This window comes from Castor canadensis, chromosome 2 (assembly GCF_047511655.1).
Source record: "Castor canadensis chromosome 2, mCasCan1.hap1v2, whole genome shotgun sequence".
Taxonomy (NCBI): Eukaryota; Metazoa; Chordata; class Mammalia; order Rodentia; family Castoridae; genus Castor; species Castor canadensis.
The window spans coordinates 80,633,019-80,777,197 of record NC_133387.1 but is presented as its reverse complement, the minus strand read 5'-3'; the positions used below and the strand labels follow the sequence as shown (position 1 = coordinate 80,777,197).

The 144,179-nt window shown below is 37.3% G+C and overlaps 2 protein-coding genes across 3 annotated transcripts; one reads left to right on the top strand and one right to left on the bottom strand.

Annotated features, from left to right (window-relative positions):
• The first annotated feature begins 2,908 nt into the window (after positions 1 to 2,908).
• On the top strand, positions 2,909 to 8,063 carry Sp8 (Sp8 transcription factor). 2 transcript variants are annotated; one of them, XM_074055689.1, is made up of 3 exons: positions 2,909 to 2,929; positions 3,920 to 4,315; positions 4,412 to 8,063. In XM_074055689.1, exons 1-3 carry the CDS (start codon positions 2,909 to 2,911, stop codon positions 5,420 to 5,422), a joined length of 1,428 nt encoding a protein of 475 aa, XP_073911790.1. In that variant the 3' UTR covers positions 5,423 to 8,063. The 2 variants fall into 2 exon arrangements, with proteins under 2 accessions (XP_073911790.1, XP_020040478.1); XM_020184889.2 differs by having other exon boundaries at positions 3,920 to 8,063.
• A 19,761-nt stretch (positions 8,064 to 27,824) lies between these two features.
• On the bottom strand, positions 27,825 to 131,659 carry Abcb5 (ATP binding cassette subfamily B member 5). The gene is given in 32 exon segments (XM_074057934.1): positions 27,825 to 28,022; positions 29,426 to 29,572; positions 34,828 to 34,895; positions 34,898 to 35,033; positions 36,646 to 36,843; positions 39,911 to 39,956; positions 39,958 to 40,016; positions 51,019 to 51,039; positions 51,833 to 51,977; positions 52,820 to 52,920; positions 55,085 to 55,236; positions 55,239 to 55,273; positions 65,833 to 66,029; positions 70,154 to 70,233; positions 70,637 to 70,754; positions 71,658 to 71,801; positions 76,365 to 76,433; positions 80,346 to 80,507; positions 94,127 to 94,307; positions 103,952 to 104,145; positions 108,037 to 108,162; positions 117,323 to 117,433; positions 117,739 to 117,852; positions 119,227 to 119,405; positions 119,486 to 119,603; positions 121,595 to 121,773; positions 121,842 to 121,924; positions 121,926 to 121,985; positions 121,987 to 122,010; positions 125,992 to 126,046; positions 129,522 to 129,672; positions 131,525 to 131,659. Coding segments are annotated over 32 exon segments (3,786 nt in total).
• Positions 131,660 to 144,179: the final 12,520 nt, after the last annotated feature.

The window sequence follows — 144,179 nt, the reverse complement described above, 5'->3', positions numbered from 1 at the left end:
CTAGAAGCAAGATTATGACTGTTTTCATATTTGACCAGTTACATAATTCTCTTTGGCTTTACTTTTTAGGTCTGCTGCTTTATACCTTATAACACAAACACTGACCACTTCTTCTTTTGGGGGGAGGAGGGAATGACACAATAGTAGAAAAAAGTCCTCTGGCCAATAGTACTATGAATTAAACACCTCTCTTTTATAATGGTAGTAAATGTAATATATATATATATATACATGTGTGTGTGTGTGTATTTATATATATATTACATTAGTGACACACACTAATATATACATATATATATTCTAATGAAGAAAGCTGCACATAACAAACCTTTGAAAATCCCCAAATGCTGCAACCAACCTAATGCAAATAGAACACAGAATTTTCATTAAATCCGCACCAACGTTGTGTTGTCAGAGGAAGAATGACATATGATTCTAAAATGTGAATTTATACAAATGAAAAGTTGCAGTCATTTGATGCTGAGTTTTTCTAATTCCTGGCATTTTTGAGGAAACAGTGGTTAACGCCTCTGCTTACTCTCAGAATCACCATTTAACTTTTTAATCATCCTGCCTCTTTTCCTTCCAGAAGATAGGAGGATAAAAAGATAAAATAACTATTCATAAGAATGAGTTTTGCTTCAAAGCCTTTTTTTCTCCACCTTTGAGGGTGACGGTATTATTTAGAATTAAACCCCAAATTTGAACAACTGTATATTATGTCCTTAAAATGAATATCATTATAGAAGGAGACCAAAGCAATGAAGTTAATTCTCTCTTATTTGTTAAACGGAGTTCCCTCCTTCCCCCACCCCTTCCTCCTTCTGGGCTGTCCTGTCACGCCTTCTCAACACGCTAAAATCATTCAGAGCAGCGTGCAGGGAGAAACACGACATTTATGGTAAGCGTCAGCCTTCAGAGAAAGAAAGCAGTTCATTAATTTACTTCACACTTACTTCAAAGTATGAGTGTACCTTACCCCCTTAATCAATAGATATGATGTACAGTCAATATCCTCACATGTTAAAAAGGGGTCAGAAATACAAACTTTCACACCACAAACATCAACCTCAACTCTGTTTAATGAAATTTACACAAACGATGCAACCTGACTTTGGAGTTCAGTAAGCCCCAGGAGGATTTTTTGGCATCTTCAGAAGCTGTGGTACACTTGAGGACAACAATAAAATGTTTCCCCAGTCAAAACAAACAGCTCTCCCAGCTAGTCACATTTTAATCAAGTCCGCCTTAAAATTAGACATCCGGGAGCATTTGTAACTGCTTAAAAATATGAATTACTATTTTTGTAAAAAAGCATATGAATAGTCAATAGGGCTGGAAGGAAAGGACTCTGGATTTTTTGCTACCCTGGTGTTCCATGACTTAAAAGACTGTTGTGGTGACAGGGAATTGCAATATTTGTGAAGGCAACTAATAATACGAATTCCAAGTAAGTAACTAAATGTACATATTAACATGAGCACACTCGTGGATCTGTGGTCCAAACCACAGATGCCGCTATAAATGTGGTCCACGATTTGTCAAAAGCCTCTCTTTATTCTTACATAAATAGGACCCATTGAGTCAGTCAAAATCTGTTTGTTTGTTTGTTTTTCCTCTTCAGAAAGAGGCAGAGGGGTTTCCTGTGAAAAACGACTCTTCAATTTCTCATCCAAAGAAAAAACCACCTTCCCTATATAGTCCTTTTGTATTGAAATTTACTCAATGTCCGGGACAAACACACCTCCTATCCTACAGTAAGACGTGCACTTCCAAAGCAGAATCCCACCTCAGAAAAAAAGGAAAAAAGTGATACCACATCAAAGGAAAAACTCTTGGGCGCAGGCGCACACACGCCCCATCTCGCCCCTAAAAATACCCCCCCCCCCGCCCCCAGCCTTGCTATCTTCCTGCTATTTGGCTGGAGAGCCAGGAAGAGAGAGGTAAGTAGTAATATTTCCTTCAAAACTGTAGCAACAGAGTCCAAGAAGTTAAGGGGGAAAAAATCACTCAATATTTTAAGTACAAGGAATCAGAACAAGTTGGTGACAGTGGTAGCGTTTGAGAATATTTATTTACCTAGCCTCACTCAACTTTGTAGTCAGTTTCACTCAAGTTGCCACTCTTTCTTACGCACGTACACTTGGGTTCCTATTCCCCACCCCCAGCTTTGGTGCGCGCACACTCGGACACACAGGGACACACACACAAGCGTTCATACATCCTCTTTTCTCTCTCTCTCTCTCTCTCACACACACACACACACACACACACACACACACACACACTCGCACCCCTCCTTCATCCACACCAGACACTGCACTCCACCTCTCCTATTTTACCTCACTATCCCTCTTCCCTCCCCAGGTTTGTCAGTCTCAGTTACATTATGGCACCGTCACATTCTTCCTTGTACTCTTTACTGCTTGTCCCTCTAGCCCCCTGGGTCGCACAAGCAGTTATACTGTCATACATTACACCTTCCCCCTTTTCCGCACTACCTCTCCCCCTCCCTTCCTTACCACATTGTCACCATCACACCCCCCTCCCATCTCCGCACTGTCGTCTCCTCTGATCGCTCACACTCGCGCAGTTACATTGTTGCACACTCACACACACTTTGTAACACTCGCAGTCACCCCCGCCCCCTCCCTCCGGTTCCCCCCTCCCCCCTCCCGCCGCGGCCGGCGGTGGCGCCGATGACCTCACGGCGCGCGCGCGGCGCGGCCCGGCGAGGCCGCAGATTGGCTGGCCGCGCCTCCGCGGCACTTCAAAGCCAGAGAGGGAGCTACAATTGTGGTGGAATGGGCGGAACTGATCATTGTATTGCACACCTCTAAAAAAAACACTGCCTCTGATTTATCAATATAAAAAAGATCCTCTGAGAGGAGGAGGGCACTTTTGTGTGATGGCAACTTCACTTCTAGGGGTGAGTCTCAGGATTTTCTCTTGCTGGTTTAATTAGTTTCCTTTTATTACTGATCGGAGGGGGTTAAAGTCGCCCCGGCCAGGCCACGGGCTATCAGTCTCTCTATTGAAAGCGTTTTTTCCCCCCTTTAAATACAAGTGAGTTTGGAGAAAAGAAAGAGGGGGAGAGGGGGCCCGAGTCACTTTTTTCAGCACAGGAAAAGGTTCGAAGGGCATTTAGACAAGCCACCTCTCAGCGCCTGGCTGCTCCCTGCCCGGGAGACCTGCGCCCAGCCCGTTTTACATACGACGATTTCGGGGATAAAGAGCAAATTTTTTCCTCTGGGCATACTGCAGATTATCCCCCTTTCCCCTTAAAAAATTCCTCAGTCCGCCTTGTCTTGCAGGTACGTTGAACTCGTCTTTTCACTATTGTAGATGTACTTAAAAAAAAAAGAAAGAAAGAAAATGAAAAGCAGGAAGAGCGAGTAGCCCGACAGTTTGATCTCTTTGGGCCTGGGAGAAACCACCCAGGATGGGTTGGGGGTGGGGGGAACCGGAGCAGGATTTTCAAAGCTCTCTCTGGATCCCCGGGGAAGCACTCTTAAAAGCAATCCAATGGTTTTCCCCAGGTTTCTCGCCCAAGGAAACTTCTGTCCTCCCCGATCTGGACTTTTTGCTGGTTTGTTTCAAAGTGTCTGGGGCCTTGTATGCAAAAGAGTGTTGTTTTAGGTGAGAATACTTGTCAAACTCTTCTTTAGCGTGGCGCTTTGCTCCCGATTCAGACGCCGGCAGCCAAACTTGTCCCCTCCTGTAGAGTAGGAAGCAGCCGGGCGCCGGGGCTGTTGGGGGTGCCAGGTGAGTTGGCGGCGGCGCGCCGCAGCGAGAGATGGGGTGCCGAGGGGCGTTTGGGAGGCTACCGGAGGTCTAATGCACGTTTCTTTCCTCCCTCCCCCACCGGCCCTTTGCCCACCACCCCTCCCCCACCCTTCTCCTTTCCTCCTTGTCGCAGGAAGAACCGAGGTTGGGATCCACTCCTCTGGCCATGCTTGCTGCTACCTGTAATAAGATCGGCAGCCCCAGCCCGTCTCCCTCCTCCCTCTCGGACAGCTCTTCTTCCTTCGGTAAAGGCTTCCACCCCTGGAAACGCTCCTCGTCCTCCTCCTCCGGCAGCTGCAACGTAGTAGGCTCCAGTCTCTCCAGCTTCGGTGTGTCGGGGGCTTCCAGGAACGGCGGCTCGTCCTCGGCGGCAGCGGCGGCCGCGGCGGCGGCGGCGGCGGCCGCGGCCCTGGTCTCCGACTCTTTCAGCTGCGGCGGCTCGCCGGGCTCCAGCGCCTTCTCCCTCACCTCCAGCAGCGCCGCCGCCGCCGCCGCCGCCGCCGCGGCCGCCGCCTCCAGCTCGCCCTTCGCCAACGACTACTCAGTGTTCCAGGCCCCCGGCGTGTCGGGGGGCAGCGGCGGTGGCGGCGGCGGCGGAGGCGGAGGCTCGTCGGCGCACTCGCAGGACGGATCGCACCAGCCCGTCTTCATCTCCAAGGTGCACACCTCGGTGGACGGGCTGCAGGGCATCTACCCGCGCGTGGGTATGGCGCACCCCTATGAGTCGTGGTTCAAGCCCTCGCACCCGGGCCTGGGGGCCGCGGGCGACGTGGGCTCAGCCGGCGCGTCCAGCTGGTGGGACGTGGGCGCGGGCTGGATCGACGTGCAGAACCCGAACGGCGCGGCGGCGCTGCCCGGCTCGCTGCACCCCGCCGCCGGGGGGCTCCAGACGTCGCTGCACTCGCCGCTCGGAGGCTACAACTCGGATTACTCGGGCCTCAGTCACTCGGCCTTCAGCAGCGGTGCCTCGTCGCACCTGCTCAGCCCCGCGGGCCAGCATCTCATGGACGGCTTCAAGCCGGTGCTGCCCGGCTCCTACCCCGACTCGGCCCCATCGCCGCTGGCCGGCGCGGGGAGCTCCATGCTGAGCGCCGGGCCGTCGGCGCCCCTCGGGGGCTCCCCGCGCTCCTCCGCGCGCCGCTACTCGGGCCGCGCCACCTGCGACTGCCCCAACTGCCAGGAGGCCGAGCGGCTGGGCCCCGCCGGGGCGAGCCTGCGACGCAAGGGCCTGCACAGCTGCCACATCCCGGGCTGCGGCAAGGTGTACGGCAAGACGTCGCATCTGAAGGCGCACCTGCGCTGGCACACGGGCGAGCGGCCCTTCGTGTGCAACTGGCTCTTCTGCGGTAAGCGCTTCACGCGCTCGGACGAGCTGCAGCGGCACCTGCGGACCCACACCGGCGAGAAGCGCTTCGCCTGTCCGGTGTGCAACAAGCGCTTCATGCGCAGCGACCACCTCAGCAAGCACGTGAAGACGCACAGTGGCGGCGGCGGCGGCGGCTCGGCGGGCTCCGGCAGCGGAGGCAAGAAGGGCAGCGACACCGACAGCGAGCATAGCGCGGCGGGCAGCCCGCCTTGCCACTCCCCAGAGCTGCTGCAACCCCCGGAGCCCGGGCACCGCAACGGCCTGGAATGATGCGCCCCGGGCGCGCGCACCTGTCCCCCCACCTCCTCCCACCTGGGTCCGTGCCGGGCCATGTCTGGCCTGGGTTCCGTCCAGGCTCTCTCCAACTGCACCCTGCTCGCTCTCTCGGTCTCTGTCCCTCTGCCTCCTCCCCCTCTCTTCCCTCGGACTTAACTTTGTAAAAGGGATATGGACATGTAAGTAACACGCATCCGTGTCCCAGGCCCTGCTCTGGCCCTCCTCCACGGGTGACACCGCCTGATCCCGGTGTGCAGCCCGATTCGCACCTCCTTGGCTCCCTCCTCCTGCCTCCCCAGATTGGCATAACTTTCAGAGGGCAGGGGCCTCTGGAGTTAGATCTGATGGAGGCCGCGGGCCTCCCCACCGGCGGGAACCACTTGGTGGAGGAGGGAGAGGCAGGAGGCCAGGCAGGGCATGCCCTCCGGTGTGACCCGCCGACTCGGTTCCTGGACCGCAGTCCTGGGAGCCTTAGCTGAGGAGTGCCCTTCTGGGCCGCTGCTGAAGCTTGATGGGGTGCCGGTCAAGCAACACCTAGACCTGGAGTTTGCAAAGTTTAGCTCTCCCAACATCAGCTCTGCCATTTTCTTTGTTCCCTGAGGTGGAACCATTCGTTGCAAGTTTCAGCAAAGGGCAGGCAGTCTTGGAGAGTCGCTGCAGCAACCACCTTCTTTCATCTTTATAACATTTTTTTTTTAAAGCTGAAAAACTAAGGAAAAAAATTCAACCTTCCACTTCTTTTCCTTTCTAAGTAGTTTTTCCTCAACTTGTAAGCACGTCTTTCTCTCAAACTGTGCTAATATTGATCCCAAAGTTATTTTGATCGCATTAACTTAACTTATGGGGTGGGGGTGGGGTGAGGGTAGGTGTCTTTCTTATGCAAAAATACCCCTTTCCGGTGAGACCAGATTAACTATCTTCGTGTTTGTCCTTTTCTACCTCGTTTTTTCACAATTCCCGAGCATAATCTTCCGATCTTTTTTGTTGTTGTTGTTAGTCCAGCCGTCAATTTGTATAGTACTCATTTCTGTAAATTTTTCAATTCACTGAAGATTTTAGGATTCAACTTTTTTTGTGTGTTTTAAACTTCTAAACAAGTGAAGAAACTATCATTTATTTCAGATGAGGCTGTAGTTTAAATGCCCAAAGAGGGAAATAAGAGAAAAAGCAAAACCTTTGTAAAATATATCTGAACCTAATGGTTTGTACAACTGGAGAATCGTTCTAGATTAGTTACCAATTAAACAGAACTCCACCAGTGTGAGTGTGAGGTACAGTTGTCCAGGAGACGATTTTGTATAGTATTTTTCTTGTACATTACTTCCAGTAAATATTTGAATATATATTGAAGTAAACTTGATTTTTTTTTTTTTTTGTCACAAGAAAATATTAAGAGTTATTGTTGCGGTTCTGAGGAGCTGCAGGTTTTTGAACTCATTTCTGGAGGTGCAGAGCCACAAACGCACTTTCGGGGCCTAGTTTTGCTCGAATATGAATTTAGATAGGTATCAAACTGTAACTAAGACAATATTTGATAAATGTTGGATGACATTTAATTTAATGGAGCATGTACTTATTTGCATTTGCTGGCAGTTCAGGCATAGTTAAAAGTGAGAGTTCTCCTATATTTCATAATAAGTGGGTCTTGCCAAAACCCATGTATTAAATAAATTGTCCAAGTGAAACTCGACTAACTTTGGCCTTTGTGTATTTCCTGAAGGTAATATTGTTAACTGTTAATAAACATTCCTGACACTACATTTAAATGTTTGCAGATTCTGCAAACTAATTGCTCATTGTAATGTTGAAATAATTTGGATATTTCACATTGAAATGAAAAGCCTTTCTCTGGAACATTTTAGACTTGCATTTTAAATGCATGAAATGTAATTGATTTATTTGTAATATTTTAAATGGTATTAATAAACTCAGATAAAAGACTAGGCCAGTTAATTTGTATTTTTTCCCCTTTTTAAAACTATGGACATTTACATTTTATCTTTAGTTTAAATGTCTAATTTAAACTAAATATAACCCTGTTTTTGCGGAAATATTAAATAATTCCCTTTAAGATATTCCTTAGATGGAAAGATCTATTTGGCAAAGCTGTGTCTTCTCTGTTTACCAAGATAAAGATTATAGTGTCTAAGAAATGTAATTAATTATTTACCGGTAGATTTAGCTCATAGCATCAGGATTTTATTGACCTCTTAAAATTTGCACTAAGTCACCAAACAATTCAAAGAAATTTTCCTTCACAGTCTCCAGAAGGTTGTTGGCTATTGAGTAGGTTTAGTATTTAAAAGGCCAAGCCTTACATTGGAAGATCAGTACATCTAAAATAAAAACATGTGTTTGGGAATAACTTTTGTTGTTAGGAGGTGGAGGAGGTCAAGCTAACAAAAGCTTGTTTTTGGCATTCTGTGTCTTAGCTAAAGATTATGTAGAGGTAAATATCAGTAGTAGATTCCTGTTGAAATGAGTTATCTGTTCTTTTAAAGTCTCTAAACAGACACCAAAGAAAAGGAAGGTTAAACCTTAATCTATCTACTAGGCTATTGTTCAAAGGTGTCAATGATGCCAATAAAAAAATATTGTCTTGTTATGTCTAAGTGCATTTAAGCAATGGGTGTTCCTTGAGCCATACTTTGAAACAAAATACTTTAAATGTTGATTGATGTTATATCAAACAATTTCACTATTAGATTAATATTATTTTGAATCAAATTGAATAAAAAGTTAGTGTTCAGATTCTAATAAGCTTAACTTCTTTCTTTCTGTTTGTATTCTTTCCACCTTAAGTTCAGTCTTGGTATACATCTTGAACAGACAATTTTCCCCTGAGATTTATGTAAAGTCATTATAGTACCTAGAAACATATGTATATGCAGAGTACTCGGAGTATTATAAATTCTGGGGGAATGAAACAATCCGGTTTTCAGTTAAATATATTATAGAATGCAGATGGTGCCAACTAGCAGACAGCCTTAATTCTGTTGTCTATGGAGATATCTGAAGCTTCCAATTCTTGTGGTTTTAGACAAACAAGTTAACTCTGATTCTTTGGTATACAATCACTCTAAATAATGGTAATTAAAAAAATAAAATAGTTTCTCTCTCTGTCACTCTCTCCCTAGGAATAACACGCAGAACACAGTTTAAGTGTTGTTTCTTTTTTCTTGAAAGTTGCAGTGCTGAGGGATTCGGAGAGAGCGGTTCTGAAGGAGTTAAATGTAGTGGCAGGTAAGAGGAAAGTTGCTCAGTACATTTATAATCTCAGTTGCACTACCTGCAGAATTGATTTAAGAAGTGGATTGTGACTAGAAGAGATATTGTCTGGAAGATTTCTTTGGGATGGTAGAAGAGGGACCGATTATTTTCTGTTCCATGCAAACTTTCACTTTCTACCTTTAGCTCCTCCTCACTCTTCTAGCTTGGTTTTACATTTTGGATGGTTACTACATTAGTTTTCTGCAGGGTGGCTAGGGTTCTCTTTTGGAGATAAATATCCTTTTTGGGAAGGATAGACGATGAAGTACGAAATGGTGATTTTTTTTCCCCCCTGCTTTCCTGTGATAAAGCACTTCTTACCAATGGCTGGAGACTCACTCAGATGAAGCCATAGTCAGGGTCTCAGTTTGAACCAAAGGACAAGTTTCTAGTCTTGCAGATCAAGGTAGAGGCAAATTAGTTGTTGACCCAGAGGTCAGGGCAGCATGTATCTGCCCATCCTCCAGAGAGCAGAAAGGGTTGCAACCTTAGAAAATGACCGGTTCAATCCAAACTTTCTCTTCCTGATCCTGAGTTCTTTTTTTCTGGTCCTTTCCTCACCTCTCCTTTTGGATGATCTCCTTCACTTAGGTGCTGTGATTTGATGAGATTGGACAAGTAACTAAAAGATTTTATGCTATAATTAATGTGATGAGTTACTCTCCTGTATTAACTGATACTGGAAAAAGTTTCTGGATGGGTTTGCCTTCTTTTCACTCTCCTCTTATCCCAGTCCTGGCATAGCATCCCCACTGGGCTTCCTTGGCTAGAAAATGCATTTTAGCATTAGAGACAAGCAGGTGATGAGACTAGACTCCTGAGTGAGCAGATCAATAGTTCTACCATCAATGTTTTCATCTCCCCCATGCATCGTTTGGTGAAATTATTGAATGGAATGCTACTGAAGGCTTGTGGAGGAATTTATTTAAAATAAATATTTTATTTATTACAGAGGATTAGCTCAAAGGACAGATGATCTTTTTGGCTGGTAAATTAAAGGAAGAAATGTACAGGGAAAAACGTATAGATTTGACTATTCTTTGGTTGCCTATGATAGAGTAGAGAGAGATTTTACTCATTTTTTCCCATACAAATAGCTTCAAGGAGGTATTGATTTGATCTAGGTATTTTGAATAAACTGTAGTTTTAAATTTTTCTGCTGATTTTTGCTGCTTCTGACCAAACAGCCATTATCATTTCTCCTTTCATTAATAAAATAACCCTAGGTGTTACCAATCTTTAATTTCTACCCTTCCTTTCTTCCTTCCTTCTTTCCTTCCTCCCTTTCTCCCTCTTTCCCTCCCTCCCTTCCTCTCTCCCTTTCTTCCCCCAACAGATTCTCTCAGTGTATTTCAAAAAATGGTGTTACGTAAGGAATTAAGAGCACTGCTGTGCTCACTTTAAGTTACGTTCTGCGTGGAATCTTTTGAAGACTTGGCTTGGTATACAATTGTGGCTGTTATTTTAAAAAAAGAAAAAAGATGCAGAACTTTCTTGCATCCTTCTTATTACCTGCTTCCGGATTAAAGGAAAGCCGGTAATTCCTTGCCATCCTGGACCCCAGCCGCTGCGCTTCGGGGGGACGCGCGTCGGTGGCCATCTCTTTAGATTCGCTGCACTCCTATGGGCAGAACTGTTGATTTGCTACAGCAGAGAGGAGGGGATATCTATTTTCTTTAGTCCCTGGGCGCGTGTTTAATTTAATTTAATTTTCTGTGGAGTCTCTTGGCAGCGGGGAAGCAGTCTTCTACATTTGTTTTGGTGCCTAAGGACAGTCGGGTCCCCAAGAGCTCTAGGGACAGAAAAGTGGGCTTGGGGTGACCTAGAACCAAGAGTAAAGCGCCCGCTACAAGCTGCCGCTTGTTGTCGTCCTAAAGCCATTCTTTGAGGTTCATCTTGTTGACAACCCATTCCATAAACTTTACTCCTTGGGCAGTAACTTCTTGCCGACGGGAGGGAACGCTGGAGGCTCCCTCTGCTTCAGTGCAGGACTGAGGTCCTTCATTTTAAGTAAAGGTTTGGAGCCCGATTGCCAGCCTTTCCAAAGGCTACCTACTGCTTTGCTCTCCCTCCTCCTCGACGTGCCGGGGGGCTCTCAGGAAGACCCCCGAGACATCTGGGGAAGGGGTTCCGGCTGGCGAGCCTCATGGCCCGCTTGCGGGGAGCAGTGGACCGGGCATCGGCCGCCTGGGATCTCCCTGTGAGCTGGGGTCTGGTGTCCGGCCGCCACCTCGCTTCTCCGGCTGCCATCCCCACGGTCCTGCGCCGCGCCCAGCGCACACAAAGGCACCGCGGCCGCCTCCGTCCGCTGCACGGACAGCGAGCGCCACCCTGTGCCCTGCGCCCGCTCTGCAGCGCGCAGAGAGCCGGCGACGCCAGCCCGATTCGGGCCTGCCATTCTCCAGCCTGACCTTGGGCGAACTCAGGCTGGACTCCGCGCCGCGGGGAGCCTTCCGATGATCATCTCTGGGCTCTTAAAAGACACTGGATCTGACCCAGTGAAGGACTTCCCTCCCCTCCCTGCCCTCCCCTTGCTCTCCAAATGCTCTACACCTTCCCGCTGCGGCTAGCAGTCCTAGCCTCCTTGGGGTTGGGGCCTCTGTCCCACACCATTTAGAGGTGGCTCAACCAATGTTCTGCCTGTGCCACCAAAGCCTGCTGTGGCGCGGACAGCGAGGTCATTCATTCTTCCTGAACTTGTTTATATTTCTCTTTGGTTTTGCCCTCCAATATCTCCTGTGCACATTTTTTGGCCAAACTGCTTTGTATCCACTCACACCTACCTCCTCTCTCCTGCGGCCCTCGACAAAATGCAGCGTCCTCCAAAGGTGGGAAGTTTTATTCTGGTCACTTTATGAGTTTGCCAGGCTCGACTGGAGGTATTTTTCCCACACTGTTATCCTGAAGGGGCCAAAACTGTGGGTCTGACTGGCTGTGAAAACTTTTTGCCTTTCTGGATTTCAGGAATCAAAGAACAGTTTAGCCACCCCCTCTACACACACACACACACACACACACACACACACACACACACACACACACACTTTGGGGGACTGGGGGGGATTTGATAGGTGTAGAGTCATGGTACCTGTTGAACAAGACTAAAATTTTCTTGTGCATACATTGCACCTGAAACCCAACAACCTTTGGTATGCTTTTTAGTCAGCTGGATATTCATGAAGTGCTAGCAATGTTTTAAAGGTCCTTTCTGGGAGAAAGTACCTGCGTTCCCCAGGCTCTCAAGGAAAGGAAACGGAGACTGGTGAAAACTCTTTTTTGTCCTTAACCCGTAGGCACCTCTAGGCCTCTGAACAGGGAGTCACACAGGTTCTTGTATTCTTGAAACGGCCCCAGGATTAAACTTGGCGGTTATACACGCACCGTCTCTGTTTAAGGAACCCGATGACGAGACTGCAGCCTAACTTCTTCAGCACTTATATTCAGGGAGTTCTCAGGGATGCACACCTGTGCGTGACAGGGCTCCAGCCATCTCTCTCCCTCCTGTGGTTAAATCCCCGAGCTCCGCAGCCCCTGGTGTCTGTAGTGGGGAAGGAGCTGTCTGTCTCTCTGGTCTGCAGTGCACATCTCGCACGCAAAGCCCACGCAGCCGCTGGTAGAAGCAGTCTGGCCTCCGGCGACTCTGGGATATAATTGACACGTCCACCTCCGGAGCCTCCACCACCCTCCTCCCTCAAACCAGCTGTTGAAGCGAGCCCCCACTCCACCCCCTCGCTCCGGGGTCCGGAAAGCCGGGAAGCGTTGGAATGCCGCGTTCTCTCACCCTATTGTGCCTAGGTGTTGCAAACCACTGGAGGACAGAGCTGCACGCTTTGATCTCATGGCCCGGCCATTCTTTAGCGCAGAGGGGTGAGTTTAAATTAAATTTCTTTCTCTGCTGATAAGTTCTAATGGGCCTCAGAAGGTGAATAATTATGCAGTAACATTTCATGGGTTGTTGGAGTGGGAATTCCCACTGCGCTGTGACCAGGAACAGAATTTCCCTCGTATGCTCAATGCTAAATGAAGCTTCCCAAGTAAGCCACAAGTGTCTTTCAAATCTCAGTAAGCAATGATCCAGGCCTTCCCTACTTTCACCTTTCCTGCCACACTGCGAGGCACTGTCGTCATATTTCTTTTTTACCATTCAACTTTTTTTCTATTCAAGTTTTATTAGTGTTTTAAAAAATACTTTTAAAGTCAGTAAAGTGAGTACTAAAAGATCTTATTTTTGAGAATTAAAAAAAAACAACCCAACTTTGTTTTGATGATTAAATCAAGACGAATACACATTGATAAAAGCCGGGGCCTCATTCTCCTGGAGAAAGGCACCTGGGATTTGGCACCACAAGCTGGCACTTAGGCTAGTCACCTCTCTTGACTTCTTTTAGTGGATTAGTGCTTTTTTGCTTGACTCTGAGAAAGAGGGTCAGAACCTGCAGCCGCTGCAGTCCTAAGATTTGATCACCTCATTTCTGAACCAGGAAGTTCAGAAATGGATTTTCTCATGAGGGAAGGTTAAAAGGAAAACCTTTTTCCTTTGCATTATGTAAAGTCGCCATTAGAAAAACGAGGGCTTGATTCTTAATTTACATTTGATTTCTCCAGCTAGATAAGAAACACCATCAACAGTTTTGATGGTTAGTCGTGGCATTTTGATAGTCAAAGGGAAATCCGACTCTTATACCAAACTAAACAACTCTAAATTTGTAATTTAAAAGTACAATGGAGCTCTTTATTGGGTTTTTTTTTTTAAAGAAAATATTTTCTTCCCCCATTCACATCGGTGCTTCATTCCAGAGTATTTTCCTTGTTTACTTTTCTTTCCTTTAAATTTTCTTCTCTTAAATGAATTGAGCTTCCCACAAGCTTCAAGATTTCTAAATCAACACATAGAAACTGGAGCCTGCTTATCAAGTTTTCACCCTGCTCTTGGCAACTAATTTGAAAGGGCACAAACAATGAGCTGATTTACATTATGTTCACTTCACCCTATGCTCTGTGCAAGTGCTGAAAAACCCTCAATAACTCACCTTGGGTTATCTTCACGTCTTTGAGGGAAGCAATCCTTCCAGCTTTAGGTTTTTTTAGACTTCCATTTTAAGCACTGAAATAGAAGAAAGAAAGTAGATGTTTTTTTTTTCCCCCCTACAGTTCAAGTGATTGTCTAGTTCAACTGAAAATAAAGGATTTGGACTGCCCAATTTTGCACCCAATTTAAAGCTGTATCATCAGGTTTCCATCATTTCAGGGAGTTTTGTGCTCCTTTTTGTGTGCTGGTCAATGAATGCTTCATTTCTCTCTTACATACTTATCACTTATTTTGACTTTCTCTTTTTTTCCAAAGCAGGTTCTTTCCCTTTTCAGTTTATCAAACAATGGCATCTGTAAGGGAGAGAGAACCTATTGGCAGCTGGAAATGATTTTAAAAGATATTTACATTGATTTTTTTTTTTTTTTGGTGGTACTGGGGTTTGAACAAGTTATATATTCTCTTTAAGAAAAGTTGGACAGAATTTGTATATATATAGTCTTCCTTTAGGGGAAATAATCTTTTTTTTATAACATTAAATTGTATTTCTGCTAAACTTCGAAAAGAAATACAGTTCTTATAGGTGAAAATTTAGTAACCTTTGTACTTTGAGTCAAATTAAGTTTTGCTTTTCTACTGATGAGTGGTTAAGTTTGGGTAAGATACACATATATTATACTTCCTACATCCTCAATATTGACATTTTAGTGAATATCACAGCTGAATGTTGTAATAGGAATAAAGAGAACAGTAAAACAACCTTGTAAATATTTTGACAATAGAACATTGGGTCTTCTGCTACATACATTTGTTGAAAGTTTATGATATAACTTATTTAATATACAATTATTAAATAAAATACATTGCCTAGTGCCATCTTTACTTGTGTGTATAAATATGTAGAGCCTGTAAAATCAAATTTAGTGAAGTTTTCCATTCTTAAAATTCTACCTGTTGTTTTGCAGAGACGTTGTTATTTTCACAATCCGGACACCGGTCCCTGGTGTAAGAGAAATGGTACTTAATGTTTGTGAAGTGGTTTGGAACTACCTTTATAATTTTATGCTACAGAAGCAGTGTCATGGGTTTTTTAACTGGATTTTTAAGTGCAATTTTCATTTTGGAATTTTAGGTTTATAGACAAGTTGTAAAAATAGTGTATAGAGTTCCTGTGAACTTCCTGATTTATCGTTAACATCTTCAAAATCTAAGAAAATATATCCAGTTCAGTTATATGTTTCTATTTCATGTATGGAGGCATCAGATTAAATTTTGAATGTTGAATATTTAAACTTCATGTTACCAAAATTGAATTTTTAGCAACATTCTATTTGTAGCCTATGCTTTTAATTCTACAACTTAAAATGACTAATTTACTATTTTCTTTAATATACAACTGTAAAATATAAATAATCTAATGATTTCATTTATTTTCCCTTTTAATTTTCAACTTAATTTTTAGGATTTTTTGCCAAGGAATTGAGTTATCAGAGTATAGACAACTTTAAAACCTGATAGTTGATTTTTTTTTTAAACACAGGTAAGTGTATCTCCTACAACATTCCATGGAGTAATAAATTTTTATATGTTTTTGTCTTGTTTAGTTAAAATTATAAAGTGTTTTAGCAAAAAAAAAAAAAAGAGAAAATATTCTTTAGTTAGAATATATTTTCACTATACCTAGGGCTGTCAGATAACATACAGGATACCCTGTTAAATTTGAATTTAGGTAAATGACCCAATACTCTTTTAGTATAAGTATGCCTCATGCAATCTTTGCACCATTTTTATATATAAGATGATTTGTTGTTTTTTGAAATCCAAATTTAAATGGTTGCGCAGACTTTTCATTTTTTGCTTTTGCTTTTTTTTTTAAATAAATGCTATGCTTTTATAAGGACAGATATTTAAAAATATGTATAAAAGCAAAGTAGCACTTGTTCATACAAATGCTGGGTGGTGATCTGTACTACTTTAAAGGAGAATGCAAGGCATGAAGAAGTTAGGATTTACTTATTACCTGGAGGGGGAACATACAAAATTGGTTTACCTTATCACTCTTTTGTATTTTTCCTTTTTCAGTTCATTTGGCTTCAATAAAGGCTATTCTTACCCATTTAGAATGCTAAGTACTGCTCTACCTCATCAAGGAAAAACACTTAACCTAGCTTCCAAGAAAATGTTAAGCTGATGATTGCTGGTCAGCATCTCCTCTTGTCTTCCTAATATTAATATTATGAAAAAGGAGGTATCTTTAAAGAAATTGAATTTATATTCAGTAGATTCCTGCAATTTTGACACTGCACTGAAATTTTGCTGTCATCCATTCCATAATCCTGGGAGTTTACACCTGCCCTCTGGTTGGATAGCTCTCACTTCAATTTCACAAATGTGGACTTCTATACTTCCAGAAGGAGCAGTGGTACTGCATCCCTAGCATTCACGGGCTAAGTGTTTCATAATTTACAACCAAATAGTCAGAAATTAAAGTTGTCTGTTCCAGGAGGATTTCTTTTTTGCTTCTGTGGAAGTACTGCTATAGAAAATAAGAGGTAATATCCATTCATTTACTTATGACATTTTGTCAAAAAAGTAGTTTGTTATGTTTATGTGTCTGTTTGCTTCTTATGGTTCATTTATGCTATTAATTTGATTTTTCTGTTTCTTGTGTCTTGATAATTATTATTTGTGATTATCTCCAGTAATAAGCAAAGTTCTACATAGCTTATACAAAATACTAGCTAGTAAGGGAGAGGGAAGAAGGACTTGAGCACCTCAGTTTATCTATCTTGCCTTCACCTAGCTCATGCAGAGTAAGTAAAAGCAGTATTAACAGACCATATATGCCAACCAGATAAACCAGAAAGAACAATGCAGGCATCCTTTTACCCATAAACTGGAGTTGTGTCTAGGACCTTGGCTTCAAGGAGAACCACTCCTTAGTTTCTGCTTTTACAAGGAGATACAGCTATGACTATGAGTTCAGAAGAAACTGGAAGGTGGGAAGTTTAGGACAGCTTCTTTGGGAGATCAACTTGTTAGTACCACTCCCTGGGAAACTAAATTGTACACAGGCTCCCAGAAGTTGCCCTATCTCCCCTTTTCCCCCATTTTTACTTTGTTTTATAAAACCAACTAAATATTCACTTGGATTAAAAAATATTTTAGGTATTCACATACAAGTACTTATTTCTTACTTTCCTTCCCCCCTCCCCCTTTTTTCTGGTACTAGGGATTGAATCTAGGGCCTTACAATTGCTAGTCAAATGTTCTAACCTTTGAGTTGAGATTGCTACCAGCCCTATGGTTGCTGTAATCATATTACTACCCCATCCTCTATGAAGACTTCCCATTTTAACTTATTTATTTCTGGTGCTGGAGAGCAAACCCAGAGCCTCCTGTGTGTTACACAAGTTTTCTACCACTGAACTATATCCCTAGTCCACAGTAAAAGTTTTTAAATTTCATGTTTTGGTGATAATCAGATGCTCAGTGAAAAATGCAGGGAGTTGTAAAGAAGCAGGGAAAACAAATTGGCTTTGTTTCAGTTCTCAGACACAGCTGTGTCTTTATAATCTTTTTTCTATATGATTTTTTTCCTTACATGCAGGTATGAAATTATAGCTTGCTTTTTCTCCATTAATATTAAAAATGAATTTCACTTAGATGAGAATTTATCTACTCATATAATAACTAAAAATACTGTGTGGAGTGCATATATCAAAATTTTACCTCCTCCCCTAATATTGGACATTTAGTTGTTTCCAGATATTCAGTATTATTTTCAATGCTGCACTGACCATACTTATACATGGCTTTTGTTGTGGTTTTACTTTTTGATTATTTCTGTGGGAGAAGGAATTACTGAGTGATAAGAACATTTTAAAGGCCCTAGAGAGAGATGATCAGCCTATTTTCCAGGAGGGATATAGCGCTTTATACTCCAATAGATAGTGCTGGAGAGAATTAGCCTTAAATCTCATTATACTTGAATTCTTAGTCTTTCATTCTCCGCTCGCCCTTTTAATTAGAAAAAAAAGATTCTTATTATTTTAAGTAGTAAATTTTCCTAAACATCTTTTCCCTATGTTTATTTTCCTTTTAATGTCCTCTTTCATGAATTGTCCCTCCGTGAGAATGCCTTTTGACACGGAGTGTACCTGACTGCCAGGTGAGGCAGGTCTGGGCCAATGGTGTGCATACCTCCCTGTGCAGGGAAGGGGCTGCTGACCAGATGCACAAACTTGCTCCAAGTCTGTGTGCTGCATGCACTTGGTTAAATTTGGGACTGGAAAGTCAGTTTCTCTGTACAGGCCTAGATGAACCATGGTGAGCAAGTGGAATATAATCTTATTTATGCTGTTATTTCACAAACAAATTTTGGGAAAATAGCCAGTTCTGTTTCCTGCAGCATTGTTTTGTATTGTTACATGGTACTAAAATTTAGAGTTATAGATTCAATTGAGCATATCTGAGTCTTAAACTAAGTGTCTCTTGCAGTGGCAGCCTCTGTAAAGACCAGTAAGTGGTTGAAAGTAAACGACAACAAAAATTTCAATCAATGAGTCTGCAGAGGACCAAAAAAAAAATAGAAAAAGATTTGCATATTTTACTTTTTCATTGACTTAGATAGATGTTTTAACCTCTGGCTACATGAAACTACCAAATCGACCTTTAAAGAGAGTTCATTCATTCATGGCCACATGGATAATGACTCTGATTTGAATAACCTGTTATAACTGGAAAAAAATATCCATTTAAAAATTTTGATATGTTATGACCCCTGGAGAAATAGTGTCCAAGAGTAAAATCAGGGCTACTTAATAATTAATTATTTCAAAGTGTTTTAGGTTTCTTATATAGTTCCATATAATTCAAAGTTATTCTTTAGCAAGCATGATGTTCTCTAATACCAAGGAAATATATTTATGAGCACTTGAAAGAAATTCACTGAGGAGTCTTAACTCTTTATGTTGGGAGGAGGGAAGGAAAGAGGGGTTGAACATAGATGGTTTCTCCAACATAGCCTCAGCTGTAGTAGAGACAAGTTTATCTTATAGTGACGTTTTAGATGACATATTTGCTTTTGTTCAGAAGTAGAAATGAAATCAATAACTACTGAAGACCTACTTGTGTTAAGTACTTTATTTGGAGTGTTAAAAATAAGCCTCGAGCATGATAATGAATCACAGTCATAATTTGAAAACTTATTTATAATTGTGAAACAAAACTAAAACATTTTTTGTCTTCTTTCTTTAAGAAAAAAGTCTTCAGTTGAAAAAAAAAATCACCCCATCATCCTGCCCTCCATGATTCTAAAATTAACTAAAAGTTTAACAATATGTGGGGATTATAGTTTTGTAATTCTAAAATGCTTAGTGTTGTAAAATAACGTAAACTCTGGTATTTGAGTATTCATGTATTTATCCAGAAGTAACTGCTATCTATTTTTATTTAAAACTATTTTAAGAGGACAGGTTAATTTAGTTTGTGCTTATAAAGTTACTTGATTATTAAGTAAATTTAAATATTCTATTGTGTAACAAACTAAAGGAGCTCACTGGTGATGTTAACTAGACTTTTAGAAAGTGACAGCTCTTTCTTGTTTTAACTATGCCCCAGAAATTCACAACACACTGAAAGAGGCTAAAAATGGAGGCGAGAGCCAATGACTTTTAAAAACTGTATTGCAAGAGAGAAGGTAATACACGTTGGACTTCATTAAATGTTCAATCCGTCCTCAACTTTAAAACTTATTAATAAATTCTCTATATAAAGTGGTTGGTGGTTGGAGATAATTTGATCTAGAATAGTACATCTCAATTTCTTTCATCTGTTCCTTTTTTTTGATTAACAAACTCCTATGAGACTCTGATGCAGACTGTGGTCCTTCCCTTAAAAATCTGCTCTAATGGTACCACAGGACTCCAGAGGTAGAGCTGAAGGTGAGCTGTTGGGCCCTTTGTTTATATGCGCCACTAAAATGTGACACATTTTATTTATTTATTATTTATCAGTACTGAGGTTTGAACTCAGGGCATCATGCTTGCTAGGCAAGCCCTAAAATGTGACATCTTTTAGAAGAACTTATTTGAGGTAACCAATGAAACTATCTTTTCTCTTTGGCTCTACAATCTAACTTGATAAAATTAACATGAAGACAGAATCACGGGGTGGTGTCCTTCCCATCGCAGAACTGTATCATCAGACTTTTGTGATGTTTGCATTTCTATGGCTAGTTCTGGCTATGCAGACTTTGTGATATAATTTACCAAATGTTTTCATTTTTTGTAGGCTAATGTCATAAAGACTTTTGCCAGAATGTGAGAATAAACAGATTTTATAGTATACCACTTAGCACCCAAATTTAAAACTATTTCATTACTTGAAGCAGTAATTTAAAATTTTATTTTTTTGTTTATTAATTTATTTTTGCCGTGCTGGGGATTAAGCCCAGGAACTTGCACATGGCAGGGAAATGTTCTATCACTAAGCTATGTCCCCAGCCCTGAGGCAGTATTTATTTTAGGATACTGAGAAAGTCATTCACAAGAATAAGAACTTCAGTAGCGTGAAACAAATCTGAACCACTTTTGGTATGATTTGAATGGTAAGTTAGTGGCTGTAGGGCCCAACTAATGCTTCAGTCAAAGCGTGCATTCCTACTTTTTTCTGTTAGAACACTGCAAATTTTTGTTTTTTTGAATGATGTAGCTATCAAGCTCTTTTAGATCTTAATGAAAAAGAGGTTTGATGCAAGTGAGTGGCAGATGGAACAAAAGTTGTGATAAACACCCAGAAAATAAAGATAGCAGGGATGATTCAACGGTGAGACGGTGAGACGCAGTCTCTGTAGATGCCTGGGTGTACTCTCCCCACACTTGTGAGACGTGGGGAAGACTGGAGAGTTGTAGTGAAACGTGCTGTTGTCGGAGCTGCTATATTTCTAACGGTTCCAAGTTGTTAACTGGGTTGTGCATGAGAATTTTTTCAGAGTGTGGGTGGTCAGGAAAAAAGTTCAGCTTCACCTCAAAATGTTAGCTGAAGAGGAATTGTGTACCTTCATATTTTTGTAGAAGGCAAACAGAAGTATCCCTCCCCTCCTTTTCCAGTTCTATCTATGACGGACAAGGTGTTAGTTGAGGGTGGGCTGTATCTGGGTTGACTCTTCCTCTGTGACCTTGGGAAGCCTCCTCAATTACTCTGTGCCTCCCCTTCCCCAGGTGGTCAGATTTGAATGGTAAGTTACTGCCTACAAGGCTCAACTACTCATTGAGGTTGATAGATGAGTGCACAATGAGTGTGAACTCATTTTTAATAGGTCTAGCCTATTTTATGTTATTTGTTTATTGCTACTGCTACAATTTTATAATTCTTTCTGCAGGTTGCAGTGTTTGCATGGATTTCCCAGAGTTACTAATCCAAGGTGCTTACCTTCTCTTTCTTTGGAGGTTTTGCCCTTCCCCATCATTGGGAATCACTGCTCTGAGTCACTACACTTCTCTCCCACCCCCAACCCCATTTCCTTTGGCCATCTTCTAACAGCCAAACTTCTCTTTTTGGTTAATTTGGCATTCATTAATCCCTCTTTTCTCAGGGGACATAACTCTAGGAAACTAAAGATTTAAGGAATGTATGAAACTACTACAGGTAAAGCTGTAACTCTCACTGAACTGGGGCTTTGAGACTAGGAGTTTAAATTTTTATCTTTTTCAGGGATTTTTTTTTTTAGAATTTGATGATGGAATATATTTTCCTCTCAGTCCTAAACTGATTACTAGAGTATATTACATTCATTATTGTTTAAGTGTTTTCTCTCCTTTCCTTTTTTCCTTCCTTCCATCTTTCTGTGGTTTTGGTTCACTATTCTCCAACATGTTTGATAACTTCAGCCCTTTCCCTAAAATCTCTTTTTTTGGTGTACTGGGGTTTGAACTCAGAGCCTAATGGCTGGTAGGCAGTCCTCTACACCTTGAGCCATACCCACAGCCCATTTCACTCTGGTTATTTTGGAGAGGGAGATCTCAAGAGCTATTTGCCTGCTGCTGGCTTAGAACCGTGATCCTCCTGGTCTCAACTTCTCAAGCAGCTAGGATTACAGGCATGAGCCAATTTGCCTGGCTTTTTTAGCCATATATTAGATTACTGCAATATAGTAAAGTTGGTGATTCAATAGGACACCTCCATTCAACAGCAAATTTCATTTGACTTATAAATAATAGCATTCCAGTGTTTACATCTATGAAAACATGAATCAATTTACTACACCATTCTCTCAGTCTAATAATGCATTCCTTTATAGTTTTTAACACCCATTTGCTTCTGTTTCTCTGAAATCTCAATAACTAAAATCTTCTTTAAGTAGCTCTTCGTGCAGTTTAAAAAAATATTTTGTAGAATTAAACTGAACCTTGATAATTAGGTTATTAAGAAAATATGACCAACAAACTTCAATGCATTGGTGATGCTTTTCAAAATATTTATTTCCATAGACATTACAGGCAAGATGCTATGCATTTGCTAAGAAGTGCACCTCATTCTACATTGTTCTTGGCTTTAATTCTTATATTTCTATACATTTTTTCATGCATTAAAATATATATGTACTAATATATATAAGTAAATACTAAAGGAAAACGGGTCTCATACTTTCAGCTGAACTCACTCTTGTTCCAGGGATGTGGGCATGGAGAGTATTTTAGAGTGTGGCTAGCTACTTTAACTAGAACATGTAGCTGCTGCCAAAATCGTGGTTTGATTCTTACATTGACCCATGACTCACAGGAGTCATGACTGCATCAGCTGTCTTGCTTGAACACATTGTGGACAAAGAACTTGGGGCTCCCATCAGGACTCAAGGCATTAGCATCCATCAGAAAGACAAGGATTTGCCAGCATGGGGGTGCAAACCTATAATCACAGTTACTTGGAAGGATCTCTGAGATTGGGAGGATTGCTATTGGAGGCCATCTTCTGCAAAAAGTTGGAGAGGCCCTATCTCAACAAAACAAAGTGGGCATGGTGGCACACCTGTCATCCTAGCTATACAAGAAGCATAGGAGGAAAATCATGGTCTGAGGCTGACTTGAGCAAAAAAGCATGAGATCCTATCCAAAAAAATAAACAAAAAAGGGCTGGAAGAATGGCTCACGGGTAGAGCATCTGCATAGCACCTGCAAGGCCCTGAGTTCAAACTCTCCCTGTACTGCTAGAGAAAGAGACAGAGACAGACAGAGAGATAGAGAAAGAAAGACAAGGTTCTGAATCCTAGTTCAACTCTAAAAAGTAACTTAAATTTCCTTAAAATTTAGTTATTCAGTTTTCTTTTCTTTCTTTCTTTTTTTTTTTTTTGAGGGGACTTGGGATAGAACTCAGGGCTTGTGTGGGCTACCCAAGTGCTCTATCACTGAGCTACATCCCCACCCCTTTCTTAAATTTTATCTTGAGACAAGGCCTTGCTAAGTTCAAAGTCCGGCAGCGATGAGAGAAGGCAGCGAGTTGTAATGTCAAAAGCACAGGGCTTGGAGGCAAGGCAGGTGAACCTTTGCTCTGTCTGTGTATAATGATGATGTTGGATTGGATTGGATATTTTCTTCCTTTTTTTTTTCTTTTTTTGGTGGTACTGGAGTTTGAACTGGGGGTCTCACACTTGGTAGGCAGGTGCTCTACCACTTGAGCCACTCCACCAGCCCTTTTTGTGATGAATATTTTTTGAGATAGGAACTTATTTGCCCTGGTTAGCTCTGATCCAGGATCCTCCTGATCTCTGCCTCCTGAGTAGTTAGGATTCCAGGTGTAAGCCACTGGTGCCGGGCTAGATTGGGTATTTTCAGTGTTCTCTTTGAACATTTACTGAGTGCAAATCTGTGAAAATTTTGGCTTGTCTTTTCCTTGTTGTAAGAACTTAAATGGATACGCTTTGTGGTAGGTTGAGTAACGTCTACCCCGAAATGTCCATCCATGTGGGCATCTTCATTCCTTGTTGAACATGTTACCTTACCTGGCAAAAAAGACTTTGTAGATGTGATTAGTTTAATAGCCTTGAGATAAGACATTTATATTGGATTATCTTCATGGGCCTAATCACAACGCTTTATAAAAGAGGAGGGATAGAGGCAGAAGAAGATGGAGAGGGGTTAAGGAAACAGAGGTCAAAGAGTTGCAGGCCATCTAGAAGCTTCTAGAAGTTGGAAAGGAGGTAAGATTCTTGCCTAGAGCCTCTAGAAGGAATAAAGCATTTATTTGGTTTTAGCTCAGAGACTGATTTAAAACTCTTGACTTCTTGAGCTGTAAGATAATAAACTTGTGTTGTTTGAAGTCACTAAGTTTGTGGTAATTTATTACCGCAGCAATAGGAAAGTAATACAGTGTGGTTTTGCTAAAAGGAGACAAGTTACTCAATGTACTATGTAGAGACATTTGGTTGATCCATGTTTTATAATTATGATTTTTAAATGAACTTTTAAAACTCTGGTGTTTTTTTAATTAATGGTAGGGAGATACAGTCTTGAAGGCTATTGCACACCCCAAACCTTCTGTCCCCATTCTTCCATTTCCAACTTATAAGTTTTCCAATCAGTTCATGATTCCACTTCACAAACCCTCTTGGAAGAAGAGATCAGAGCTGATACATCCAGCAGGCGGAGAATCATTTCTTCCCTATGACCTAAGTTGACTCTGAAATGACAGCACACCACAACTTGATTAAAGGTGTGGCAGAATATAGAGTAGGCTGGCTGGATCAGTTATAAAACATTTTTTTTCTTCACGCTGACATCTGTGCCTTACTTTATCCTTGCTAAATTGATTGTATTCTACTGACATCCTCACTGGTATTTCTATTATATTAAGACTAACAGAACAGCCCTCCTGGAAGAAAGGGTGGTTCAAAAGATAAAATATGGTCATGGCTGAGAACTACGATAACACACTAATAATCTCTGTGATAGAACTTGACTTCTTTGGAATCTGCCTTCATTGAATTTAGGATTTTACTGGGTCTCATTTACTCGTTTGTTTGTTTATGTATTTATTTATGGAATTAGTGCTCCATTCATCTTGAGTCTAGTTTTGTAGCTATACCCTATCCCGGAGGGAGAGGAAAACCCAAGCACAGGATGCTCAGACAAAGTTTGGATTAGGATCAATCTGAATAACTAGGAGGCTGTGAGTCATGACTGGCAGAGATCAGTATTATCCTTAGGCTAGAAGTCCTTGGGATTAGGGAATGTGCCTTAGTGTAAATAAAAGTCTTGTGGGAAATTAGGCTCACAAGAATGTAAAAGAAATTAGTCAGTGTATAGTCAAATATCAAATAATTGCAAAATTAAATCAACTCATGCTCTATGATAAATGGCTAAATTAATTAAATAAAGCTTTAATTTAGCTGAAATTCAAATTGCCATCTGGATGGAAAGAAAAAGTTTATATGAACTTAAAATAGCTTTGAATAGAAGTAATCTATCCTATGGGTCACCAATTTCTGATACTATCTACAACAAGAGGATGGCAACCTGTGATTATTAAAGCAAAACAGTTGCAGCCAACCAGGTCATATGTGAGCTCCTTATCTTAGTATCAATAAACACATACACTTGCTCTGGCTTCTGTCTTTTTTAACTCAGTTGCCTAGCATTTACTGAACATCTGCTATACCCAATATATCATAAATCACTGATTTGGTGCCCTGAATAATCTTACTTTCTTTCCTTAAAGCCCTCTAGTTATTACCAGGTTGTGAGCTGTAAATATAAACATATACTTATTTTAATAGTTAATTTATAAGAGCTTTAATGAGTATTTTAAAATTTAAAACCTAGATTTAAATCTGCTAAAGTATCATTTTATTTCCTTTCTTCTTTTCCCTTTCCTTTTTTCTTTCTTTCTTGTAAAAATATCAGTTCCTATTTAGCTTCTTTTATTTAGCCCCTTTTTCCTTTTTTAAGAAAAAGCAAGGAAATAAAAAATCAGATTTAAGAAACTGGTATCTATAAGTGATCGCTTGCTTTGAAAATAATTACTAAAAAGCATTCCTAAAATCTTGAGCTCATCAGAGTAAGTAACTCCATAGCTAATTGGAATAACCTGGAGACAAGGTGCTTTGATACTATTAAAAACTTTGTTACAACAAAAATGATATATTTTAAAAAACATCTTAAGTACTGTGCAGTATAGCTGGACACTGGTGGCTCATGTCTATAATTCCAGCTACTTGGGAGGCTAAGATCAGGAGGATCGAGATTCAAGGCCAGCCCAGGCAAAATAACCCTATCTTTAAAATAACCAGAGCAAAATGGATTGAAGGTGTAGCTCAAGAGGTAGAATGGTAGCTTTGCAAGTGCAAAGTCCTGAGTTCAAACCCTAGCACCACCAAAAACCAAACCAAACAAAAAAACTGTGCAATAATTTGGAACTTTAAAATATTGGTAGCCTCTAAACAGCTGCTGGTCTCTGCTTATTTTCTGCCCTCATCAGCTGATAGCCTCACAGATCTTTGCAAGTGTTTGGGACCTCAATTTGCATCAGTTGTTTGGTCCAGTGTGGGCAGTGGATTTATCTAAAAGAATGATGCCTGTGGAGCATACTTTAAAATCTTTGGGAATAACATGGGAATGAAAGTTTAGAAGGGCCACTAATTAGAAAGGAAAGTATTTTATTGCTCACTGTGGGTATTCCAGGGGCAAGCAGGCATTACAGGTATTGGCTAGTCCAGGAAGAATTATAAACCTGGAACCTGGGTTCTGAGGCTCTAAGCATTCACACCACATTTCCCTTTTCCTCCTGTCTACCCTGCCCTGGAAAGAGGCTACCAAGCTCTGTACTTCCATGCACAGCAAAACAGGCAGTCAGTGACAATGCTTCTGAACCTTCTCAACCAGTGTTCCAATGTCCCAATCCCATTTTTACTTTGCATTTAAAAAGGGTGGTATCATCCATAAATGGCTTTAATTCTTTTCTGCACTATTTCAGATCATTGTCAGAATGTACAATAGAGAGGCTGGCTGTAGTTGTCACTGTAAATGGAAGAAAAATATAATTAAGAAGAACTGATGGTGGTACATGTCTATAATTCCAACTCTCAAGAGGCTGAGGCAGGAGGATCGTGAGTTCATGGCTAGCCTGGGCTACATGGTGAGACCCTGTCTCAAAAAAAAAAAAAAAAAGACTTTCCATGTTTAAATAAGTGGAAAACATGACTAAGTTTGCTAATATTGTTATTTATATAGAATTTGTAAATCATATGTATATTACATACAACAAAGGATACATACATTTAGACACATTACTTGATTAATAATAGAGAAATGCATTTTCAATTTTTCACCCACAATAAAAGTAGCTTTTATTTTAAGTTAGTGCATGTTCTTACCCAGATAGACCTATTCTGGGCTCTATTCTGCCAAACCCAAAGCCTAGAATCACAGAATCTTCAGGATGGATCATGTGAGGTGTTTCACTTACTGGTGAAGTCGGCTGTAGCCTTAACTCTGCCAGAAATTGTATATTGCAATACTCTCCAAACCCCTTGTTCCCATAAAGGCATAAAATGGAATTTTAGGAAATAATGGATATTAATTGAGTGAAATGTTGAGAGAAAGATGAGGGCAATTCCTATGATCTGAGAAAAGGAATGAACACAAAGTACTCTGTCATGGGTTGCAAATCTTTGACGTTCCACGTTAAAGATGGCCTCCCTGTTACACCACAGGTCCAACTACCTCTTATTCTCTGTGCTAAAACCTTTCAACCTACTTAACTGGATAATTTTCCCTCTGGGAACATAGTTCCAATTTTATAGCAGAAGTTGATGATGGGAGAACTGCATTCACTTTGCAGGAAACTGCTTTACAAGCAAATGTGTTAGAACATTTTTATAAACTGAAGGGTACAGGCATTACCTTGCTCTTGTGAATTTAGCAAAGTTCTTGTTTCCTTTTAAAAATCTGAAGGGGAAGATGTGTGAACAGAACATGTCTGTACTTGGGTAGCATGATTCTCGATACTGATATATACAATAAAAGAGATCAAAGCAAGCCAAGAAATTACTCAGTACTCTTTGTATTACACAAAGGTCAAACCCCGTGCCAACCAACAGCATCAGTGCACTGACTGTGCATTTACTGATCTAAAGTATTTGTCTCCATTTCTCAGCAGTTCCCGGTGAGTTCCCTGTTCCTTTATTTTTCCATTGTGCAGAACCACAATGAGATCTGCATTCTGTATTGTGGAGAGTCTGTGAGCCACCACCAGGCATGTCCTCCCTCTCCGGGCTTTAGGTAGGGCCTGCTGAACCACCTGGAAGAAGAAGGACCTGTGAGGGCCAGTTTGGGTCACAGGTTAACAGCTGTGCCTAAGTCAGGTAAACCAATAACATTCTTGGTTTCATTTGCTTATTCCCAAAGGAACTACCCTACTTTATAAAATATTCACCCTACTCAATAGTAATCTAGAAAAGGTAATTATAGATACATTAAATACAACTTTCTGTTGGAAAAGCATGTGTGACAATGAATGAAAGAGAAATGGGAGTATGCAAATAGTTCTAAACTCAAAGCTGGGAAGTAGTGATTCTGTATGTAAGTAAAATTGTCTTGTTATATTCCTTTCGTTTCCTCTCTGCTAACAATGAGGTTATAGTGCTACACAGATGTAATAAGAGTAGTAGGTGAAAAACAATACCTTTGCAACTTATAAATGTTCCAGCGTTGGAATAACTTCAATAAATCTTGCAATAACTTCATAAGGAACCAGTATTTTCATTTTCTTGATAGATGAACTGTGGTTGGAAGAGTCCTGGTCACTTAACTAAGCCATACTTCTAGTAACTGGAGTCAAACCCAGATAGGTTTAACTCTCAAAGTTATGTTTTCCTCATTCATAGCACACTGTCTCTTTGGAATTCAAGAATGGTAATCATCTACAAATAGCAATCACGTGTGGCTCAACTGTCTGGGCTCTTAGGTCAGACATCCTCCATCAGAATATAGGGAAACTTCTTAACCTTTCTGCACTTTAAAGTGCTGATTTGTAAAATGAACATTCTAACAAAAGAAGTGAGTTCATGAAGTTGGTGTGAGGATTGAGGTGCTAGCATATAACAACAGTTAATAACTATTAACGATTATCATTAATTTAACCAATGTTCATTGACTAAAGAAGAGCCTATGATGTACAAGAGATGACAAGTAGACAAGGACAAGCACAGCTGGACATTGGCATGGGCTTGAGGTGCAGGAATATTGTCCTATATTCCTTCACTTCCTGTTTCCTGCTCCAACCATACCAACTAGTAGTCTGGAGAAGGTGGAATAACTAACTAGTGGCTCTGATGTTGCAGTTCAGGTTATGCTTTTCGCACGTGGATTACCTTACTAATTTGTTTAGCATCACTGGGACAATAATAAAACAGAAAAGAAATATGGGCTCTTTCCTTGACTGTAGAAACATTTCAAGAACTGGGCCCATTTGATAATGAGACAAATTCAAGTGAGAGATCTTTCCAGAACATGATGAGATGTCCTCTGACCCATCTCTCTCCCACCTTCCCACCACTGACTGTTTTTTAAAGGACTTAATTAGAAGTGAGGTCCCTATGATCACAGCTCTTTCCTAGACTTTCTTTCCCCAAGCTGATCTTGGTCTTCCATGACCAGCTCCTGTTTGTATCGCACTTGAGATGGAAGAAGAGGAAATGTTACCTTTTCACTCTCATTGTCAAGGGCTGAAGTGTCCTCAACCAACGGTAAAATTTTTGGCTTCTGGAGAAGAGCCCTTGCAATAGCTAGTCTTTGTTTCTGGCTGCCAGAAAGCTGCACTCCTTTCAGTCCAACTTGTGTGTTATATTTCTGTTACGGGAGCATGATTATTAAATTAGCAAGGCAACCATGGTTGCTCAAATAGCTCAAATTTTGCTACTCTTGAAAATTTATGTCCTAACAAGTACTGGAATCTATTCCTGGCCTTTGTCGCAAATAAATGCTAATGAGCAATAAACTCTACCATCTCGTTTGCATACCCAGTATGATCCCAAACCACAGACCTTTGCCATTATGCTTCTACAAGGGAATTTTTCCAATTAAATAAAGCACAAGAAAAAAAAATTATGGGCAAGAAAAAGTTCCCAGTAAACACAAATCCTTTTTCATTAAGTTATATTATGTTCTGTTTTTAGGTCAAAAAAATTCAAAGTATTTGGACACAACAGGGAATCATCACATTCCTTAATTTTGGCCCTGTAACCCCCTTGATGCCAGGATGTGGTTCTCAGTGGGCATGTGTTTTCTTGGAAGTCAATTAAGCTGGCTTCTTGAAACAGCCCACTTTTTCAGGCCACCAAGCACTTATGATGATGCTCAGTACCTCACAGTGTTTTCAGGGTTCCCCTACTTACTAACAACCCTTTACTTTAGTGCTGCTTTCCATAGAAGTGTGAAGGAAATTTCACTCATCCAGAAGCCATTATAGTCCCCTGGTCATGCCTGGTCAGTTCAGTGGGAGTAAACAGGTTCCTGCACATTCTCTAAATTGTCTAATTGACTTTGCTTCCCTCTTGACTATGTTCTAGCAGCTCTTGGCAGTGGTCTAAGAACACCTGCCCTTGGTGCCCAGGCAAGAATGTCTTGATGGATCGGCTGCTCTGAGAAAGCAAGTCCAAGTGTGTGAAGTGTAGCAGCCTCCCACAGAAGGCACTGCATGTGATCCATGTATGACCATTTTGTTTTAGTTACCAGAGAAGCGACAATGGCCTTTCCTTCCTCATCTGAATGCCTTCAGGAGGTGTCCTAATGATGAAGCAGTTTATCTCAAAGTTTACTTTTCATCTGAAAGCATAGTTTTTTGCTTTATATCAAACAGTAGGTGTCAGAATTACCAACACTGGTAAAAGTGTCTTTTCTGAAGTGATGCTCTATAGAGGACACAGCTGTTATCATCTCCTCTGTGATGTATCTGAGAATGCCAGAGGGCAGTGTTAAGACCTAGGGAGAAGAAAATGTGGACCTGTCTGTCTGTCATCCAGTCTGTTAGACTGCTGTAAGGCACTAGGTCTTGATGCTTTAGTGTCAATCTCTGCAAACAAAAGATTTTTTTTTTTTGCAGTCCTGGGGTTTGAACTGAGGGCCTCCTGCTTGCTTGGCAGGAACTTCAACACTTGAGCTAACTCTTCCTCTCCCCCCTGTCCCCCCTGGCCCCAGTCCTTTAGCTTTAGCTATTTTTTTTTGGATAGGACCACACATTTTTGCCTAGGACTAGCCTCAAACCATGATCCTCCTACCTTTGGCCTTGTTTACAGCTGGGATCAAAGATGTATACCACTATGCCCAGCTTATTGGTTGAGATGGGGTCTTGCTAACTTTTTGCCCAGGTTAGACTTAAGCCATGATTCTTCTGATTTCTACCTCCCCAGTAGTTGGGATGACAGGGGCCCCTGGGTCTGGCCTTCCACCCCTCCCCCCATTTTTTTTTTTTTTTGTGAGATGGGATCTCACTATGCAGGCCACACTGGTTTGGAACCTGTGAGCCTCCAAAAGGCTACTTTCAACAGGTTTTTTTTTTTTTTCCTTTAAAAATTTGGGCTGTCAGAGTGGCTCAAGTGGTAGAGTGCCTGCCTAATAAATGTGGGGACCTGTGTTCAAATCCCAATATTGTCCCAAAAAATAAAAATTTGATCTCTGGACATGGTAGTGCATGCTTGTAATTCCAGCACTTGGGAGGCAGAGGCCAACCTGGACCTAACAAGATCCTGTCTTGAAAAAAAAAAAAATATATATATATATATTTTGATCATGTCATTTGTCTGTCTAAAAATGTATAGTAGCTTTCTCTTTCTAACAAGACAAAGTCAAACTTTTTATCTTGGCTTATCAAGACCTTCATATTCAGTTCTCACTCATAATTTGACCTCTTCTCAATTTTTCACTCTGCCTTATGCTCTAGAATTTAAAGATTTTCCCCAACACCTAAAACCCTCAAGACTCGGTTTAGAGTAACACCCTCGGTGTGGTTTTCTCCCAGCTTCCCTTTATTGTACTCCCATCACTGCCTGTGTTTCATTCCAACAGGCTGCCAGGAATAGTGAGCATCTCCTTGATCATCTCTACAATCTTGAGCCACAAGTCCTGGCAATTCTACTTTTTTTTGTTGTCTCTTTTTGTCATTTGTTTTGAGACAGGATCTGGAAACACAGCTCAGACTGGCCTCAGTCCACCTGTGTCAGGCCCCTAAGTGCTGGAATTACAGCCGCTACCCCTGGCAGGCTTCTCATTCCATGAACACATTAGCAGTTTCTGTCTCTAGTTTTGCTCAGATGTACCCATGGCTTCATTATGGCAACTGTCTCATTATACCCTTGCTTGCCAAAACTCTACTTGATCAATTTTCAGGACACCTCTATTCTCTAAAGGCCTCTAAGCCCCCAACCAGAAGTGACCAATCTCCCCTGAGCTCAGACAGTCGTTTGTTTATACTCTTTGTATGTTAAAATGATTTGTGTATGTGTTGGTCTGTGTTCACTTGAACCATGTAGAGCTATATTTTATTTGCTTTTGTTTTCTTCTCTAAATAATAGCTTAGTGATTTGCAAAGAACAAGGCTCAATAGTTGTGTGTTGAGTGAATAAATTCATGACTGTTTTGATGGGGGAATGAAGACAGGAAGTACAAATTCTGAGTGAGCAGAACATGGCAGATGGATCAATCAATCCCACAGAGTTTGAAGTAACCGTATATAAATCCTCAGAAAGGAAAAGTGTGGCAACTCCTTTAATTTGCCACGTAATTCTTGAAGAGGATTAAGATGTATCGATGTGTTGTTATCTTTGTTCTCTTTACATATAGATAAGTATTTTTGTCTTATTGAGTGTTACTGGAATGCTGAACCTATCTTTCTGAATTTTGCTCCACCATTTTCACATTGACAGTATGGCCTTTGATTTGGAGGGGATGATGAGCTCCATCTATTTGCTTTAGAAAATTAATTGTAACTGAAGAAAGTACAACCAATCACAAGGTTCACTTTGAGTTTTCTTCCCAAACACCTAGGTTAGAGCTGTGACATGTTTCTGAGTGTCACACCCTTTCCATGCTTGCCAGCATAATGGTTGCTCTGAACTACCCTGCTGAAGTCAGGAACAGTGCTGGGCACCTTGTGGCTACTCTGAAACCCTAGAATCACCATCGATATGACTTTTCTTCAGAATATCACAAAGGACCAGGTTCAAATACTGAGTTTGTGTACAACTTTAGGGAAGTTATTAAACCTCTTTATATGGAAAGTGGGGTGGTTACATCATCCTCGCTATATCATGGTGGAAATTTAGCTCAGTTCTTTTGGCACAAGAAGTGCTGGCTAAATGACTAGCTGGTTTCCACTCTTCCTTTTTCCCACCCAGGTCAACATAAGACTGTAGCCTGTCCTACACTAAGGCACTTAATAAAATACAGTTTTTCTAATAAATCTCTGATTTTAGTTTTTTAATGATTTTATTTTTTATTTCTTTATGATTTTACATATTTTTTGGGGGGAAAATGATATGAAAGTAAATTACAGTTAAATTTAAAAATACTGAGAAATAATCTTTTTTTTAACTTTTAAGGAAATAGCATCTTGGTTCTCAAAGTCTGTCGTAAAAAACACAATAAATCTTTGCAGTATGTAGTTTTGGGTAAATTTGAGAAATAGTGCAAAGAAAAGAATGAAAGAAAAACAATTTAAGAGTAAAAGGATGTGAGGGAGATCTGGCTGCGACATCTGTCACCCCATTGATCGCCAGGGTTGATTCGGCTGATCTGGCTGGCTAGGCGGGTGTCCCCTTCCTCCCTCACCGCTCCATGTGAGTCTCTCCCTCCCAGAAGCTGCGTGCACGGTCGAAGAGGACGACCATCCCCGATAGAGGAGGACCTTTTTCTGTCAAGGCCCTCCTCTGCTGCGTTCCCCTGCTAGAACCTCCAAACAAGCTCCTTAGAACCTCCAAACACGCTCTCAAGAGTAAAAGTCAAATGGCACAACTATAAAAACGGCAGCCTCTTACCATACCTAAATTAAGAATTGAGTGTTACTGGAATTTGCTAGAATTCAGAGTTTTGCTTCATCATTCAATTCTAAAATAAACTATGAGGATTCTGCAGATAAAAATCTGCCCACAAATTAACAATGCAGTGAGTGAGTGAGTTGGTTAAAAGGGGATTGCCAGTGAAAGACATTTACAGTGTAACAGTGTTTATATAAAATAACACTAACCATCCCAATGCACTTAGTACTGCAGAAACTTTCCAGAGTAAGGGATACAAGGTGGCTTGTTTCTAGTTGAACACACTAAACAGAGATCAAGGTGGCAAACTCAGTGGAGAGGGAAAACACTAACACTATGAAGAAACATTCATAGGGCTAAGCCTCCTGAAGATAATGTGAGAGGGAATGGAAGTAGAAGGACTATTTTGCATAGAGTGACTGGAGAAGGCTTCTGCAGAGGTGACATTTGAAAGGATTTGAAAGTTAAGGAGTTGGTCTGCAGAAAGCCAGAGGAAGGGAGGAAGGGCTGAAGAAACAGCAACTGCAAATGTCCTGAGGTAGGGACTAGTTGGTGTGTTCATGAGGCAGCAAAGAGGTCAGTGCAGTTGCAGCAGGGAGCAGATGGAAGGTCGGAGCTGGACAGACACAGGCTTTGGCTGTCTTTTGAGGAAAACAGACTCCATTCTAAGCGCCATGAGGCAGTTTTAAGCAGAGAAGGATGTGGTCCAACTCCTGTTTTAGAGGGTCCCCCTGGTTGCCATGAGAAAGAAGAATTATAAGGAATTTTCGTAAGGAAAGTCAGGAAGGCTAAACAATAGTGAGCAAGAGGAGGCTGATGCCATGCATAGAAGACAAGACATCACAACATGAAAGGTAGTCCAGTGCATTCAAATGAATGCAGCTTTTTTCATGTGGGGAAAAAATAGTTCCATGAAAGTCTCAAACTTTGCTTTTTTAGACCTAAGTTATATGAGAGGCTAATTATCAATAAATTGTATGATCCAAAGGACACATAAAAACAGCCACTGAGGCTTAGTGACCATGTAGGCTTCCTTGACAGCGTTGCAATTGAAGATTTCTGACATTTTCTTACCTCAGGGAGCCCTTCAATGAAAGAGTGGATATTTGCTGCCTTTGCAACTTCTTTTATCTCATCTAATGCACAACTCAGCTGTTATCACCATAGGCAATGTTTTCGGCAATGCTACAGTTGAAAAGCACAGGCTCTTGACAAACGATGGCTATTTGAGACTGGAGCCACTGAACATTCAATTCTTTTGCATCTATACCATCAAATAGCTGCCAAAAGCAGAGTGGAGAATGGCATGTTACCATCTGACAACTGTATCATGTTACAGCTCACCGTATTCAAACGTATACAAATCATAACAAGAAGGCTAGGAATTCAAGCTATTTCAAAGTATACTGTTACCCGAGGAAGACTCATAAATCATGTGTAGAGGCAAATTGCACATAATTCACCGAAATGCCATCTCCAAACTTACCTGACGTTTCTAGAAACGACCACATATTTCAGAGACCTGCCCAAAGTCTGGTGTAAACCCTGTCCTCTGTCTTGAGGTCACAAGGAAAATGATCAACATATTCCTTCAGTGTAACCAGACTCTTTATTGAAGCCCAATGAGAGTGGTGTAGAATGATGGAGGAGTCTGCTTGTAGAGATGGTCATTTTGCACTAGTTAAGTGTATTCACAGACTTGTTTTCAATTTTTTTTCAGTACCAGAGATTGAACTCAGGGTTTTGTGCGTGCTAGGCAAGCACTCTACTACTGAGCTACACCTCCAGCTCCACATGGGCACAGACAAACATTCACCTGGTATCTGATGAACATGCCTAGTACTTGATGACTAACTCTTCAGGTACCAATGAAATAGTGCAAGACAAAACACTTGCTCTCATGTAGCTTATATTCTAGCAGACGGAGATAGGCAATAAACACACTAACAAGTAACTCAATAAACTCAGAAGAGAAAGGGCCATGAAGATGGAGCAAGATGACAGACAGTGACTGAATGAAGTAGTCGCTATCCATCATGAAAGACTTTGCTGGTTTATTTTAACCATTGGAGGGTTTCAAGGAGGGAGTGTGCTAAATTAGGTGCAAGTAGATGAATGTGGATGAATGTTATCTAGTTCAAGGGAGCCATTTTAGACAACTGTTTTGTAAATTGTAACTTGAGAGAGAATGAGGATAAGAATGATAATCTTTGATTTTCAGGGACCTACAAAGTTTTGTAGGAGGTAGGACAAGAAACTGTGTTTGTGTGTGTGCGCATGTGTGTGCATGTCTGGAGAGAGAGAGAGAGAGAGAGAGAGAGAGAGAGAGAAAGAAGATGGGGAAGATGGATATAGTTAAATAAATGCAAGGTAAGAAAAACAATCAAATAGTCCTTGGGTTCAAAGGAGGAAAAGGTTACATGTTTTAGAGATCACATATATAACTAAAAACGGTTGATTCAGATAAACCTTAAATATGCACAGGTTTTGACAGCTGGGGATGGCCACTGAGAACAGTGGAAACTTGATCAAGGAGGAGGAGAAAGGTATGATCCTTGCCTTAGACCAGAGCAATATAAAGAGCCCTGATTATGGGTGTGGAAGACGTTAGGTCTATTCCAACATTCTAAAACAATTTCATGGCTTTTAAGATCAAAATTTCTGCTGCCAGAATGGTTGAAGAATCTTCAGGCCATTGTATTTAACTTCAAAGAACTACCCATCATTTTTTGTTATTGGCTTGCTTGTTTTTGTATTTAAGGGTTGGGATAGAGATTTTTCTTTTTGAATTCTGCATTGTTGGCTATACCCAAAACACTGAGGAATGCTTAAGTCCAGTGAATGTTTCAGAACAGTACCCAGATTAGATGGATTTAAGTGCATTCTTACTACTACTTGTCCTTTCACAGGGTCATAAAATCTCTGCAGAAGTTACACTGAGGTGCTTTTTCCACACCCACTGCTCCCAACAAATGCGACCCTCTTCCCTTTCTCAATCCTGAGGGACAAGCTGTGAAGGATGAGAACATCTGGGCAACGTGGGTAGAAGAAAGAAACTTCTTGGAATTCTAAATTCCGTTCACATGTGGCCTGTGAAAGGAAGTTGATGGTGTTTAGAGGGGTGACTTGAAAAGGCTGTGACTCCAGGGAGCACACTGGCTAAGCACTTTCTGGAGATTGTATTTCCATAAACATTTTAATTTTAAGTATCATATTCATCTCTGTAGAGCTGCTTATTCAATGGTGGTTTTCATATCCTTTGTTTGTGTTTTTATATCCATTTCTTGTTATCTTCATTACTGGTCTTTACCAAACTCCTGAAGCTTTAGCTTCCTTTGGCTTGGCTACACAGACATGACTGATTCTGCCTGTTTTGCACACTGGCTATTTGACCAGCTACTCTGAATAAATATATCTTTAAAAAATGTTTTTAAGTGAAATTAGCCAGGCTCAGAAGACCAAAAATCGCATGTTCTCCCTCATATGCGGATTATCGACCCAAAACAAATACAATAATATTATTGGACATGGGTCACCCACTAAGGGGAGAAAACACACCAGAGAAATAGGAAACCTAAAACTTGAATGTGGTTGATGTGCTTGCTCCCTGCTGAGGAGTGAAGAAAGTAATTTTAACCTGGCAGAGGCCACTATGGGAAGGGGACCAGGAAGTCGTGAAGAGATCTGGTAGAAATGAACCAATGTGGATTGCAATACACATATGTGTGGAAGCAATGCTAGGAATCTCTCTGTATAGCTATCTTTATCTCAAACTAGCAAAAGCGATGTGTCTTTCTTATTATCATTTATGTTTTCTCTTTAACAAAATCGGAGAAGAGGATGGAGCAGGTTCTGCCCAAAATAGGGGGGAGGTGGCACAAACAATGTATACACATGAAAGTAAGTATAAAAATGGTAAAATGAAAGGAGAAAATAAAAAAAAAATTTTGGTTTGTGTTTTTCAGAACTTTACTGTTTAATTCAGTAGAAACTGGTCATCAATGAATTATATGCACAAATGTCATTTGTAAATTGGACTATGTTTTACATTTAATGTGCATTATATCTTGAGTTCTGATTTATTTTCATTTTCAATTGATCATTATTGGGCAATGACACTTGTCTAAAAGCTTAGTTTTCTATATGTCAATCTCTTTAGTGATTATGACTTGTTTAAACCAAAGACTTTCCAGAACTACCACTAAATAATGATTACTTTTCCCTTTATATTTTTAGTTCATAGGATCTTAAGTTCTTCTGAAATTCACACTTGCCCCAATTGATTTTTTGGTGTGTGGTGTTGGTGACCGAACCCAGGACTTACCTTGCTAAGCACATGATCTATTACTAAGCTGTGTCTCTAGTTTCCTCCAATGCCATGTTAAGTATTATTAATTTTTGTTGCCAGTGTAAACATTAGGGGTAGGTGTATGTGTGTGTGTTGGGGGTGGTGTGTTTGTGGTGGTAATCATGGTTGAATTTTCAAACAGATTGTTTACTGTCAGGTTTAATAGTCAGGTTTAATATTCTCAGCTTAGCTTACAGATACCAGGCAGAAGAAGAAGAAGAAAGTATTTGATGATATTATTCTGTTGTAAAAAGAATGAAATGTTAAGCTAGATTAAGAGTTCTAGAAACAGAAGAAAGTATCTGGTAAGATACAGGTGAAATGTAGGTGTGGTGTAGCTTATTTTCAGCTTACTCAGTGTTTTCCATTTTGCCCTCTGCAACATTTGAATATGACTTGCACAAAACAGTGAAAAATAAAATGAAATTATTTTTTGGTATTTTCTGGTGCCTTTCAGAAAGACATAGATAGTATAGGAAACTCTTAAACTTTGGTACACTTTAAAGTTTATTCCTACTATTTTTAATCGTATTTCTCTTGGAAAATATAAATCATGCATAAAAGGAGAGAGAAAAACGTGATGTACTGGCATTGCCTCATGGCTATTGCCTCATTTTACTACTTGTCGATAATTGTGTTTGACCATATTTTAATTTTTAAAATCAGAGGAAGTGATATTTAGAAGTATTTGGTTATTGAATAAAATAAGGCTTAAATAAGTTAATTTGATAGTCTTTATAAGAAATATCCATATATTCTATGCCATAGATATAGTATTTATTTATTTATGTGTTGCATTGCTGAACTCAGGGTCTCTGGGTACTAGGCAAGTGCTCTACCACCGAGCTATATCCCTAGCCTCTACACATATAGTTGTACAGGTCATGAGTAATTTGTTACATACTCAATTCCTCTATCGTAATTTTAGAAAGAAATAAAATTAGCAGTACTAAGATTAAAAAAAGGTTCTTATATCCTTTACTTTCCAGAAGACAAGTATGAAATCTTACTTAGACTGTGATACATCCTTGTGCATTATTTTTTTTTAAATTTCAATATCTTTTTATTTCTGTTGTTAACAATGCATGTTCCTTTCAATAACTGTGTATCTCTACTGATATTATGTTATCTAAATATATAATCTATTATTAAAATTCTAGAATGCAAGAAATATATAATTTTCAAGGTAAACTTTAAGGATATACCTAATAGTATATACTATTTTTAAAATTTAAAGTGTTTAGAAAGGTCTTGAAATTGATCATATACTTAACATATAGCACTATTACTGAGAAGCTTGTTTTGAAATTATTTAATTCTTCATTATTTCTCTTTAAATATTCACAAGCTTTAAGAGTTTGTAGTAAATGGTGTGTGTCAATTTAATATAGTTCCCTTTTAATTTCTTAAGTCTGCAGAGACTCATGAAAAACAGTGTCTGAAGCAATAGATATTATTTACTTTACATATTAACAGAGAAAAAAATGAATAAAATCTAATGAAAATATTCATCTGAGGGCAAAACTTTAAGTTTTAACTGTTGTTGTCTAAATATATTTCAATACACAATCAATCTTTTGTTGAAGATAATTCTCCTGACATTAAGCACTTAAGCTGAAAGCATATATTTTTGATATAAAAATATTTTAGCAATAGAGGTGAAAATCTGACTAAGACAAAGACCCCTGACTTTCTTGATAGTCTTAAAATTCTTTTATACAAACTTATGTTACCAGAGGACTCTTTTGCAGTGTTTACTAGTATTGCTTTCCTTAATAAGTGGACACTTAAAACCACAGTTGTGCTTACTGTTTTTTTCCCTTTTTCACTGTAGCTGTCTATGGTTGGTTTCTTTTCCAGATTTGGCTTTGGAATGTTCACTTGCCAACACAAGAGTTTCTCCCCTGGTCATGGTCTGTATGAAATTCCAGTTAAAAACTCTTATCAAAAGATGAATTTGAATCTTAGATCCATTTTAAAGCAGTAGTGCTTTAAAAGTAAAGGAGAAAGTAGGCACAAGCATACAATCTTTCAGCCCAGTTAGAATCACTAATGCAAAAAGGCCCAACAATAGGTATCACTTTTCCAGCTTTCTAGCATGTGCTCTGTACACAAAAACAACCTTTGGAGCCTGGGTAATCTTAAAAATTCCTCTTCTGATCGGAGACACATATCAGAGATTCCAAGTAGTGAGTGTAAAACTTTGTAGCCACCTTGATACAGGTGGTTTGTTTGGAGATTTGACAAAGAATGCAAGTGACAATAGGAAGAATGATCTCCAGTAGTGAGATCTGAATTGACACAGTAGATACGATGTTGGTTTCTTCTTCTTCTTCTTTTTCTTTTTGCATATAATGTAGTTAGGACAGACAACTGAAGTTAAGTGATTGATTATCTGCCTCGTGTGCTACACGATTAGAAAGCAAAGCAGGGGATTGTACTTACTTAAGGTTCCCCAAACAAAATCTGACTAAAATATACTTTAGCTAAGCCGGGGAGAAGAGCTTTGATCTTCCAGGTTTGCTATAGATTGCAATCTCAGTATCAACACGTGTTCATCATAAAATGGTAAGCGGGCAAAGTGCTTTTTGAACAAGTACAGAATAGTCACAGAATTGTGGCATATCACATAGCCAAAGCTAAATAGTTTCCTTTTGTATTGTATTTCTTTTAGATATGAAAGTACTGTATTGGACAGTGCTTCCCAATAAGAGCTAAAGGTATAATTCAGCTGCAACGGGCAAGTCTCACTGGCGATATTTAAACACTAGGCAGTAAAGGACGTCCCAGAACCCAATTGCTTGCTTGCTGTGCTGGATCTCAGCAAGGTAAACATGTCTGGGCTCCTCATGAATTCCTCCCTCTGTGAGACCTAACAAAAGGTGGATGTTGCAATCTCTTCAGTGACTTTGACCTCAGATGCTGAATCTTGTTGGTTTTACAAAGATCAAACGCTGTATAAAATATAAAAACAACCAGTTTACAGGGATGTCTCATACTAAAGTTATTGCAGTCATCAGCTCTGGGCTGTTAAGGCATTTTTAGTGCTAATACTTACAGAAATATTTTAAAGTAAACATACTTGCTATCCAGTTATAAAGAAAACATTTCTGTTGAAGTAACACACTAAGGTTCATTTAAAAAAATTATTAGCATAAATTCATTGCATAAAGGATTTCATTGTGATATTTACATACAAGCATGCAATGTAGTTTGAGCAAATTCACCCAATCTATTTTACTCTTTTCTTATTCTTTCCCTCCACTCCTACCCGCTTTTAATGGTTTTCAGTGGGTTTTGCCATACTACTTTCATACTATCATGTTCTCAATCATATTCACTCCCCATCACCTTCTCCTTTCCCTGTTCCCCTGCAGGTCTCCCTTTTACAATCATGTCATAGTAATCATTATTTATTTTTAGGTCTAGATTCAGCATAGGAGTGAAAATATGTGGTATTTGTCTTTCTGAGCTTGGCTTATCTCAATCAACATCATGACCTCTAGTTCTACCCATTTTTCTGCAAACAACATAATTTCGGTCTTCTTTATGGCTGAATAATATTCCGATGTATTTATGTACTGCACTTTCTTTATCCATTCACTGGTTGTTGAGCACACAGCCTGATTCCACAACTTGACTGTTGTGAATAGCACTGCTATACTCATGGGTGTGCAGGTTTTCTTTTCTTTCTTTCTTCTTTTTTTTTTTGCCTGTTTGTTTGTCTCTTTTGTTTTGTTTTGACACAAAGTCTTGGTCTTGCTTTGTAGCCTGGGCTGGCCTCAAACTTGAGATCTTCTTGCATTAGCAAGTTACTAATAATACATTTATAATACTAGTATCAATCTATAATTGCTTATATATCTCCTTCATGCCTATAAATAGAGTATAAGAAACATTTCACAGTTCAGAAATGATTGTCACATTGAAACCTTAAAGCACAAATATGTAAAACAGGAATTAAATAAGCCTGAAAGTTAACTTCCATAGCTCTCACAATTTTAAATTGTTCATGGAAGAAGAAATCTTACCTATAGTAGTCTATCCTTACCTGATACTGAGTCCATAGCAAAATCTTTGGGCTGGCTAGGGTTGAGGGAGAGGATATGGAGCCACAGAAGTCGGGGAAGGAGCAGCCCAGCATCTTCAGGTGTTTGGCCTCTTCTTCCTTAGTTAATGGCTTCTCTAACGTGGTCATTGCCACTGAATCCTCACTGCACAGATCCTTTCAAGCATGTCTGAGAAATGGGGAGATCTTGTCACTTATCATTATTGTTAAAGTAAAACTGGAATTTTAAAAAGATCCTTTCAGATAGGAGCAACACAAAAAAGCATAGAAATGAATAATCCTAGTTTTAAAACAGTTGATCTAAACAGGGATAACCTTCACAGTTACTGGTTGAATGGATTTATCTCCCCTGAGCCCTGTTCCTGTAACCAGTTTGTAGACTTTCACTGGCTTATCCTAAGAGGAAGTTTAGTGGCTCTGAAGCCAGTGTACTGGTACCAATCCAAACTCCACCATTTACTTACTGCTAAGTGACATTGAGAATTTTACTTAACTTCTGTGTGCTTCTGTTTCCTTATTGGTCAAGAGGAGATAAAAATATCTGAATCTTATAAGGTTGTTGTAAGAATTAAATGCATACATAATCTACAGTGCGTACGTGGAGTATGCGGCCTGAAGCATAGGAAGTGCTAAACAAGGTTTCTTTGTTATTCCTCTCATGGCATGAAAGTGAATGGGTCACTTTCTGTTAGCATAGAAGTTCTCACACTTCTGTAGAATGACATTAGATCAGAAGACTCGATTACATTGTTCAAAGACCCCTGCTTAGTAAGTTTCACTCTCTCATTGGAAGGCAGAGCATCTTTCTTCCCAGAGTGATTTCCAGGCACATCCTCTTTTCCCCGACATCCCGACACAGCCCACAGACCCCCTTCCCACTCTAAGTCCTTTCTGCTTCAGATGGGAGGAAGAAAACAAAGCATGGGAAATTTATTTAGTCCTTTGGCTCTTATAAAATGTTTTCATATCCATGATACAATCTGGTCACCTAGGAGAAAAGTAGAGCAGGAACACTTACTACCTAACAAAGGAAGAAACTCCAGTCCAGAAAAAAATAATGCAATTGGCCCAGTATCAAACAACTTCTGGGTTAGAATATGAACCTCCTGGTTCACTGTAAGTCTTCCCACCTCCCCCATGCTCCTTCTAGTGCAAAGTTGGCTTGATGGCCTTTCCCTGCATGGTGGGGTTTGTTACCACCTGTCCCTATCTTAGAATTGTCACAGGCCCTAGATATCAACTCTCCCTTGGTTCCTTATCCTGTCCTCCTTCTTCTTGATAATCTCTGAGGAGGAAAGAGGCAGAAGTTGGTTAGCTGTCATGGCAGTAAAAAGGGAAAGAAACCTTTCCCGTTTTCTTTGCGTTGGTTTACAAAGGCTACTTTCCTAATTATAATGATCACATGCACAGTTCTTTCATGTCTCCAGACCAAAAATGGTGGTGGTGACCTAGTATGCTTCTTTCAATCCCTTATTATTTCAAAGGCATCAGCTATCTGTTAATATTCACTGAAAGCCCACCTATGTTGGTCTTTGGGCTGATGACCAAATCTAATATTGAAAGTCTAATATGATTTTCTGTCAAGAATTGTGTTTAGATTTCAGGAAGACTAAGCCACAACACATGGGCTGTCTGGCTCTGCTTCCTGGTAGTGTTAAAAGCTGTGGCTTTTAATATATGGTCATGTTTTGATCTTCTCTTACCTATTTGCTGTACATGTAGCTTTCTTACCAATGTGTACCACAAAGAAGGAAGTAAGTCATAGAAATAGAGGAAGGACCCTCAGTGGAGAATGGAGAGTTACAAAAACCTCTGCCAGGCATCAGTGGTTTCTGGACAATATTGTAAATGGCAAATCAGCCAGAACCTAGCCTAATGCAAAATAAGACAGGAGAGAATAATCTTCTTTTGTATTTCTATAACTATACATTCATAGTGAATTGACAAATTGAGTGTTGCTGGTCTAAACAAAGGGAGAAGGGAGTCTTTTCCTCCCCATATGTGTGTGAGAGCCTAGACAAGAGGTTTTCTAACTACCCCTAGTCCCTAACTGCAAAGCAGCAGAATTAAAATGTTAGATTCCTATTTAAATGCTCATTTCAGAGAAATTTCTACAATAATAGCGATGACAGGAGACAGCTTTTATCATGAACCATGCACTGTGCCTTTTGTAAAGAGGCTTTTCCTATAAACAGCGCTGTTGGTAAACTAATGTGGACACATTAAGAAAGTCTACTCTGAAAACTCCCTTTGTGCTTCTCAATTTCTAAGCATGCTATCATTTCTGAAAGAGAGATGGCTTATCTGTGCTGTAGATACAAACCTCAAAAATATATTTACATTTTATTGGGCAAATCATTCATTTTTTATTTTTAGCAATAAATTAATATGTGACTTCCCCAATTTTTACACAATTTTAGGAAAGATTTTAGAAGTGGCCAAAATAATTTCATAAGGTTTTATGCAGGTATGGAGAAAAACCTGGGATTTAGTTCCTGTGTTTATGTTTTGTTAAATGTGATCCTCAGATCTTATACCTTGGAATAATCTATGATGTTTGATGGAAATGCAGATTCCTGACAGATATCAGATATATGAACCAGACTTTGTGGGGTGAGCCTTAAGTGTCTGCATTTTTAACCAGCTCTGAGATTGGTGAATTGAGAAACCATTGGTTAGGGGACTGGCATAAAGTGCTTTTACTTTAAAATAATTAGTTTTAAATCTTACTAAGACACGAATAGGAGGGAATTTTCTTCGTAAGCCTCTTCCATTCAGTTAGTTGGTTAGAAAGAAATCTGTCAGTCTAGATTCTGGAAAGCATAGTCTTGTAGGCCAGGTATAGTTTAACATGTCTAAAAAGACACTGGTATGACATATTCATAGTAGTAGGGCACACACTGGAGCTTTGGTGTTGGAGACAATTCTTATCTATTTACATTATGTGCAGTGCTGCAACTTAATTACTAGAGAATCTCTTTTTGTCCCTTCTACAACAGTATGGGCATCCTTACTTTGTCTGTATTCTATTTGAATATTACCTCATACAGCTCTTGTTCCCATGGAAGCATCATGGATACTATTTATTGATTATTGCTCTTAGGTTAATGGTCTTGCATATGTTCTGACAGCTAAATGCTCATGTCTCTAGATGAAACTTTAATGAGTTCAGGAAGGATGGCAGGCAAGCAGGGGGAGGGATTTTATCTTGAGACCTTTTTATTCTCATATTTTAGGGCCACAAAATAATCTAAGCAACTCATCTGTTGGGTTTATATTAAGCATCAGCCATGTCTGGATATTCAAATGTTTGGAAAACTAAGAAAGGATTATTTTTAAAAAAGATTTTGCACAAAGGTTTAGCTACAGAAGTAGTTATAATAATAGTAAATGTCTACTCAACAAAGCTGCTCACATCTGGAGTCATGAACTTGAATTTGTTCAAGTTAACTCACCTCTTTGAGTCTTAATTTTTTTCCATCTGTAAAATCATAATATTTCAGAGAATTTGCATGACAAATCCTTAATACTAAGTAAAAACTTAATCAAGGTTTGTGGTTACAGTGATCATTATAAGTAATAGCCTCTTGGGAGGCTCTTTCAGGATACATCCTATCTAGTATCATTGGCTAACATGAAAGTGATTGGTGCTAAGATGGTGGCTGAGTGAGACCCTCCAGTAATTGTCTCCTCGCAGAAACACCAATTTGCACCAGCATTCATGCACCAAACTTCCTAAGAGCTATTGAAATCATCATCTAAAGGTTGGAGATACCTGCACACCCACGTTTATTGCAGCTTTGTTTACAATAGCCAAACTGTGAAATTAACTGAGATGAAATTAACAACCAAAGAAAGGATGAAGAAAATATGATGTTTGTCTATATGTATGTATATATACACATGGAATATTATTCAGCCTCAAAGAAAAATGATAGTATGTCATTTGCAGGAAAGTGAGTATAACTGGAGATCATCACACTGGGTGAGATAAACCAAGCTCAAAAAGGCCAGATGTCACATGTTCTCTCTCATTTGTGGAACCCAGACATAAAATGATGATGACGATGGGACATGAATATAGAAGGGGGACTGTCGAGGGGAGGGGAATCAGAGGGAGAAGGAAGAAGGAAATGCAAGGATACTGAGTAGTGAAAAGGATGGAAGTACACTGCATATATACATATGAAAATGGCATAATGAAACCCACCAAACACTGTTTGGAAGACGGGAGAAGAGGGACAGGAGAATGGAAACATAATGGAGAGGATGAATTTGTTCATCCCCTGTACACATGTGCACTGTACACATGTACACTGTGCATGTGCATGAAACCCCCTTGAATTATTAATGTATGCTAATATAAAAATAAAATTTAAAAAACGCTTTTGAAATCAGGTGAGAGATCACCCTGTTTGCTTTTGGTATAATTAATCCAAAAGGAGTATTAAAGAAGGCAGGAAGGAAAGAATTGCCCACCTCCCCTCCCCCAACTCCACACGGCCTTGTGAGGATGGAGGCACCTCCCACTTGGGGGAAGGAAAGAAGGAGAGAGAATTCAGTCTAGGCCTTAGACTGAAATCCAGGACCAGGTTGGCCATAGTGAAAGCCAAGGTGGGGCAAGGTCTAGGGAGCATCACCACTAGCTGTGCCATGGTTCACCCTAAACTATGCAGGTCCTCGTGACTGTGAGACTCAGATATAACCCAACTTAGACTCTATCCAGGTGACTCAAGGTCTCTTCTTAACCAGCACTGCCCAATCTCAGGCAGCATTGGCTGGGGGTAGGACAGCATAGTAAGCACATGCCTTTGCCCTGGCACTTGGTGCAGGGCTACTAGTGAAACCTAAGGCTGAGTAGATCCTAATGGCCCCATCCCCGGCCTGCCTGTAGACAGAGCCTCTGTGTAGCTCCAGTGCCAGGAAAAGATATGTGACCCAACCTGTCAGACTTCTTGTTCATCTGGCATCACCTGTGGCTGGCTGCAGAAGTCTTGGGTCATGAGTCTAGCTTAGCAATGGGCATCCTATAGCAGTGTGGGCCTTGGTCCTATCCAGTGTTGTGCTGCTAGTCTTGTCACCTATGGGCTCATGTGGTGAGTAGACTCCTGCAGCCTGGCCATAGGCCAGTAACTGTGGATGAGGCATCTGGGCCTACCCTGGCTATAGGGAGAGGCTTGTGGGACAGATTACTCATTCTGGGTACTCTCATGTTTCTTTCTGAAAAACACATCAACAGTATATTTGGTACAAACCTGATTATCACAGGCCAGTGAGAGTGGGGATGGGCTGGGTCCAGGAAATATTGATCATTGGGTACTATATTACAGTTGGAGAGGAACAAGAAGTTCTGCTGTGCTATTGCATGATAAGGTAACGATAGATAATACTTATGTACTGTATATTTTTTAAAGGGTAGAAGAAATGATTTGGGAAAATTTCTCCATTGAAAATGATAGTTTGTGGAAATATATGTGTTTACCCAACAGAAACATTACACAATGTATCATGTATGGAAACGTCACATGGTACCCCATTAAAATGTACAATTTTATTTATCAGTTAAAAATCTTATAAAAGAAGGCAGTTGACTTGATTTTGAGGTGTCATTCTTTAACTGAGAAAATTCTTTACTTAGTTTTCACCTAAACAAACCTCAGTGTGTGGAAGTAGATTCCCAATTGCATACACTAGGTTATAGACCTAGTATTCCTGCCAAGGTAACTGGTATTAGATGTCTGGATGCAGAAGGGAAGAAAAACAAAAAGAAAAATCTGAAAAATAGGGATAGTGTGATTGACTCTACAGGCAGATTTCTGGGAATGACTGGATTGCTTAATTATGTACCATTCCAAATTTTGTCCTTTATTCAATTTAACTTATTTCTACTATTTTTGCGTATGGTGGGGATTGAACCCAAGGTCTTGTACATGGTAGGTAAACATTCTACCACTGAGCTACACACACCTTCATTTCTGACTCAGCTATTTATCAATGAATATTTATTGTATGCCTGTTAAATGCCATGCCAACCTCTTGTTTTTGGCTTTTAGGAAACATTAATGAATAAGATAGGCTAAGACCCACTCTCAGCCTATGACTAAATAATACAGAAACAAAAAGATAGTCTTATATCATAAGTTCTATAAGCAAAATAAGACATGGTAATGGGAAAGATGGAGGGAGAGTGTGGGACCACTCTGGGTCATCAGTGTCGGGGTGTAAGCTTAGGAGTAGAAGCTTAGCAAAAACCTGGGGAATAACCATTCCAGGCAGAGGGAAGAGAAAGTAGAAAGACATGGAGATAGGTTGTTCCAGGGACAGAAACCCTAAGCCTGGGGCTGATGGGAAGTTCACAAAGGAGGTAGAGAGATGATGTTGAAAAGGAAGGCACAAGCTCCATCATGAAGGGCTTGTAGGTCATGGTAAGGAATTTTGCTTCACTCAAATTTCAAGAGGAATTGGTTACAGTGTTTAATGAATAGATGCAGTTGGATTTGTGCTTTAGAAGATCAGCCTGACTTCAGTGTGGAGAATGGATTATAGGAAAGCAAGAGTGGACAAAGGGACATCAGTGGGAAAGTAAGGGGAGTGGTCCAGTCAAGACAGGTGGAGGCTTAAATGAGGATGAAATAGGTGGAGAGGGTGAGAAGAACTTTAGAGTTGGAGCTTTCAGGACTTGGTGGTTATGTGGTTGGTGAGATTAAGAGAGAAAAGAGGGGCAATTCCTTAATTCTTGGGTTGAACAACAGCATGGATGATGGCTGGTGTTGTTAAGAATGGTGCTCTAGAGATTTAAGAAAGGTTGAAACTTTAGAAACTTTGGGGGAAGGGAGGCTTTGGAGAGAAAAACAATTGAATTCTGTTTTGGACACATTAAGATATTATTAGACATCAAAGTAGAGGTGTCTAGTAGGTAGCTGGGTGAGAGTCCAATGTTCAGGGTCAGAGTTGGAAATGTACAAAAAAGAGTTATCATACCTAGGTGGTACTTAAACTGTCAGACTGGAAGAGATCACCAATGAGTACAAAAATGAAAGGTCTGAGAACTCTAAAGTCCTCTCACAAACAAAACCAGCAGAAAACCAGAAGCCAGTACAGGCAATAGAGGAGGTAAAGCCAATGGCAAAGGAGAAAAACCTAGAGAAACCTGGAGAGGAAAATGTTTCTCAGTAGCTGTCAAATGCTACTGAGAGGTCAAGTTAGAGGACACTAGAGAACTGAGAATTAGATGGCTGAGTTTGGGTGGGTGAGATGGAAGTCAGTGATGACTTTGATAATGAGTCTTTAATGGTCTTGTGGGAAATAAGGCTTGACTGGAGACAGTTTGGAGAAGTTAAGGTGAGGTGTAGACAGCAACAATAGACAATGACTTGGAATTTAGCTACAAATAATAGCGCTATCGGAAATAGGGAAGATGGGGATTTATGGTCATGGGAAAGAGTTCTTTTTCTTAAGATAGGTGACTAAAAAACAAAGTGTAGTGACAGAGAAGTTGATAAGAAGAAATAAAATTTCTTCTGTGTGAGTTTAAAAAATCATTGGATGTCCTACACTAGTATGACTGTTTAATTGACTTGCTTTCTGCTAATCCCTGGGGATTTAAGAAGGCTAGAAAGTTTAGAGCATCATGAGGACAGCACTTAAGTTTCAAGCAATTATTTGCAATCAAACTTTTAGAATACAATGAATTTTAAGCTGGGAGTGCCAAGCTTAAGATCCAAGGGAAAACTGGCTAATTTAATGGGGGCCTGTGTACTGAGGAAGTCAATTTATGTGATTCTGGAATTTATTCCTTATTCATCTGCATAATTAGTCTATGTAATCAGAATGATACCCAAGGCTAGATGCCAATATTGTGTTTTATGGATTCACAGATTCTATACTGCACAGTTTTAGAGACTAGCAGAACAAAAGAGATCAGGGACCCTGTGCTGTTCTTGTGAAATTTTCAAGACACTATTCCATTTTACAAGCAAATCTGCCTGTAGGAAACTGGTAAGTGCTGTACCTGCTAACCTGTTCAAATTTAAAAGTGAGGTAACATTTAGGAATACTGGGTTGGTGAACTATGGATTGTTTTCTGATTAGTGCCTAGCAGAAGAAACTTCCCAAGAACCCAGTTAATTCTTAATAAAGACATTTTCATATGAATAGAAGCTAAAAATTACCCCACGTTATTCTGAAATTACTTCACTTCAAATTATTTTTGGCCACTTCCTCAAATCAAACATATCTTCAAAGTAGAAATACATGCCACCAATAAGGATATGCAAGAGACTGTCAAGAGATGTGGGAGGCAACAGCCAAGGAGGAGGTCCCAATGTTTCACTAGATGGCAGCATCCTGGAATAGGGGTAATCTCCCATGCCATCATTTGGGAGACTGATCCTTGCTCTGCAGTGCATGTTTTAGTGAGCATACTTTAAAAAATGTAACATTATTTTATGAGTCAAATATTGTATAGATTTTCTCTAGCTCTAAAGTTTATCAATGCCATCTATGATATAAAGTTGCAACATTTCTAACATTTTAGATTTAGGAAGCTCAGAATGAATACTCCAAATTTGCCTATTTTCAGTAGGTATATTTAGGTTTTTCTATGATCTAAAGAAACACATAACTGTGAGGAGATTTCCAAAATATAAACTCCAATTAATGCTTTGGGAAGAAGCAGCCTTGTTGGTAACAATTGTCAATTTCAAATGTAACTTTTTGAAGGGAAACACTAACTGTTTTTTGGAGTGCTTGCTTAGAAAAGAATTTGACCTTATTGATTTGTAGTGAGCACGTAGGCTAGCCAGTTAGCTAAATTTAGTATAGCTAGGACAGAAGGGCTTCAGAAAACTCCATATGACTTCCCTGTGACCTTAAAGAGTGGAGAAAAGGGAAAAGCAGGACAGACCAAAATGAGGACACTACTAGGGACAGAGCATGCATGACCCATTAGGAGGTTGCAAGCACAGCCAGCCAGAATGCTGCTTTCTGCAAACCTAGTTAGCATAGAGATTGAGCAATGCTCTAGAGAAAATGGACAAAAACTAGACCACATCACTCTGGCAACACTCTCTTGGAAACCCTCTCCGTTCTGGGGGCTCTACTCTTTGCTATTTTTCTATCGCAGTAAACTCTACTGCTTTGCATACTCTTGTCCATTATTTTCATTCTTTGAATTTGGAAGACAAAGACCCCAGACTCAGACAGAGCAAGTCTGGTAACAGTAGCAATATCTAATAAAGCCATCTCCACACTGGGAGTTCCACAAAATCTCCCAAACTCCTCCAGGAGTGTACACCAAGGCACATTTTGCTCTTATGTTCCTATATTCTAGTAAACTGATCATTTGGGAGTTTAACTCAGATTATTTGTGTTATGTCAGTATCAGTAATTCACCAGCTATTCTGTACTTCTTCTAGATATTAAATAGCAACAAATAGTTAGTTTGATTTCACCATTACACAATTAAACATATATCAAAACATCACATTACAATCCATAAATACATAACATACGCAAATATCATTTGTCAATAAAAAAGAAAGCACATATATAGTTAAATGTTTCAAGCATGCTTTTCCCACATATGTGATTAATGTGATAATCCTCTATAGATTAGACATCTTTCCGAATGATATGTACTTGGGCTTATGTATTTGCATAACTTAAGTAAACATGCCCTCTGATGTCATTTGTCCAGCTTGAACTAAATAAACTCCAAATCGAAACTTTGCCACACAGACAAAATACACAAAGGTGTGGCTGAACGCATAGCAACTTCCAATGATCTGTGCTTTCTTCAAGGTATTTCTGAAATATACAATTTACCAAATAATGGGGTATAAGTTATGTAAGGTCAATTTAATAAATTTAGAGTGATGAATATAGAGGACTTCAAAATGTTATAATTTAGTAGATATACATCCTTTCTAAGGATTAAAGAGAAAGCGATTTTTAAAAAAATTACTGAGACTTATAATAGAAAAGACAGTTGTTATGGTGATTTACAACTATATATTCTATATACTCTATAGCTTAGTGTAACAAAGTTGCTTTGTTACACTTTGTTAATTTCAAATGAATGGACAATGTTGTGAAAGAATAGCTAATGCAAGAGTTCAAGAGATTTGGTTTAGTGGTATGTAGAAATATCCTCTAATTTTCTTTCAGAATCTTACATTCAGAGAATAAATAGTGAGAATTAAAGGGCTGTTCCAACCTCAAGATGTTTGTAACAGATTACAAAGCTATCTCTCTGATAAAGAAATACAAAGAGAGTCACTGAATCAATGTGATAAGGAGGGCTGGTTCAGTGAGTGCATTTATTGTGTATATATAATTGAGTTTTAATGTCAGAGATGAGCACTCTTATTTTCTTTCTTGGCTATGCTATTTCTTTGATCTTCTTTCGGGACAATAAGACAAATGTGCACACTTAGTAAGAGACAATGAATGGTAGCATGGAAGACCTACAATATATATTCTAGTTGTGCTTGCCCTTGGTTCTTGTTCATTTCCTCTTGGTGAAGTCATGTGAGAAATCATGATATGCTATTCTTAGGAAGTACAATGGCTGGCAGATCACTGGAGTGGCTCAGGAGCACTTTCCAGGACAGAGCAGAGTAATGGAGTCAGTTTGAATCTACGATCACCTGTGTTGGGTCTGAAGAATCTCTTCATACATTTGCTCAAAGGCTTTTTCTCTTGTTAATGACACCATGGTATGTATGTTCTCCACAGCTTCAGTTGCTATCTTATAAATAGCACTTGATATGTGATATCATCTTTTACATATTTTGTTTGTTAATTTTTAAAATTACCAATCTTTATTTACAGTGCACAAGCAACTCACGTGTGTGTGTATGTTTGTGTGTGTGCGTATGTGTGCATGTGCACGTGTGTGTGTGTGTGTGCATGTGTGGTGCTGGGGACCAAACCCAGAGCCTTGCACATGCTAAGCAGGTGCTCTACCACTGAGCTGCATCCTCAAGACTTCATTCATGTTATAATACTCTGCCACTAAAATAACATTAGACAGTAATAAGTTGAAACCACTTTATGAAGAAAGACACAAAGGAACCCTGATAGTTCTTATCAGGAAAGGGTACTGAATTTTGTCAAATGCTTTTCTACATCTATTGAGATGATCATGTGATTTTTACCCTTCACTCTGTTAAGGCAATGTGTCACATTTATTGACTTGTGAATGTTGAACCATCCTTGTATCCTAAGAATAAATTGCCACTTGGATATCAATGTGATGTCAAATACAGTATTTTGAGATTTTATTGAAGATTTTTGCATCTACATTCATCAGGGATATTGGCCTTTAGTTTTCTTTTATAGTGTCTGTCTTGCTTTGGTATCCATATAATACTGGCTTCAAAAAATGGTAAGGGAAAAAAAATGGAAAGGTCAAGGGTCAGGCAAACCAGATTACACTGAGTCATGTATTGGCATGCCTACTCAAGAGTACTCGTGATATTTATACTGTGCCAGGTGTAATCCAGTCACTATGGTACACTCCTTAAGTGATATGAAAATCATTCTTATATTCAGAGGATGTTCAGCACAATGTGGTGAAGAGCTTTGAAACCTTGTCATGAGAGGAGCAGCTTCAAGACTTGGGATATACTGTCCACCACTGAGATATACTGGGATATACTGCCCATCACTGAAATATACTGGGATATACTGTCCACCACTGAGATATACTGGGATATACTGCCCATCACTGAAATATACTGGGATATACTGTCCACCACTGAGATATACTGGGATATACTGTCCACCACTGAGATATACTGGGATATACTGCCCACCACTGAGATATACCGGGATATACTGCCCATAGAAGATTCAGTGGTTATATGATGCAGCTTCTGAAAGGTGGTCATGAAAAATAGGTTTTGGAGCTCTACCAAGATGAAAATCAAGAAGAGTAGGATAGGAAGGCACCAAAAACAACTAAAAACACTCAAAACATCAAAATTCAAAACACCATAATTGCCTACTATCCAAGGCTATCTAAGTTTGGGCACTTGGGAAAGTAATGTTACTGCCAGCCATGGAAGGGAAGGGAAGGATAGAAGATAGATGAGCAGTGTAACAAAGCATGCCTTCTTGGGGTGAATGAAGTGTTGGGTCAAATGACATCTCTTTCAATTCAAGATGCTATGATTCTGCAACAGTGTTTTTCCAAATCTCCAATTCAATGGTTATTTTATGAATATGGTTGATCATGAGAAGCTTAAACATGCCAAGGATTTTTCCCAGTAACCATACAAATAGTTCATTTCAATCAGCATATTGATGGTCCTTGTCTCTAGAAGCTTGCTTTACCATCAATATGAGTGCATTGCCTTGTGTTCAGAAACTGCTAAGTTTCCTGTTGATTTTGAAAAATAAAATATGCAGAAGAATTGCTCAAGAAAATTTATTCAGAAGAGAATGAGGAATCAGTATGTTAGAAAACTCCCCTATGATAGGTAACAGTAATAATGGCTGACATATTAAACGCTTACTGTCCTCTATACACCATTTTAGGTGTTTTGCACATGGTAATTCAGCTTTGTGTAATACAAAGATCCATAAATGGTCATTGTTATTATTCTTCTCACTTTACAGAGGAGAAAACTATAGTTGACAAAGGTTGACATAACTTGCTCAGGTCACACACTTAGTGATTAAAAATAGAATGTAACTCAGCCAATTTGATGCCAGATTCCCTGCTCTAAATTGCAGAACCTGTGGTTGTTGCATATCTACACCCCATTCCACACCATTCAATATGTGTTTCAATATGTATATACTACATAAATGGTGCCTTTATCTAAGAGATGAGGTTAAGGCATCATAAAGATGGGACTCTGATGACTTTAAAAAATTTGTGATGGTAATAACAGCCATCATTTTACCTTCCCAGCATGCTTCAGTTCTTGTTTATCCTTGTTAGTAAATCTAGTCACTGCTGCGGTTTCTATCATTCGTGTGAGAGGAAGCACCTAAGCAATACTCAGAGTCAAGAGTGTTATCTCCCATCCATATATGAAGGAAATGATAACTGTCAGCCCATGTTAGTTGCATTTTGAGTGAAGACATCAATTCTTCAGACATATTTAATCAGACATATTTAGAGAAAGAAATCAGTTAACTTTAAATTTATAAGAATTCCTCCTATCATTTCCTATAAAATAAAATAGGCTTTTTTTTCTAAGACTTTATACTTAGAGATTGTTTTTAAAATGTTCTAAACTATGGAAAACATTGTTTCATTTTTTTCTACCTTATGTTCCATATTGAATTGAGACATCCACACGAACTGGAGTTTAGTGCAATACAACAGGGCAGAAGACTGTAAAGATATACAATAGAAAGAAATTATCAGAAATTAAATATGATCTGCCTAAAAAGACTTATGTTGTTCTGTCTGGATGCTTTCTTTATATAATTCTGTAAGATTTTACTCCCCAATCCAAGTTAAGAGTATTGGAAGTTGAAATTATAGAGTTTCTTTTGTCTTCCCTATATAGTGTGCACACACACGTATATATCCGTTCATAGCCACATCCCACCTCTTCAACTCTGACTTATAAACTACTGAAGAGAAAGCTGATGATCGAAAGTAGAAGAATCATAGTTGCTGTTAAAAAAATCTAAAAAAAGAGTCAGTCTTCAGTTAAGCATTTTTCACTGTTTACTATTGGGAATTTTATGGGAAAATAAATATTTTAATAATACCATGAAAGTGCCAGTTTTATATACAGGCATAACAGACACATACTTAAAGCGTAAGTGCTCGGAAAAGATGACTTACATATTTGAATTATCTAGGAAGGTTTTGCATATTGTATTTCATGGATAGCAATAAGGAAGAAAATGCTGTATCTATATATTTATTAAAACTGAATCTGATTCTAAGGTCAATTGTTAATTTCTATTTTAATAATTTTTGCCTTATGAAATCCATAAAAACAAGATTTAAAAAATATTTTAGGTATATTTACTTTATATATGAATTCTTTATCAGTGAAGTTGTAATCATGCAAGGACTATACTCAAGTCATCTGAGCTCATACTCAGTAAATGCTTTTGCTGGAAGGTAAGAGTTGATATGAAAAGGAGACCAACATGGAGAAGAAAGAGGACAGAAGGGAAGGTAGACTACAAGAGAGCCAGAGTACAAGAAAAATAAAAAATAAATGTAAGTAACCATAATTTTAATACTACAGTTGTATTATTACATAAAAGCACTCAAAGAATAGCCAACATTTACTGAGCACCAAATAAGCACCTTGCCTTTACTATCTTATCTAATCTCATAACAATGCTAGGTGATAGATACCATTACTATTCCAGGAGTATTGATGAAGAAACAGGACTAGAGATGCAAAATAGCTTGCCCACAGTTGGGCAAGGAGGGTAAAGAGCTTTTTTTTCCTCTGATACCCTATCACTACTGCGTATGTAGGGATGATGCTTATAAACAAGAACATTCTCTTTCACAGTCAAAATCAGAAAATTAAGGTAGGCATTGTGGTTCATGTCTATAATCCCAGCACTAGGGAGAGAGAAGCAGGAGGATCACAAGTTTTGAAGTCTCCTAGGCTACACTACAAGACCCTGCCTCAAACAAAACAAAACAAAACAAAACAACCAAAAAAACTGAAAATCAAACTAAAAGAGAAAAAAAATTAAAGTAAAAAAACCATTTGAAACATGACTGCCATTACTCTTAGACCTCATTCAAATTTTGTCATTTGTCTCAATCTTGTGTTCTAGCAAAAGGATGTCCAATTCACCATGGAATACTCCAGTTGGCTATTATGTCTCTTTAGTCCCCTTCAGTTTGAACAGTTCTTCACTATTACCTTGATGCTCATGACCTTGGCTTTTTTGAAGATTGTAGTCAAGTTATTTGGTCTGATGTCTCTCAATTTTCACTTATTTGATATTTCCTCATGATTAGACTCAGATTGTGAGTCTTTGGCATGCATGCCACAGAGTGAATCTATATTCTCACTGTGTCTTGTCAGGTAGCACAATTCTGATTGGCTCTATTCTTGTGGTGTTCACTTTACACTTGTGGTGTTCAAAAAAGATAGTGTCTTCTAGGCCTCCCTATTGTGAAGTTATTTTTGTTTTCTTTGTTAATTAGTAAATATTTTGAGGTAAGGTACATTGAAGGTATGTCAAAATCCAATTCCTTATCAAACTTTCCATTTATTTATTGTGGTATAGACTATTGGCTTCTTATTTACTTCAAGTGGCTTATAATCTGTTAGTATGATTGTTTGATACTCAAATTGTCTCAGGTATGGCCACTGGAAGTCTTTTCAAGTTGGCTTTGCTGCATTTTGACATATTCTTATTACTCTTCAAATATGTCCTCATTTTCTGTATGAAAAGATTTTGCAGGTTCATCTTATATCATCTCTATGATATCCCTTAAATCAGTCATTTCTCCAAATATCCCTGGCTCCTTTTGGGAAGCATATAGTTGTGAATCTTATTGTTGGCATGGCAGTGGACAGAACTGGGTAGTGTGTGTGTGTGTGTGTGTGTGTGTGTGTGTGCAGTTGTATGCGTACATTTACATCTGTATTTACTTACCTAACTTTTTATGTTTCTTGAAATCCATAAGCCACATTAATACCTTCAACTCCAAGCCAAGGTTACAAGGTTACTTTGTTTCCCTCTTTTCATAACTGTTATCTCCTTCTTCACAAGTGAGAAACTTGGTTCTAATTCTCTCCAATAGATTGATTTATGTGGTTGAGCTCTCTGTGTGCAACCAATCTCCCTTCATAGCTCCTTCCTCTTCCCTGCATGAATACTGTCCTCACCTTGCTCTAGCTGCTTCCTCACATTGAACTTCTCACCTCCTCACATCTGTGCTCCAAAACCCAGCTCTGCCCCTTGTCCCACACTGATGGAGGGCTATCACTCCGAGCACTGCACTGTATCACAATAGCATTCAGTTGAAAGATTAAGGATATTCATTAAGGGATATGTTTTGGATATGATTATTTCTTTTTTTGCTTTATAAATTGGTCTCACTGAGTAAATAAATGCCTAAGAAGCAATACCAAGACAGTAAAGAAGGTAGAAATATGATAGAATCAGGTAAGATAAAGAAAATTCTAGAAAAGGTCTTCAAGTAACTAGATTGTCTTTATAATTGTTTTTTAAGAACTGCATATTTTATGGATCATCTTTCAGTGGAATTCATGATACCTAGATAATGAACTAAAATGTAAAGTTTCTTTAGTACTGGGATGAAAAAATGAGGACCTTTATTTATTTAATAGAAACACAATTATTATAACTGTGTCTTTATAATTATGCATTTTGTTCTGATCATGAAATCATGATCATTGGAAGAAGTTTAGTTGATGTTAAAATTCACATTCTTCTGGACAGAAATAATTTTACACATCAGATTAGGATTATTGTGTGCATGCAGTTTTATATTCTTCTTTTATCCCTTTATCTTATACTGCAAGCTTTTTCTTGGACCATTAAATATTTTCCAACAAATATTTAAGTTCCATTTTTTTTCTGTGACAGGTCTCACTATGTAGCCCAGGCTGGCCTTGAATTTATGATCCTCCTGCCTCAGCTTTCCTGATGCTGGAATTATGGGTATGTAGTACTGTGCCTGTCTACTTCCAATTTTCCACTATCAAAAACAAAGCTGCAATGAACTTTGTGCTTAGCTTTTATTTCCTAATGCTAAATTACCAGATGGAACCATACATTAAAAGATATATATTCTTACATTGTTGATAGGTGTTGTCAAATTGCTTCTTTAACAGATTATACCAATTTTTGCTGAACTATCAAAAATTTATTGGGGAATAATATAACTGATAAGAAAATTATAATACATATAGATGAATGCCTAGCATAAGAAAATGGAAGGAAACTCAGTATGCAATTGTAGAAAAAAAATTCGATGGTAGGGTTTCTGCTCTGGCCAAGATGGAATAACAGGATTTATCCCACCATCTGAAACAAAGAAAGAAAGAAATACATGAGCCAGAAGTTTTCAAGACACTGGATATCAGACAACTAAGGGTAGAGATGACAGAGAACAAGGTGATTGCCCATGTCACTCCCTTGAAAGAAACTCTAGCTAGCAGCACAGGAAGGGTGAACTGAAGTTGAGTCAAACAGACTTCATGAAGCTGAGCGTCTGAGGAGTTTGAGGTGGAGTTTGCAGCACAGAATATGACAGGGGGAAGGAAGGGTGGAGAGAGATAGAGATAGAGATGAGAAAGAGAGAAAAAGAGAGAGAGAGAAAGGGAGAAGAGAGAGGGAGATGGAGAGGGGAAGAGAGGAGAGAGAGAAAGAAAGAGAGAGAGAGAGAGAGAGAGAGAGGGAGAGAGAGAGAAGTGAAAGAGGGAGAACCATAGAATAGTCAATTAAGATATCTGCAGAGGATCCTCCCCTAGTGTTCAATTGAACAGTGCATGCCACAGAAGCCAGACTGAAAAGCCTGGCTGAGTTCTTGAGTAGAGTTTATGGAAGGAACTTGCCTTGGTGGTAGCTGCAGTCTTGCTTAACAAATTAAATGAACATGAATGGAGCAAAATGTTCCCAGGGAATTTAACTGCCTCCCAGAACAAAACTCAAAAGTATTTATAAAAATATAAAAACATCTGGCACCAAAATTGTTAATTTATAATGTGTGGCATCTAGTCAAAATTTTATGCTGGAAAGTACCAAAATAAGACTCATAATAAGGATAAAAATTATGAAATTGAAACCAATCCAGAACTAACAAAACGTAAGAAGTGCTGCATCATTTCACTCATACATGAAATATAAACTAAGTCAAACTCAGAGAAGCAGAGAGAAAAATAGAGGTTGAGAAGATTGAGGACATGTTCGTCAAAGGACACAAAATTTCAGTTAGACAAAAAGAGTAAGTTTAAGAGATCTATTGTGCATCATGGTAAGTATGCTGAATAAACTGTATATTTGGAAACTGCTGAGAGAATAGATGAATCTTAAGTGTTCTCACCATAAAAATAAGCTTATAAGGTAATGTCCGTGTTAAAAAGCTTGATGTTGCCATTTTACAACGTATGTATACATCACAATATTATTGTACATCATAAATATTTACAAGTTTTACTCATCAATTAAAAGTTATCAGTATACCATATACTTAAAAGTCAAGTAATAAGGAAGATATAAAATGACCAATGAAAAATTTCAGAAATGAGTTGGATGGTGGTAGATATGCTTATAAACCCAGCACTTGGGAGGCAGTCAGGAGAATGGTGAGTTTGAGGCCAGCCTGGGCTACATAGCAAGGCCCTATCTCAGGAAACAAAAATAAAACAACCACAAATTTCTATAAATGAAAAATATAATGTCTGAAATAAGAAATAAATGAGATAGGATAAATAATAGATTAGCTATTGAGAAAGAAAAGATCATTGATATTGAAGACAGATATAGAAACTACTCAAAGTAAGTGCAGAAAAAAGAACTAACAAAGTATTGAGCTATGGCACAGCTTCAAGAAGATTAATAAATATGTTGGAAACCCTGAAGGAGAAGAGAGAGACTTGGGTGCCAGAAAAAATTTGAATAAATAATGACCAATACATTTTCCAAATTTAATAAAAATCATAAGCCATGAATCTAAGATTATCGGTAAACTCCAAGCAAAGAGCCATAAGTAGGAAACAATACGAAAGACCATCACAACTTCAAAGTCAGTGACAAAGAGGAAATCTTAAAGCAGTCAACAAGAGTGGGGGAATATTATGTACAGAGGAAAAATGATATGGATAATGAATGATATCTCATTGAAAAATATAGCAAAGAGTGATTTTAATGAAAAAAAACTTGTTGGCCTTAAATTCTATATCCAGGGGAAATATATTTCAAAAGTGAAGGTGAAATAAAGACTTTTTAGGCATATAAAAGAAAATATAATCACCTTCAGGCTCATAATGGAAGATATGTGAAAGATCTGGTGGTTGAAGGAAAATACCACCAGTGGAAATATGTGTCTAGAATATGGAATGACAGACCAGAAAATTAACTACATGAGTAAATACACGTGACTTTATGTATTCATTTAAATTTCTTTGGGAGACAATTGACTAACAATCATAATGCAGTGTTGAGTTTACTACATCTAGAAGGAAATTGATGACACAACAGCAAAAGGCTTAGAGAGAAAATGGAGGCACACTACTATAAATTTTATACACTGCAAGTTCATGTGGTATGTGATTTGAAGGTAGGCTTGGGCAAGAGAAAGATGTATACTATAAATCCCCAAGTAACCATTACAATAATAAAAGTTACAGGCAGGAATATCACTGGCTCCTCCAATGAAAGAGAAAATAGAATAACAAAAATTTTAGTCCCCCAAAAGGCAGAAAAATAGAAAAGTTATATAAAGAATAAATGGGATAGAAACAAAGAATAAATGAGAGATAATCATAGAAAATAATATTGATAGTGATGATAATCATGGAAAATAAAAACAGTATGACTGCCCAACTCAAAATATCATTCACAAAAATTAGAAAATTTAAAATTACTAATTACTGTGCTACTAAAATATATAGAAATATTATATTAAATAGTAAATATTATACCAATAGATCAAAATATAGCAGAATTTGATTGTAAACTTAAAGTGTGAACACGAGGCTGAAACCAAAAGCAGTTTTTTGAGTGGTTCATTAATCAGCCAAGCAAGAAAGTCCTTTATGAATAATTAGTTAATTAAATCAGGTTTTATTGCAGGAGTGGAAGAAATGTTTTCAGCCTGCATAGCTTGTATAAGATTATTACCCATTTAATGAGAGAGCTTGCTTAGAGTTAAAGATATCAGGAACAACATCAATAGTCAATTAAAAAATTAAGTTATTTTGATAGCTGAGCATGGTGGTTCAGATCTGTAATCCCAGCACTTGGGATGTGGGGCTGGAAGATACTGAGATTAAGGCCAGCCTGGGCTACACTAAGAGACATTCTTAAAAATTTATTTTGAATGGTTTGCGGTTCATGATGGTTTGAAGTACATTAATGACACTGCTCTTTTTTTTGAGAGAGACAGTCTTGCTAAGTAGTGAACAGTCTCTGTGGAACAACTATAAATGAGAATATTTTTAAAGAACTTGAGAAAAAACTAAGTACAAACTGAAGCAGAATCTGCTAAGATGTATTACAAGTGGTAGTAATTAAAATATTTGTGGGGAGAAATGACCCAAACATTGTATGCACATATGAATAAAAGAAATAAAAAAATTTGTGAACAGAGAAAAGAAGTAGTTGGATAAATTTTTACAAAGGTTATGAAGATATCAAGTATGAAAACTCAAGTTTATTCATTGTCATTATTCATTAGCATGTATTTTGTGGAAAATAATTGAATTTATCATGGCTTTGGATATTAGCCTTTGATATAGATTTGATAATCTTTCTTAATTAATTCAACATAAAAGTGCAGAGCCAAACAGTAATTATAGGCTAACTTTATACCGTGGTAAGGTTGTTTTAATGATTACTAACATTGTTCAAATCAAAAGTAATGTCAAACTATTTATATACTTCCTTCAAGAAATGAGGTCAGCGTCATCCAGGGAATAATATCCTAGTACAAAATAATCAGTTCTTTGGACTCTTGGAATTAAAAGTAAAATAAATCTTTATGATTTCTTGGGACAAGGTAATTATAGCTCTGATGAGGAGAGCGCTTAGCACTGCCATTGGGTCTGTCAGTGGTGTTTGAAGAGTATACTGTGGTGTCAACAACATACTTTGTTGTGGACAAAAAGGAGGTAAGACCTTTGGTTGATGAGAAGGTTACTAAAATATATAGAAATAATAACATCTTATAATTTTTGTGGAATCTAGTCTACAAAAAAATCTAGAATGGTTTTATACCTTTATTAAAACTATCTGTTGCCCAGAAAATACTGTGTTGACAGATGTACTGGCAATAAGCCATGACCTCCGGCTAAAACAATACCAGTTAAATTGATTGCGTTCACTCAACTATTCCAGTAAACATGTTGTCCTATGATGGCATTTCATGTTTTTATCCTGACTCCCAGAGAACCAGAGCTTCTAAAAAGGGCCAGATGCATATCTTTTTGGTCATTTAAGTTTTCCAACTAAGCTATATTATTATTAAGGAGCTATTTTATGAAAGGTCACCCTGGTATATTTGATAAAACAAAATGTAATTGAATTTATATGATAAAGAAACTGAGATGGAATATAATTTAGTTAAGTTTATGTGATAGAAATATAACCCTCCAAATTATTTCCTGACTTATCTCCAGTCTATAGAGTCTTTGTAAGAAAGGAAGCAGTGAACAAATAGATTGGTAAATAATTCTTTGTTTGGTAGAAAGAGTAGTCATTGAAATTGGATCTGAATTTACTCCTATGTGGCAAAGTGAAGGTTTATGTGAACTGCCTGCTATTAGACTCAGTTTCATTTTAGAAACCTTTACTTTTTAAATTCAGCAAGTTCAAAACCTTCGGAACCCACCCATTTGTTCTTCAGCTATTCCTTCTGATTCAGTGAAAATGGTTTGATTTGCCAAGAAGTTGTTATGGGACCAGCTTCTACTAATTGCAACAAGAAAGTTTCAAGTGATAAAATGGTATTAGTCAGATGCTTATAAAGAATCAAACTGAGTAATATTCTCATTAAATTCTCTCAGTTAGAGACAACACTACTTATTAGAAGCAACAAATGAATGAAAGAAGGTAATGTCAGGCTTCCAATACTAATTTGGTCTTTTGGTTGAAGCAAATGCTTGGTAAGAATGCCTGTTTCTCAAAAGACTTGAAAGGCAGGTAGTAAAAGAAAACTACTAGTGTAGTGAAGAAAAAACATCAGATTTCGTGGAATGGAGTTTTTTTTTTTTTTTTTTTGAGGCAGGGTCTTGTTATATAGAACAGGATAATCGCAAACTCATTCTGTATCCCCAGTTGGCCTTGAACTCACAATCATCCTGTCTGGGACTACAGGTGTGTGCTATGCCTGGGTTGGGGTGGGGATCTGAATGGAATTACAGGAATTAATAATTCTACCTAGGGTTGTAAGCCTCTGGATTCTAAGTGCACTTTTTCAGATAATTCTATTGTGCTATGGAAATGAACATTACACTTTTATTTGACTATTAATGAAATTTTACCCATCAAATTTTTTCCACTTATTCCATAAAAATTGAGCTCATTACTATCTAATGAAATTCCAGAGCCTTGCCTTAGAAATTATCAAAAAGAATCAAGAAGAGATGAAGATGCCCTTCCTGCTTGATCTCTTTCTCTGTCCTAAAGTCAGTTTTTCTAATTGAAATGAATAGATGTGAATATTCATACCTTAACCCGCTTGTTTTGTACTGTAATATATAAATTTGTTCTTGGTAATATATATTGAACAAGGAAGTCTTGCAAAAGTGATAGCAAATAGAATAGTTGTAATTTCCTGTGGAAATCATCTTCAAAAGAAACATGCAATCTTGATGAATTGCTAAATTGATAATTTGTTGCTCTAATAATATTGCTGTAATTGATGTTACTGTATTTCTAAATAGAATAAATACTTTAAAGAATTTTTAGCTGGTTGCTGGTGGTTCATGCGTGTAATCCTAGCTACTCAGGAGGCAGAGACCAGGAGGATTAAGGCTTGAAATCAGCCCAGGGAAATAGTTTGCAAAACCCTATCTTGGAAAAAACCCACCACAAAAAAGAGCTGGTGGAATGATTCAAGTGATAGAGCATCTGCTTAGCAAGCATGAGACCCTGAGTTCAAACCCCAGTACTGCCCAAAACCTTTTTTCATCAGTCAGAGATGGATCACTGATACTTTCCTCTTCTTCTGCGTGCATGATATGAGAAACGGAAAGCCTACAACCCTGCTAATGTTTTTATTTTAACCACGTTTGAAAATCTTTTCTCAATTAATAGTGAGACATTTTGTTTTGTACTTTTCCTCACGTGTTTTATAAAGGGCATTATAGCTAGTATTATTAAAATAGCTGAGAAAAATATCAAATTGTTCTTTTATCTTTTGCACACCACCCTACTCTCCACACTTATGTAAGAATGAATTTGTACACACATTTTTCTGCCTCATGTGCCACTGATTCTGAGTTTGTTGTCTAAACATTTTGCTTATACATAATTTGTGTGTTGTGATTACACATACCTGTTTACCTTCATCTCTATAACAAGGAGTGCAGAATCATTTCCAGAGGCACATGTGACATTGCTTGAACTAAGATGTTAGTCCCTGAAATCATGAAAAATTAAACTTTTTTCTTGCATTAAAAGTTCTGGAGCTGGGCATGGCACATGTTTGTAATCTCAGCACTTGGGAAGCTGAGGCAGGAGGATCATGAGTTCAAGGCCAGCCTGTGCTACATTTCTAGAGCCTGACTCAGGAAAAAAAAATCTAAGATGAGTGTGTTTTCTTTCATTTTGTTACACTTTCTTGTCTGACAGCTTATTTCTGAGTTCTTTTCTCTGACTATATCTTGGTATCTTCTTTAGACCTGTAGTTATCATATTATATGTGCTAAAGCTTCCTTATTTTTGGTTAAAAATACCTGGATCTCAAAGGCTTCCTTGCATCTTTCCCTAAGAGTTTGCTGTTGGCCTGGAGATATACCTGGTTTCCTTAATGATTTGAATCATCTCAGCACAGCTCACATACAGGCACAGACACACGTGTGCAGGTTCACATGTACACACGATATTTAAAAATAAAAACAATGTACACACTCCTTGAATTTGTGCAATATCTATCACTAATGTCGTTGTCAAGTCTCCTGTGCTGTTTTCTTTAGCATCAAACCAGGCAATATCCTAGAGAAAAAGAGAAGGAACATACGGTTATCAAATACACTCTTCTCTGACTTGTGATTTTGCTATAGTAGGTTAGAAGGCATTTACCTGCCTCTAAATTCACCATTTTTGTAACTTCTGCTTCTTATTTCATAAAGATCTGTATTTAGTATAAACCAAAGAATCTAAGCCCAACAGCTTGGACTCATTACTGGGTTACAATATTGTAGAATAATCAGTGATAAAAAATAGTTTTTTAGAACCATTGAGTAATTTGTAATTTTACTTCATAAATACTTTGAGGAGGGAAGATTCTATTTAAATTGTGAAGCAAGGCCAACAAATTTAGAAATGTTTTTAAATCTTTTCACCTCAACTGACTAGTGACAAAAAGTCTACCTCCCTCTTGTTAGGATCCACATAGGTGACATTTTACCTCACACTTCATTCTACCCCTAAATCTTATGAACATTAAGCATGTGAGATGCTAAGGAGCAAGGGCTGTAAAACTCCTGCAGCCAAGAAGCATGTAATCTAAAGAAGACAGGTCAAAATGCGGGCAATAAAAGCATAACATAAGAACCAATCTTACTTCCAGCAGTGAAAAAAGGCAACGCTTCTTGGCCTTTGTCAGCCTGAGGAATTTTGATTTCCTTTTATGAGCTATCGAATGTTTCCTCCCACTCACTCAAACCATTCGTAGCTCTTGTGGATTAAAACCATGTGGAGAATGTCTGAAAAAATGGTTTATTTTTAGTGCGTAAAAAGCAAAGAAACTGTTGATTTACTGCTACCTAGCCAGGGCTCTGAGGCCCAGGTTACACATTGCTGTCAATTAAGGAAACAAAACCAAAATAGATTGAGGGCTGTGCATTAAACATGCAGTTGTGTTAGAGGAAAACTCCAAGGAGGAATATGGCAGGAGCCAGAATGGGTAGGACCCTGGCCCAGTAGCACTGCTCTGTGAACCTCTGCATTAGAAGGGTGTCTCAATGAATTTAGGGTCTGGATAGCCAAAAGCCCATCTTACAAAATCATAATCTGCTCCGCACAGTAGCTACTTTGAAATCTCAACCCCAGCAAGAGCCAAACATATTATAAATATACATCAACAACAATAACTGTGGTACTTTGTAGTATTTGAACTGTAAGTCATTACTTGCTTGTTGTTGTATAGCTCTCTTGCCCAAATTAAGAGACACTGTCTATTTTCTAATCATTTCTAGGTTTCAACATGACATGGAACATGCAAAATATAGAGCAAAAATATAGAAAAAGAATTTAATATTGACTATCACATTCCCAATTCTATAGTAACTCGTTGTTATATACAGCACATAGATTACAAATGTGACTGATCTCAATGTCCCTATGTTCAATCATCAAGGTGTCCAAACTGCTTTTCAACAAGTCAGCAATTGTGTGTGCTAGGAGTTGTTTTTTCTCATAGGTAAGATTTGACAAAACATTTAGCAGATTTTTTAGAACTTGGTGTTGAGTGAAAATTAATTTGCTCTTACTCTTCCTGATGGTAAAGTAATTATAAGATATCAGGTAATTAAAGGCCATCAGGTTTTTTGATACATTTTTCCCCTGCCAATAATTCTGTTACAAATAAAAAAAATATGCTCACACTACTATAAGCGCTTGACATGTATTTTCTCATTTAGTCACCACAACCCTGTGAGGTAGGTACTATGATTATCCACATTTTATAAATGGGTAAAATGAGGTACTGAGAGGTGAAGTGACTTGCTCAAGGCCACATAGCTGGCAAGAGCTGAGGTCAGGATTTGAACTTCTGCAACTGGAGGCCAGAGGTTTAGATCCTCATTACCTTATTCAGCTTCTTATCCAATTGAAGCATCATGGTTGGGTTTCATTACCTATTTCTTTTGTTTCAGGACTTGCTACTCATTCATATCCTTTTGGAAGTAGCTTAAGTCCTATTGAGATCCTTGAAGGGCCACTAACAATGGTATCATCTTATTGTCAAAAGATCCCCTTCCCCCTAGAAGCTCTAGCCTATCTAATTTAGAGGGACATGGGCAAAATTGAACTTCATATCTGTGAAAAAAATCCTACAGCCTCATAGGTCAATATTTACTGCTAAGAAATATGAACTTAACTTTGAAATACAATGAATAATAAATTATTTATAGTCATGGAAGTTAGCAAGAACTAGAACATTCTTTTTTGACTGAAAGGATCTTAAGTAATCACGTAAGGTACAGATTTTATATCTATAAAAGGCCACATCTGATTCTGTAAATACCTTTACCTCAAATGAGATTTCAAAATGGTTATAAAAAGCATTGCAAGCCTCAGCTCGCTTCCTAAGCCTAAACATCTTATCTCAGGACACAAAACTGACAAGAAAAGTTCCATAAAAACACAAAATAGGAGCTTCCCTTACTGTAGGAAAAACAAAACTTGTGAAGACACTTAGAAAGAAAAGGCAAAATATGCCAGACTTTTCCTGCAATTTTAAAAAGCAAATAAAAGAAGCAAAAAGAGGCTTAAGGATGACAAAGGCAAGGATGATAATAGAGTGAAAGGAACTATGGAATTCATGGGGGATTTAATAACATCTCTTAAGTAGCACAGGGTTTCCATGTCTGTCTTTGCTTGTTCTTTGAAGGACAGGTTACAATTTATAGACAAGAGTGTTTTGGTAGCCAAAGGTTACTTTATCCAAGAATGTTACTGTGAGGGTGTACACATGGCTAATTCTAGGGAAGGAATTAACGTCCAGTATTAAGCACCGAAATATTAGATTAACAGCATTCCACTGATTAAACTGACTCATGGCCTCAAGATTCTTCCACTAAAAGCATTCTGTGAACAGAAAAGAAGGTCAAAGTAATGCTTGGAAAACATTAAAGTTTATATTCCTCTGTATAAAAATATCTAAACATTCAGGAAAAAAATTTTAAAAAAATTCTAGAAATATAAATTAAATATCCTTGAACAGGGAAAAACATGAATTTCTGAAGACAAAAACAAACAGAAATTGTCATCAACACGTTAATTGCAGTGTCACCTTCGTAAGAGATCACTAACACGAAAAGTAAGGAGAAATTTATCAGGAGAGATGCACACAGGGATTAAATCGATTTGTGATTCCTCAAGTAGATTTTCATTTTTCTCAAATGTGGAGCAGACATCTGAGATGGGACATCTTGGAACAGAGGGTGTAAGGGCGCCCATTGATGCAGAGCCCCAAGTTGCTTTGCAAAAACCCCAACTTGCTTCACTGTGTTTGGATCTTGTTTTTCCCTAAGACTATGGACTTCAGTTCCACGGCAGCCTGCAGAGTCCTACTCCTGAAAGTCACAAAATGTAAAAACTGAGTTTTTGACAACTCAGCCAGAGTGACAGTAACTCTATTTCTGAAAAGAAATTACTCTGGCAGGAAGCTATTTGCTCCTGCTTGGTGAGCTTTGGTGACAGAAAGTGAGGCAAAGGGCTCCAAATGATTACGGGCTTTCAGGGTAACCCAATCCACCTCAGCCTCATGAAGGAACTTTCGAGGTGCCAATTGGAGACATCCCTGCCATTTGCCCCCAAGACTCACGTTAGAGATCACTGTGTGATCCACCTTATTTTAGTTATTTCTCAGGTATGATTGATCATCTGTATGAGGCAGGCGGATCTGCCAGCTGCCAGCTAGACTGATGTTATCTGAGTTCAGAAGTCTTTCTACGAGGGCAGGGAGACAGTCTGGTATAAGTGAGTGGAGAAATTAAACTGGTCCATGAATGAGAACTCGAGAAATTATCAACAAATTGCCTTCAGATAAATTCCCAAGGTACTGCAGTTCTCACCTCTCCTTTTCAGTTTAATTTGCTCTTCTATTCTGATGGTATGGTACATTCAAAGAAAGATTTATTAAATTGAATGCAAGTGAACCATAAGTCCTTGTTTTCTATATCAAGTATCACAACTTTGTACCTGTTTTTATTAGAAAAATAAGCTGTAAGAATTCTGAGGTCAGATTTTTGCTGCTCAGAACAAAATAAACATGTTTTTCAATGAGCCAAATGAAAGGCCATATCAAAAAATTACTTGAGAAAGAACTAAAAGCTGAAATAATTTACAACCAATTTCCAATAAAATAAAAAAATTCAACTGAACACACTGACCTGATACAACATGGCCTTGAATGCCAAATGTCTTAATCTCATGGTCAAAAATTTCCCTGCTCTGTCATAAAAAACAATCCCTAGAAAAATGAAAGGAAAACCAACATCAATTCTGAACTCTTTTCTATTTCTTTCTGACATTTTTTAACTCAAATACAGAGGATGACATCAAAAAGTAGTCCTTTTTTGATGGGCTGTTTAGTTTACTAAAAGTTTGCCTGTAGGAGACGGGTGCTGGTGGCTCATACCTGTAATCCTAGCTACTTGTGAGGCTGAGATCAGGAGGATCTCAGTTCAAGGCCAGCCCAGAAAAAAAGTTCACAAGATCCTCATCTCCAAATTAACCAGAACAAAATGGACTGGAGGTGTGGATCAAGTTGGTAGAGTGCCTGCTTTGTAAGTGTGAAGTCCTGAATTCAAATCCCGATCCCACCAAAAAGAACCTCCCCCAAAACAAAAAGCAAAAAAACAAAAACAATAAACCCCAAACATTTACCTGCATGAAATAACTGACAAAGCAAATAATATACATAATGACAAATATCATAGAATAAATTTCTGCATTATGCTTTAATGCGGTTTTATTATCATCTTCAAACATCTGAAAAGAAATAGATTTTTCATAGAGGTTTGAGGGAAAGTATAAAAGATACAGGAAAAAAATAAGCCCTAAGTTACCTATATGCATCAGGATTTTCTAAGTGAATTATGAGAAAAAGACTACACATTTCTAGGGGGAAATGTGTACTATTATTTTATCATCTGCATTTAGCACACTTGATTTAAAATTAATTTACTATTAGTTTTCTCCTATTTTGTATGTAAATATAGCAGCCACATAGGTCCTCTGTTATTATTATCATAGTTTACTTTTAATTAAGTCACCAGTTTGAGTCATTATTTCCAATAACCTTTAATAACTCAGGTTTCTTAATATTCCTGTGTTTAGAGTAGTATCTGCAATGTGGGGCCCTTATATGTGCCCCTGGAAATTGATCTTAGAGTTAGTAATCATCTTGACATGAACATTGGTGAAGTATAACTGAAAACCAGGGACACTGAAGACTTAACACAGATCTAGTAAGATCCTTGAGCCAGCCAATTCTTCAGGTTCTTGGCCCAATCCCAAACTCTTACTTTCTTTCCCTGAGCTGGCTGGCAACAAAAAATTGTCATTGTTTCAACTAGTTGAAAGGGGAGCAGTTGTATTTGTCTGTTTTAATGCTTCAATGCTTAAGAATGCTAATACAACACTGGAATCAAAATTAGAAAACAAAGCCATTTCTTTACTGATCTCAGTTAACAAGGCCCCACCAACATTACACAATGAATGTGGTTTATCTCCTGAGAACATGAGTTAACCTTCCTATCAAGGACACCATTCTGGGGGTGACCCATTGAAAGTCCCAATTTCCCTATTGCTCATAAGTGTGCAATAAGTCTGCTCTCTCAGACTATACTTTATTTCAAGTGTTAAAAAGGCTAGCAAATGAGTTGTTCTTACAGTTACCATTTTTGCAAAGACGATGGAAAAAACAGGGTGAACAGATCCATTCAGAACAGAAGCCAATGTTCCCAGAATCACAAAAGGCCATTCAGACTTGCTTAATTAAAAATTTTTCAATAGGGGAACTTTAGGAACACTTGTCTATAAATAAAATACCTTAGTTAAAAATCCCAGCTTGAGAGAGAACATAATGGAGCCTAAAAAAGTTAGCCAATCACAAACAGAACCATAACACAACACATCAAATAAACAGGTTGCAGAGTAAAGTTGAACTTTCCTTAAAAAAATTTCACTTTCTGTGTTTACTAATGATGACCACAAAACATAAAGGAATCATACCCCAAAGTGACTATTTGTCAGTTTTTGGCATTTCACCCAGATGCTATCATTAAAAAAACTACAAATTACCTCACATGTTCTGACAGCAAACAGTCACATAAAAAAAGCAATAGGTTTACTTCTCTTTACTCTTATTAAGCAAGACTTAATATCATACTGTAGTCTAGGACAAAGTCTAGCAAAGAAAAAAGCAAACAAAGTGCAGAAGGTAAAAGTTTTGCTAGGATTTTAAGCTTGAAAGTTTTCCAGTTTCATCATTTATTTACAGAGTACCATTTTTCTAATATCTTGGTTAAAAGCTTGCTTTGGCCTTCTTATTTACAAGCAGAATGGTGCAATATCTAATTAAACTTGCCAAATTTCAGTTTCCTCAACCTTCCAAGGAAGACAATATTAGCTTCCTATCTTACAGGTTTAATTTTAGAATTAAAGTTAACTCAGTATTCGTAAATAATAAGCACCCGATAAATGTCAGCAGACAGTTCTGTTGTGGATGTTATAGAGGAAGGCTAATATTACACAGAATCCTGAGTTTGATACAGAGAAAGCACAATCTGCCAGGACTTCTTGGAATGTGTGCAGGAAGTTAGTGATTGCAGTTGTTGGAGGATAAATATGACATCATGATCTCTCCTTGCTGTTGTCTGAGATAGGTAGTGGACTTACTACAGAAATTCAAAAATATCTTGTGAACAGCTATGTGTTTGATAGTTCATAAGTTAAAACTTCCTCCTGTCATTCACTTGAAAAGTAATATTTATGAACCTAATAAAGAACTCACCAGGAAAGACTACAATATTTCATCATTCTGGCCCGGCTTTGGTCTGGCAACCTTCCTCAAATTCTATTGTTTGGACAAAAGAACTTTGAAAACGCCAATGCCTTTGAGAATCTGTTTTCAGAATGGTGACGTCACAGTTATATTAGTTTGCTTAATAATCTGGCAGTATGGTCTTTCCTGAAGTTTTCTGAAGCTCATTGTTGTAAAAGGCATCACTTTTCAGCTAGGTAACTATAAAAGAATGTATGGAAATTTAAAAAATTATGCATCAACTTTTTGTTGAGTACTAAACATAATGTTTTACAAAATTACTTTTCTTTGTGGTGAAACTAAGGCTTAGCTTGTCTCAGGATATATAAATCCCATAGCCAGGAATGTGGGAAGGCCAGCTTGTTCTTAGAGGGTCATCTATGTTATACAGATCATTTAAAGAAGATGTCCTTTTGCCTCTGGGATAATAATACTAGGTTAAATAGTGTTATCAAGATAGAAAAAAAACAAAATTAACCAAAAGCAAAATGACAAATTTGTGTAAAGTCACAAAAGACACCATGCTACCTAAATATACTATAGGTAATAGCATGTCTTAAGGTAATCCAATATAATATAAACTAGACATTTGCTAAAGAAATAGAAAGGAACATCGGAAAGCCAAAAAGCAAACTGTCTAAAAGAATTAATATTTTACCTAATGTATTTTAGAGCTTTATCGAGCTATAATTTTCATACAATAAACTGCATGTACATAAAAATGTATATTTGGTAAGTTCGGACAGTTACCTGCTGAGACCATCACCGTATCACTGTAGTTATGACAATGCATGTAACCATCACCCCATCCACTTTCTCCTGCTTTTTAGAATCTTGTCTCCCACATCTCTCAATGTCCATTCCTCCTCCTCTTCTCCCCTGCAAGTATTCATATGCTTTCTGTCTCTTTAGATGTTTGTGTTTTCTAGAATTGGTAAATGGAACCAAATGGCATGTGCTCTTTTTCATCTCGCTTCTTTTGCTCAACATAATTATCTTGCAATTTATCCATGTCATTGCACGAGTCAGCATTTCACTCCTTATCATTGCTGAGTGGTATTCCATTATATGCGTGTACCTCAATTTATTCCTCCACTCACCTGCTGATATAAATTTGAGCGGGTCCTACTTTGAGGCTATTAAAAATAAAGCAGATTTGAACATTTGTCTACAAGATTTCATGTGGACCCATGCTTTCATTTCTTTTGGGAAAGGATATAGAAATGGAATGGCTATATTGTAGAGTATTTGTTAACCTTAAAAAGAAAAAACTATCAAAGTGTTTTCCAAAGTGGTTTTAAAATTTTATACTGCTACCAGCAAAATGTGGAGGACTTTTTTAGGTTTAACCGTTCTAATGTGCATAGAGTGGTACCTCATTGTGACTTTTCTTTCATATTTCTCTAATGATTAATGACATTGGGTGTGTATTCTGTGCTTACTTTTCACAGCCTTATTCTTTGGCAAAATGTCTATTAAATATTTTTCTCATTTTTCAACTCAGATATTTGTGTTTTTATTATAATGCATCAGGAGTTCTTTGTGTATTCTACATATAAGTCCTTCATCAGATTTCTGATTTTCAAATATTTTTTGACAGTTTATGTCTTACCCTTTACATTTTCTGAAAAGCATTTTACAAATAGCAAAGTTCCTGATCTTGATAATGTCTGATTTATTATTTTCTTCTTTATCAGTTGGGCTTTGGTGTGATATCTAGGAAATGTCAAAGTCACAAAGATTTTCTTATAAAAGTTTTATAGTTTTGGCTTTTACAATAAAGTCCATGATTCATATTCTTTTTGGCTATGCTGGGGATCGAACATTTCAAGTTTTTAATCTGTGGTTTGAAGCATGGATTGATATTATTTTATATGTAGATATCTAATTGATCAAGCATCATTTCTTAAAATGAGCATTAATTTGTGGTTGAATTTTGTTGAAATCCAATTGATCATTATGTATGGGTCTTTTCTACATTCTTCAATCTATGGATTAGGTTGATTTGTCTGTTTCTATGCTAATACTACACTGAATAATATGGCTTTATTTTTTTCTTTTTAAAAGGGTTATTTATCTAATTTTTGTTTATTTGAAACAGGGTATTACTATATGTAGGCTACGCTGGTGTTGAACTCGTGATCTTCCTACCTCTGCCTCCTGAGTTTTGGAATTACAGGTATAAACCATCATGGTTAGCTTTTATTTTTCTGATTGACAGAGAAAGTGTACATATTTATGGGGTGAATACTACAGCTTTGTTGTTGAAATCAGAATTAGTTCTTAGCTTTATAATAATTGAAAGAGAACAGAAATAAAATAGCATCAATGATCCAACTCTGTTCTTCCTTTCAAAGTTGTTTTTCTTATTTTGGCTTTTGGCATTTTCAAATGAGTTTAGAATCTGCTTGTCAGATTCTGCAGGGGAGCCTACTGAATCTGGGGAGAGCTGGCATCTTAATAATTCTGAATTTTCAGTTTACTTGCACGACTTTTTTTTCCTAGCATCATGGAAATTTTATCTGGAAGTGAATTTTAAACTATCGATACAAATGCCAAAATGCTACACAAAACATCCACAAGAACTTCTGTTTTGAATTGTTCACAAACATTTCCTACATAATCCAACATACAACAGAGAAATGGTACATCTTTTTCCTTCAATTTGCATAGAATGGAAAACAAGTATATATATATAAATTTTTTTTTTAACAAAGTTTTACTAGGTTGACAGTTTAAATCTATAAGCAAGAAATTATCTAATAAAAATAACCAGAATTTATTCAGCATCAGCCACTTCCATAACCAGATGTTAAATCTGACCAATAAAATTGCAGCCAATATGACTTCTGGCAAATATTTATATTGTTACTTGTAATATCGCTCCCTACCTTGGTTCTTTACAACTAACATAGAAAACTGTTGAAAAGTAGGGCAAGAATTCACTTGCATGACTATTATATGTGCAGGTTTCTCAACTTATTTCGGTTTCTTTTCATTTTCTCAGTAATATTTAGCAGATTTCAGTGTGAGTTTTGTACTCTTTCATTAAATTTGTCCCCATGTAGTTCATATTTCCCCCAAAAGTTTTATATTTGGGGGAGGGGTTTGCACTTAGGACTTTGTACTCACTTAATAGAATTGCACCTTATGCTGGTTTTGAAAGTTCAATTTCCCACATTTTAATTTTTTTAATATATAGAATTTGAATTGATTTCAGTATATTGACTGTGCATTTTATAAGCTAGCTAAAGTCAGTTGACCTGGAGGAAAGAGTATCACAACATTCTCATGAGACATTTTCCTTCCTGTAAGGACCACTGACATAAATACAGTCCTATTAGATGGCCTCCTTAGAGTGTCACAGTTATGACAGAAGAAGTTTGAAAAAGACTTGCTTTGTGAACTTAGTGCTACAGTGACATTTTATTAGAAATAAATTCTAAATCTTACAGGAATTAAAAACTAGGGAATGTGGGGACAAAGTCGTGGCTAGTTGAACCATTATCTCTTCATAGCGGATGGATTCTTTGGACTTGTCAGTACAGTCTGACCTGGCCAGAGCTGGCTTTTCTTTCAGTAGAAGATGTCATTGACTGCTGTTTGTCAGCTTTTTTCATATCCTTAAGTGAAGAAGGTACAGCTTATCACTGGAATGGTGCTTTAAAATCTTAAAGGAATTTTATTTAGTGTCCCTTTAAGACTGCTACTGTTTTGCTATTGAAAGTGACATATTCTTATGTAGTTCTTGCTGAGTAGTTTTTAGACTTGATAGAATGTTGCTGAATCTAATTCACACTAAGAGGTTACTGACTTACAGTAGCTTGTTGGGCCTTCTTTTTCTTAAGGAATGCATCATTACCTGGACAAAACAATGCCTCAGTCCAGAACAATTACATCACTGACAGGGACAGATCTTAGTAAAAGAGAAGCTTTTTGAGACAAACAAAACACTTTCTTGTCCCTTCTCCTTAGTCCATTCTAGAGCTTTTCAGTTTCTGATGTATAACTAGGCCTTCACATGTAAGGCTGGTCCTGGGCTTGAGAGAGATCTCAGGAGACAATGCTTTTTAGGTTGCTGGTGTAGCTCATTCCAAACTGATCATAATGCAAGACTGAGGGACTGAGCTACAAGAATAAGAATGTGTAAAGAAATCAAACTAGCCTTAAACACATTGGTTAAGTTACAGGGTAGAATGAAGTTCTATACCAGATTGCTCCATGTGTAGTTTTTTTTTTTCCTGTAACTCAGAGAAGTGAGACCAATTTTAGTGAACTAAGCTACCCACTCTCTGTTCATCCGAATGTGACATGAGTAGATTTTGTGACTTCCCACAAGAGATGGGAGGAGAGCAAGAGGGAAATGAGGAGCCTCGTTAGGACAACAGCAGCACAGAATAGGGTGAGAGATGAGGTGGAAAGATGTGGGTGGATTCAGGTGCAGGAGAAGAGTGTGCACATGGAAGACTTTCCAGGGACACTGATTCTCTGACAAGCTTAGCAACTGTTGATCTGTCATAAACAGGCACAGCGAGCTTCAGCCAGTCTGTACTATCAGACTTCTTTAGTCAGATGTTCCTGTATGCTATCTCTTTTCCATAAATTTCTTTACCATGAAAGAAATCTTTTATTTGTCCCCCTTGCGAGGAGTTAATTACTTTGCGTCAAGTTTAAAATAAAACTTTGCTCTCTCCTCAAAATAATTTTTCCTAAGAAGGTGCATTAACAGGTCAGAGATTTTCCCATGGAATCTGCTAGACAAAATAATGAGGATGATAAGTTTTGGGGTTTTTTTGGTGGTACTGGGGTTTGAACTCTGGGCCTTGTGCTTGCTAGGCAGGGGGTCTATCACTTGAGCCACGCCTCCACCTCAGACAGTAAGCTTTGGTATGCAGGTATCTCTTCCTGTTTTTATTTGACTTTCACATAGAATGAGTGTGTCTGCATACTTTCATGCAGTCTAGATAAACAACTATCTGAATCTCCATGTTTTGAACTTTTCTGAAAACTTTGATTAGATAATGCTAATAATAATAATGTAATAACACTTCTTATGCCAACAGTGAATTAACTTATTTAATACTTAAAATAATTAATTGTCTACTATTATATTCCCTATGAGATTAGAGATTAGAAAATTGAAGCATAGAGAATTTTATTTACTTTTGGCAGTACTGGGGTTTGAACTCAGGGCCTTGTGTTTATAAGGATGCATGCTGCCATTTGAGCCATGCCTCTAACTGTTTTTTGCTTTTAAGTTATTTTTTAGATAGAGTCTTGAGCTTTTGCTCCATGACTAGCTGTTATAGACCACCATCCTCTTATCTATGCCTCCCAGGTAGCAGGGAACACAGACTTGTGCCTCTATACCTGGCAAATTGATTGAGAAGGGGTCTTGCTAACTTTTTCCAGACTGGTCTAAAACTGTAATCCTTCTGATCTCTGCCTCCTGAGTAGCTGGGATTACAGGTGTAAGCCACCTTACCCAGACTGCAGAACAGAGAATTTAAATAACTTGGCCCAGGTCCTAAAACTAGTAAGTGGCAGGGTCAACTGGAAGTGACTGCAGCATTTATAAACTTAACTTCTTTGCTGCCCCTCAGGATTCTCTTCGCAGCACTAACCTCATAATTCTTGTGATTGTCACTAATTCTCATAACTTGGTTGTTTTTGACACTAGAGACAACCGTAGCAGAGTTTTAAAGATAAGCACTTGTCTATGTAGTTTCATTGCGTATTAAGATTTGAAATAATGTTAGTTCTGAATGGACATAATTTTAGGTGATTGGAGAAGTCTTTTCAAAATAAGGAGATTGACATTTTTACATATTTGTAACACAAACATATCAGTTTTGTTTTTCCTACGTGTGAATCCCTTTCACTCAAGACCTAATAATAAATTTTTAGCTCAAGTATAATGAGAAAGTAAAGATATGTTACTCCAAAGAAAGATCTGAATGTAATAGTTCCTTAAAAATTCAAGATACGATTAATTTGACGTCAGTTATTTCCTTTTACTAATATTTATATAGATTTGAAAATATTGAACTTAGTTACTTCATAAGTTAACTCTTATGGAATGAAAATCCACAAATTCAGTTGTCAAACAACACCTCACTGATATTTTAAAGGAAACACAAAATATGAACTAATATGAAATAAAATTCAAGTCAGGCTGTTTTTAAATCAGGTTGCATTTTCAAACTTTTGTTTTATTTTCATTACTTCATAAGGTGTGTTCAGAAATACCTCACTTTAATATAACCGAGAAAACCAGGAATTAAAATTTGAAGTTATAAATTTGATGAGGAGACTGAGTCTCATAACTTTCTAAATTTCCCAATTTGTAAAATAATTGATGTTAAAAATATGACTAGAGAATTGAAGAAATAAAATGGACAGAAAAAGGTTGAAATTTTGGTCACAAAAAATCAGATGTGTGCTTTGAACTGTGGAAAGAAGCCTGCCTTCCAGGTTAAGAGAAGAAAACTGGGCTGCAGTGAAGGAAATGACAGAGCTAATCCCTGTCACTTCTATGACTGTCCTGATGAAGAAGTCATGCAAAATCCAGTAGGGTGGATTCCATGGCATGTGGAGACATGGGTCCTGAGGAATGGGAACTGACCACCTGTCTCCAGAATCACCATGCCACCTTTGGTTGCCCCATGTGAGATTTCTAGCCCCTGGTGAGGATGTGGGATGTATACAACATGGACTGTGTGTGTATCTCTTCATTCAGCAGACATTTATTGAGTGCCAACTGTGTTAAGTGCTTTCTACACATGAAATCTCAGCCCTTCTGCCTGACTCCCAAGAACTTCTATGATCGCACCCTTGGTGTCTATCTAACTTTTCTCTGTTATCCACCCAACACTCATCTACAAATATGGAAACTTTGTTTTAGTTGCACGCCAAGCTCCTTTTCACCTCTGTGCTGCTGGCCTACATTCCTGGATTTCTTCTCTGTTTCCCCTTCCTCTCCCACCTTCTAGCCTTCAAGAACTTACCTATGAAGCTCTCTAAGGATAATAATGGTTTCTCTCTTTCTCCATCTTTCTTCCTTCTTATTTCTACTTGTGACATCTCAATGCACATTTTTGCCTTAATAACTAAGCTTTAGGTCTTTAAGTAGGGTGTATGTGATATTTATTTGTGTTCTAACAACAATCACAGTGTGTAGAATTAGACAGCCTTGGATCTACGCACTTCGAAGGCTATTTGTAGTGTGCCTGGCTAACATTAGGCACTATGTACTCTATTAGCGTTTTTTTTTTTTAAGGTGTTGGGGATTGAATTTGGAGCCCTGTGCCTGCTAGGCAAGTGCTTTGCCATTGAGCTACTTCCCACCTTCATGCATTAGTCTTTCATCATATCTGTCACATACTAAATTTCTTCACATGAACTGTAAGTAAACCTTGGTTGCTTTGTGAAATATAAGATTATAATTTGAGATTTCTGTTTTCCAGTGCACTATTATCTTTGGAAAGTTAAGAAGGAAACCTTTCTGACATAAGATTTTATCACAGAAACACTACCTGTGACAGTGCAAGTGAATAATAGAGTCCTCTTTTGGCGATTAGTTTAGCATGTGTTCCTTTTTCCACCACTGTCCTATCCTTTATGGCCACAATCAGATCTGCGCTTTGAACAGTGGAAAGCCGGTGTGCTACCACAATCGTGGTCCGACCTTTGCTTGCCTACAGAACAGGAAACAAGCAATTAGTGCAAGCAACTTCTGTAATAACCAAGAAAAGTTCTTACAACTTTTTTCAATATCAAAGAATCTGATCTTTTAATATAGGAGTTTAAAAGCTGTAGTTGATTAGGAAGGCCAGTAGAAATTAGAATTTTAAAAAGCCTGAAAGTTAGTTTTATTCCTGATCAGTGGTTTTCTAAAACCCTAGTAATTTAGAACTAGAAAGGTACCTAAAGAGTATTTCTGAGCTATCAAATGCTAGAATCAAAAAGTAACTTACTTAAACTGGTTATTTGTTAACGCTAAAGTAGAGACATTCTTTAGCTAGTTGAGTATGGATTCAAGGTAATATATGTCTCAAACGTTTTAATGAGTATGATGAATGTGTTTTAAATCTGTATATACCACGATCATAGGAACATGTCATTACCAGCAGCCAAAGCCATCCCAAGTCCTCCCCCAGTCACCATTACCTCACCCCGGTGAGCGGAGCCATTTCCTTATTTCTATCAGCTCAGATTAGTTCTGATTTTGTTGTATTCTATGTACATGGAATCATGCAGGAAGGACTCTTCTGTGTCTCCATATTTTTGTTCACTGTCATGTTTCTGAGACTCGTTCATTTGGTTGTCTAGAAGGCAGCTCATTTGCACTGCTGCACAGTACCACACCATGGGACTATGCCTCAATCTCCATTCTGCTTCTGATTGGAACTTGGATAGTATTCTGGGTTTAAAAAAAATGACGTACAGATTCTTACACATTTATTTACCGAATGTATATAATTGCGTAGTTGAACACTTTAGAAAGGAGTCACTGAATCAGAGGCTGTGAACAGCCACCTGCTGTTCTAGGTCTGCCAGCTTTCTAAAGTGGTTATTCCAACCTACAAAGCCCAAAAGTGCAGGAGACGCAGGGTTGCACCAGGTTCTCACCAACGGCAGTCACATTAAGAGAAAGAAAGCTATCAAAATTGGAAAACACATTCCATTTTTAATAGATTTTTTTCCTATGGGTAACATGCATACATGTGAAGAAAAAATAGATGCAATTATGAAAAACTGGAAATAGTTACACTGCTCTTTTTTTTGTTATTATTTGTTATTATTTTTATAGCACTTCATTATTTTGAAGAAAGATTTTGACACATTTGGTTTCTATTGAGCGGACCATCGAAAGTATCATCCAAACCAGCACACTTGAATGGGACAAAACTGGAAGACTGGCGCTTTCTCAGGACAGATGGAGATGAAGCTGTGTAATTATAATTTGACACCATTTGAATTTATGCTGAGGGTCTAGAAAGTTAAAGAGTAAACACATATACCACGCAGGACCCAGCTGACAACAGAGATGTGGTTACTACATAGGTTGTGTTCTGCCTGGACTTTAGTTTTTAAACTTAAGGAAGTAGGATTAGGAGTGGAGACACTACAGCTAATCGAAGCTACACTTCTGCACTCAACAGATTTTTACATGAATTTTGGTTTTTAAAGCATACTCATCTGTAAATGTCATACATATGCAAACACATTCACACATTTATGTTCAGACTACATGTACACACATATGTAGACATGCCATGTATGTATGTGTGTATATATGTCTACCTGATATATATATATGTGTATGTGTACATGTGCACATTTTATGTCAACTGAGTCAACTTCTAAAGTTCAGAAGTGAGGCTAGGTCACGTGTCAAGCCAGTCTAAAACCCCAGGGTCACAGGTGACAGTAAACCAGCTCCATAGGTGTGTGGGCTATGTGGTTATGCAGGGACCTGTGCTTAGAAGGGCTCAGACTTTGGTTTGATACTCTGTTGTTTTTGTCTTATAATTCTTTTATTAAAAGGCTCTACATTTTCATCTTGCATTCATTCCACAAACTATGTAGCTAACTCTGACCATTGGTAAAGGTAAAGAGGTTGTCACATGAGTTCACCTTAGTTGGCCTGTCCTATTTGAGGATATTAAGAGAATCTTTAAAAAGCAGGATTAAGTAAATCAAGGCGGGGGGTACCTCCCACGATTTTTTGACTCAGGAGACAGATATCATTAAAGATTTTTAGGAAATAGTTATGAAGAGCTACTGGGAAAGATTATAGGAATGGTTACAGGTTATATTCTACTATTTCAGTAAAAACTCATAATATAGTTAATCTGACATATACAATGATAAATATAACTATATTGTACAGTAATTAAGTACAAATGGTAAACTATCTCATATATAGATTATAGAGTTTGTGACATTCTTAAAGGCAAATCTAATATTCAGCAATTTCTTTATCACATATATTTTCTGGAATAACATTTCCTGGACTTGAATCTTGTTTATAGCTTTGTGTTTTGGGACAAGTAACTTAAACTTCTAAGTCTTAGTTTCTTCATTTCTTAAATAGAGAAAATTATACTGCCAGTATTTTTGAGCTGTTGTGCAGATTAATGTTCTGTGATAAGGTCACTTTAACGTGAGATCTAGTTTCTCAACAAAATTTTAGGTGCAAAATATTGTACTGTTAACCACAGGCAAAAGGCTGTAGAGTAGTCTCTAGAGCTTACTCACCTTGCACACATTTATACTCATGAAGCAGTAATGCCCTGTTTTTCTCTCCTCTCAGCTCCTGGCCACGACCATTCTATTTTCTGCTTCTACAAGTTTTGATACCTCATGTAAGTGGAATCACACAGTATGACTCCATCAATCCTTCTGGGACTTATTTGACTTAGCACATCATCTGGGTTCATCCATGTTTTCCTAGATGGAAAGATTTCATTCTTTTCTAAGGTTGAATGATATTCCATTGTTTTACATGCACTACACTTTTCTTTATCCATTGATGTATTGATGGACTCTTAGTTTGGTTCTGTGTCTTAACTTTTGTGAATAATGCTACAATTAACATGGGAGTGTTATATATTTTTTCTTTTTTTGGTGATACTGTAATTTGAACTCAGGGCCTTACGCTTGCTAGGCAGGTACTCTGCCACTTGAGTTACTCTGCCAGCCCTTTTTTGCGTTGGGTATTTTCAAGATAGGGTCTCCTGAACTATTTTGTCTGGGCTGGCCTTAAAACACGATCCTCCTGATCTCTGCCTCCCAAGTAACTAGGATTATAGCTCATGTATTTCTTTAACTTCTGGAAATCAAGAAGTGGGATTTCTGAATCTTACAATAATTCTGTTTTTATTTCTTCTGGAACTTCCATACTGTTTTCCAAAGAAGCCGTAACATTTTGCATTCCCACCAATACTACAAAAAGTTTCCAACTTTTCATATCCACACTAACATTTGTTTTCTTTTAAATTATTTATTTGTTGCACTGTTGGAGTGGCTCAAGTGGTAGAGCAACTGCCTAGCAAGCGTGAAGCCCTGAGTTCAAACCCCATTACCACCAAAAAACCAAATTATTTATTTATTAAATTTTGCAACAACATCCATTCTTACCATCCTAACAGGTATGAGGAAATACCCAGTTGTGGTTTTGATTTGCATTTCTTTGATAATTAGTAATGACAAAAATATTTTCACAAACTTGTTGGACAAGCAATAAGCAACCTGCTTCTTGTTGGAGAAGCATGTTTTTAAGACTTTTGTCTATTTAAAATTGGGTTAATATTATTATTATTGCTATTCAGTTGTGGGCATTCTTTATATATTTTGGATCCCTGATCAGATGTATGTTTTCCAAATGTGTTATCTTATTACGTAAGTTGTCTTTTCACTTTATTGATTCTTTCCTTTGCTGCAGAAGTTCTTGCTTGTTTTACTTCTACTTGTCTAATTTTGCTTTTGTTGTTGGTGCTTTCGCTATCATAGCCAAGAAATCATGGTCAAGTCAATGCTATGAAGATTTTGCCTTATGTTTTCTTTTACAAGTTATAGTTTCAAGTCTTGCATTTAAATCTTTGTTCTATTTTGAGTTGATTTTTTAAAAATTTTTGATGGTACTGGGGCTTGAACCCAAGGCCTATACCTTGAGCCACTCCACCAGCCCTTTTTTTGTGGAGGGTTTATTTTTTTTTTTTGAGTTAAGGTCTTGCGAACTATGCTTCCAAGTGTGATCCTCCTGACCTCTGTCTCCTGAGTAGCTAGAATTATAGGCACAAGCCGCTGGCATGCAGCTTGAGTTGATTTTTTATATGATGAAAGATAAGAGTACAATTTTCATTCTTTTACATGTGTATATCCAATTTACCCAGCAACATTTGCTGAATAGATTATGCTTTCTTCGTTGTGTATTCTTGGAACCCTTAATGATTATAATAAATGTAAATGGAATAAGAAGTCAGAGAATGTCAGATGAAACACAAAACCAAGACTGAAATATACCACCTATAAGAAATATATTAAAATGTAAAGACATAAATAGATCAAATAGAAGGATGGAAAATGCATACCATTAAGTAAAAGAAAGATGGAATGACTCTACTAGTTAAAGTAAACTAAAGGGCAAGAGATACAATCAGGGTAAATAAATTTATTTGTTAATGATAAAGGGATCAATTCACCCAGAGGATATAACAAGCCTAAAAGCTGATACCTAATAACAGAAGTCTGAAATACATAACATCAAAATGGATATGACTGCAAGGACCAGTGTACAAATGAACTGTAATAATTGGATAATTCCATATTTCTATGTTAGTAATTGACAGAATAAGTAGACAGTAAGAATAAGGAATACTTGAGTAACACTTGATGAAGTAATATATTGATATGTTTAGAACACGCCACCCAAGAACAGTAAAATACACATTACTTTCAAGTGTACATAGAACATTAGCCAAGATAGACCATAATCTCTGTCTTAAAGCAAATGTTAATAAATTTGAAATGATTCATGTTATACAAAGTATATTCTCTAACTAGGCACAGTGACATGTACCTATAATTCCAGCTACTTGAAAAGCTGAGGCAGGAGGATCAGACGTTCAAGGCCAGAGCGGGCAGCATAGTGAGACCCTATTTCAAAAGAAAAAAAAAAAAAAGAAAGAAAGAAAACTAAATCACATTCTCTGAACACACTGGAATTAAAATTTAAATCAATACAGAAAAATGACTAGAAAACCCCCAAATACTTGGAAACCAAATGACCTCAAATTCACCCAAAGAATCAGAAGAACAAGAGCAAGTTAAACTCAGAACAACAGGAAATTACAAAAATCTAAGCAGAAATTAATTAGACACAAAATACAAATCAAAAGAGAAACATCAACATTACAGAGTATAAAGTGTAGAAATAGACCCATGCATATGAGGCAGATGATTTTTTTAAAACAAAAGTATGAAAGAAAATACATTTAGAAAAGATAATGTTTTAACTAAATCATGCTGGACCAACTGGAAAGACATGTATTTAAAAAGAAGGGAAGTTTGAACTGATGCTTTGTCTTTTAGCCCAAACTACTAGAAAGTAAAGATAGGATGGGGCAGGGTAACTTGCGTCACTGTTTCTCAAGATCTGTCAAAGAAAACCTGGTGGATTTTCAACATCTCTTTTGCTACTATTTCTCATAGAAAGTACAATTTTGAAAGAATTTCCTAGTATCTTCTCTCCTACTTCATAGATTTTGTAATGCTAAAAGCCTAATAATTAGGTATTTGACCCAAAAAAGGTCAATGAGAAGAGAGGTCTCTACTTGACACTTGGCTGACATTTTTCAGATTGCTTCACAATTCTGTGCACAGCCATGAATCACCATGTAATTAACTTGGGTCTTGGGATAGAGGGTGCTTTAAAACATCCTTCACAGAACTGCTGGCAAAGATAAGGGCCTGAGGAGACCAGCTATTTTCCTACCCAAGAGCATGGTCCTTGAATGAAGGTGAAGAGGAGAATAATACAAAACCCTGAGTGTTTGAGAGGGCCTGCATTTCAGTCCTCAGTGAATTAGCAGGCCTAACATGCTCTCTGGAGAGCCCTGAAAGCAGAGAGAGCTCTAGTGTCCTGGTGGCAAGTGTGGTGAGGGAAACCTGTGAGAACACAGTGTCCCTCACTGTCTCCTAGGAGATTGCCTCGGTTGGATTGGGGCCCATTGGTGACACACCCGTCCCTGATGTAGTCTTATAGTGTTCAACTTTTTCTTTTTAAGCTGCAAAATCTTTATATCAAAAGAAAGTTCATGTGGAAACTTGATATACTTTAAAAAAATCCACAGAGTGGATTTTGGCTTTGTTTGAATTTTCAGGGGAGTTGGGAGGCAGCCCTGCTAGTCTACCTGATGTCTCCACCTTCTCCCACTCCTTGAGAACTCTTGGAAGGCTTAGTAGCCTACTACTCCAGGAACATGGCATGGAACCTCTCTACTCTTCTACAGTTCCTTCCCCTTTGATATCAGATTTTAAGTGACCATTCCCTATAAGAAGGCCACTACGGTAGGTAAGAGGAAAACACTGGTTTCTGGGTTCTTTTCCTCATTGTGATGTTGAACGCTAACTGGGCTGGTGTTCTGGATCAACAGTGGATCCACACCTCAACACTGCGGGACTGCGGTCAGGCTGCCTCACCTGTGTGAGTGCTTTCTCTTTTGTCAAATGAGATGACAAATAGCAAAGTGTTGAACTTAGAAGCTATATTTAATAAGTTACTCACCTCCTTGACCCCTTCCTTTCAACTTGCAGGAATCTACTCATGGGAACATGTTTACACTTGGGTTAAGACCCTCAGAAAGGAAAACTACCAAAGTGTAGACTCTTGGCTGAACTGAGGATAGGTGCACTAATTACATACATGGAATAATATCTGATTGTCGAATGTTTTCTTTATTGCCTGGAAATCTCTTCATTCTTACTTCCAAATAAGTTAAACAAGTTAATAATAGGAGATAGCAAAGTTACTTATTGGCATTTAACACCCTTTCCTTCATTTAACTTTATTAAAAAGCAAATCACTTAAGCATTTATGGAGAAAATTTACCAAAAAATGAAGTAAATATTAGACAAGAAGAGAAAATGCAGTCATTATCTTCCTTCCAGGAGGAAGTAAGACCTTAGTTAGCCCAGAATGCTAAACAATAACTCGGATATTAGTCTTATCTTAATTGGTAACAACTAAGAAAATTAATTAATCATATCGGCATCTTCCTTACATGTGAGGGGAGGGCGATACATTGGAATAATTTAAGTGTGTAAAAGTCATCAAGATACTTATCCATATTATGGAGAATACTGCTTATTTACTTTTTAAAACCATCAACAGTATTTTTAAAGATTTTTATATGTAAGACTTTGACATGCCTTGATATATAAGACTGACTTAAATACATTTATGAAAGAGAAATCCACCAGGTATATAGAGTAAGACCAAAGCAAACAACTTATGGAAATGAAGGAAGTCCATTATAAGACCCCATGGAACTTCCACTTGGAGAGTGGTTTGAGGTATAGATTTTCCTTCCTAAGAAGAGACTGTACTTTGGAAAGAGGCTAGTTTTATTTATTTTTTTAAATTGTGGAAAAGTGTATATTGGGAGATTTTAACCATTTTTAAGGACAAGGCCTTTCTGAACTTGAGAGGCCAAAATCTTCTCTGTCACTATAAAAAATTATTTTAAAAAACCTATGCTTTTGTACTCAGATTTAGATTGCTATTCTTTTTTGGGGTAAAATATCTGTAACATAAAATTTATAGTTTTAATCATTTTAAGTGCACAACTCTGTGGCACAAGTATGTTTACATAGTGGATGTATTTCTCTGTCTCTGGAATTTCTTTTGGTGGGGTGAGGAGTTAGAGATAAGGTCTTGCTATGTTGCTCAGTGTGGCCTTGAACTTGAGGTCCTTGTGCCTCAGCATCCTTCTGCTGAGATTATAGCCATGCACCACCACACCCAGCTACAGCTCTATTTCTAGATTTTTTTCATTATCCCATGTTGAAACTGTACCCATTAAACAGTAATTCCCAGTTTCCCCCTCCATCCAGCCCTTGGTAGCCAACATTTTCTGCCTCTATTAATTTGACTATTCTAGGTACTTCATATGAGTGACACCATTCAGTATTTATCATTTTGTGTCTGATGTATTTTACTCAGCACAATATCTTCAAGGGTCACCATGCTGTAGCATGTATCAGAATTTTATTCTTTTTTCTAAGACTGATGCTGTGTGTATACATACCACATTTTACTTATTCATCTGTTGATAGAAATTTGGGTTATTTCCATCTTTTAGCTATTCTAAATGATGCTACTATGAGTATTGGTATACTAATATCTTTTTGAGACCTTGCTTTCATTATTCTGGGCATATACTCTGAAGTAGTACCGCTGGGTCATAAGGTAATTCTGCGTTTAATAGAAGAGACTAGTTTTGAAGTCTAATGTGGATTTACCCATAGCAGGTGTGAGATTTTGAAACAATATTGTGCAGAGGTTAGATGAAAAATAGGAGAGTAAGTGCCTCATGCAACTTTTGGGATCCCTATTATCATACATTTGTTCCTCTGTTACATCTGGCCTCCGAGTTTCTAGAAGCCTTAATATTATACAGAAATCTCTTTGTACATTTTTGCTGAAGGACTATCATTTATTTTTCCCTTCCTTAATCAGATTCTCAATGAAACCTTGATTTATCCAAAGGGAGTAGCTCTATCCTAAAAGAAGTTAGTGACTTAGAATTTAACATCATGCCTCACAAATGTGAGCTTGATCTAGGAGGCTTACAAAATGCCCATGATGTTTTTAGCATGAGGCAGTTTGTTTTACCTTTGCTCCCCTAGCCAAATTCCAGCCAAGGAAATCCCCTTGCAGAAATCCCCTTTCTGTTCCCAGCTACCATAGTGTTGCTACAAATAATTAAAAAAAATTTTTAAATTTCCCAATTCCATATCAAAGTACAGAGTAAGACATTTAACTGATACTGACAAGGCACATTAAAATGTGTGTGTGTGTGTCCTAACTTTGTATAACTACTTCTTAGGGCTTAACTTAATAAAATAGCCCAGAGCCTAATGAAATTTTCTTATTGTTCAGTTCTCTAAGTAGTATAAATATAACAAAAGGGATCCCCGAGGAAGACCAAGAGGGTACATCACACCAAGAAAGTACAGCAAGGGCAAAGAAATGTTCAACTGTTTCTTCAAAGGATAAAACTTATGGAATCTCTTCCCTCCTCCTTAGCAAAGGGCTTTTTTAAAGGGTCTTCACTGGTGTGTGTGACTGAAACTCCCTCAATAATAATCATTTCTTAGATTTGTCTACAATTTTTAAAATTTCAAAGAGTTTTCACAGGCTCTATCACCGAATCAATATGGCTTCCCCAAAGGTCTGCATGTGCTCACTGCTGTCTCTCCTGCCGTGGACAGCTTGGACTTCACTGCTTTGGCATGCTAAGTACAAACCTATAGCAGAGGGAGAGCTCATGCCTTGTGGGGTAAACCATCATCCAAGATGATCCTAGATGTTTCTAGATGTTTTTCTTGAATGATTGATGATGCAAGAGTAGCTTGTAATAATTATAAATCAAGAAATACAGATGAGAGCACGTCAGGTCTTGGAACCATCCTGCACCACATTTATCACAATTCCACTCAACAAATATTTCTTGGCTGTCTGTGAAGAGCTAGACATTGCTGGTGGAGTGGGGTGCGGGTGCTGGAGTTAACCAATCAAAACCTCCGGAGAATTTACATTCCAGTTGGGGAAGAGAGACAATAACAAAATAAACACATGGCAGTGTGTTAGCCCAGGAAAAGTGCCATGGAGTGTTTAAAGAGAACCAATGTGCAGGACAGTGGAGAGAAATGAGGTCCCAGCCGGAGCCCAGTTCCACAGATCCTTGTTGTTCACTGCAAGTAATTTGGCTTTTACTTAACATGAAATGAGGAGGGATTAGAGAATTGGAGAAGTGTGACAACACCACATTTACACTTTAATAGCAATGTAAGGCTGCTGTGCACAGAAGAGGCTGAAGGGAATGAGGTCTGAAGTGGGAGTAGCTATTATAATAATCCAAGTCAGGACAAGAGTGATTGTTCCTTCATGCTGGTTTTTTGCAGTCAAAACCCACCACTGCTTTTTAGGAAACTACTATTTTGACTTTTTTTTTTTTAATGGATATTGATCAGTTTCATTGGTTCTAGGACTTTCTATAACTGGAAGATAATGGGGTAATGAGGAAGAGGGATGGGAGGCATATGTGAAGGCCGGGTGTGGAGGGAGGCTAATGCAGCATTCTCCAGGGAAAAAGGATGCATTTCATTATGCCTTTAGTAGCTTGCATAGCATTTGGAGCTATAAAAATCTGCTCACTGATGTGGGTTAGGCTATAGTGTGTCACAGAATCTGGGGACTCTTAAGACAGGTGAGCAGAAATGAGACCCACTGAGGTAGAGAGCTCTCCAAATGTCTGATTCTATAACCACTGTCTGTGGAGGGGCCAAGGAGGACGCACTCATCACCTTGCCTGGACCTGAATTCTCCCCTTTGCTATGAGCCCTTTCCCAGTAAACTGAAGAGTATATAACGAATCCAGTCTGCTATGCGACTTTTTCATCCTACTGCTTCTGTTTTATTCCCACCCCACAAAAGACCAGAAAGCCCTACACAAAGCAGTTTTATATATGTGTGTCATGACAACATTGATTCAATCTCCTCCCCTTTGAAAATCTGAAAAATAATACTTACAGTAAATGAATTTTAGGGGAAATTCTCCCATTATTTTGCCACACAACTGCTATTACAGTCATGTGCCACAACGAAGTTTTGATCAACAAGAGGCCACATATGTGATGATTATAACCAACAGGCTGAAATAGAGATGAAAAATTTCCTATTGCCTGGTGATGTTGTAGCCATCATAATGTCATAGTATAAAAAAAATCACTCATGTGTCCTTGGAGATGCTGGTGTAAGCAAATCTAGTGTAATGCTCGTTGTATAAAGGCATAGCTCTAATAATTATGTACGATACATAATTCTTGATAATGATAATAAATAAGTGATTTGGTATATATTTACCAAACTCTACTTTTTATCATTAGAGTGTACGACTACTAATTATGTATTTAAAAAGTAAGAACAGCCTCAGGCAGGTCTTCTGGAAGTTATCCTATAAGAAGGATCCATATGTGTTACAGCCCCAGTGGGACAAGATTCGGAGGTGGGGAAGAGTGACCATAATGGGCCTGGCCCTGTGCAGGCCTAGATTAATGTATTTTTGTCTAATTTTTTAAACAAAAAGTTTAAAAAGTAAAAATAACATTTTAAAAATAGAACAGAGCTTATTGGAGAAGGATATTAAAAATATTTTTCTATAGCTATAAAATGTTTGTGTTTGAAGATGCATACACTTACAAAAGTATCAAAGTTGAAAAAAAATTGAAGTTTATGAAGTAAAAGAGTTATAATAAGCCAAGGTTAATTTAATCAAAAATTTAGTGTAGCCTAAGTATACAGTGCTTATAAAGTCTACAGTAGTGAAGAGAAATTCCTGGGCCTTCATCATCCACCTTCCATTCACTGATTCACACAGCAAATTCCTGTCCTGTGGCCGGTTCACAGTGAGTGCCCTATTCAGGTGTTCCATTTTTAGCTTTTATGTCATACTTTTATTGTGTGCATATGTTCAGATACCGATTGTGTTACAGTGGACTCATTGTTCAGTATAATAACTTGCTCGGGCAACAGGCTGTGCCAGACAGCCTGGTGTGTAATAGGCCATTTCATCACCACACTGGTGATGTTCCACAGGATGAAATCACCTAAGAGAATGTACCTATCCCCATCACGAAGCATGACTACATTTTCATATGTTTCTGCCATTTTTGTTTACAGGTACACCTGTTTCATGTAATTGGAATAATTACCTATAAACATTTTGCATTCTTCTGTTTTTATGTATGAGTTAAAATGAGTCATTTTAATTAGTAGAAAGGAATATTTATTAGTTTATTATGTTGCCAAGCAACTATTTATTTAAAAACTTTGAACTAGTTTCAATTGCCCAAAGTGATTAAAATATTGGATGGAAAGACAATGGGCACAAAATTTAACCTCCAAACAACCTTATTACATTTTATTTTATTTTATAAAAAATATTTTATTTTATAACAAACACTTATTTCATTTAAAAAAAAAACTTATGTAACTATGCCAGGCACCAGTGGCTTATACCTGTAATCATGGCTCCATGGGAGGGTGAGATAGGGAGGATCATAGTTCCATGCCAACCTGGGCAAAAAAGTTTGTGAGACCCCATCTCAACTGAAAAAGAGCTGAGCACCTGTCATTCCAATTATGACAGGAAGCCTAAAATAGGAGGATTGAGGTCCAGACCATCCTGGGCCAGAAAGCAAGACCCTCGCTCCAAAATCAGAGCAAAACGGGCTTGCTGCATGGCTCAAGTTGTAAAGCACTTACCTAGCAAGTGTGTAGCCCTGAGTTCAAACACCAGTACTACCAAAAGGAAAAAAAAAATACAAAAAACACAAAAAACAACAACAAAAAAACCCCTAAACAAAACTTATATAACTACTTAATAGACAGGTATATTAAGTGTAATCATTTCTTAGGAGTACATGATAGTCCAAAATAACCAAACATCACCATTAGTAAAGAGAATTTATTGAGTATATTCTAGATTGAAAACTGTCCTAGTTACTAAGTAGAAATAAATGAATAAAACGTTAGCCCTGATCCTGTATCTTCTCTACCAAGATGAACCAATTGTCAAAGTTTCCACACAAACAGGAATTTTCATGATACAGATGACAGGTGAGACTCTCATCATGGGAAGGAAATAAGTGTAAAACCTTATACAATCAGATTTATGAGAAAAAAGTAGTGATTCATAGCTTTTTCAAAACAGTGGGCACTGTGGCTGCCAGTATTTCTTTCTGGTCCCATAAAATCAGCATTGAAAGAGAAGCCTGCAATCTTCTTAGCAAGAAACACACTTAATACATTTCCTAGCAAACACAAAGTAGAATGTGCCATCAGCCTTCTGAGGCACCTGACCGCCATGATTTTAAAGAGCATTTGGCCACTGAGAAATATATTCAAGGTTCTTTTCAACTGGCCTGCAGATGCAGAGGAATTTGGTGCAGGACCATGGCTGCACTGAGGCTCTGATCCAAGTGCAGTGGTAAGCAGGAGGTCAGTGCCAGGACTGAGGGGCCAGAACTATTGGAGGAGGGCGGTTCAAGGCCAGTGCTTTTCTACTTGAGGTGGAGCTGTGTTATCATGAATACCCAGAGCATCCCTAAAGAAGAAATGTGGTCAGGGAAGAGAATCCCACTAGTGTCGGTGGGAAAAGCAAATGATGCAATGGTTATAGTTGAGATGGTGGTGTTGCTTTTGCTATGGGCAAGTGGGAAATATGGACTGTTGTATGGATATGTGAGGATTGTCTGCATATCAGCCGTGTGTGTGTGTGTGTGTGTGTGTGTGTGTGTGTGTGTGTGTGAGTATAAACATATATGAAAAGATATATACTACATACATATTATGTAGATATCTCAGTAATTATAGCATTTATTTCCTTCCTGTCAATCACACCCTGTATCTACAGCTTTAAGGAGAGCTCAGAACTTCATAATCCACAACAGATTGGTACTTTCTTGAACTTAAAAATGACAGTGAGCCAGGAACATGGAAATAAGAAATGCTCTGCTCACTTACCTTCTCCAGTGCAGCTTGAACAAGTGACTCACTTTCTGTGTCTAGAGAAGATGTGGTCTCATCTAAGATCAGAATTTTAGGGTTTCAAACCAATACTCAAGCAAGCGCAATCCTCTGCTTCTGCCCTCCACTCATTTGAGCTCCTTTTTCTCCTACCAACATAGGAGAAAAATTTAATTTCATTAAATTTCTAATGAAATACAGGGGGAGAAGAGGAAAGCACAGAAATAGAAGGCAGGGACAGTTGTGTGTGTTTTTGGCAGTACTGGGGTTCAAACTCATGACCTCATGCTTGCTAGGTAGGTGCTCTACCACTTGAGCCACTCAGCCAGCCCTTTTTTTGTGATGGATATTTTTCAAGACAGGGTCTCATGAACTATTTGCCCTCGTGGGCTTTGAACCATAATTCTCCTGATCTCTGCCTCCTGAGTAGCTAGACTATCAGGTGTGAGCCACCTGTGCCTGGCTAGTTGCGTTTTAATATTAGTTTAATCACTACTTCAACTTGGCTGCTTCTGACCTTTGATTTGTTCATTGTAAAAACAAACAACTATGAAAAAAGCTTCTAGTAAAGTGTAGACAAGAAAAATTTAGCTAGGATCAAATATGATAAACAAGAATTTTTTGAACAATTAATAATTGCAGCTTTTTTCAAATCATTTCTAGATAGTTTTAGAATGCCTTGAAATCTTTAAATAATCACCTAATACAAACACATAGTTAAGTTTTATTTGAAATGTTTAAAAGCAATTTGATATATTATTCACAATTTCCTTCTTGAATATTTTGAAAAACAAATTTGCTGAAAAAACAAAACAAAAATTCTCCTCCTAAAACTTTTTTACAGTTTTGGGAGTCTTTTAATTTTATTTGGTAAGTGCATGGTTAACAAAATAGAAATTATTACATATTTATCATGGGGTCACTTCTAGCACCAATGAAGCAGTGCTAGTAAAATTCTACTGGGTTATATTTCTATTTCAAAGTTCATTTCTTCCATTTGGGGTTATAATACATATATACATGGAAATGTCACAATGAAACTCCCTGTATAGCTATCTTATACAAACAAGAAAAATCTCAAACAGGAAGGCAAAACAGGTCTTGTCTGGGAATTGTTTGGTACCAGTGGGAGCGGGGGAAGATATGAGGAAAGGGTGTAGATGAGTGAATGTAGTGGAAATATTATGTACTCATGAATGAAAATGGAAAAATGAGACTTGTTGAAACTATTCCAGGAATGAGGGAGAGTGAAAGTTAAAGGAGAATGATGGAGGGGGCAAATTCAACTATGATACATTGTAATAAATGTCACAATGCACCTCCAGTACAACAATAAAAAAAACAAAGTTCATTTCCTCAAGGATATTAGCTTATCCTTTCTAAACCTATAATTTTTGGAGACTGATTTTCATATTTAAAAAAATACAAATGCTATTGTAGAATAGTTTATGCACATGCACCTGTTTTAAGGACATAGCTCCGAGACTTTTGGCAAATGAGTTCACCCTGTTACCATGACCCCAATAAAGACACAGAATGTTGCTGTGACCTAGAAAGTTCTTCAGTCCATATGCACATCCTGCCTCAGGATACTATGATTTGACTTTTATCACTACAAATCAAGTTTTGCTGATCCTAGAACTTTATATAAATGAAATCAGCATATACTTTTGGGGGCTGGCTTTTGGAAAATCTAGCATAATCTTTTTGAAATTCATCATAGCTATGATATTTTGCTCTCATTTTCTGTTGAGTAGTATCCCACACAGTATGAATTTACTTTGGGTTGCTTGATTTGCAAAACCAAACAAAAACACACCCATATCTCATAGAACTCATTGAAACTTGAATTTCAGAAAAATGATGAAAAATTTTTTGTAAGAGTATATTTCCTGCAAAATTTGGGAAATACTGAGAATAAAATAATTCATTTTATTTGAAATTCATATTTACTGGGAATCCTGCATTTCATCTGGCAACAATCTGTCATTCAGCTGCTTGTTTCCAACTTTTAATGATTATAAACAAAACTGCTATGAATAGTCAAGTAAAAGATCTCTTTGTGGTCATGTTTTCATTTCTTTTGGAAAAAATACCTAGGAATAGAATGCTGAGTCATAAGTGTATGTTTAACATTCTAATAACATTCTAAATAAAATTCAGATTGCTCTCTGAAATGACACTGATTCTACTTTTACCAGCTCTAATTGCTTAACATTATCACCAAAAGTTGGTTTTGTTAGTTGTCTTAATTTTGGCCATTCTAATGAGTGTGAAACAGTGTCTTATGGCTTTACTTTGCTTTTCCCTGTAAACTAATCATGTTGAATATTTTTCATGAGTACTGGTCATTTGATTGTTCATTTGTGAACTGGTTGTTCAAGTATTTGTCTTATTTTATTTTTTGTATGTCTTATTATTGAGTTGTAACAGTTTTTATATATTTGGGATTCATGTTCTTGTCTGATATGTGTAGTATGAATATTTTCTTCCCCTTAATGACTTACTTTTTTGTTTTCTGAATGGTGGTTTTTAAAAAGGAGGCTAAAATTTTGATTGAGTCCAGTTTGCTATTTTCTTTTCTCTCTTTCTTTTTTATACAATGTTAGGGATCAAATTGAGGGCCTTGTGCTTACTAAGAAAACACTCTGCCACTGAGCTGCATGCTTAGCCCTTAGTATTTTTGAGATAGGTCTCATATGTACCTCAGAGTGTCCTGGTCCTTGCAGTGTGGTCCTACCTGGCCTCTAACTGGAGATCCTCTTGCGTTAGCCTCCCAAGTATTCTCTTAAGTTTTTATTTTTAAAATTCAAGCTTTAACATTTTGGCTTATGGCCTATGTGTATGGTGTGATGCAAAAGTCACAGTTCATTTTTTTCTTATGGATAGCCCTCGTTCCAGCACCATTTGTTAATAAATCTTCCTTCTCCCTACTGAATTCCATTGGCCTTGTCAAAAATTAACTGATGAGATATGTGTGTGTCTGTTTCTGAGCCTTCTGTTCTGATCTATACATCCATTTTTATGCCACTGCTACTGCCTTAATTGCTGACTTGAAGTTAGTTATGGCATTGTCCTTTCAAAACTGTTTTGGCATCAGAGAAGAAGAGGGCACAAACAATGCATACACATGTAAGTAAATATAAAAACGATAAAATAAAAGGAGAAAGAAAAAAACTGATTTGGTCACTCTTCACCTTTTGATTTAAAAATAAATTTTCTTTTCAGTATGTCTGTTTCTACACACACAAAACAGGTTGGTGGAATCCTGACTAGTACTGAATCAGATTTTTAGATCAACTTAGGGAGGATCTATGTCCTTAAAATAATGAATCTCTAAATAAACAAAGTACATGCTATTTAGGTCTTCCATTTTTTTTCTAGCAATTTTTTTTTTCTTTTTTTTGGTGGTTCTGGGGTTTGAACTCAGGGCTTCACGGTCATTCTACCACTTGAGCCACTGCACCAGCTCTTTGTTTTGATTTTTTTTTTTCAGTTAGGGTCTCTTGAACTATTTTCCCAGGCTGGCTTTGAACCACAATCCTACTGATCTCTGCTAGGATTACAGATGTGAGCCACTGGTGCCCAGCTTTTCCAGCAATGTTTTATACTTTTTGCATAAAATACTTGGAAATATTTCATTAAATTTATTATTAAGTGTTTTGGTTGTTGATGCTACTGTGATGCTAATTTTATTTGTAACAGTTGCTACTATCTAGAGAGATAGTTGATTTTTAAAATAGTTTTATGCCCATTAAAGTTATCTGCTTTTTCTTTGATTGAGTTTGGCAGTCTGTGTCATTCAATTAATTGTCCTTCTTATGAATTCTTAAATTTATAGGCAGAGCACATTAACCCTTCAGAGACTTTGGGATCAGTAGTCAGGCATCTTTTTTCATTCCTGACATTGGTCATTTCTCTTTTTTCCTCTCCATCAGTCTTGCTATTTATTTTATCTTTTCAAAGAGCCAGATCTTGGTTTCAATGATTGATGTGATGTTTTTCAGATTTTGATTTCAGCTCTAAGCTCTATTATTTACCTCCTCCTGTGTGCTTTGGTTTAATTTCTTCATTACTTTTTCAAGATAGAAACTTCTTTTGCAGATGGTAGAATTTTTTTTCTTTTCCAAAACTAAGCACTTAATACTCTTGAGTTTTTCTCAGAGCAGTGCTTTAACTGCATTATTCAAAAAATGATGCATTGTATTTTCATTTAGTTTCAAATATTTTTTAATTTTTATTGAGGCTTTCTGTTTGAGCCATAGTTTATTTTAATTTTGTATTATCATATTATTGTTGTACTGGGAGTACATCATGGTATTTACAAAGGTGCTTACAATCTATCTTAGTAGATAGAATTTACCCCTCCACCATTCTCCTTTATTCCTCCTCCCCCATTCCTGGAATAGTTTCAACAAGTCTCATTTTTCCATTTTCATACATGAGTACATAATATTTCCATCAAAGTCACCCTCATACATCCTTTCCTTATATCCTCCCCCTCCCACTGTATCAACACCCAGACAGGACCTGAAGACAGGACTTGATGTACATTCCTGTCCTCTGTTTTTGAAGAAAAAAAGACATTTTTGTTTAAGATGGCTATACAGACAGTTTCACTATGACATTTCCATGTATATATTTACTGTATTCTGAATTGTGAACCATAGTTGATTTGGAGCTGTGTTATTTAGTGACTAGGGATATTGGTAGAATACTTGTGTCTCACACATGAGGCCTTGGATTCAGTCCCCAGCACAAAAATGTGTAATTTAATTTTTAAATGTTTGTTTATTTTCCAAATGTATTTCTTTTTTAAAATTCATTTATTCATATGTGCATACATTGTTTGGGCCATTTCTCCCCCCTACCTCCTGCCCTGTCCCTTTCCCCCCAACACCCCTCGTTTCAAGGCAGAACCTGTACTGCCCTTTTCTCCAATTTTGTTGAAGAGAAGACATAAGCAATAATAAGAAAGACAAAGTGTTTTTGCTAGTTGAGATAAGGACAGCTATACAGAGAGATTCCTAGCATTGCTTTCATGCACAAGTGTATTATAACCTGAATTGATTCATCTCTACCAGACCTCTTCACTACTTCCCGGTCACCTTCCCATATTGACATCTGTCACTTTAAGTTTTCTGTATTAGCTCCTCTGCAGTGGGGACATCAAACATTTTCAAGTTTTGGGTTTTCTACCTATCCCCATTCCTCCCGTATGTGCTCTCCCCTTAGCATGTGACCCAAGTCCTACAACATTGCTGCATTTGCCCTATATCTAAAGTCCACATATGAGGGAAAATATACTATTTTTGGTCTTCCGAGCCTGGCTAACCTCGCTCAGGATGATGTTCTCCAGTTCCATCCATTTACTTGTGAATGATAAGATTTCATTCTTCTTCATGGCTGAGTAAAACTCCACTGTGTATAAATACCACATTTTCTTAATCCATTCATCAGTAGTGGGGCATCTTGGCTGTTTCCGTAACTTGGCTATTGTGAATAGTGCTGCAATAAACATGGGTGTGCAGGTGCCTCTGAAGTAACCTGTGTAGCATCCCTTTGGGTACATCCCCAGGAGTGGTATTGCTGGATCATATGACAGATCTATGTTTAGATTTTTAAGAAGCCTCCATATTTTTTTCCAGAGTGTTTGCACTAGTTTGCATTCCCACCAGCAGTGTAGGAGAGCTCCTTTTCCCCCACATCCTCGTCAATACCTGTCGTTGGTGGTGTTTTTGATAATAGCTATTCTAACAGGGGTGAGGTGGAATCTTAGTGTGGTTTTGATTTGCATTGCCTTTATTGCTAGAGATGGTGAGCATTTTTTCCATGTGTTTTTTGGCCATTTGAATTTCTTCTTTTGAGAAAGTTCTGTTTAGTTCAGTTTCCCATGTCTTTATTGGTTCATTGATTTTGGGAGAGTTTAGTTTTTTAAGTTCCCTGTATATTGTGGTTATCAGTCCTTTGATGTATAGCTGGCAAATATTTTCTCCCACTCTGTGGGTGGTCTCTTCAGTTTAGAGACCATTTCTTTTATTGTGCAGAAGCTTTTTAATTCTATGTAGTCCTATTTGTCCATTCATTCTCTTAGTTGCTGAGCTGGTGGGGTTCTATTGAGGAAGTCCTTGCCTATACCTATTTCTTCCAGAGTATTCCCTGCTCTTTCCTGTACTAACTTCAGAGTTTCGGGTTTGATATTAAGGTCCTTGATCCATTTTGAGTTGATAACTAGTACACGGTGATGGACATGGATCTAGTTTTCAGTTTCTTGCAGATGGATAACCACTTTTCCCTGCAACATTTATTGAAGAGGCTGTCTTTACTCCATTATATATTTTTGGTACCTTTGTCAAAAATAAGGTGGGCATAGCTGTGTGGCTTCATATCTGGGTCCTCTATTCTGTTCCACTGGTCTTCATGTCTGTCTTTGTGCCAGTACCATGCTGTTTTTATTGCTATTGCTTTGTAATATAGTTTGAAGTCGGGTATTGTGATACCTCCAGCATTGATCTTTTTGCTGAGTATTTGCCTTGGCTATTCACGGTCTCTTGTGTTTCCAAATGAACTTTGGGGTAGATTTTTCAATCTCTGTGGTGAATGTCATTGGGATTTTGATGGGAATTGCATTAAACATGTATATTGCTTTTGGTAGTATAGCCATTTTTACTATGTTGATTCTACCAATCCATAAGCACGGGAGATCTTTCCATCTTCTGTAGTCTTCCTCGATCTCTTTCTTCAGGGGTTTGTAGTTCTCCTTGTAGAAGTCACTCACATCCTTTGTTAAGTTTACTCCTAGGTATTTGATTTCTTTTTGAGGCTATTGTAAATGGAAATGTTTCCATATATTCTTTCTCAATTTGTTCATTGTTGTTGTATAGAAAAGCTAATGATTTTTGTAAGTTGATTTTGTATCCTGCCACCTTGCTATAGCTGTTTATGGTGTCTAGGAGGTTTTGGGTATAGTTTTCTGGGTCTTTAAGATACAGGATCATGTCATCTGCAAATAGGGATATTTTGACTATTTCTTTACCTATTTGTATTCCTTTTATTTCTTCTTCTTGTCTATTTGCTCTGGCTAGGAATTCCAGTACTATGTTGAATAGGAGTGGGGATAGTGGGCACCCTTGTCTCATTCCTGATTTTAGTGGAAATGGTTTCAGTTTTTCACCATTAAGTATGATGTTGGCTGTAGGTTTGTCATATATAGCCTTTACAATGTTGAGGAACATTCCTTCTATTCCTAGTTTTCTTAAGAGCTTTTATCATGAAGTGCTGTTGGGTCTTATCGAAGGCTTGTTCTGCATCTATTGAGATGATCAAGTGGTTTTTGTCTTCCAAATATATTTTTATTGATCATTTCTTCTTTAATTCTATTATGATCTGAGAATATTTTGGATGCTTTTTGAAATCATTATTTTTTTTAATGGCCCAGAATACTGTTTATCTCAGTGAATGTTCTGTGTGCAGTTGAGAGGAATGTATTTTGTTGTTGGACAGAATGCTCTAAACAAGTAAATTATAGATCGTTGGTAGCAGTGTTCATGTCACCCATATCCTTTCTTATTTTCTGCAAACTTGTTTGATTAAGCATCAAAGGCTTAAAAAAAAAAAGCATCAAAGGCTTCAACTAACATTGCAGATTTTTCTATTTCTTTAAGATGTTTCTGTTTTTATCTTATGTATTTTGAAGCTCTTTTCAAAAGTAAATAAACATTTATGATTATGATTTTTTTGCCCATGGATCATATTTTCCTGTTGCTTTGCATGTCATATTTTTATAAATTGCATACTGAAAACTGTGTGTGATGCATTGGAGAGACTCAGCATTCTGTTTTTTCTGAAAAAATATAGACTGTTATCATACGCAATTAAAATACTGACTGTCAACTTCACCTTGTGAATCTTAGTTTTGTATTTCATTGAGATGAATCTATAGAAAACCTCCTATTTTGGCAGATACAACCCCCCCCCCCAAATTCTTTCTCCTTTGGGAGTCTTGTCATGGCTTGGTTTTAGAGTTGGTTTTACTATAAGGTATGGTCTTTACTTGTAAGGTATGTCTTATTTGGTCTCTTAGCCACAAGCTTGGGGCATTAAAAATGTGTTAATAGACTCTCATAGCATGCATGACCTCTGTATCTCTCTTCTACTCTTAGCTTGTTAGTCCTTGCTTTCTGGTAAACTTTGGTGGTCTCGCCCTCAGATAAGGATTCCTGAAGGATGTCCACCTGGACTTCTGCTCCATCCCCACCTTAGTTCCATAGTTCTTTTTATCACCTTTCCAGTTGTCTAAACTACCCTTAAATTTTATCTCTGCTTTGTAGCTCAGTATGACTGCTGTGTTCTATCAGAGTCAAGGTAAAACATTTGCCCCCATGTGGAGTATTGCAAATTCATGCAGTTTCCTTTCCTTCAGGAATCATGGTCTTTCACCAACTGTTGTCAAATGTTCAAAACTATTGTGCTACACCTCATATGCTCTAGCTAATCCTATGACTGTTTATGAATGAAATACTGGTCAGTATCCAACAAATCCTAATATATTAATTTTAAACTTTGTATTTATTATAGAAGATAAAATGCTATTCAGTTTTGAGATAGATTTCCTTAATTTTTTTACCTCCCTGAATTAACATATTTCTGTAAATTTTAATTGTTTTCATGCCTTCTCTTATTTCTCTAGTTAACAATGCCTATAAAATTTAGTTTTTATTATCTTCAATTTATTCTTTGCAATCTAGCTTTAGGACTTATTGTTAGATTTATAGAAAGGCATATCTTTGTGTAGCTATGGTCTTCTACTTAGAAAAAATAGTAACTTGAAAAGTATGATTTAAGAGACATTGAAAAGCTCTAAATTCAAGTGGGAACCTGTAGAGCAGTGGTGTTTTGAGGAAAGGAACTCATTAACAAGGGTAAGAGGTCAGAGAAAAGAAGTATTTTCCCAAACCAGGAGGCAAAGAATTACCTACAATACCTAGTGATTTTGCCAAAAAGCCATGTGAACCATGACCTTAAATGATAGATGGGAGGTAATTACTAGCATAGTAAAAGATTTATCAAAATAAAATAAAGAATAAAATTATTACAACCCATGGAGTGTGGTTTGTAAAATATGTCCATCAAAATGAACTTTTTTTGCTATTGAGACCTTCTGGAATGAAAAATTTTATATATATTTTAATTTTAAGTATCTTTTTAAAATCTCTCACAGGGTGCTCCCCACAACAATTTTAGTTTGTCTAGATGAACTAAAACTTTAGGAAATGGGTTTTGTAACTTGATCAATCCTAATACTCATGAAAACCAGATGTGTCATATTGTCAAGTGTTTCAAATCTGTTACATCTCTTTGGGAGTGTAATTGTACATTTCTATCCAATGTTAACTCCATGTGATTTGAAAATGATCAATTCTCCCTCTGCATGTTCTCAGAATCAGTCTGAATATTGTGCATGATATTTTTACTCTTAGCCACAAGATGGCCTCACAAATCAACATTTTGCAGACACCATTTCTCAGTGTGGGCTAATGGTTTTTTTGTCTCATATTTGTTTAATTTAACTTTTTTTTTCTTCATTTTTTTCTCTTCCATTTGCAGTGAGAACCAATAAGAACTAAATATACTCTTAAAATGTCAATGCTGCATTTCTCCATTTGGCTGTTACCACAACCTCTTCTCTAGATGTTTCATCTAGGACAATCCCACCACTAACCAAACTTCCCCTGCTCTAGGAGTTCTTGTCTCAGTGCCCTATTTTGGCATCCTGGAGTTCAGTAGCTCTAAGCTGAGGCACGGGCAGCGCACATACTTACATTTGGAAACTCCAATATGAAGTCATAAGCATTTGCTTCCTTGGCTGCCTTCTCAATTTCTTCATCAGTCACATCATCTCATCTGTACTTAATGTTGTTACTAATGGTCCCAAGCGAAACAGGTCTCTTGGCTGACAACGCCAATGTGTTACCTGTAATGTTTAGGGTTCTGATGTCCTTCTCATCCACTGTGATCTGCCAATCCAGAAAACGAGCCATGTTAAGATGCTTTTACTCTATCAGCATTTGAGGTTTTCTTCCTACTCTGACATATAAGCTGACAAGTAGTGTATCTGAGCAATCAAAGACTGACTCTAGTGGCTAATCCCTATAATCCTAGTTATTTGGGAGTCAGGGATCCAGAGGATCATGGTTAGAGGCCAGCTGAAGCAAAATATTCATGAAATCCCATCTCAATCAATGTCTGGTTCAATGGTACATGCCTGTCATTCCAGCTATGTGGGGAAGCACAAATGGGAAGATTGTGAGCTCCTATCTAAAAAATAACCAGTTGAAAAAGGGTTTTCAGTGTGGCTCAAGGAGTAGAGTACCTGCCTAAGAACTGTGAAGCCCTGAGTTCAACACTTAGTACCCCCACCCCCGCCAAATACTATTTATACTATTATTTATCCTACATTATATTCATACTATATTATACTATATTAAACATATTTATACTATATTAAATCATATACTATTCATGATTGTCAACAGAGTTCTTCTGGTAGGTGAGAACCAAAAAACTTTGAAAGAGAAAAGATTGGCTTAAAATCTTGTCAAACTACTTACTTTAAAATTCACAGATTAGGTGCCACAAATGTTATATGTAGACACATGTAACAAACTTCAGTTTTGATGTTCTTTTTTTTATTTATTCATACGTGCATACATTGTTTGGGCTATTTCTCCCCACTACTCACTGCCCTTTCTCTTTCTCCCCCACCCTCACTCCCTTCCAGGCAGAATCTGTTCTGCCCTTATCTCTAATTTTGTTGAAGAGAAAGTATAAGTAATAATAAGAAAGACAAACAGTTTTGATGTTCTTGTTTTAACTTCCAGGAAATAAGTTTTTCTTTCTTCAGTACCTTGCTCACCCACAAAAGACAAAAGTGTCTTCTGTTCAGTGCTATAACTAGTATTAAATGAACTCTGTCTTCTCCATAAGGACAGCCATTACCCATACATATTCCAATGACAGAGGCCCAGGTGTGGCAATCACAGGTTTTTAGTTTCTCATCAACTCTGCTATTTTTCTGAGAATGGTCATTCTATACAACTCTTATACATGGAATGCTTATCCAATAATTTATTTAGTCAATATTAGCATAGACTCTGGGTCTAACATATTCAAAGACTAAGAAGTGAAATTTAAATAAAAGAGAGCTCTAGGGGAGTAGATGTTTTTCTAAAAAGCAGTTGAAAGTTTGCACAGAAACAGAGAATTATACACTTGGGGAGATCAGTCCTATTCTCTAAGTTATTTGTAAGGGTGACAAAGTTAAGTGCATCTTTACAGATTACAAAAAACAGAATCAGAGTATTTTCTACACATATCATTCTTCTAGGATGGTCTGACAAAATTTGAAATTCCTTGTTGTTGTTGTTGTCATTGTTTATTTGTTATTTTCTTGAGACAGGGTCTTACTATGTAGTCCTAGTTAACTTAAAATTGTGACCCTCCTGCTTCAGCCTCCTGAGTGCTGGGACTATAGTGTGAGTCGCCATGTTCAGCTCAAAATCAGAAATTCTTGTTAGGTTCTGGGCATTACAAACTGCTCTTATCTTTCTTCAAAGCATTCATTCACTTTTAGCATACCATGCTAATACTTATTGTAGCTATCTGTCTGTATTTATTAGACTGTAAACTTCATGAAAGTAGAGATTTTTATCCATTTTGTTCACTGAGAAATTCCTAAAACCTAGAACTATGCCTGACACATAGTTGACACAACACAAGTACAGTAAGCTACCTATTCACAGATTTACTGTACTCAGTTTTGACCAAAAGCAAGGTAAAAGTTATGGTAATCCTCCCAAGCCAAAAAAGCTACATAACTTGCATAAGTGGTAAATAGTAAAAATTTGAGACTTAGTTGTCAATGTTAACACTAGATGGTAGTATGTAACATGTGTAAGATGAATTTAAATACATGGAGGAAATTTTCCTTGCATTGTGGAGGTAGGGTGTTAGAATTTTTGTATTAGTACTGTACAAATTCTACTGAGCATACAATATACTACTGTATTCTGGTGAGTAGTATTAATGTGCACAACACTAATTTTGTGACAGTAATGTAGCCTATTCCATGTGATTTCTAGTTAAGGGTGCTCAGACCTACTGTACATATAGTATAGGTAAATTTGAGTCATTTTAGTGTACTGAGCATTCATGGTTTTTCTTAAACTGAGGTCTTCTTAGGAAAGTATTGAGAAATGGAATTACATGGAACTAAAAAGAAAACAGTCACCAGACTAAAGAGACAGCCTACAGAATGGGAGATAATCTTTGCCAGATATATATCTGACAAGGGATTAATAACCAGAATAAACAGAGAGCTCAAAAAACTAAACTCCCAAAGAATCAGCAACCAATGAAGAAATAGGGAATTGAACTGAAGAGACAATTCTCAAAAGAAGAAGTCTAAATGGCCAATAAATATATGAAGAAACGCCCAATATCCTTGGCCATAAAGGAAATGCAAACCAAAATGACATTGAGATTCCACCTCACTCCAGTCAAAATGGCTGTCATCAAGAACACAAACAACAACAAATGCTGGTGAGTATGTGGGGGGAAAAAGAACACTTCTACACTGTTGGTGGGAATGTAAGTTAGTGCAACTGCTATGAGAAGCAATATGGAGTTTCCTCAAGAAACTAAAAATAGAACTATCATATGGTCCAGTGATACCTCTCCTGGCATATATCTGAGGGAATGTGTTCCGGCATAACAGAGAGCCACTTGCACACCCATGCGTATTACAGCACTATCCACAAAAGCCAAGCTTTGGAAACAACCCAGATGCCCCTGACTGATGACTGGATTAAGAAAATATGGTATATATACACAATGGAGTTTTATTCAGCCACGTAAAAGAACAAACTTCTGGTGTTTGCAGGTAAGTGGGTGGAACTGGAGAATTTCATGTTAAGCAACGTAAGCCAGGCTGAAAAAAGTCAAAGGTCATATGTTTTCCCTCATATGTGGAAGCTAGACCTATGAGTCAAATGTATTAGTAAATACATATATGATCATCTATCTATCTATCATCTATGTAAATTCATCCATATTATAGTGCAAGAGAGAACAAAATTGTATTAGCGAGTCTGTCTGAGGGGACTGTGGGAAGCAGGAGAGGGAAAGAAATGTTAGAGAATAATAAATACTGAAATGACTCAGCTATACATGAATATAATATAATGCACTGTACCATAAGCTTTTGAATATTAGGGGAGCATAGGGACAGAGAATGTGTATGTAATGGGGAGGGGAGTAATTTGATTAAAGCATGATATATACACGCCTGAAGTACCAAGGCAAATTCTCCTTGGGCTTTCAATATACAATTAAAAAAAATGAAGAGCAGAGGGTAAAATAGGTCTTTTCCAGGGGTAGATACCAGTGGGAGGGAGATAAGGAAAGGGGGAATGAGGGTGAATGTGGTGGATGTATTTTGTACCCATATATGAAAATAGAAGAATAAATCCTGTTGAAATTACTCTAAAAAGTGGGGAGAAGCGGGGGAAGAGGGAGAGCGATGGACAGTGTAAATTTGAGATATATTATAAGCGCATATGTAAATATCACAGTGTATCTCCCTGTATAACTATTATATACAAATAAAATTTAAACAAACAAACAAAACCAATCAGAGTTCTCCTTGAAACTGCATACCAGCAAATACCAAGTGCTTACTATGTTTGTTGAATGAATAAATATACAGGAAAGGAAACAACATGGCTTCTTTCTTAGCTTCACTGTTAAAAATGCAAAGTTGACACATAGCTGTCAGCTCTCTGTAACAGATGGTGTTTCCAATCCTGTGGTGTGGACTACAGGTGTTTTTTCTAGCAACCTGCACTCACAATGCCTTGTTCAGGATCGTACAACCTCTGCAGGAGTTGGACCACTGTACTCTTTCCACTGCCACTGGGGCCAACCAAGGCCATGGTCTCTCCATGCTTAATTTTGAGATTCAGATCTTTCAGAATCTATTAGAATATACAGAAAAGCCATAAAGTTAGGAAGAGCTAGAATATGACGCATACACTTTCAGAAATTTGATGTGTAATTATAGACAGAAAGCAAATTTTTCTGTGGGACCAAGAAACAAATTTTGATCTTATGTTTAATAATTTAAATAATTTTTGAAAATTGTTTTAAAAAATTTCTCATCATTTCTCCATTTAAAGAGATCTTGGTGTTGCATATCTATAATCCCACTATGTGGGAGGCATGGTAGGAAAATCTGACATTGACCATGAGCATCTATCTGAAAAATAACTAAAGCAAAAAGAGATAAAGGCCTGGCTCAAGTGGTAGAGTGCTTGAGGTTCAAATTAAACCCCAGTACCTCCAAAGTTTTTAAAAACAATAAGAGAGTTAAGAGTATTCATACAATAGCAGACTGTTCATATTTTCAACTAAAATTTCTTACATGAATTTAATGACTACCAAGTTAATAGAAGTTTTAATTTATAACAACTGAATGATATATATTTTTTTAATTTATTTTTTATTCATATGTGCATACAATATTTGGGTCATTTCTCCCCCCTTCCCCCCCTCCCCCTACCCCCTTGATACCCGGCAGAAACTATTTTGCCCTTATCTCTAATTTTGTTGTAGAGAGAGTATAAGCAATAATAGGAAGGAACAAGGGTTTTTGCTGGTTGAGAAAAGGACAGCTATACAGGGAGTTGACTCACATTAATTTCCTGTGCACATGTGTTAACTTCTAGGTTAATTCTTCTTGATCTAATCTTTTCTCTAGTTCCTGGTCCCCTTCTCCTACTAGCCTCAGTTGCTTTAAAGTATCTGCTTAAGTTTCTCTGCATTGAGGGCAACAAATGCTAGCTAATTTTTTAGGTGTCTTACCTATCCTCACGCCTCCCTTGTGTGCTCTCGCTTTTATCATGTGATCAAAGTCCAATCCCCTTGTTGTGTTTGTTCTTCATCTAATGCCCGCATATGAGGGAGAACATATGATTTTTAGTATTTTGGGCCAGGCTAACCTCACTCAGAATGATGTTCTCCAATTCCATCCATTTACCTGCAAATGATAACATTTTGTTCTTCTTCATGGATGCATAAAATTCCGTTGATTATAAATACCACATTTTCTTAAGCCATTTGTCAGTAGTGGGGCATCTTGACTGTTTCTATAGCTTGGCTATTGTGAATAGTGCTGCAATAAACATGGGTGTGCAGGTGCCTCTGGAGTAACCTGTGTCATATTTTTTGGATATATGCCCAAGAGTGGTATTGCTGGATCATATGGTAGATCAATGTTTAGATTTTTAAGTAGCCTCCAAATTTTTTTCCAGAGTGGTTGTACTAGTTTACATTCCCACCAACAGTGTAAGAGGGTTCCTTTTTCTCCACATCCTCACCAATATCTGTTGTTGGTGGTGTTGCTAATGATGGCTATTCTAACACGGGTGAGGTGGAATCTTAGTTTGGTTTTAATTTGCATTTCCTTTATTGATAGAGATGGTGAGCATTTTTTTCATGTGTTTTTTGGCCATTTGAATTTCTTCTTTTGAGAAAGTCTGTTTAGTTCACTTGCCCATTTCTTTATTGATTCATTAGTTTTGGGAGAATTTAGTTTTATAAGTTCCCAGTATATTATGGTTATCAGTCCTTTGTCTGATGTGTAGCTGGCAAATATTTTCTCCCACTCTGTGGGTGGTCTCTTCAGTGTAGAGACCATTTCTTTTGTTGAGCAGAAGCTTTTTAGTTTTATGAAGTCCCCTTTATCTATGCTATCTCTTAGTTGCTGAGCTGCTGGGGTTCCACTGAGAAAGTTCTTACCGTCTAAGGCCATACCACCCTGAACGGGCCCGATCTCCTCTGATTTCGGAAGCTAAGCAGGGTCGGGCCTGGTTAGTACTTGGATGGGAGAAAGTTCTTACCTATACCTACTAATTCCAGAGTATTTCCTACTCTTTCCTGTATCAACTTTAGAGTTTGGGGTCTGATATTAAGATCTTTGATCCATTTTGAGTTAATATTGGTATAGGGTGATATACATGGATCTAGTTTCAGTTTTTTTCAGACTTCTAACCAGTTTCCCCAGGAGGTTTTGTTGAAGAGGCTTTTCTCCATTGTATATTTTTAGCGCCTTTGTCAAAGACAAATTGATTATAGTTGTGTGGCTTCATATCTGGGTCCTCTATTCTGTTCCACTGGTCTTCATGTCTGTTTTTGTGCCAGTACCATGCTGTTTTTATTGTTATTGCTTTGTAATATAGTTTGAAGTCAGGTATCGTGATACCTCCAGCATTGTTCTTTTGACTGAGTATTGCCTTGGCTATTCGTGGCCTCTTGTGTTTCCATATAAATTTAATGGTAGATTTTTCAATCTCTTTAATGAATGTCATTGGAATTTTGATGGGAATTGCATTTATCATGTAGATTACTTTTGGGAGTATCGACATTTTTACTATGTTGATTCTACCAATCCATGAGCATGGGAGAGCTCTCCACTTTCTATAGTTTTCTTCAATATCTTTCTTCAGAAGTTTATAGTTTTCTTGTAGAGGTCATTCACATCCTTTTTAGGTTTACACCTAGGTATTTGATTTTTTTTGAGGCTATTGTAAATGGAACTGTTTTCATATATATAGTATAGAAATGCTAATGATTTTTCTATGTTGATTTTATATCTTGCTACCTTGCTATAGCTATTGATGATGTCTAGAAGCTTTTGAGTAGAGTTTTTTGGGTCTTTAAGGTATAGGATCATGTCATCTGCAAGTAGGGATATTTTGACAGTTTCTTTACCAATTTGTATTCCTTTTATTCCTTCTTCTTGCCTAATTGCTCTGGCTAGGAATTCCAGTACTATGTTGAATAGGAGTGGAGATAGTGGGCATCCTTGTCTAGTTCTTGGTTTTGGAGGAAATGGTTTCAGTTTTTCTCTGTTAAGTATAATGCTGGCTGTTGGTTTGTCATATATAGCTTTTATAATGTTGAGGTACTTTCCTTCTATTCCTAGTTTTCTTAGCGCTTTTATCATGAAATGGTGTTGGATCTTATCAAAGGCTTTTTCTGCATCTATTGAGATGATCATGTGTTTTTTGTCTTTGCTTCAGTTAATGTGGTTTATTACGTTTATTGATTTTCATATGTTGAACCACCCCTGCATTCCTGGGATGAAGTCTCCTTTGTCATGGTGAATGATCTTTTTGATGTGTTGTTGAATTTGGTTTGCTATTATTTTATTAAGGATTTTTGCATCAATGTTCATTAAGGAGATTGGCCTATAGTTGTTCTTTTTGGAGGTGTCTTTGCCTGGTTTTGGGATAAGTGTAATACTGGCTTCATAAAATGTGTTAGGCAGTTTTCCTTCCCTTTCTATGTCGTGGAACAGTATAAGGAGGGCTGGTATCAGTTCTTCTTTAAAGGTCTGATAGAAATCAGCAGAGAATCTGTCAGGTCCTGGACTTTTCTTTTTGGGGAGACTCTTGATTGTTGCTTCAATTTCATTTTGTATAATAGATCTATTCAAGTGATTAATATCCTGTTGGTTCAGTTTTGGATGATCATATGTATCTAGAAATCAGTCCATTTCTTTAAGATTTTTGAATTTATTTGAATATAGTTTCTCAAAGTTGTCTCTGATGATTTCCTGGACTTCCATGATGTTTGTTGTTATCTTCCCTTTTGCATTCCTGATTCTACTAATATGGGTTTTTTTCTCTCCTCATTTTAGTCAGGTTTGCCAGGGGTCTGTCGATCTTGTTTATTTTTTCAAAGAACCAACTTTTTGTTTCATTGATTCTTTGTATGGTTTTTTGGTTTCTATTTCATTGATTTCAGCTTTTATTTTTATTATTTCTCTCCTATTTGTTTTGGGATTTGTTTGTTCTTGTTTTTCTAGGAATTTGAGATGTATCATTAGGTCATTGATTTGGGATCTTTTAGTCTTTTTAATATATGCACTCATGGCTATAAACTTTCCTCTCAGGACTGCCTTTGCTGTGTCCCATAGGTTCCGGTAGGAACCTATGACTTCCAGGAACTTTTTAGTTTCCTCTTTTATTTCATCAATGACCCATTGTTCATTAAGCAATGAGTTATTCAGTTTCTAGCTGTTTGCATGTTTTTTGTCTTTACTTTTGTTGTTGAATTCTAGTTTTATTGCATTGTGATCAGATAGAATGCATGGTATAATTTCTATTTTCTTATTTGTGCTGAGGCTTGCTTTGTGCCCTCGGATATGATCTATTTTGGAGAAGGTTCCATGGGCTGCTGAGAAGAATGTATATTGTGTAGAAGTTGGATGAAATGTTCTGTAGACATCAACTAGATCCATTTGATCTATGGTATATTTTAGATCTAAGATTTCTTTATTGATGTTTTTGTTTGGATGACCTATCTATTGATGATAATGGGGTGTTAAAGTCTTCCACAACCACTGTGTTGGAGTTAATAAAGGCTTTTAGGTCCTTCAAGGTATGTTTGATGAAATTGAGTGCGTTGACATTGGGTGCATATATGTTGATAGTTGTTAATTCCTTTTGGTCTATTTTATTAGTGTGGAATGTCTTTCTTTATCTTGTTTGATCAATGTAGGTTTGAAGTCTACTTTGTCAGAGATAAGTATTGTTAGTCTGCCTGTTTTTGGGGGCCATTGGCTTGGTAAATCTTCTTCCAGCCTTTCATCCTAAGTCTATGCTTATTTCTGTCGGTGAGATGGGTCTCCTGTAAAAAACAAATTGTTGGATCTTCCTTTTTAATCCATTTTGTCAAATGGTGCCTTTTGATGGGAGAATTAAGTCCGTTAACATTAAGCTTTAGTACTGATAGGTATGTGGTGATTCCTGTCATTTAGTTGTCTTTGTTGTTTGACGGTTTGATTGTGTGTAGCTAAGTTGAGGTTACTCTCTACTTTCTTGCTTTTTCTTTTCCTGTAGTTTGGTGCTGCCTGCCCCTTCATGACTATGTTGGGTTTCATTTTCTGTTTGCAGAATCCCTTGAAGAATCTTTTCTAGTGGTGGCTTTGTGGTCACATATTGTTTTAGTTTCTGCTTATCATGGAAGACTTTTATTGCTCCATCTCTTTTGAATGATAGTTTTGCTGGGTAGAGTATCCTGGGGTTGAAGTTACTTTCATTCAGTGCCCAGAAGATCTTACCCCACACTCTTCTTGCTTTTAATGTTTCTGTTGAGAAGTCTGCTGTGATTTTGATTTTACCTTTGTATGTGATTTGTTTTTTCTCTTTATAGCCTTCAATATTCTTTCCCTAGTTTCTGTACTTGTTGTTTTAAAGATGATATGCCATGGGGTAGATCTATTTTGGTCTGGTCTGTTTGGTGTTCTGGAGGCCTCTTGCATCTGTATGGGAATATCTTTCTCTAGATTTGGGAAATTTTCTGTTATTATTTTGTTGAATATATTACACATTCCCTTTGCTTGCACCTCTTCTTCTTCCAATGCCCATGATTCTCAAGTTTGGTCTTTTGATGGAGTCGGTGAGTTCTTGCATTTTGTTTTCACAGGTCTTGAGTTGTTTAATTAATAGTTCTTCAGTTTTTCCTTTAATTACCATTTCATCTTCGAGTTCTGAGATTCTGTCTTCTGTTTGTTCTATTCTGCTGGATTGGCCTTCCATTTTGTTTTGCATTTCTGTTTCATTCTTTTTTCTGAGGTTTTCCATATCCTGGGTGGTTTCCTCTTAATGTTGCCTATTTTCACCCTGAGTTCATTTATCTCTTTATTAATTGTGTTCTTTTTTTCACTTTGGTGTTTATACAGTGCTTCCATGGTTTCTTTTATTTCTTCTTGTGCTTTTTCAAATGCTCTATTTTTGTTGTCTTGGAATTTCTTGAATGTCTCCTGTACATTTTGGTTGACCATATCCAGTATCATCTCTATAAAATTCTCATTGATTACCTGTAGTATTTCTTCTTTTAGGTTATTCTTGTGGGCTTCATTGGGTTCTTTGGCATAGTTTATCTTCATTTTGTTGTAGTCTGGATCTGAGTATCTGTTTTCTTCATTTCCCTCTGGTTCCTGTACTAATTTTTTGCTGTGGGGAAACTGGTTTCCCTTTTTTTTCTTTCTTCTCATCATTGCCCTTAGTGTTGTTATTGTCCCTGTACTGTGTGCAATTATTTTCTAGCTTGTAATAATAACAATGGTGATATTTAGTATGGAAGGGTAAGAGGAGAGGGAGAGCAAAGAAGTTAAAGAAACAGGGAAAAACAAATAAACAAGTAGAAAAAAACAAAACAAACTAACAACAAAAAAGTTTCAAAGATATAAACAGGGAGAGATAGTGTAGTAATCAACAGTAAGCTGATCAAGCATTAGAGAGACAGAGAGAAGATTGAAAATAAAAAATAAAAATAAGATAAAAATAAAAGATAAATAAATGAATAAAAAATATATATTAAAAAAATCTCCAAGTTCAAATGCAATAAAGTTTCAGTCTTAATAATTTTGGTGTTCTTCCCTCAGCCTCCAGTCCTAGAGATGGTGTCTCAGAAGTAGTTCTATCATTGCGTCATCAAAGGGGAACAAAAACTAAACAAAACAAAACAAAACAGCACAAAAAAAAAAACAACCCAAAAATGTCCCAAGTTCAAATGCAATACAGTTTCAGTAAGTTTTTCAGCATGCATGCAGGTGTAGTTCAGTTGTTGTCTCATCAAAGGAAGAAAGAAAAAAAAAAAAAAGTCTGGAGACAGGTCTGTGAATGGCTATCTGTGGCTGTGGCTTACCTGCCTGCTGTTGTCAGCCTGCTGTTGCTGGAGACTTTATTTATGCAGATCTCAGGAGTGAGCTTAACACTCACCAGCCCCTCAGGCTTTGTTTACTTAGAGTTCTCCTGGGCGCAACCGCCACTGCTACAAGCTTTCTCCTTTCCAAGCACACTGGGTGAGGTGACACTGCACCAGCTTTCTCAGGCCTGCATGTTTATTTACAGTTCACATGGGAAGTGGGTCTTCCCCCTCTCCTGTGGCGTTTTCCTCCTGCCACCACTTTTACAAGCTTTCCCGGTCCTGATTGCTGGGCAGTGCCACTGCTCCTGCCTTCTCCAGCTGGCTTGTGAGGGATTTTCCCTGCCTCCCTCTTTGGCACTCAGGGCACCCCACCTTCTTTGCTACATGTCTTTTTTGTTGTTATTGCTTATTATTCAGTTTCTCCTTTTTCCCTGGGTGGGGGTCGGTCTGTCCAGGGGGCTATGCTGATCTGGCCCAGGATTGTCTGTGGGAGTACCACGTATGGCTTAGCTCACCTTGTGGTCCGTGTGTTCCCAAGCCATCTGGGTGCCGGCATCTGGCAGTGGCACGGGAGCCCTCCTGGTTTCTCTGGTTAATGTGAAGTGGAGATGCTATGCACAGTCTGGAGGTGTGGAAGAGTCAAAGTTTTACCTCTACTCAGTGGTTTTTCCTGTAAGGCGTATCTCAAGCGTCTCTCCAAGATTTTACTTTAGGAGGCACACTTTCTGCTTCCTCCCTCTAGCTGCCATATTGGAATTCCTGAATGATATCTTGACAGATAACTTTTCAAGTTATTTAATGATGTGCTTTTTAAGAAATATACTTAACAGTATTTCAAAATTTATTCCAAAGACCACAACAACTGGCAACACTCATTAGCAACTCCCATAGATGGGATTTCACCTTTCTAGAAACCCTCCCTCTCCAGTAGTGGATTTAATGGGGCCATTTCAACATGGTGGGAAGATTTAAGACTTTCTCAATTACTGAGGGCTGCTACCAGCATTTATTGTCCCAGGGATCCACGATGTGAAAGCGGTCAATACCTACCCTTCCCATGTGACAGGAGCCATCCCGGGGAGCCTTTGCCTATCTTTGCTTGCAACTTATACATTTTTCAGCCCAGATAACAGGATTCTCCCCATGTATTCTCTCACTTTGATCTCATCATTTGTAAAGAAACAGACCCTTTAAATAAATCCAGCATCAAATCTTCAAGAATCAAGCAGAGAAACATTTTCTGAAGGAGTTGAGAATCAGGATCTCAGAGAGGAGTATGTCTTCTCCCACCTGCCCTCTTACCCTCCAGTTGGTTTTTCTTCATTCTTTGGAAGAATCTGTGTTTGGTAGGTTTAACGGGGTAGACTTTCAGACAATTATCTCCAGCTTAACAAAAAGGGTTATGTTTCAGAAGTTCATTTTAAAAAAATCATTGTTTAGAACCCACAGAACACATTCCAATGCAATATAAGGGTGTAATTAGTTCTCAGGACCCAGGAAGCTAACACCTAGACGTAGCTGCAAAATGTAGTCTGAAATACTCTATGTTAAGAAAAATGGTGGAAGGTAACCCTAGTCTAATAAGGTTAATTAAGGAACAAAATTTAGAAAAATAAAGGGTCTTGAAGAGAATTTCAGTAAAAGTTTTAGAGAAAAGTAAGGAAATAGGAGTAGGTAGATAATTTAAAATGCAAACTCTGTCAGGGACATTAGAAGTTGATGATATTAATAATTTTATCTATTTTACTTAAAATTTTGCCTTTTTTCCCTACAAAACAGGTACTTTGTTAGTAATTTCCCTTTATAATCTTTAACAGTATTGCATTTGGGGAGATAAATATGCTAATCAAATGTAAGGAGGAAGATAATAGGAGCGATAGACACATTTCCACAAGAACTTATCAAAGACTGAATGAAAGAGCAAAGAAAACAAGCTCTGTGTGTGCATGTGTATGAGTGAGTGCACATGTGTGTGCATATGTGCATGTGTAAAGCAAGAAGGAAGATACCTAAGGGATAATTGCTGATGCAGTGAAAGCCCTGGGGAAGGTAGAAGAAAAATGCACAGCACGTGTGTAGTACCCCTGGTAGAAACTCTGAGGTTAAAATGAGATATCCATGTGAAGTGGGATAACAAACATCCAGGGACCACCACTAGGTATTATCATTAATTCAGACCATTTTGGTGGGTTCTCAAATCTAGTGGAGGAATTTCAGTGAATTAAAAAATGTAGTCAGTCAACTATAGAAAAGATGTTGTTCCATTGTAGTACTGATCTGTCTGCATGTCCTGCCCAGACTTTAAGCCAATTAGCCAAAATCTTGGTCAAAGTCATTCTAAATAATCCATAAAGAGAAGGTCTTAGCCAGTAGAAGACAGTAGCAGAACACTTCACAATACTACTAAATTTGATCTACCTTGATAGATGGTCTTGATGGATAATTGAAAGAAACATTTTTAAGTTCCACAGTTCCTTCTATGCATTCGGGTTTATATCCTGTTGTTGAAAAGTTACCTATACTGGGTTTCTTGGAGAAACAAAGAAAATGTTGTAAATCTTCAAAGGACTAAGCCGGCACTCTCCAGATTCTAAAAATAGTTCAAAGATGATTTTATTTTATAATGTTTTCCTTTCTGCTTTAGAAATGCATTAAGTTAGACAGGGAAGGTTTCAATAAAACACAATCCCCTCATAAAAGAGTTAATAGCAGTCTTTCTTTCTCTAGCCAACTGGCAAACATGGATTTTGCTCATCTTTTTGTTTAGTGAATGAATGTGTCTGTTTTTTGGTGTTGTAATGGTAGATGCCCTTCAAAGCAGTAAGAGGTCTTACCTTATCAATAATCTGGAAAATATTAAAGGCAGCTCCTCAGGCTATAGTGAAGGTTTCAAAGTGAAGGGCTGCTGCTCCACTTCAATAGCTAGTATGGACTACACTGAAGAAAACCTGTGGAACACAAAATCATGTTTACCCTCCACAATTATGTAAGACAGGCAACAAGATGAAAGATAGATGTGGCATAAGCTCTCAGAGAGACATTAGAAGGACTAGGTAAGAAAGAGTGGAAGCTGAGATCAAATATAAAGGCAGTGAGAGTTTATCCAAGTATCTAATACAGAGTAATCAATGGTCCTCTGGCTTTGTGGTTTATCATTGCAGTGACATCTGAGCAGGAAAATGTGCTGACTGAACAGTGCTGGCTCTGCATGGACCTATGATGAGGAGATGAGCTATACTCCCTAGTTGTACCTCCCTCCTCTCTGGTCAGCCCATGAACTGTAACAAGAAGAGAGTAATGGATGTCACTAGCTCATAGACTTTGTACTGTTTCTAACTCTTTTTGTGGCACTGGGGCTTGAACTCAGGGCCTTTTACTTGCTAGGCAGGTACTCTACCACTTGTGCCACTCATCCAGCCCTATTTCTAGTTTTTTTCTTGTTTCTTGAATTTTTAAAAATCACTGGAAAGATATCTATTTTCAGACAAATGCATTTGAAAAAAGTCAAATGAGGAAAGAACTCTGTGAGCTAAGTACTATTTTCCTTATCTTATAGATGAGGGAGGTAAAGGAGTAAAGATTAGCCCCAAAGTCTTCATGCTCATATTTCACTTTATGTGAGATAAATGAAGAGCTTAAAGTCTTAACTATGAAACTCTCCAATTTGAAAAAAAATTTAATTGAAAGAAATCTGTACAGAATGGGAAGACCAAATAAGAATAGCAGATCAATTTACTTCACCATGACAAATGTTTCTTAATCCTGAATTGATCTGTTCATTGTTGAAATGTGAGAGGATAGCTAAATAAATTAAAATTTAATAAATAGGCTGTAGGAGTTTCGATGACTCTGAATTGCAGCATTGGACAGAGCTGTGTGTAGCTTGTTTTTAGCATTGCTATATGCTGAAGGGACAGTGCAGATGAGTTCAATCCAGAGTATTTCCAGAGAGAAGACATTTAGCGAGGTGAAGGCAGAATGCCATCACATCTCAGCAAGCATAAAAGGATATGTCCCTCTAGAGACTGTCCCTTTTGACTGCTGAATTAAGAAAACTGTGTGTCACCTAGTGTAGTGGGGAATACATTATGATTCTTCTAAAAGCACAATGCTTAGCATAATGAGGACAATAAAACATAAATTCTGTCAAGTCATATGCATAATTTAAAAGTATATACAATTCATGTGAGGGAAATAAATATTTGTTTATTACAAACATTTATCTGTGAATATTCATTTTCAATCACAGTAGTGTTTTTACTAAGCTGTAGGTAAGAAAAGATGATCTAGACCAGTTCCCTTTGTTCTTAAACAAGACTTACAGCAAGTAGAGTCCTGATGGTATAACCAGGTTCTTCAAGAAGGATCAGGGAGGTTCCATACCAAAAAGCGAGTCCAAAGGTTCCATTCATAAACAAATATACAGCATCAAGAGACAGTTTTGAAACTGTAGCCTTTTTTATGCCAACATCCTTTGCGTCTTTTAGATTCTGTGTATACCCTACAAAGACAAAGTACAATGTTAAGACCTTTTGAGAAAATAAAAGCTAGCATATTCTGTCGTAACTAAAGGTACAGACCTTTGAATTTCTTTCTGGACTCCAAAAGCTATCACTGTTTGGATTGATGACAAGACTTCTGCTATAGCCCCAGACTTGGAATAGGCACTCAGTTCCTTACTGGTCAATGAGATGACCATCTGTAATAAATCATGACCACAGGTTACCATAGAATGAACCTGAGATAGTAACAATGTACAGAGCATTTAATTCAGGTTGAATGAGAATCCTCAAGTATCCTAACATTGCCCAGCATTTAAATTCTTGATTTTATTTCTACTAATGGAGCATTCCTGTTTTCAAGATCTCTGTATTTTTAAAAACTCTCTTAGATGTGGGTACTTTCATTCATACAGTGGGGGAATACTTGATTTGCAGGACATTGAAGATACTGTTTTTAGGGCATTATAAAAGTTAGCCTGATTAGAGTTGATTTGATGTGTTATTATGTACAAAGCAAGGATTCCAGAGGGTATGGTTTACTGGACTGGCCAGGAAGAGGAACTGAAGGGGACTTCATATGTGGAGGTGTGACCTTGAAACTATTATTGAACACCTAGAGGTGAGAGTTGGAGTGGAAGGGGGATATTACTATTGGTAATAGCAGGAAAATTTATCTGATACCTCAGTGCTTGAAATCAGCTGTGCCCTTTGCTCTATTTTATGCCCTGCTTACTAATCCTTTCTAGCTTAGTGATTAGCACAACAGTTCAGGGTAAGAGAACAGCAGCAATATCACCTTCAGAGCTGAGAGTTTATAATACTGCCTACTCATATAGCAGATCTCCCCACATTCCACATAATTTCAGCTGATTTTATGTATGACATGCTTGGATAGCTATAAAAGTCAGGGGCTAATTTATGCTGAGTAATGTTCACTATATTTTGAGTTCATTTGATAAATACAATTCTTCCAATAATCTGTCATTGGAGGGGAAACACCATCTCATGCAAAGACTGGTACATAGTGAGGATTTAATGAATGCTTGACAAATTATATTGAATTGAAGGAAGCTAAAAATCACCCATCCTGGCATCTCTAAGTCATTTGGGGGAACTTGGACCTTGACTTTGCTTCCTCTTCAGATTTTCTTCTGCTGTTCCTTTACAAGTCCTTGCCAGTTTCTCTTCCTGAGCAGTTTAAGGCTGTGAGCATCATAATATACTATGCGCAATCTTCCTAATGAGAGATCCTCAATTCAAGCTGGTCACAAAGGTTTTGACAAGGATAATAAGAAGTCCCACTAAATAAAAACTGGTTGTCTAAATACTCTATCTTATTCTTAAAGAATCAGTCAACCACAGAACATTTTAATTGCTGGGGATCCTTGTTTGGTTGAATTTGTATATTGGCAACAAGTAAACCAGAACATTTTATGAATTTGATTTTCAAAAATAGCAATAATATTGTAAAATTATTGTGCCTCCAGTCTAAGAGTTGGGCATATACACTGGTAGAATTGCCAAAGATTTGATTTGGAGAGGGATATTACAGACATATATTGTTTGCTTTTGGATTTTACAAAGAGCAGTGATTTCAAAACCAGGCTGTAAAGAGGATTAATATCAATATAACACTGCTAAAAATGGAATTTTATAATTTCAAATACATAATTTGTTCAAAAACTGAAGCACATAAGTGTAGTACATAAAAAAGAGATACTGACATATTTTAAATATTAGTCAAAACCTTATGAAATGTAAATGTGAAGAGAGTGATATAAAATGGTTTTCAGTGTTTATTATTTTAGGAGTTTCTCCCTGAGTTTTACCCAGGGAAATGAATTACAACATATTTATCTGGGAATTTAGAACACACAAGGCTCTCCAAGCAGCAAAAACTAAGCATCTGATGTGTAATAGCATCATACTTCATCTGTGGAATTATGTGAGGTGTTAGGCTGCTCAATGGTGAGGATTTTTTTTTTAACTGTTGGCAAGCTATTAAAATAAACCTCATTTTAACCACATAACTGAAGATGGAAAAGTGATTAATATGAACAAAATCAGAAGTATTTATGATCGATCGATGTTATCCCTTTGTATTTTGGGACATAGAAAATGAATAAAAATGTAATTTTGACAAACTCAAAGGCATTGAGTTCACACTTCTGCTTCCAGTCAACACTACTAGCTTACTTATCCTAGAACACATTGCTGCAGAAGCCATGATAAGAGGAGCTGTGGACAGAGTCACCAGGGCAAGTTTCCAGCCCTTTACCTACGCAATCGCTAGGCTAATAGAAAAAGTACATATGTTTTGAAACAACAGAGAAAGCTTGTCTCCAATACCATCATTGACTTTGTTGAGTCAAGGAACGTAGTTCAGTCATGTATGTGTCATGCATGAAAACAAAGTTGATGTATTATGCATGCATCCTCTTTCTCAGTCATGAGAGTGTTAAGTTCACCAAAGTCACAGCCATCAAACCAGCTGATGTCCTGACCCAAAACTGAATGTCTGTCATGTTGCAGACATAACCCAAAAGGAAATTCGTAGATAGCCAGAAATCAAGGCAGTAAATTCCAACACAATGCAGAGTCAAGCTGAAGAAAGATTATTGGAAACATTAGAATGAAGCACAACTGCTTTCCATCCAACAAAAAGAAAGAAATCTTCATAATATTTGAGAAAATTTATATTAGAATGTGGAAAATAACTAAAAATCACCATAATAAAGAGTGAAGTATATGTTAAATGCAATAATCTAAGTTTCCCTTGTAAGACATCTTGAGTATGTCTCTCATATTATCAGCAGAAACGAATATTTTGAAACATTTTGCTATTTATATCTTCTTTTGGTGTTTTTAATACTTTCACATGAAAAAGTTACATTGAGGTGACTAAGATAGATGTAGGTAAAGCAAGAGGGAACAGAAAATATTAGTATTCACAAGTATTTGATCAAAACTTTAAATATGGCAATTTGCACAAAGCTTAATTTGTATGATGGTCATTGCAAAATGTGTAACAACACAGAAAAGCTGGATACAGTCTAAGTACCTAATGAGGAAAGAAGATAAGATATTGGTTAGATCAAGAAGAATTAACCTAGAAGGTAATACACATGCACAGGAAATTAATGTGAGTCAACTCCCTGTTTGACTATCCTTATCTCAAGCAGCAAAAATACTTGTTCCTTCCTATTATTGCTTATACTCTCTCTTCAACAAAATTAGAGATAAGGGCAAAATAGTTTCTGCTGGGTATTGAGGGGGTGGGGGGGAGAGGGAGGGGGTGGAGTGGGTGGTAAGGGAGGGGGTGGGGGCAGGGGGGAGAAATGACCCAAGCCTTCTATGCACATATGAATAATAAAACAATAAAAAAAAATCATCTACTTACAGACAACTGAGCGTCCATTCTGTAGATGATGTAGTGAATGCTAACTTGCAGGACAAAAAAAAAAAAAGATACTGGTCATTTAATAAACTTATATTGGGTGCCCATTATACGTGAGGCTCTAGAAACATGGCCACATAAGAAACCAGGTCCTGGCATTCTGATGGGAAGATGGAGACAATATACAAAGAGAAAGACTTTCAGGTTATTCTATGAAGGAAGTTAAACAGTGTGATAGGCCACAGAATAATTTGTGGGTAAGCATGGGTTGAAAGAGCTAATGCAGATTATAAGTGGTTAAGAAAGTTCCTTTGAGGGAATAATATTATAGCTGAAATCCAAAATGGGAAATGGAATTAACCATAAAAGACATGAAGACCATTCCAAGGAGAGGGAAGAGAGGTCTTTCCCAGGACAGACTGAGGCAAAAAAAAAAAATCTCAGCATATTCCAGGAACAAAAGAAGTTCAAAATAACATGAAATGATAAGGTTGGAGAATGTGGCATAACACAGGATTTTTTTCTTTTTTTTTTCCCCCTCAGTGCATTGTTCCATTTTATTCCAAGAGAACAGAAGATCATTGGAAAATTCAAGCAGAGGAAGACATTATCTGCTCAATTTTTTTGTTTTTCAGTACTTGGGGGCTTGAACACAGGGCCTCATGCTTGTTGGGAGACACTCTACCACTTGAGCCACTTCACCAGCCCTCTGCTCAACTTTTATTTACTTATTATTATTATTATTATTATTATTATTATTAATTTTTGTATTGTTATACTGGGGGGTACATTGTGGCATGTACAAAAGTTCTTATAATGTATAAGATATATTATACTTGAATTCACCCCCTCCATCATTCTCCTTTATCTGCCTCTCCCCTCATTCCTAGAATAGTTTCAACAGATATCAGTTTTCCATTTACATACATATGTACACAGAATTTGCACTATATTCACCCTCCCACATCCTTTCTCCTCCTACTTGTACCAACCCCCCAGACAGGACCTGTTCTGCTTTCCTGTTCTCTGATTTTATAAAAGAAAAAAAAGACAGGATGTTCCCTTATGACATTTCCATATTTATAGTTCTTATAACCTGAATTGGTTCATCTCCTCTATTTTTCTCCTTTACTCCCCTTCTTATGGTGATTTCAACAGGTTTAAAAATTTCATATTCATTCTTGTATAGAAAGTATATCAACCATAGTCACTTTCTTAACTTTCTTCTTTTATCCTTCCTATGTCGCCTGTGACCTCCCTGAGCATGACCTGTTTTTCATCTGCTCAACGTTTAAAAGCTCACCCTGTCTCCTCTGTAGAGTGGATGAAAGTGGCAATGATGAAGGCGGGAAGTTCAGTTAGGCAGTTATTGCAAAGAGCAAGGTGAGAAGGGAGGGGGTGGATGAGGATGGTGGCAGCCAACATGTAAAGAGGTGGACAGATTTGCGATGTATTTTGGCAGGCTAAGGGGCCTTTCAAACAAAAAGTCAATCTTCTTTGCAAAAATATGACTGAGAAAACTGCCAGCCTAAAAAACTGTCTTCCTGCCTCCCATAATACCTATGCAGAAATAGAAAAAAATCTTTACCTTGGATCTTCTAGATTTTGAGGGTGTTGACTTGCCTGAAGAGCACTGAATTGCACACCCCCCCTTGAATGGAGTGCCTCTTATGTTCCTTGATGAGGAGAGAGAACTTCAAAAGCTGTGACGCCTGGGTCCCCTCTTCCTATGAAGATGTTCTCTTCACCGTGAGAGTTGAATCTGTCACAATCTCCTTTAAGTGTTCTGTGACCCTGAATGTTGAATTGCTGTCCATTTCCTATGATGCTTAGATTTCTTAAGTGCTTTGCAGTTTGTGTTTATAATAATAAAGCAATTCATTATAACATAGTAACATACTCTTCCTAAAAAAATTGCCAATGTGCAGGATACAAGGAATGAAGGAAGGTGAGAAAACAAATACAATTTCCAAGGTTTTGATTTGAGCAGTGGATGAGTAAGGCACTATTTACAGATGTGGGAGACTGGAAGAAGGACAGATTTGAAGGCAGAACAAGAGTTCTGGTTTGGACACCATAAGTTTGAGATGACCAATAAACCTCAAAGTGGAGATAAAGCAAATCACAGAAGGAAAATAGGATTTATGTTTTATAAAGGAGATCCCTACATTCCAATGTTTAATGTAGTTAAAATTTAAATAGCCACATGAAGCTGTGGCTACCATATTGGACAGTGAAGGCTAAGAATAAAGACCCAGAAGGTGTCATGATAATGTGATTGGGGTGCCTGGGAGTTCTGCAAGATGGGGTTTCACTGTCAGAGGGAAATACCAGGGTCCACTGAGGTCTATAGGGAGGGCTTTGATAGTGTTAGTGAAACACAACAGAAATCCAGTGAATGTGCTCAGTAAAGAAAATCCTGATGAGTTGGGCACGTCATCACATGTAACATGTACTATTTAATAATTTACAAATTTGTAAATTATTTTTTGTAAATTTAAACAATTTATCAAAGCAGACTGTCCCTTTGGGAATTATTTATTATTCAGACCTCATAACTTTTAGTCTGGAACATTGTAATAGTTTGAATCATTAGCATTTGAAATTTGTTGGAATAAAACCTTAATTTTTAATTTTATAAATTATTTTCTTTTGCTATGTTTGTTGTAATCATCTTTCCTACTTTTATTTTGTGGTGCCGGGAATCAAATGCAGGGTTTTGTATATCTACCAATGAGTTATACCCACAGCTCATCTTTTCAGTTTTTAATATTTATACAAATATATACAAATATTTAATATTTATACAAATAGCACTTTCTATAAGACTTGGAAAGAGAATAAGTTTTTAAAAAAGAAAAACAAGTTCTTCAGCCTTTAGGATCTTGCAATTTGTTTTAGGAGGTAAAATGGGTACAAAATGTAAATCTTCACAGCTTTTCTATTGATGTTACTTTTCTATTGAGTTACATTTTCCAAATGTAACTCAAAGTATATGAATTACATACCTTTCAGTAGAAGAAAATATTCTACACAAATATACTATATAGCTAATGAAAGACGCACACATTTTACTGTAGTCACTTACATGTAATATTAATAATGAGACAAACTTTTCAATTATTTTTTCTTACAAGTATTGAATAGAGTATGCAATGGCATGACATTAATGCTTCATTTGGACTTACATAATCATATCTTTATTCAGTTCCTCTTGAGACCAAGTACAGTTCCCATAATTTGCTATAAAAAAGTTTTTTAAATTATAAAGGATATTAATTTATAATTGGCCATTTTATTTCATAGATAATTCTCAAACAAAATACAATGTTTTCTAAAATAATGGATTTAATGACTTTGGGTCTATGAGTATCTTATTTTTAATTCCTTAAAGTAGTATTTAAAATAGTTATCTCTGGTCTCAAGAAATATTCATGACATGTGAAAAATACAAAAGAACATTAACTATGTAGCTCATACCCAGAAAGATTCTCTAGGACACCTCTAATTGGGCAACAGTCAGAAACGTAGTAGTAATGGAATTCCCCATTCCTGGCTGATGTCATGCATTTAGAATTAAGTTTGGTACACCCCAGGGAATGATACAGAAAGTCCAAGACAAGCAAGAACATGTGGCTGTTCTAGGAGAAGCAGTCATGAAAAAAACTGAAAGAAATCTCATTGAAATGTGTTAAGTTATAATTAGGATAACCACATAATAAAACCAGGTTTCAAATATTTCTCTGGTTACAAGCATTTTATGTAAACTTTTCTACATTTCTCAGGAAAAAAGTTCATCATACATTAATAGTACACCAAGGTCTTGATTTCACCATCAGTGTAAAACCAGGGACACTATCAACTCTTCTAATTTTCTTACTCAAACTTATAAACATTTGAAAGAAATTGCAGACATCATAACTATTCATCTCATATAACCACAGCATCATCCCATATAATAATGTCTATGAGTTTTATTTATACACAAATAATTATTTTCTACTTATTCTATTTATAGAGTTGTCATCTGCAATTTTGAGGCAGCTTATTCCAAAAATATCACCATTGACATGGTAGAAGTAAAGACATTAAAACCTAGCAGAATATTTTAATGAGATTTAACTGAACTAATAAAGAGAACAAAAATTGCTTCAAAAAAGATATCACAATGACATAAACATAGTATAATTTCATTTTGGAGATTATATTAATAGAGGTATGTGCAAAAGTTCAGAGATGGCACAAAAATGAGCCCCCAATCAATGACAGCCAATATCCATGTTTTATTTGTAGGAGAAAATAATTTTCCTCTATTATCCTCCAGAAAAGCAATGTTAATAATTGATAAAGTTATTTTTTAAATATTGGAAGTAAAGCTTTTAATATTCCTACTTCTCATTAGTAGTGTGTTGTAATATACTGATAATATCCATGAATTTATCTGGGTCCTTAGCAAACCTATTTTTATGTTTTCCATATGTGATAGTTAATCTTGATTAACTTGATTGGACTGACAGATGCCTAGGAGATTAGTAAAGCACACTTCTGAATGTATCTGCACGGGCACTGCTTGTCATGTAGGATGGCAGCTGAAGGAGAAGACTTCCTTGGAGGTGGCCTGCAGTGTCCAATAAGACAGAATCCCAGATGGAACAAAAGTGGAAGAAGGAAGAAGTCCTACTATTTCAGGCTCACTCTCTGCTTTTTTTTGCATCCAGCCACCATGAGGTAAACAGCTCTGCTCCCTTTTGTCCTCCTCCATGCACTTCCACCATGATGTCCTAACTTACCTCAGGCCCACAGAAATGGAACCAGCCAACCACGGATGAAACCTCTGAAACCAGGAGTCGAAACAAATCTTTCCTTCTTTTACGTTGTTTATGTCAGGTATTTTGTCACAGTGACAAAAAGCTAACATACCATATTTAATAATGTACACCACAACGTTTTCAATCAGATATGTACTGCCTGTTCCTAACTAACACAGAATCAATTGTAGACTACATAACAACAAAAAGAATACTGGCAACAAGATTGCCTTAGGTTGCAGGGTTTATTACTTATTCATTCACAAAGACATAGTTGTCAATCAATAAATATGTATTTAATGACCTGGTGGATCCATATACATAACAGCAGTTAATTTAGTTTTTATTTAGCTTAAATCATTAAAGCATAAATGTTTAATTTTGCTTATATATTTAATTTTTCTGGCAACATTAAAATATCAAAAAACTCATAACTATTTAGACAGAAGTCATCACCTGGTAGGACACAGATGGAAACCAGTGGGATTTGCCCATTCAAATATGATTGTAACACTTGTAAGATTAGTCTTTGGGTAGAAAATAACAATGTATAAATTATATTTTAAGTCAAATAGGGCACAGAGGATAGTACACTGTACACAAAGAAACTAGTGTCTAAAAGAGTCTAAGTTTTAATGAGTTATTTGTCCCCGTTTTAATAAATAGGTACAAGAATACTTCTCAGTGTGAAGTTTGGAAACAAATATGGAAAATCAGGGATTGTTAATGTTTATAATGTCTAGGAGATAAAAAAGTATGGATGGTCACTGAGTCTGTAGGTTGGAGAAGCATTGGAATTTGTATTCTAAAGAATAATATGGCCAGACATGGTGGCTCATGCCTATATTCCTAGCTACTTGGGAGGTGGAGATCAGTAGGATTGCAGTTTAAGGTCAGTCTGGGCAAAAAGTTCACAAGACCCATGTCAACCAGTTGAAGTTTTGCATGTTGGCACATGCCTGCCATCCCAGCTACATGGAAAGGTTAAATAGGAGGATGGTGGTCAGGCTGGCTCGGGGATAAGTATGAGACTCTACCAAAGCAAAAAGAGCTGGAGGCAGGGCTCAAGTATAGAGTGCCTGCCTAACAAGTACAAGGCCTTGAGTTAAAAAGAATAATTGTACCTTGAAGGATATGACCCTGAAGTGGAATCCTGCAAAGGATATATGAAAGATATCTACAAATATGGGCGATATGAAAACTTTTTGATATTCAATTGTTAGATTTCCCCCTTTATCTTTGTTTAGGGCATCTGTCTCTAGTACTACAACTTTCTGTACATTCTTTGCTGCTTCCTTGTTGATTGTGCTCCACCATGTCACAAGGGTCTACGTCTGTTACATAGCTGGTAAACCAAAATACTCAGCCATTCTTAGTTTTTTGATTTCTCTTTTTAAGAGAGGCATTAGAGACAAGTGGACTAGCATGGCCTGAGCTGCTGAGTAAATTCTGATATAATCAGCACTTTTGGTAGAAAAGTGTTAGACTTTTTAGAGATGAGCTGAGCTACAGTGGGTCTTGGATGACTTTTGTATAACGCTAAGCAAATATCCCTCAGACTTGGTTCTCTGCTGGGTTTCCAGCCACTGGCCCACCCTGCATATTTTAGACTTGCCAGACTCCATAATTCCTTAAAAGCTCTCTGCGTCTCTGTCTTTTTTTCTCTTTATTCACGCATACACACTCTCAGATAGACAGCTGTATCTACGGACACATATCTTATTAGTTGTTTCTCTGGAGAAGGATGAGTAATCCAGGCTGTATAGTACCTAGCTATATAGAATAATAGATGACTTATTACATGTTACATAGATACTGTTTATAATATAATCTGCCTTATGAGCTCAATGTCTGTTTCATTTAATGTCTTTAAGTCTCTAGTCATACAAAAAACCAAGTCTTATACACACTTCCGTTGGTATGGACTAGACAGCCACTAATAAGGTGATCACTCATTTCTCCTAAAACCGGTGACATTAGAGGAGGGCAGGCTCCATTTTCCAGTGATGCCAGGGTTCCCAGCATCATGAGTGTAATGTCTACGCCATTAGCAAAGTGAAACTGAGGAAAACAAAGCAGTAAAACAAACAAAACATCAACCTATTACTTTTGTCATCTAGTAAGTGCAACTTTCCAAATTGATTAAGATATTAAATAAATTATAATATCAGGGACATGCATTTATATATAAAGTAAAAAAAAAATCCAAATACTTGATCTTAAGGATTTACAATTGATTTTGAAGATGGTATTGAAAAATAAAGCAGCTAAATCAATATGAATTGTAGATGATGATGTAAGTCGGATCACACAGTGAAACTTCTTTGCACTTGGTTTTTTTTTTTTTTTGGAAGCCTGAGTGTGACATTGGGGTTTATGGAAAGTTGATCAGCAAATTTTCAATTCCTTAGGCTCATCAGTACCACAGCATTGTCATACTAAGTGCATGAAATAGTAACCAACCAGTAAAAATGTAATGAATTATATTTTTGATTTTTATTTAAAGTTCCTTAGAACAGTGTCCATTCTGTAACAAGAGTCTCTAATAATTTTCAGAGCTGTTTGTAATAAGAAAGAAATACCTGAAAACCAAATACTGAATGCTTTATACTCTGTTCTATAGCAGGTCCTCAAACACCATTCCAAAACCAAACTATGAATGCAATTTGGAAACATGGATTATTTAGCTTACTGAGACTTTAAGATAGAATGCAAAGTGGCACTGAAGTATAATTGGATTTGAATAACACTGAGAGGAATTTACTTTATGATTTGTAGGTGGAAGCTGAAAAAACTTTCCTGCTTTTCCATTCAGTCAAGTAGTAAGTAGCCAATATTTATGGAGTGACTGTCATAGTTTTTCTTCAGTATTACAGATGATAAGAGTGTATAGGCTCTCCTGCCTTCCCCCAGAAGAGTGTAAGAGCTCCTTGACAAAGTTTGCCATGTCTTGTTACTTCCCAAAGCTTTTTTTTTTTTTTAATTTACCTTCTAAAAAACAGGTGCTGTTTCATGTGTATTTCTAGTAATATTGCAGCTAGGCAAAGTGATTAACGGGGTTGTCTAAGAACACATTTGTGAAAATAAAGATGTGTGCTAATACATTTTCTGACACATAAATTTCACAAAATACTTAGACAATATTTTTATTTAAAAAGGGCTTGTAACACTTTTAAGATCATAGTAACAACACACACCAATGTAGAATTAGGGAAAATACTGAAATATAAGCATGCTAAAAGTTACTCATAATTCTCCAACACTCAGAAATAATCTCTGGTAGTGTTTGTGCATCACATATACTCTTGTTAAATATTGAGGTCATCGTGTGGATATTTCTTATCTCTTATGGTAGAACTTTTGGATTATTTATATTTCTTCTTATTGGAAATGTCACTTTGATGAATTCTTTTTTATTTGCCTTCTACCTGAAACAATGAATGTAAATTACCAAAAAATTATACTAATTCCATGCACTAGTGACAATTCCTTAATATTTTCTGAAGCACTTTCTTTCTACTTGATTTCACTCATTACCTCAGTAGGTCTCCTAGCTTGCCTTCTTGCTTTAGGTAGCTGTTCTTGCAGTATTCTGGAAAATGAATGTTTAACATGGAAAAGTTACAATGTGAATATAGTTTACAAAATTTTCCAATTAACATTTTGCTGAAGTGTCAACTATTACTATTGGCAGGAAATTTATATAAACTCTGAAATTTCAAAAACAAATTTAATGATAGATAGTACAAAGATTTTAGAAAAGTCACCGGGAAAGGAAGTTGCCACTGGCAAAATGTAAAATGTAAAAAATGAAGGCATGCATCAGGAGCAAAATTTATAAAAGTTGGGATAAAATATACCTTCTTAATTGTTTTTTAGGTGTGTACAATTAGGACACTAAATACATTCACACCTTTGTGCTACCATCACCACATTCATCTATAGAACTCTGTTCCTCTTGCAAAGCTGAGACCTTATACCCATTAAAGAGCTCCCCGTAGCACCTGCCCTGGCCCCTGACAACTACTGCTCTACTTTCTGTCTCCATGAGTATGCCTACTCAAGGTACCTCACCTAAGTGCAATCCTGCACTATTTTTCCTTTTGTGACTGGCTTGCTCTTGAATCATTCACTTAGCATAACATCCTCATTTGTCACCCATATTAGAGCATGTCAGAATTTCCTTTCATTAAAATGAATACCATTCCATTGCATGTCTCTGCCACAATGATGATAATCCATTCATCAGTGGATGGAACCAGGATGGGTTCTGTGTTTTAGCCATTTCCAATAATGCTCCTATTACTATGCGTGTACAAAAGTCTCTTTGACTCTGTGCTTTCAATTTCTTGGATTTATATCCAGAAATGGAATGTGGTAATTCTACTTTCTTTCTTTTTTTTTGGCAGTACTGGGGTTTGGACTTAGGGTCTTATGCTTGCTAGGCAGGTATTCTATCACTTGAACTGTGCCCTCACCCCTTCAGTTTTTTTTTTGAGGAACAACAGGCATAAGAATTCCAATTTTTCTATGTCCTCACCAACACTTGTTTTTTTCTTTATTTCTTTTGTAATAGTAGCCATCTTAGTGGATATGAAGTGGTGATTTAACATTTTTAACCTTTTGTTATAAAATGCTGAAGATTGACTGTGAACTTCAAATGAAAGAAATTATTATATTAAGTGCACATTAAACAAAGGTTTGTTTAATATTTTGAATTTTGCCTTCCATTTGAAAAATTTATATCTTAGCTCGATTTCAAGGAGGTCCAAATGAAAGCTGTAAATTTTATCCATTGACTTGATGGGTATCTGTCAAACACATACACACACATTTTAAACATTCATTTTCCAGAATACTGCAAGAACAACTACCTAAACACATACACACAGTTCTGAAATGTTAAAATAATACTGAGGGGAACAATTTAAATTTTCTAAAAAGATGTCACAAGATGACAAATTCCAACTCTTCTGTCCACTTTTAGACGATCTCTGTCAGCTTTGACAAATGAGAAGTCACTTTTAATTCTATTCTACCTCAGGTTAATAATTTACTTATATTCTGGCCAGAATGCTCTGGGATGAGGTGTAGATGACAAAAGTGCTTTAAAACTGTCAAGCCCAACAACCATTTTCCCATCCCCGCCCCAAATTTTGCAGCTTATGCCACATAAGTTTTCCGGTCTTGATAAAGTTTGCTTTGGGAGGAAATAATTTCTATCTCCCCTTAACCTTCATGGAAAGCTTTCAGGGGAAGGCTCGAGTTTCCTTCTTCTCCTTCTGAGGGCATCACACATGTTAGACAAGTGCCTACCACTGAGCTACATCCCCAGACCCTCTCCTTGTGTTGTCTTTTTAAAGTCTGTCTTCTACTAGCCTTGAAGGAGAACAGCAACACAACTGCTGGCATGAGGATTTGGGAGTTTCCTTGCTCTTCACTCTTTCCTACTTTTCCCCATGTTGCCAAGTGTGGCCTGGAGGCTGGAGGAAACAGATTCTACCCAGTTCCAGGGAGGCCACTGCCATGCCAGCTCCCAAGCCTAGGTGCTCTGTGCTGGTTTGTAAGCTGGAGGGAAACTCACTGATCCCATTGTTCCATCCCATTTGGCCCAAAGCAGTTGCACGGTCTATTCTACCTCAAATGAGTCGCTCCTCCTAATTGGAGTCTTGTGTATATCTCAAGGCCAGACCCAACACCCAGTCCTACTGACTGCACTTTTCAAGACCATCCAAACCCTGCCTTCAATCCTTCTGACTGTTTTCTTTCATACTGCTTTCTCTTGTCCTCTCCAGTGTTGGGTCATCCAAATGAAATCAGGTGTGTTTTCTCAATTCTTATCGGAAATAAGTAAAATTGACAACTCCTCATTCTAACTTTATGTGTCATGGCAGATTTCTATTGTCTTTCCATTGACCTAATAGCTTTCACGGTCTACCACTATATCTGAACAAGCCTTATGTGGTCGGTAGTATTATTAGGACTATCTTAAAGGTGAGGAAAGTGAGTCACAGAGTAAACAGCTGAAGTTTACACAGCTAGTGACTGAAATAAAGTGAGTCCAGAATTTGAACTTTTAATTATTGAGTTATAATGCTGCTTTGTTATATATACTAGAAATATGATTTGTTCAGTCCACAGATATTGCTTAAGTGCAAGAATGAATTCTAAAATAAATTTCTTTATCATCCCTTCACATCATCATTCTAGAACATATAGAGAACTAACTTTGAATTTATGTCATACTTCGAAAGTGTGACATGGGAAAAATGTAACATGGAAAATGACAATGAAAGATTAAAGATGCAGCCAAGTAGTGCACACCTGTAATCCCAGCACTTGGGAGGCTGAGACAGGAGAATCTCCAGTTGGGATTGGAGGACAGACTGGGTTCAGAAAAGACAAAAAATATTAAAGGCATATGGGGCATGAAATGCAGCTCTTCTGACTTTCAAATTGTTCTCAACACTTTCATTTTTTGATAATAATTAAGAATAAAACCATTGTGAAAAATAGTATGGAGGTGCCTCAAAAAAACAAAAAATAGAATTACCATATGGTCCAATGATCCTACTACTAGGTACAAATTCAAAGGAATTGAAATCAGCATGTTGAAGAATTTTTTGCACATCCCATGTTTATTGCAATAGCCAAGATATGGAGATAAGTTAAGTGTCAGTCAATGGATGAATGAATAAAAAACATATGGTACAGATACACAATGAAATACTATTCAGTCTTTAGAAAGAAAGAAATTCATTTGCAAAAACATAGATGGATCCGGAGGCACAAAAGGACAAATGTTGAGTGATCTCACTTCAAAAGGAATCTGAAAAAGGCAAAGTCATAGAAGATTTTTTTAACTGAGTAAAATGGTTCCCAGAGGCCCAGGAAGATGAATGGTGAGTGGGGACAAGGAAGATGCTAGTCAAAATGAATTCAGTTTCAGTTAGGTAGAAGGCATAAGTTCTGGTGATCTTTTGCACTGTAAGATGACTATAATTAATAACAGTGAATTGAGTCCTTCAAAATTGCCAAAAGAATAAATTTTAAATGTTCTCATCACAAAGAAATGATACGTGTGTGAGGTGGTGGACATGCTAGTTAGCCTGACTTGGTCATGCCACGATGTACCCATGCATAAAAGCATCATATTGCAACCTACAGTGCGTGCAATTATTAGTTGTCAATTTAAAACAAAATAATAAAAAATTTAAAAAATTTCCCAATGAAACTGAAAAAAGTTCCCAAGTGAAATTTGCTTAATTCTCAAGACATTTCTTATAGATATGTTCTGACCCTTAAGAAAATGATGAGTGGGATGGCCTTTTCTAGCTATCTCTTGCATGAATGAGCCAGGTGGCCTAAGGGTTTCCCTCCAGTTTTACAGATTGTACATCCAAATGTAACACTGCCATTATGGAGGAAGTGAAAATAAAATAGATTTTAAACTGTGTTCATTTTAGATTTCTAAACAAATAAATTACAGGTGTAGAAAATCGTAGAGTATGCATATGCACATACACACACACACAGAGAAATCTATTCAGTGGTAAATAAATGCATCATATGCAATCAAAGGTCCACAGAAACTGAAATGAAAAATGCAGTCACCTTTCCTTTTCTCTATGGAGTAGTAAGCTACAAGAAATTCCGAACAGGAGAGATCTGAGGTCCTAGTTCAATAATTCCTATAGTAATTACCCTTCCTAAAATCACTCTGAACCAGGTGCAATGCTAATCACATTGAAGTACAGAAAAAAGCTAATAGCATTTTTTTTTCTTACATCTATGAAAGGATAAGGTATGTGTGAAGTTCCAGAACTCTTTTTTGTAGAGTTTAGGGAAAGCTTACCCATTTCTCTGATAATTTTCGTGCATCTCTTCAGATCTTTCAGAATTTGCTATCTTATTTACAATTTAATTCTTCTGAAATAAAGTATGAAAAAATATAGCATGACTGTGAATTTTTCCACTTATTGATACATGGCATTCTTTATATCCCTAATAGCTTCTGAAAAAGCAAGCTTCTCAGAATTTCGCCCTGTCTGGCCTGCCATTCCGCTGAAGTGTCTGGTTGGGCAGTTCAATCTATTCAGATTTTGTCATTGAATTTATAACCTCTTCACTTCATTCTGAGCATAGATTTGGAGTTAGTGCAAGTTTTAGAATTGGAATAAAAGAAGGAAAATAAAAGTGGAAAATACATAGTGTGTCAGGATATTGGATTTTATTCCTACGGTGCCACTGATTTGTAATTGATGAAAACTTTGAAGCTACTTAACGCTTTGTTGTCTCTATAAAAAATGCAAGTTTTTGTTACCAGCAGTTTGAGGGAATAGAATTTTCTATTTTATCAGATGTAAAGCAAGTTAGTGCTTACACCACATGTGGGTTAACAATTATAAAAACATACTCATCATTGAAATGGTATTAAGTACAATATGTTCTTCCTTTGGTTACTTCAGGATCTTAGTTTATCTTAAGGTTTATCTTACGTTCATATTATTGCTGCATTACCAATGGATAGAGATGTTTGTGACTTAATCTTATTTGTTAGGACATGTAATCCATCAATTTATGCTGAGATGATTATAAAGATATGGATTTAAACTCTAGAGTAGAATTGCTAATTGATTAAATAGCACCTAAGTATATGAAAAAAACTAGTAAGTTTTCAAGTAGCAAGTTTCTTAATGAAGGACTCTGTCCCAATGCTTTTTAGCACCAAAAAGGTAGTTATGATACAAATACAACAGTCCATTAGCTTATTCTTTCTTTGTCAGCAGTCAATGGTAATAACTATGCATAGGAGAGATTTACAATGGTTACCCTGACTTTACACCATCTCCAGCAATTTGACATACATGTAAGAAAAGTGACAAATTAGAAAGGTCATTTTTATCAATTATTTGCATCTTACAGAAATTAGCAACTACATAATAAAGACTCATAAATTCACTAAAAGCAATCTAAACAATTACTGCTCATGTTGGTAAGTATGTGATCTGTGAACATCAATATCATTTATATAATCATGCATGGTTTCCCTTTTCACCAGATAGCTAACTGCACTTTCTCAACAGTGCTGTGCCAAGTTTATTCTCTGGTCACAAAGCCATGGTATCTGATTGTGACAAGTAGAGTACACTGTGTTCTTTATGTCACATTGCACTTAGGAAAGCACTTGAGAAAAGAAAGTGCACTGAACCAAATAAACGCTCCTTTAAATTTTTTTTTTTAATATCTGTAGCACCTTGATGCCTAATTTTGTATTGTCTAGTCCCATAATATCTTTTTATTTATTTATTTATTTTTTATTCATATGTGCGTACAATGTTTGGGTCATTTCTCCCCCCTTCCCCCACCTCCTCCTTTTTTTTTTTTCATTTTTCTTTTATTATTCATATGTGCATACAAGGCTTGGTTCATTTCTCCCCCCTGCCCCCACCCCCTCCCTTACCACCCACTCCGCCCCCTCCCTCTCCCCCCCCAATACCCAGCAGAAACTATTTTGCCCTTATTTCTAATTTTGTTGAAGAGAGAGTATAAGCAATAATAGGAAGGAACAAGGGTTTTTGCTGGTTGAGATAAGGATAGCTATACAGGGCATTGACTCACATTGATTTCCTGTGTGTGGGTGTTACCTTCTAGGTTAATTCTTTTTGATCTCACCTTTTCTCTAGTTCCTGGTCCCCTTTTCCTATTGGCCTCAGTTGCTTTAAGGTATCTGCTTTAGTTTCTCTGCGTTAAGGGCAACAAATGCTAGCTAGTTTTTTAGGTGTCTTACCTATCCTCACCCCTCCCTTGTGTGCTCTCGCTTTTATCATGTGCTCATAGTCCAATCCCCTTGTTGTGTTTGCCCTTGATCTAATGTCCACATATGAGGGAGAACATACAATTTTTGGTTTTTTGAACCAGGCTAACCTCACTCAGAATGATGTTCTCCATTTCCATCCATTTACCAGAGAATGATAAGATTTCATTCTTCTTCATGGCTGCATAAAATTCCATTGTGTATAGATACCACATTTTCTTAATCCATTCGTCAGTGCTGGGGCATCTTGGCTGTTTCCATAACTTGCCTATTGTGAATAGTGCCACAATAAACATGGATGTGCAGGTGCCTCTGGAGTAACAGTCTTTTGGGTATATCCCCAAGAGTCCCACCTCCTCCTTTACCCCCCACCCCCTCACTACTCTGCAGAAACTGTTTTGCCCTTATCTCTAATTTTGTTGAAGAGAGAGTATAAGCAATAATAGGAAGGAACAAGGGTTTTTGCTAGTTAAGATAAGGATAGCTATACAGGGAGTTGACTCACATTGATTTCCTGTGCAAGTGTGTTACCCTCTAGGTTAATTCTTCTTGATCTATAATATTTTTTTAGTTAGCAAATTAGTAATTTTAATAGGTAAAATAAGTGCCTTTAGTAAGTCAATGGCACATTTCCACAAGTATCTATTAATACTTTATGCGAGGCATGGATTCTACTGCGTCATTATTGCTCCCTGAAATAATTGCCTCCTTGTCTGATTGCCTTTTGCTCTTTTCACATGCATATTATATTCAATAAAACATTCTGCCTTATATTGCATATTGTAGCTGCCCCATAAATTATATTCCTTTATTTCTTCATGAATTAGTTGAAAAAAGTATTGAGTTTATGTGTTGTACCAACTACTAGTTTATAAGAATCAAATGGCATGCTTCATTTCCCAGAGAAAGTCATTCCTTTTCTTTTTTTTTCTGTTTACTTTAGCCTCGTCTCTTAGCATGTCCAAATATATGCTGCATGGACATTACCAGAATTAAAATTCTTTTAATTGTGTCAAAATATGCATAACATAAAACTTACAATTTTAATCATTTTTAAGTGCACAATTCAGTAGTTAGGTTTTTGTACAACATTGTACAACCTTCACAACTATCCATCTTCAGAACATTTTCATCATCCCAAAGTGATGTTTTGCACCCCTGTGCCCTCCATCCTTAGCTTTGGTAACTTCTATTATACCTTCTGCCTGTATGAATTTGACTATTTTAGGTATTATGCATAAGGGGAATCATATAATAGTCATCATTTGTCCCTTTGTGTTTGGTCCTTTTCACTTAGCATATTTTCAAGGTTCAGCCATTTTCAGAAGCATTTCCTCTATGTGTTCTTCTAAGTGTTTGATAGTTTACACACTTGTCATTAAGTTTTGAACCATTTTGGTTTTGGTTTTGTGTGTGGTGTAAAGTAAAGGCACAACTTCATTCCATTGCAGACAGATACCCAATTTCCCAGCACTATTTGTTGAATAGACAGTCATTTTTCCACTGTGTGGTCCTATCATCCATGTCAAATAGCGTTTTACTGCATATGTGAGAATTTATTTCTGGACTGTCTATTCTCCTTATTTGGCTATATGTCTGTTCTTATGCCAACACCAAACAGTGTGATTACCTTAGCTTTGTATTAAGTTGAAAGCCATGAAGGTAAGTCTTCCAAATTTGTTCTTTTTTAAGATGGTTTTGGCTATTTAGGGTCTCTTGAGATTCCATATGAATTTTAGGATAGGTTTTTCATATCTGTCAAAAAAATCATTAGGATTTTGGTAGAGATCCCATTGAATCAGTAGATCACTTTGGGTAACATTGTAAACTTAGCAATATTATGTCTTATAGTCTATGAACATAAGCTATCTTTCCATTTCTATCTTCGAATTTCTTTTACCAGTGTTTTGTTTTTTATCATTTTCAGGGTGTAAGTCTTGTCTTCTTGGTTAATTTTATTCCTTCTGATGCAGTTATAAATGAAATTTTTCCCTTATTTCCTTTCCTGATTGTTCATTTTTATTGTACAAATAACAATTGATTTTAAAAACAATTGTTAGAGTATATTAATTATACAAAATAATGGATTTCATTAGGACACTTTCACTTGTGCATGCAATGTGCTTTGATCATATTCGCCTCCCCTCATTATCCTTTCTTATCTCCCTCCCCTCTTCCTTAATTGTCCTCCTACTTTCATGTGAGTTCCCTCTCTTAGATTTTATATATGAGACAAAACATGTCATATTTGTCTTTCTGAGTCTGACTTATTTTACTTAACATCATGAACTCCAGTTCTATCCATTCTCTAGAAAGCAACATAATTTCATTTTTCTTTATGACAGAATAATACTCCATTGTGTAAATATGCCAAATTTTCTTTACCCATTTATTCATTGATGGGCACCTAAGATGATTCCATTACTTGACTATTGCAATTGATTTTTCCACATTGATTTTGTATCCTGCAACTTTGGCCAAATTTGTTTATCAGCCCTATCAGTTTGTGTGTGTATGTGTGTGTGCTTGTATATGTATATATATATATTATATATATATATAATCTTTGGCATTTTCTAGATATAAGATCATGTTATTTGTGAACAGAGATCATTTCACTTATTCTTTTCCAATTTGGATACTGCTTTTTGTTTTCTTTTTCTTGCCAAATTGCTCTAACTTCACACACTCCATTGAAGGAAGAGGTGAATATATAGGTGTCCTTTTCTTGTTCCTGAGCTGAGGGATAAAGCTTTCACTTTTCCACCATTTGGTGTGATATTTGCTGTGGGTTTTTCAAAGTTTTTCACATTTTTCATGCTGAGGAAGTTGCCTTTTATTCCTAGTTTGTTGAATGGTTTTTGAAATCATGAAATGGTATTGAATCTTGCTAAATTCTTCTGCATCAATTGATATGATCACTTTTTTATTCTATCAATGTGGTTTTTCACATTGGTTGATTTTCATATGTTGAACTATGCTTATAATCTAAGAATTTTCCACCTAGTCATGGAATTGAATTATTAATTTTTTAAAATTTAGTTTGAGACAGCCTCTCTCTATGTAGCTCAGGGTGGCCTTGAACTTGTGATCTACTTTCCAATAGCACTACAGGCTGGTGGCAAGCCTTTAACACCTGTCTTTGGAGGCTACTTCAGATCCAAACTACAACAACATATGTATGTTGTTTTCTTTTCTTGTAGTGTTTTTGCCTTTGGTAGCAGAGGAATGCTAGCCTATAGTGTGGATTAGGAAGTGTAACCTCTTCAATTTAGGGGAAGAGTTTTAAAAGGATTGTTGTTATTTCTTATTAGAATAATCATTGAAACCACCTAGTGTAAAGATTTTTGTTATTGGGAGGGTTTTTAAAAATTATTATTACTTTAATCTCCTAGTTACTTATGATTTCTTCATGATTTCACATTTGTAGTTTTTTTTTCATTTCAACTAGGCTTTCTAATATATTGCCAGATATAGTTTATATTTTATATTTTTAATATTTTTTTATATTCCCTTTTTTTTTGTGATACTGGGGTGTGAACTCAAGGCCTCATGCTTGCTGGGCAGGTGCTCTTCCACTGAGCCACCCCACCAGCCCCATGGTCCTTTTTATTTCTATGAAATTGGTAGCAATTCCCCCTTTTATTTTTAATTTCAGTAATTTGAATCTCTTTTTTTTCTCAGTCTAGTTAAAGATATGTCAATTTTATTAATCTTTTTAAATAACAAACTTTTGAGTTCAGTGATTTCTGCTGTTCATTTCATCAATATTCATGCTAATCTTTTTTTAGTTTTTTTATTTATTCATATGTACATACATTGTTTGTGCCATTTCTCCCCCCCACACCCCCTCCTTCTCCCTCCTCATGCTAATCTTTACTTTTTTCTTCTTTCTATTAGCTTTGAGTTTACTTTGGTCTTTTTTTCTAGTTCCTTAAGGTATAAGAACAGGTTGTTGATTTGGTATCTATTTTCTTTTTTTACTTTTTTATTGTTTTTTAGGACAGAATCTCCCTAAGTAGACCAGAAAGATATGGAACTCATGATCTTCTTTCCTTAGCTTTCTGAGTGCAGGGTTACAAGTGGCTACTACCATGTCCAGCTTCTCTTTTCTTTTTTAATTTAATAGTTTACCACTATAAAATTTCCTATTAGCACTGATTTTATGTCATACCATAAATTTTGGTATTTTATGGTTCTGTTTTTATTTGCTTTAGGATATTTTCTGATTATCCTTTTAATCCATTAGTTATTTAAGTATGTGTTGGCTAATTTCCATAAATATTTGAACTTGGTAGCTTTCCTATTGTTATTGACTTCTATTTTTTATTCTATCACGAATGCACAAAATAGTTTGTATGATTAAAATCTTACAAAATGTATTAAAGCTATTTTCTGGCTTAATCTGCAGTCTGTCCTGGAGAATATTCTCCAGGAGAATATACTCAGGAGAAACGTATATTCTTCTTTTGCTCGGTGGAGTGTTCTATGTATCTCTCTTAGTTTCTGTTGGTTTACAGTATTGTTCAACTTCTACTGATTTACTGATCTTCTGTTTGGTTGAAAGATTCCAACTATTACTATAGAAATGTGTATTTTCTCTTCAATTCTGCCAATATTTGTTTTACTCATTAAGGAGCTGTATTTTACGCATTTATGTTTATAGTTGTTGCATCTTCTTGATGAATTGACTGCTTTATAAATATATAATGTTCTTCATTGTCTTGCAAAAGTTATTCCCTAGAGGTCTAAATTGTATGACACCACTATAACTATCCCATCTCTCTTTTGGTTACTATTTATATAGAATAACCTCTTACATTCTTTCACTTTCAATCTACTGTGTCTTCAGACCTAAAATGAGTCTCTTGTAGACACCATACATTTGGGTTATATGCATATATGTATATGTAGACAGTATACATATATAATACACCCATATCTACATATTTATGCATAATTTTGGGTTCCACTCTAAAACTGCTGAATAGACTGCATTTTAACAAGATTTTTGAGGTGTTTTGCAGCATTTCAAACTCTGAGCTGCAGCATCTAGCACAAGGCATTGGCACAGAGAAGGTGCTAATTATCCAGAGGAACTTTTACTTTCCAAAATCCAAGATTACAAAAATAAATTTCAAAATATGTCTTAATGTTTAACAGTATGTTGTTCTTATTTATTATTTATATCATGGTCAAAGGATGTCTGGCAACAGAATCTCCTGGAATGCATGTTAAAAAATGTCCAGATTCCTAGGCCCATATTACGCCACATGTACTGAGTGAGAAGCTAAATATTATCCTGGAAACTCACATCTTTAACTATCCTATCAGATGATTTTTTCATTTATTCATTCTGTAACTGTGTACTTTGCAGAGCACTAGTCTGAGCATTGAAAAGCTTAGCTAATTTCTGCTGTCATAAATCTTATATTCCATTATAGGAAGGATTACAATAAAAAAGGATATACATAAATTTAAAAATGAGGTAGTGGTAAGTTTTAGGCATGTAATTAAAACAGGGAAATTTTATGAGGAGTAATTGGTAATTATACTACTTGATTAGGGAAGGCCTGATATTGTAGAAGATAATACTTAAAGTGAAATGTGAATTATAAAATGAGGTTGCCACAGAAAGATCAAAAAGAATATCCCAGGTAAAAGGAATGTGATACCTATGGGGATGAGAAGTTCACTGAGACAAAGGGACACAAGACAAAAGCATATTATGGGACAGTGAGGAGATCATCACTGTAGGGGGAAGATACATATGAGCCATGATGTTTGCCTCCCCCCCGCCCCCGCCATATTCCTCTGTCTTGCCCGATGTTTCAAAAGAAAGATAAGCTTGATTTGAAGCATATCAAGTTTGAGATATTTCTGTGGCATTCACCAGCAGGTAGATCATTGAGAAGAGAGCTCTGAACATCTTAGTTGGCCTAATTCAAATCTGCCAGTCAGCCAATCCTTATTAACAACTATGTGGAGGATGTCACAGCAAGTATATAGAACATACTCAGATATGGAGAAGCAGAAAGAAATATATTTATAAGGACTAGTGCTTTAAAAATATACCTGGGTTTATATGCCAAGATGGAAATCATAGGACAAATGACCAATGGGGGAAGACATTTTCTGAGAGGTACTTAATCCTCATTTATGCTTGGTAAAACAATAATCTGATGCATAGTTAAGAGAGACTTGTTGGATGAATGCATAGGATCTTTGATTATTCAAAGGATGATATTAATCTTCCGGGCTCTTCCAAATCACCAAACCGGTAGGTGGGAGAATGACTTGAGTGTGGGCAAATTTTACAGGTATGTTTTTGTTGTTGTTTCCATCTTTACCACAAACTATTTTTTTCTAAAGTGAAGAAGTGTTTTATATTCTTTACAAGCCACACTTGTTTTATGTCCTCTAATGTTTTTGCTTTGACTTACTGTCATTCCTCAGATGCTGTTCTAGAAGGACCACATCCAATCAATTGGAGGCCTCAGAGAAAGGACTGAGGACCCCAGAAGAGAAAGAAATTTCTGTCTTCAGATTCAAGACATTAATTTCTTGTCAGAATTCCAGTCTTTTATATTGTCTTGTGGGTTTTGGGGTTGCCAGTCACCATAATTTTGTAAGTAAGTATAAGTACCCCTTTCTCTCTTTCTACACACACACACACACACACACACACACACACACTCTTGATACTGTTTCTCTAGAAAAAAAAAACTGACTAATATACCTGACAAGAAAG

Bases quoted from the DNA above. Each gene is read 5' to 3' on its own strand.
- Sp8 (XM_020184889.2), top strand. From the start codon at position 2,909: ATGGCAACTTCACTTCTAGGG. The intron at 2,930-3,919 runs GTGAGTCTCAGG...TCCTTGTCGCAG, and splicing joins TGGCAACTTCACTTCTAGGG to GAAGAACCGAGGTTGGGATC.